This window comes from Lissotriton vulgaris, chromosome 11, assembly GCF_964263255.1.
Source record: "Lissotriton vulgaris chromosome 11, aLisVul1.2, whole genome shotgun sequence".
Lineage (NCBI taxonomy): Eukaryota > Metazoa > Chordata > Amphibia > Caudata > Salamandridae > Lissotriton > Lissotriton vulgaris.
The window spans coordinates 1,029,614,355-1,029,751,258 of NC_141699.1; the positions used below are offsets into that span (position 1 = coordinate 1,029,614,355).

Consider the following 136,904-nt stretch of genomic DNA (forward strand, 5'->3'; position numbering starts at 1 on the left):
CAGTCACTATGATACAAGGATTGCTTCTGTGTGTATACAGAACATGTGGAGAGTTATGTATTGGTGCCCCACCACTGACCTATTTCTTTGTAGATACCTTTACTACAACCCTCCAACAGTGCACGCCATCTCTTCGTAACCCCTCCCCCTCATGACCTCCTCCTCAGACTCCCTCACTACCACCCTCCACCAGTACCCGTCATCTCTCTGTATCTCCCACCCTCCCCCACGACCTACTCCTCGAATTCCCTCACTGCCACCCTCCAACAGTGCCCTTCATCTCTCCAAAGCCCCTCTCCCTCGATCTCATCCTCAGATTCCCTCACTACCACCTTCCAACAGCGCCCCTCATCTCTCCAAAGGCCCTCCTCCCCATGACCTCCTCCTTGGCTTCCCTCATTGACACCCTCCACCAGTGCCCCTCATCGCTCCATAGCCCAGCCCCCCATGACCTCCTCCTTGGATTCCCTCATTGCCACCCTCCACCAGTGCCCCTCATCTTTACAAAGACCCTCCTCCCCATGACCTCCTCCTTGGATTCCCTCACTGCCACCATTTAACAGTGCCTCTCATCGCTCCATAGCCTCTCCCCCTGATGACCTCCTCCTCGGATTCCCTCATTGCCACCCTCCACCAGTGAGCCTCATCGCTCCATAGCCCAGCCCCCCCATGACCTCCTCCTTGGATTCCCTCATTGCCACCCTCCACCAGTGCCCCTCATTGCTCCATAGCCCAGCCCTGCCCCCCCCCCCCTTGACCTCCTCCTTGGATTCCCTCATTGCCACCCTCCACCAGTGCCCCTCATTGCTCCATAGCCCAGCCCAGCCCCCCCCCCCCTGACCTCCTCCTTGGATTCCCTCATTTCCACCCTCCACCAGTGCCCCTTATTGCTCCATAGCCCAGCCCAGCCCCCCCTTGACCTCCTCCTTGGATTCCCTCATTTCCACCCTCCACCAGTGCCCCTCATTGCTCCATAGCCCAGCCCCCCCCCCCTTGACCTCCTCCTTGGATTCCCTCATTGCCACCCTCCACCAGTGAGCCTCATCGCTCCATAGCCCAGCCCCCCCATGACCTCCTCCTTGGATTCCCTCATTGCCATCCTCCACCAGTGCCCCTCATAGCTCCATAGCCCAGCCCCCATGACCTCCTCCTTGGATTCCCTCACTGCCACCCTCCACCAGTGAGCCTCATCGCTCCATAGCCCAGCCCCCCATGACCTCCTCCTTGGATTCCCTCATTGCCACACTCCACCAGTGCCCCTCATTGCTCCATAGCCCAGCCCAGCCCCCCCCCCCCTTGACCTCCTCCTTGGATTCCCTCATTGCCACCCTCCACCAGTGCCCCTCATTGCTCCATAGCCCAGCTCAGCCCCCCCCTTGACCTCCTCCTTGGATTCCCTCATTGCCACCCTCCACCAGTGCCCCTCATAGCTCCATTGCCCAGCCCTCCCCTTGACCTCCTCCTTGGATTCCCTCATTGCCACCCTCCACCAGTGAGCCTCATAGCTCCATAGCCCAGCCCAGCCCCCTCCCCTTGACCTCCTCCTTGGATTCCCTCATTGCCACCCTCCACCAGTGAGCCTCATAGCTCCATAGCCCAGCCCAGCCCAGCCTCCTCCCCTTGGAGTCCCTCATTGCCACCCTCCACCAGTGCCCCTCATCGCTCCATAGCCCAGCCCTCCCCTTGACCTCCTCCTTGGATTCCCTCATTTCCACCCTCCACCAGTGCCCCTCATTGCTCCATAGACCAGCCCCCCCCTTGACCTCCTCCTTGGATTCCCTCATTGCCCCCCTCCACCAGTGCCCCTCATCGCTCCATAGCCCAGCCCCCCCCCCTTGACCTCCTCCTTGGATTCCCTCATTGCCACCCTCCACCAGTGCCCCTCATTGCTCCATAGCCCAGCCCAGCCCCCCCCCCTTGACCTCCTCCTTGGATTCCTTCATTGCCACCTTCCACCAGTGAGCCTCATCGCTCCATAGCCCAGCCCCCCATGACCTCCTCCTTGGATTCCCTCATTGCCATCCTCCACCAGTGCCCCTCATAGCTCCATAGCCCAGCCCAGCCCCCCCCCTTGACCTCCTCCTTGGATTCCCTCATTGCCATCCTCCACCAGTGCCCCTCATAGCTCCATAGCCCAGCCCCCATGACCTCCTCCTTGGATTCCCTCACTGCCACCCTCCACCAGTGAGCCTCATCGCTCCATAGCCCAGCCCCCCATGACCTCCTCCTTGGATTCCCTCATTGCCACACTCCACCAGTGCCCCTCATTGCTCCATAGCCCAGCCCAGCCCCCCCCCCCCCCCCTTGACCTCCTCCTTGGATTCCCTCATTGCCACCCTCCACCAGTGCCCCGTATTGCTCCATAGCCCAGCCCAGCCCCCCCCCCCCTTGACCTCCTCCTTGGATTCCCTCATTGCCACCCTCCACCAGTGCCCCTCATTGCTCCATAGCCCAGCCCAGCCCCCTCCCCTTGACCTCCTCCTTGGATTCCCTTATTTCCACCCTCCACCAGTGCCCCTCATTGCTCCATAGCCCAGCACCCCCCCCCTTGACCTCCTCCTTGGATTCCCTCATTGCCCCCCTCCACCAGTGCCCCTCATTGCTCCATAGCCCAGCCCCCCCTCCCTTGACCTCCTCCTTGGATTCCCTCATTGCCCCCCTCCACCAGTGCCCCTCATCGCTCCATAGCCCAGCCCCCCCCCTTGACCTCCTCCTTGGATTCCCTCATTGCCACCCTCCACCAGTGCCCCTCATTGCTCCATAGCCCAGCCCAGCCCCCCCCCCCCCTTGACCTCCTCCTTGGATTCCCTCATTTCCACCCTCCACCAGTGCCCCTCATTGCTCCATAGCCCAGCCCCCCCCCCTTGACCTCCTCCTTGGATTCCCTCATTGCCACCCTCCACCAGTGAGCCTCATCGCTCCATAGCCCAGCCCCCCCATGACCTCCTCCTTGGATTCCCTCATTGCCATCCTCCACCAGTGCCCCTCATAGCTCCATAGCCCAGCCCCCATGACCTCCTCCTTGGATTCCCTCACTGCCACCCTCCACCAGTGAGCCTCATCGCTCCATAGCCCAGCCCCCCATGACCTCCTCCTTGGATTCCCTCATTGCCACACTCCACCAGTGCCCCTCATTGCTCCATAGCCCAGCCCAGCCCAGCCCCCCCCCTTGACCTCCTCCTTGGATTCCCTCATTGCCCCCCTCCACCAGTGCCCCTCATCGCTCCATAGCCCAGCCCTCCCCTTGACCTCCTTGGATTCCCTCATTGCCACCCTCCACCAGTGAGCCTCATAGCTCCATAGCCCAGCCCAGCCCCCTCCCCTTGACCTCCTCCTTGGATTCCCTCATTGCCACCCTCCACCAGTGAGCCTCATAGCTCCATAGCCCAGCCCAGCCCAGCCCCCTCCCCTTGGAGTCCCTCATTGCCACCCTCCACCAGTGCCCCTCATCGCTCCATAGCCCAGCCCCCTCCCCTTGACCTCCTCCTTGGATTCCCTCATTGCCACCCTCCACCAGTGCCCCTCATCGCTCCATAGCCCAGCGCCCCCATGAACTCCTCCTTGGATTCCCTCACTGCCCCCCTCCACCAGTGCCCCTCATCGCTCCATAGCCCAGCCCCCCCATGACCTCCTCCTTGGATTCCCTCATTGTCACCCTCCACCAGTGCCCCTCATCGCTCCATAGCCCAGCACCCCATGACCTCCTCCTTGGATTCCCTCATTGCCACCCTCCACCAGTGCCCCTCATCGCTCCATAGCCCAGCCCTCCCCTTGACCTCCTCCTTGGATTCCCTCATTTCCACCCTCCACCAGTGAGCCTCATCGCTCCATAGCCCAGCCCCCCCATGAACTCCTCCTTGGATTCCCTCACTGCCACCCTCTAACAGTGCCCCTCATCACTCCAGAGCCTCTCCCACTGATGACGACCTCCTCGGATTCCCTAATTGCCACCCTCCAACAGTGTCATTCATCTCTCTGTAGCCCCTCTCTCATATTCGATTTCATTTGTTGTATTGCGCTACTCATAGTGTAGGGTGTCATAGTACTTTACATCATGCACACATTGTGCAGAGACAATGAATTATACAAGTATATACATCAGCCTATAGGTAATGTCACATAAGCCAATGAGGATTACAAGGTGTAGGAATCACATGTCATCCATACTGGTGGGCAATATGTTTTAAGAGGGTTTGGTCTGGAGAAGCACAAACGCAGGATTGAAAGCATACCCCAGTGTTTGTGGGGTTGGCTTTACTGATTAAAATGTATCTGCCAAAACAAACTCTTTATAGCAACATTAGAGTAATGAAAGAGTACGGAAATTCTAACTACATTGAAACACACAAAAAAAGTTCTAAATATACCATTGAGGTTTGTATGCAGCTCTTAGATGTCAGTTTATAGATCACTGTCCTATTTTAGGATTGTAACTTCTGTACTGCAAGTAACCCATTGAGCTATCCACGTCCACATAAAATAGTTTATCTACATTTAAAAATTACGAACAGACAAAATATTGCTTTTTAGTAGTTGTCTTGCATCCGTCATGATAACGATACAATATAAATTAAATATACACAAAGTATGTGTCTTGCTGGGCCCTCACAGACTTTTAGAATATTAACTAATATACACACATCCTCGAAACATACAAAGTATATAGCTGGGCCTTCGCAGATTTAAAAAAAAAAAAAACTGAGCAATAGCCACACATTCTCTTACCTGCTCTGTTCAAATTCTGTGCCACAGCCGGATCTAATGAACAGCTGAAGGGGTCAGCCCGATGTCACTGCGAGGGCCAAGGTTCGTGTTTGGGTGGGCCTGGCCCACCCTCTAGAACCGGGCCTGGTGCCCACTACACAGTAGCCCACCCCAGACCCCTCCCTCCCCCACCTCCCTCACACTCTGTCGCAGCCAGTGCACGGAGGCCACAACCACACTTTACGCGTGAAGCCTGCTTGCACACTTTGTATTGCAGAGTCTGGCACTTTCTCCCCGGGCGCCTCCACCCTCTGTGCTGTTTTTAAATTTTTTAAAATTTATTTATGCGTTTTTATATAGCGCAGACTTTACCCGAAGGCGTCAGAGCGCTTCACAATAGGAACAGAAAATTATAAATGAACAGCAAACGAGAAGTTACATGAGGTAAAAGTGACAATTATGAGCAAACAAAATACATGAGGTAGCAAACCGTGCAATACAGGAGGAAAGAGTGAAAAGTGTGCAGGTTACAAGAGAAAACAAAGTACATTTAGAGGTAATATATGCTAGACACAGGGGCACAAGAACAAACATTACGTAGGCAAAGGTGGCACTTGTGCAAGTATCAAAAGCAAACAAAATGTAAGAGGTAGCAAACAATGTGTTACAAGAGAAAAATGGCATGTGCATGTTACAAAAGAGAACCAAACACAGATACAATGATAATACTGCAATAAATTGCATACACTCCAACCACACTGGGAAGGCACTTCCTTAGTCCTGGAGAAAATAGTTCAGTGATGGGAGGTCTTCCTTCAGGTAATAGAGAGGGCGTGAATTACTTTAGGAGGGGTCTTTAGAGGAGGAGAACTTTGAGGTCCGTTTTGAAGACCTGGGAGGAGGAGGAGGTGGTAGTGGTGGTGGTGGTGGTCCGGAGCTGAGGCAGAAGAGAGTTCCATATTCTCACCGCGTTGCCTGAAAAGGATTGGGCCATCAATCTTTCCTTTCCTTCTTGAAAGTGGGAGGTTAACGCAGTAGATTTTCCGCATTACGATAAGGTCTAGAGTCTCCAGAGAGTTTCAGCTTGTTCGCCAGGTAGCGAGGCGAGGAACAGTGCAAGGCTTTGTGGGTAATACAGGCAGTCTTGTAGATACCTCTAGCCTCGATGGGAAGCCAGCAGAGAGTGGATAACTGTGTGATGCGGTCGCTTCTTTTAGCCCCATAAATGAAACTAGCTACTGAATGGAGAACAGATCTAAGGGGTCTAAGGGGGAACAAGTGGGATTTGGGGAGGCCAGTAAGAAGAGAATTGCAGTAGTCCAGTCTGGAGAGGACCATCGATTGCACCAGGGTTTTAAGGTCCTGCTCCGGGAAAAAGCGATGAATTCCCCAAAGAAGGCGCAATTGGTATCGAGCAGACTTTGCAATGGAATAGATGTGGGCGATTATATTGAATTTTTTGTCGAGTATGACACCAAGGGATTTTGCGCTGTCGACAATGATGGGTTTATTGTTAAGTAGATTCATCTGATCCAGCCATGATTGAACCGTGGGGGAGGAGGAATTCAGTTTGAGGGATTCAGAATCAGTTGATGAGTTGACATCCAGTTTTGAATGGAGTCGAGAGTGGGGCTTAGGATGGAGAGATCATGAGTGGAGGCGACCTTGAGGTAGATTTCAGTGTCATCTGCATAGAGAAGATAGTGGATCACCTGACTAAACCAGATAGTTATAACTGCTCTAAGAGAATGCACCCACACTCAAAACCTTAATAGTCATAACACCTCCCAATAATGCTGAAAAGTTTAAAAGCCCTCGTTTCTCTCCTCAAAGCCGGGGGTGGGTGGAAATTGAAAACAAGCAAAGTTCCCTCTAGGTGCTGCATTTAACAAAACAAGAAGTGCGCGCGCTCTCCAAAAAACAATACCCAACATGGGGGCGGGACTTCGGTCTTGTGCGCGAAGCCCACAGAGTGCGTGACCCGAGGAGCAGTGGTGACGCGGGGCTCCCATGCCGGAGGGAGAGCCCCATGGAGGCTGCAGATGTCCAGAGTGGCGGTAAGTGGCCCTTACTTGTAGGGGGGGCTGCAGGGGGGGGTGTCGGCACGTGTGTATGTGTGCAACGGTGGGGGGGTGTCTATGTGTGCGTGTATGTGCGCTCATGTGCGTCGGCGGGGGGGCTCTGTATGTGTGCGTGTATGTGCGCTCGTGTGTGTCTGTGCGCATGCGTAAGCAGGGGGAGGTGTGGCTGTGTGTGTTTGCGCTTCCCAGGAGATGGCCACAGCGCGCGCGTGGCCCCCCCTGATCGCCTTCCTAAAGATGCGCGCTGCCAGCTCCTGTCTCCTGTAAAGCTGTGTCGCTGACTATAGGTCTCTGGCGAGACCGCGCGGTTAACGCCACGAGACCTAAAAAGTTTGTCATTTAAAATGCCAATAGCTCTAACTTTTTCGAAGGCAAGACCGTTGCATTGTAAATGCTTGTTTCTAGTGAACACCCGCTTCTCTTGAGTCCCCCTCTCCTGTACCCTCCGACTCACAATCTGTGCTTGCTCCACTGTGAAAGCAACAAATCAAGTCAACCGAGTGTGACATGAAAGCCATCCAATCTCCAGCAAGGAATGGCTCTTTGGAGTACGATATACAATGCTGTCTCCTGACATACAGCTAGAGCGGCCTGTAGTGAACGCAAGGGAAACAGAAGAGGATTAAAAGATATAGCATGACAAACTTGCTGCTGATGTAAAGAAGACCAGTGTGGTAGCCTGCTCTAGGCACTTTGCAGTGTGACTTGAATATAACCCTCTATCGTTTCGAGAGGTCACTAATCCTGTGATTTTTACAGGAGTGACTGCAACAGTAAAGGGAGGGTTAGCGGCAGGCTAGCAGTCAACAGAGCCCCCTCCCGTGCAATTAGCCTGCAGTTCATCTATGTTACAGTGTACCCCCTGCTCATTCTGCACCCCTCCCTCAACTTCACTCTTCATCGCCCCCCTCTCTTGTTAACCCCTAAACCCCACCAGGTCTACTTTATAGTTTGATCCTAGCGGCAGCGCACAATTTTGATTGGCTGGTGTCATTGTCCTTGGTAAATGCTGGCTTCCGACTGATAGAGGCTTGTTAGTCTCTCCTTGTTACTGCCCGTCGCCATTTGTTACCTCCCATGAGGACTGGATCTTTTACTTACGGCGTTACACGGTCCCCTTCTTAAGTCTGCAAGCACAATTTGCAGCGCGGTCCGCTTTCAATTTAGCGTGTTTAATTTTCCGCACGGGCTGAAAGGGAGTTTCTACTCACTAATCTGTGCAATAGGTCTTGCATTTACACGAGTTTGAGCGATCGACATTGCAAACAATGCCTTTTTTTGTTTCCGCTGAACACAAATTAAAGGCACTGTAATTTAAAATGCCAATAGCTTAAACTTGCGTAAATGCAAGACCTATTGCTATGCAAATGATTGTTTTTTTAAGCAGCACGTTTGCCCCGTAACACGGACCCCTGCTTCCAATCACTTTAACCCAGCATTATCTTGTGTCTTTTTCAACTCACCCAAACTATCCCGCCGATCCCTTAAGTAAAATGAAACTATAAAGGATTTGTTTATCATGTGAATTCCAGGTAGCACAATGTGTGCTAATGGGCTGAAGCAGACAACAGCACATCTGTTACATGTCCTCTGTACTAAAGCCACCTGAGTGGTTTTGAAAAGCCCGTTTGATCACCACAACCACCAGTACCTCCACCACCAGTACCACCTTTGGGATTCCATATAAAATGTCTGTCAAAGACAATAGGCTGTCTGTATGAAGTGAAAATAGAAATATTCGTACCACTTTATATTTATGTAGGGTGGCCAACTGGCATGGGCGCAAATTCAGGACGGTGAGAAATTCCTAAACAAATGGTCGAAATTCAGGACAAAAAGGTATGCTTCACAGATGCAGTGGATGTCATGCAATATTACATAAATAATGCAGTCCAAAAGGGACCAGTAAAAGGAAGGATTATGGACATCACTCCTAAATGACGGATGGTGCATGAAATTTATGGACGGTTGGTCATCCTATATTTATGCGCTGCCCTTTTAACATTAGGCAGTTGATTGACTGAAGGACAGCAAGTCATCTGCTCTGTTCCCAATGCGCACATTAACACATGGGTATATTGGTTACCAGTTCGGTGTTTATACCAGAACCATATTCACTCGTTTTTCAAATTCACTGCCATATCTCCTGGGTACACCTGGAGTCAAGTGGTTAGTAAAGCGGATGTTGGCCAAATAAAGTATAGACTACAGCTCCTTTTAGTGTTACTTGCTTCACATCAAAGACGAAGAGTGTCCTGGTACCTACTCCGTTCCCCTACAGGCTTGTTCTGTCACGTGGTCTCACCATTCAATTGCACCAAAATAAAATATTTTAAAGTTCTTGCATTCCAATCTCCATGATTAAGCGTGATATTCTTTTAAAATAGCCTTGCATTATTTTTTGCTTATAGGTCATTTTGCATTAAAAGCAGGTTATACTGTAAAGGCTACCTAGACGCGTTTCTCATTTCCAGTGTGTTGCAACTAGTCATTGGGATGTTAAAAACTAAGTGGAAGAAGGGGTAAAGGGGTATATTGCCACATGTAACTAAGCAGGAAACAGGTCAAGATAAGCAGGGGGTGGGGAACGTTCTAGCTCAGGTGCACTTACTGGCAGGGGAGACGTTCTAGCTCAGGTGCACTTACTGGCAGGGGAGACGTTCTAGCTCAGGTGCACTTACTGGTAGGGGAGACGTTCTAGCTCAGGTGCACTTACTGGTAGGGGAGACGTTCTAGCTCAGGTGCACTTACTGGCAGGGGAGACGTTCTAGCTCAGGTGCACTTACTGGCAGGGGAGACGTTCTAGCTCAGGTGCACTTACTGACCGGGGAGACCTTCTAGCTCAGGTGCACTTACTGGTGGACATACTGCAGCACCACTGGAAAAACCAATTGAAAAGCCATGGAAACATCAACACCCCCAGTATACATTGTGGACTAAGGACCTGGGATAAAAAAAAAGCAGATTTGTACTTCGTGAAATTAGACCCACATGACTAGACCAGTCCATTTATAGAATTCAAAATGGACAGGTTATTTAAGTGGTTAAGCACTGGCAAAACCAAACTTCAGCCAGTGTGAATGAGTGGGATAACGAGCAGGGACCAGAGTAAAAAAGAAAGAATTCCTTGAAAGGCGGCGATAACTTCGGACTTCCACAATACCTACTTTGGGAGAAACCATGTGAACACTACAAAATATGAAACTTGACAAATCTTCTTGGAAATGGTTTATTGAACATTTAAAATGAGCAAGTCACATTGCTAGACATGTACCGATTGGTACATTTTGAAATGGTCTGCTATTAGGTATGTCATTTATGTGAAAGCTTTAGGTGAACTACATAAAGATGAATGCCACACTTTTGAACGAAAGAAATGACCAAAGCCTAAACGAGTTAGTCAGATAACTAGTCTATGTAGCTGTTGGTTCTGCAAAATACAACTTTGAAAGTCTCTGCAAGGTCAGTCGGGACGGCCAACACTAGTGCAATCTGCCAACTGTGGTACTGGCTGCCATCTCTTGCCACGCACATCTAAAGCCTGAAATCTTCCCGACATAGCTACAACGCAGAAACCTGTGACATCTCCAGTGGGGGCAAGCATCGTATGCATCAGAAGTACGCTTCCAGGCGATGGGTTCCCAAGTCAAAAACTCTGCAAGAAAAGACCAGAGTTCAAGCTGCATTGCAGACACAAAAGACAGGGGTGTGGCCCATGTTGGTTTAATGCACTCATATTTACTGAGGGCAAACCCATATTGGGCATTTGGCTGTACTGTTCAAAAACTAGCCACATTTTCTGCCATTTTTAAATCATGCCCTATTACAGTAAAATAAACGCGTATGCAGTCAGTTTCAAAGTTGTGGGCTCAATACTGAGTAAGTATTCGCCATGTATGAGACCAAGCGTCCCTGTCTGCCGTGGAGACAGAACAGACAGGGATAGTATGAATCAATTTAATGTTTGCAGGGGGAACGACAATGTAGCACTTGGAGCTAAATTGTAACTTATCCTGCACCCCAAATAGGAGAAATCACAAGGTTACATTAGGGCAATGCAGTGGTGCCGGGACAGACACATGGACAAGAGAAAGCAAACAAAGGCACTGGGGTATTGTGCAAGTTAAGCAAGCTACGGCCATGCTTACCAAAGAAGTCTGAACGTCCAAAACGCTGCCAGTCCTAGAAGAAAACAAGACCATTAAGATCAGAACAGCCACCCTTTCATGATACACAGATTACACACAAGTGTTGCACCACCTTTTAGACTTGGACACTGGACATTAAGAAAGAGGTCCGCCCAGGTCACCTCAGCTGGTGCTTTTACTCTCCTTCCTGTATGTACCCTGCTAGCATCATTAATAAACCAGGAGTAAACCTGGCTGGTAATTTTAGGACGGTGCTTTAACAAGAAGTGAATCTTCAAACTCAATCACGTTCCTACATCCCTCTACAAAACACGAGTTAGTAAATTTGAGCCTGTGGAACAGCACACCAGGTGGAACTACCAGTCTCTACACAAAAACAGACTATGCCCTGGAGAAACACAAAGACAGGTGTGCTCCAAAAACACAATAGTTTTTACTTCAGAAGTGAGATGCTGCTCTCTTGACCCACCCCTCACACAAAGCTAAGCGTTAGAGTAGATGCAAATACACCTGTATCCCATTTTACAAACAGAGCTATTAAAATATTGGAGGGAACCAAGGAACATTGCAATCTTATCAGGCCATCATTGGTCAAACACTTAAAGCATGTCAGATTATTCAAATTAGCTACCTGAAAGCGTGTACACATTGGTTCAAAATTTCAGTACATCTTCCCTTCAGGTCCTTGGGAGAATGAAAAAAAGTTAGCTAAAGCCATAAGATCCACATAATCAAGAATTTCAGTGTTTGACCTTTACATCAAAGGGCCAAGCGCAAGTTTTGTATGCAAGCTGCATCTACTTACTACCTAGTAGTCATGGCCTAGCTTGACAATGTGATATTGAGTCAGTCAATGATCTTTAAAAAAAAAATAGAGAGTATATCACCAAGTGACTGCATAATTAACTTTTAATTTTTGGGAAGGTGGCCATGGTTTCCACCCATCTCCTAAACAGTCATTGGCCTGTCTGGATTACAAAATAGAATTAAAGGTGTTAAACAGGCGAGTCAGACATGCCAAGTAGTCCACCAACTTCCCAAGCAACTGTCAGACTTCCAGAAAATACATTTACCAATCTAAAGTGGTGACAAAACATTCCAGGTCTGCAGTGGCAGAACCTACCTCAACATTCTTGCAGAACACACAACCAAGACACCTATGGCCTTTCATGACAAACAACCTCTCCCCAGACCATGCATATATTTTGTGTACTTCGAAGCAAGTTAGGTTTTTGTTCAGCTAGAGTGCTCTGTTCAGACGTAGATACACACAACCCACTTTTTGCAGTCCAATGAACAGAAACTACACGTGTGCCAATATGCAACCAACATTTGTTGGATTGAAGTGTTTGAGACCAAGCGTCCCTGCCTGCCGTTGCATCAGAACAGGCAGGGATAGTAGGAATCAATTGCTTTGTGCAGGGGGAACGACAACACAGCACATCAAGCTGGGCTGTAACTTATCCTGCATGGGTCATTCAATTCCAAGTTTAAGGCAGCTACTTGGCAAGTTAAAATATTTTATAGAATTACATCCTTCTAGTAACCCACAACAGTTATCCCTTTGGCATTCAAGGACCAGGATAAGGAACCAGCAATGGATACATTTCCCATAGGCTTGCAAGGTGGAACATAAGCCTCCGCAAGCTGTTAATCGCCCGTTACCGTATTACAGTAGTCTATCCAGATAAAAATACTTACCAGTTGGCATACAGGACCACTGCAGACGTCACCATTACAAGACAAGTCTCACAAAGTGCACCCTCCAGAGGAAAAGAAAAAATTAATTTAGCAAAACTGTCAGGGGCTACAACATTGGCAAACATGTCATACAGGGCAAAATTGGGCATAAGGTGGGCGACCAATAAAAAACTACAAGGCCAAGACTTCCGGAAAATACATTTACTAATTCAAAGTGATAAAATAAACATTCCACGTCCGCAGTGGCAGAACATTCTGCAAGCATGAACCTCAACATGCTTGCAGAACGCACCAATGGTCTTTCATGACAAACCACCTCGGTCCCCTCTCCCCAAAGCCATGCATATACTGTACTTCGAAGCAAGTAGGTTTGTTTCAGCTAGAGTTTACTGTTCAGACTTAAAGATACAAACAACCCACTTTTTTGCAGTCCAATGAACAGAAACTACACGTGTGCCAATAAGCAACCCACATTTGCTGGATTGAAGTGTTTGAGACCAAGCGTCCCTGCCTGCGCATCAGAACAGGCAGGGATAGTAGGAATCATTTGCTTTGTGCAGGGGGGAACGACAACACAGCACATCAAGCTGGGCTGTAACTTATCCTGCATGGGTCATTCAATTTCAAGTTTAAAGCAGCTCGGTAGATACACAGAGAGCAGATACTTGGCAAGTTAAATATGGAATAGAAATACAACCTCCTAGTACCCACAACAGTTCTTCTTTGGCATCCAAGGAATATGATTAGGAACCAGCAATGGATATATTTCCCATAGGCTTGCAAGGTGGAACAAAAGCCTCCGCAAGCTGCTAATCGCCACTTACCATATTACAGTCTATCCAGATAAAAATACTAACCAGTTGGCATACAGGACCACTGCACAAGTCGCCATTACAAGACACGTCTCACAAAGTGCACCCTTCAGAGGAAAAGAAAATATTTAGCAAAACTGGCAGGGGCTACAACATTTGCAAACATGTCAGATACAGGGCATAATTGGGCACTAGGTGGGCGACCAAGTAAAAAACTAAAGGGAAAGTGCTGGCAAAGTCAATAGGTCTCACTTTGGCAAGAATTGGAGCTATTGACTTTGTAAAAGCGATGTCTAACCCAGCTGTGGCTTTGAGGTGAGTGGAATTGTGGGTTGAAGTTAGTTGTGGAAATGTGGCATGGAATTCTTTGGATAGTAGTTATGTGGTATGGAGAGGCCTGGAACTATGTGGAGTGAGATGGTGTGTCAATTAGTGAAATTGTGGAAGTGGAGTTTGTGGGATGTTATTCTGTGGTGGTGGATGTACGTTGCATTGTGACGTGTTGAATTATGGGATTGTTCTCGAAATGGTGTGCAACAGTGTGGCTTGGAGTGAAATGGATTGGAATTTTGGCATGCAGTGCATTTATTTGGGTTGCTGCTATGTGGCATTGAGTGGTTTTATATGGAAGAAAATTAAGCTAGCAAACAGCACCTATGCCGTGCTTCCCTGAGGTGTCCAAAATCTGCAAGGATGCAAGATTCATGCCTTGACGACAGGAGCATGCACAGCTTGGTTCCGGAAGGAGGCTCTGAGGCTAGACAGGCACTGATAGAGGTCCAGGTGCCGATGCCATGGAACTGCCATGTCTGCACATTAGGATGCAGCTTCCCCAGCACTTCAAGTGAATTTCTGAATACGCTACTTCATAACCTAACCAGTCTGCGAAGTTTTGGAAAAAAAGAATCACCAGAAGTGAGACTTCTGAAGAAATTGTCATTTTTCATATCCCATTGTTTTGAGGTTGCTGTGGATAACTGGGACTTAGTTTCCACACTGGAAGGTCAAGGTGATGTTTAAGGATATAGCCTGTGAATAGGATGCACCGGATATTAAGAAAGCTCAACCAAAAAGGATTCACGGGATGCGTCTGAGCCCATGTCATCTAAAGGTTTACCATAGGACATTAGTTATGGCCCAGCTGTGGCTCACTCTTGTAGATGTGTACAAGTCTGCATTAAGACAGGAACGAATTTAAATATGAAGGAAAGGTCACACTAGTGGAAATTTGGAAGTAGGTCTCTTGGTGCCAGAAAGCACTTCTGGGTGTTATGAACCTCTAGTGCACCTTATCGTAAGATCTAGCAGAGAGGAGCATGCAGCCATATGTTAAGTGCAAACATGCTTAGTGCTTCGTTTAACAAGCCGATGGAGCTTTTGAATGGTTGTGTATAAGGAGGAATATCAGTCGTAGTTCAGACCGTGCTAAATAACGTACATTAGTGTCCGAATGGTACAACAGGAGCTTTCAGTGCCTGCACCACGCCTTCTATTCTGCGTTACTCATCACTGGCGTGTCCATGCAAAAGTTGAACGTGATACTGGTTGTCGCGATGCACCAAGTGCCCAGCGTGTGGCTACGAGCCTTTAATTCAGCAATGTAAATACACCAGAGGAGACTGAATCTGGTTCCTGTGTCAACAAGCATTATTTTGAGGGAGCAGAGATTGTTTGGAGGCAGCCAGTTTACAGAGTAGGCCAAATACAAACCGAACGTAGCTGGAGGCCCGATGCCAGAGTGCCCATTGACTTAGTTTAGGCTGCATGGAATCTATTCTCCACAGACAACTGGGGAAGACCATGCTTACAAACAGTTCTTTTGCAAACGCCAGAACAAACCGTATTTTATTAGGTCTAGGACCCAAGAGACCCATTCAGGTGAGTAGAATAATTAAATTCTACAGAACAAGGTGCTGTAAGTTTCTTCCCACCTGCTGCAGGACAGGGCATGCTACGAGTGACGAAGACATGGGAGCAGTTTGTAGGGTATATACTAAGGTGGAAGGGCCAAAAACACTTGGCTGTGGAGTCCAACTTTTACTAAATTCTGTAGCTGGTACGGTGGGGGTGGGGAGTGCTGCAGTCAGTCTGCCAATTCTAGCTTTAAACTCCTTTATGGCAACCATGTTCTTCTCAAAAGGCAGGCTATTGCCCGAATATATGAATTGGCAAACGACCTGAATTTAAAATAGGACTTTTTAAAATAAAATGCTATAAAGTGTAGGCATGGTATGCTAAAAGTAGCAATAAAAGAACCAATAAAATCCAGTTACACACCATCACTGCATCTTCTATTGAACGAAGAGCGTTGTGGGCAGTCAAAGCTGCTTTCCACCTACAGAAAAGCAAATGGAGTAAGTTAGGACTCGAACGTTGGTATACACAACTGCAAGAGTATTTCCACCTGATGCCGAGCAGCCTAGCTGGGCTCTTAGCAAGAGCTTAAGGCTAAAACATTCACTGTAAACAGGTGCACAATGTTACAGATGGCAACAGTGTCAAGAGACAACGTATATAAAGCATTATGCATGGTTGAAGCAGCCATGCTGACAAAGCAGATTCCAGGCACCAATACCCCGAGCCGTAGGTTAATAAAGTGTCCTTTCTGCAACGACTACGCATATGCACGGGCTTATGTAGCCTCACCAATTATGCAACTGTGGCAGTGTACCCTGCATGGTTTGTCTCCTCAGTCATGGCCAGAGGACTCTGAGAAGTAGTAGGAATATACAGGATGCAGCTCAACAACCCGAAGACTGCGAGCAAAGCTTGTTCTCCAACAGCGTGGAACGGGACTGTACGTCATGGGCCCAAAAGCCTACGCTCCCATATGCCACTAGGACAGAGCCGAGGGAGAGCAACCTCCCCCAGATATCCACGTTGGGTCACAAATGGCATTACACCCCACCAATAAACAAAGAAATCCCATTGTCATAAAAGAAAAACACACTTTGAAACTAAAATTCGTATCCAAGCTCACTTAACCGAAACCAAAGACGCATTTATTCACTATGCAGCAACCCTTTGACAAGAACCACACAACAGCAACACACTTTAAATATCTAAATTATTAAACACCCATTCCATCTTCATTCAGAACCACGAAATAGTAAGTTGAGTAGATTTAATTACACTAGGCTTTTGGGACCCACCACTTACCCAGAAGATGGAGGATCATTACGCTAAAAAAGAAAAAGCACAACTATAAGTACAGGCAAAAGATTCAAACAAAATATTTGCCCCCACCACCCCAGCAGCAAAGGACTATATTACAACACATCAACCACATAATGCATTGTGTCCTGCATGGTTTGTCTCCTCAGTCATGGTCCGAGGACTCTGAGAAGTCGTAGGAATATACAGGATGCAGCTCAACAACCCGAAGACTGCGAGCAAAGCTTGTTCTCCAACAGCGTGGAACGGGACTGTACGTCATGGGCCAAGGGCCTAAGCTCCCATATGCCACTAGGACAGAGCTGAGGGAGAGCAACCTCCCCCAGGTAACCCTGTTGGATCAATAAAATTACATGTTACAATCCAAATGAACTAATCAAAACCAGCAAGCCACAGCCAACACAAACTTGTTCCAAGTTCAGCGCAAGCGTAGTTTTCCAAAGAAAACATTCTGCTACTGTACAGGTTAAGGATTTCCCCACAATTGTACCACATTATTTTTAAGGTTACTAAAGCACCTTTTTCCTGCAGTTGTGCCATAGCGCTCTCACATTTCAACTCTACCGTTTAGATCAAGCGAAGTGATTGACGCGACACAATGAGCCAGTTATTGAATGTACACATTCTGACCGAGTGTAGTGTACCAGACAGGTAAGAAGTTATGATTCCGTCCTAGTGCTATGGCAAGTCTTTGTTTGATCGCCACTAGGCCATCTGGCCCTGTGCAATGAATTTAGTACACTTTAGGGTCTTTAACTGAAACGGGAACCTGACAATCCAGGTACCTGGTGGAAACGAGACACCAGCTACCAAATTCTATGCCAAACTAATAAATAAACAGCATTTTGTAGAATCCACTGCAGAAAAGAATAAAAGTCTTACGATAAGGGAACACAACTAATGCAAACTAATTTCCTCACAAGATAACTAAAGCCAACAAGGTCATTCCAAGCTCAAAGAATAGCTTATATACGAAACGATAGGCAGCAAAACATGCGATGTGAGAAGTGCCACTTACCTGATTAGGCTCAGACATTACTCCTATGGGGAAAAAAAAGAAAATCGGATTAAAAAGAGACAAAATGACTGAGGCAATACTGAAGATACATGGAGTTAAATGTATCAATTCTATGCTCCCACAACCCACCAGGACAGAGCCACGAGAGCAAACTCATGGGGTATCCAGGTTGGGTCACAGGGCACGCAGAACAAAAGAACAAACATTTAAACAATAACATTCCATCTTAATCACCACGTTCACCTACACACGCTGCCTAAAGGTGATATTTATTTTTTCAGAAAGTTTGTGGCATCGAAGATTTGTACATACGGTGGAGCGGTTAGTTTTGCTTTAACCCGCGCGTGGGCCTATGATATATTCAAGGGGATATAGTACTGTGGAGACACCCCTCCAGGGGTGATTCCAGCACTCTACACATACTTCATTCAATTTTCACATCACCAGATTGGAGGCAGTGCTGATGTAACATGGGGTGAGGGAGAGCAGTGGTCGCAGATACAAGCCAGGAAAGAAACCAATATAAAACGATGGGTGTGAACAAAGCCCGCATGACACAGCACGTCTCACTGCCTAGGCTCGACGGAAAAAGGAAAAGAAAGGCTTCACAGCAATGATTTAAATAAGCACGATGGTCTTTAAAATGATCTCTGAATAGCATGATGGTCACAAAGTAGTGATGAACTACAACTGTGTAGTCATCGTGGAGCGCGGCCTTTAATATACCCCATCAAGAAGTCTGCAAAGTTTATGAAACGTTACAGAAATGTAGTCTTTTAGGGGAGGTCCGAGGTGGTCTGATCTTTACCTGCAATCGTGCTGTGAAGAGTCACTCTAGAACAAACTGCGCTTTCTTTGGACATCGAAATACGGTAACAAAAAAAAAAAAAACAGAAATAAAAAATTAGCGAAAGCCCTCAATCCACATGAATTTCGTGGGAGAAAAAGTCCAACGTTTGAGAACAAAAGTTCGGCCAAAGGGGAAGTGGCAACAGCAAACGGAAGTGCAGAGGGAAAAGTGTTTAAGTGAGACTGCACAGAGCTGTGCGACCTTATGAAACATTAACGCCCAATATTAGCAACTGGGAAATTACCCAGCGCACATATCTCCATGATTGGACACCTGCCTTCCAAACTGAACCCGAAACTTATCCTAAAGTAGAAGTTATTGAAAAACACTCCGGCTTTGAGAAGAACCGTTATTTGAGTCACTGCCACAGAATTACCATAAACACGAAGCTCGTTTAAAGGATATTCAGAGGTGCTTAAAATCCAATTAAAGTAGATACACGCCATATACACCGTATAAATTAATTGCCAATGTTGGAGCTTGCCTCAAAAGTCTTGTCTAGGTGAAGGAGCTACCTAGCAAGAGTTAAGCGCTAAACACAGCATCTTTATTGGTGTAAACAATCTACGGATGGGGTTCAATTTAATAAACCATGCTTATGGCTGCTGCAGATCCGGGATGTACAAAGGAAAAACGTGGTTCAAGAGGCTGCAGAGCTGCGATACCTTATGAATTAATAACGCCCAATACTAGCAACTGGGTAAATGCCTGAGGATTACAGAGGGCACATCTCATAACTCGTCAACCGGACACCTGCCAAGGATATTCTGAGGCGCTTCTGAGGCAATTATAAATTGTGTTGCTACACAGTATGAACATGCCAATTCTGGGGCTGGCCTCAAAAGTATAGTCGAGCTGAGGGAGCTACCTAGCGAGACGCTAAACACTGCCCCTTTATTTACTCTAGGAGTAAAACCTACGGATGGGAAAATGACAAAACTCCATGATGTAATGGGGATAAATGTCACTTTCCATGAAATAACTTGAGGCTTGCCTAGCCACAGGCCAATGCTATCCATGTGTAGTTCAATACAGGGCACAGTAACAGTTGTAGCCAGTCTGAATGCCCCCATAAGTATGAAATACCGACAGTACCAAATTTACGAACCACTGGGGCAGTTTTAAGGGGGGCGGGTGTTACGACAGTACAGCTCATTTATTCGCTGAAGTACTCAGTGTGCAGACTAACCGTGCTCAGAAAATACAGAATCGGAAAGCCACTGCAGTTCACACTAACATATTCCTCAGTATGCACTGCTCACGTGAAATGCCCTGGAAATACCTACTTCACCACCCATAATTACGACATGGGCAGTATGGGTTACCTGGACCCGGGGGTAGGGGGCAAAGTGATCAGCGTTAAGTTTTATCACCATTTGGTTGTCTGTCCCGAAAGATGTTTCAACCATCATTTCACTTTGCCCTGCTCCACACGGTACCACCCTTCACTGCCCCGGGGCACAGGCCAGGTTTTGGCATTAGTGGAACGCGTTATACTTTAGGGCGGGCAATCCTCACACCACCATAATAAAGAGCTAAGAATTACCTGAATTTCAGCCTTCACTGATCTGGTGTTCCACTTCCTCCGAAAGTCTACCCCTGTAGGAGACCAAGCAGCCATTAAATCCTGGTTTTAACAGACACAGGAGCAACACAAGTCAGTTTTAAGTGTTCAGTTTAAGGTTTTATCATTTGGTTGCAGTCTTGAAAGATGTTAAAGGCATCATGGTACTTATCCCTCCTGGCGGGACACACATTTCTCGATTCCGCGCATAATAAAAGGAGAACCATGTTTATAAGCCCCAATTAAAGGCTGCATTCAAAAGTAACATTTTGTTTATCATCATCAAGAGCTCTGATTAAATAAAACCGACCCTCTTAAAGTTTGGAGACGCTACGGCTAAGTCAAATAAACTTTAGTTCAGAATGCCCACCAGAGACTGCGCATGCCGATAGGCTGACCCATGCGCCATACAAGTTAATCTGCGACACTCCCTTCAGAAAACAAGAACAAGGAAAATATTAGACTATAAACAGTACAAGCGAATATAGCCTTAAGCATCAACACAGCAGTTAACCTACACGTTAAAGTTAGACTCAAGACATCTGAAGTTATCTGAAAGACCCACTTGACATTGAATTCAAGGTGTCGGCCACAATATAGTGATGGATTACAACCGTGTAATCCACTGTGGAGAGCGGTCCTTGATCTGCCCCTTACGAACTGGCTGCAAAGTACGAAGAACTTCACAGAAACAAAAGTCTGTAGGGGAAAAAAACTAAACTGGTGCAGCACACTTGCATACATTTTGAAGCAACGAGGTCTGAAATGGCCATCATGCTCACGCCCCAAAAAACATGGCGGCTAGGGCGTGCAACCACGTGCCATTGCGTGTGCAACGAGGCCCATTCAACAATACAACTTTTAATTTTTTTAAACACTTGAATTTGACACCTCAACAACCAATGTGAGGTTTGTTACCACAGATTCCGAGTTGTTCTCCATATAATATTACCTGCAACTGAACGGCGGCGCCTGGTTCCGGGATGCCTTCTTCAGCCCTCATGTCAGCGAACTGGAGAAGAAAAAGAAAGTGTTTCAGACCGAAATCACAATTCGCTTAGGCCAAGTCTGCAAGAGGAAAGCGTGTTTGAGACCATGCGGCCCCGTCAGCTGCGACCCCACAGCAGGCAGGAATCAAGTGCTCTCTACAGCAGAACGGTAGCCCGGCAGTGTAACCCCTGACCAAAGCACAAACAAAGATTGCACAACCTGGCAGCTCGCAGGAACGACGAGGCTTAGGCAAGGGTCCATACATTTCAGGATCCACCGTGAAACTAGAGGTGCAACAAACTGTAAACACTCTTAAACTAGGCCAACCTGTAAGCAGGCCCACTTGAAATACGAGACAGCGTTGTTTATACTAAGATGCACCACGTTTAGCGTCAACTCATTCACTATTTTCCCACGTTAGCACTCCCTGGGCACGGGGTGCCTTGTTAATACCTCTCGGTCATTTAAACAGAAATAAGAGGCGGGTGGGCAGTGAATCTTCATGGAGGGCCTTCCATCGCACGCTCTGCCTACTGGCTTGAGCAGTGCAGCCAGAGGCACATTTTGGTGGATTAGGACAGCACATCATGGGTTAAGAAGCAGATGCATAAGTACCGCAGCCACAAACCCGCATCATCCAAGGGGCCCCGTTCACAAGTGAAGCACATTGCACTCGCGACCGGTTAATTTAATGTATCCAATAAGTATCGGTTTAAATAACCAGTTTAACACATGTGAAAGGTTGAAACAACCTTTAAAACTGCAGGCCAGCCATTTATTTTTCAACGTCCAAGTAAACTCACCGATGCCACGCGTTTCACGCGCCACTGGTCATACAAATCATCTAACGCCCTGGGTAAGCTACAGACCAAAAGCGTCACTGGTTAGAGGTAAAAGTTCATTCAGAATCAGTAGAATGCGAGCCTCACCGTTGCACAAATTCAGACCACGACGAAGCCTTCCGCTGCAGTACCTCCTGGCGATGGCTAATAAGCTTAAGTGGTGCCGGAGTCTTCCGTCGATGCTTTTATGCGCAGGAGTGACGCAACAGGTGGCCGGGCAGTCTGGGAGTTGCAGTCTCCCTGCGGCGTTCGGGCTTCAAAAGTATTCAAAATCAGGACACATAGTATAATCTCGGCTGGCAGTCCAACCTAGGTGACCAACTGGCATGGGTGCAAATTCAGGACAGTGAGTGTTAAAATTAAGGACAAAGGGTCAAAATTCAGGACAAACATTCAGGCTAGGAGGTCAAAATTCAAGACATAAGGTACGTTTTACAGACACATGATCAGGGGAGGATGCGCAATAGTATATAAGTAAATAGGCAACCACTTACGTACAAGTGAAAATAAGTTTATATTAGGTTGAGACAATTGTGCACGTCATTGTTTTTCAGTATGTGCTAGGGTGACCAACTGGCATGGGTGCAAATTCAGGACAATGAGCGTAAAAATTCAGGACAAAGGGTCAAAATTCAGGACAAAAATTCAGGACAGAAGGTCAGAATTAAGGACAAAAATTTGAGACAAAAGGTACATTTTACCGACACATCAAAGGAGTTCGCACAATATTACATAAGTAAACAGACAACCAACACAAGCACAAGTCAAAATAAGTTTACATTAGGTTGAGAGAACCTTGCACTGCATCTGTAGTGTGCCGGAGTGAAACTTGAATACCTGTGTTTGCATATTGGAGGTACCTGGGTAACATGATCCAAAATGAAACCTCCACCCCTCCAGAGCTTGGCCCCTGGTGAGGTGACAGGAGCCCGTAAACAAAAACTGTTTGCCATGCATGCCCTGGGCTCCGCAGGAGCAGTAGCCGCTGATGACATTTGAAGGTGGTGGGCTTAAAAGTTTGTGATGAGTGCCTAGTGGCGAGCGCAGCGAGCAAGCCTGAACCTCATTAGGAGGGGGGTGTGTGTGTGTGTGTGTGGGGGGAGGGGGGGGGGGTTCTTCCCTGAGAAAAGTTTAAAAAAAGAGTGGGCAAATGGTGCCTTTCCAAGAATATTTGAGAAAGCAAGAAGGTTTATAAAGCAATTGTGAAATCAATCAATCAATCAATACATTTATGGAGCGCGCTACTCAGGGTCGGATTGGGATCACAATTCGGCCCGGGCACTGACGAAAAAAGTGGCCCACATTCAAGAGGCGTGGCCCAAATTTAAGGGGCGTGGCCCACATTCAAGGGGCGTGCCCTTTCATGAAACACCATTTGCACAGACAAGGAATGAAAGTGGGAGGATACTGTTCTTGCACACGACACAGGGCCAAGATGACAATGGCCTACATGCTGAGCAACTAAAAAAAATAGCAAGGCCCCTTTTTGTCACAAAATTATTCCAGCCCTCCAGCACAGGAGCACCTGAAAAGCAGCAAAGCCCCTGCTATTACTAACCTACTCAGCCCTCCCCAGACCTTCAGCTCAGGAGCACATGAACAGAGGTAAGGCCCCTGCAATTAGTAAATTAATCAACCCTCCAGGCCTTGGGAAAATGTCCTGGCAGGGGAGCACAAAACACAGCTTTCTGGGTCATCCAAGGTAGCCAGGTAGCCAGGGGGGAGGCTGAGCTGAAGCTGGTGCATGGGAAGTGCCTTCCCAGTGTGTTCTGGCAGTTTGAGTATTTAACATTTACTGTAGTATTACCCTTGTACCTGTGTATGGTACCCTTTTGTAACTTGCACAAGTCACTTTTCTCTTGTAACACACTGTTTGCTACCTCTCACTTTTGTTTGCTTTAGATACTTGCACAAGTGCCACCATTGCCTACGTAACGTTTGTTCTTGTGCTGGAGTGTCTGCCATTAATTGCAGCATTATACCTCTACTTGTATTTTGTACGCTTTTGTAACCTGCACACATATCTCTTTTTCCTCCTGTAATGCACCGTTTGCTCCTCTTGTATTTTGGTTGCTCACTATTGTCACTTTTGATTCATGTAACTTAACGTTTGCTTTTGTAATTTGTCCACTTATAATTTTTCTCCTCATGTATTATTGCTGTTCCTAGTCTGAAGCGCTCCGACACCTTCGGGTAAAGTCCGCGCTATATAAAATCTCATAAAGAAATAAATAAAACAAAAAAATTCCAAACATCACCAGGCCCCCACAGCAAGACCCATTCTTCCTCGCCCACTATGCCCTGAATGTGAAGGGCTGTGGGCGAGGTGTTAAGACTAACACCGTTTCTGGGCTGCATGGGCGCCAGGGGGCCGAGGTGCAAATGGCTCAAAGGCCTGAGAAACACCTGGCCCCCAGGGAGGCCGATTCTTACAAACAATCACCCCTCCCCAGCCCAGCCTCAGCTTGATTGCTTGGCAGGGCAGGGGTGAAGGAGAGGCCACAGCTGACAATCGCTGTCTGGCCGCACAGCGAGGCTGCTTTCATTTTAAGTCTCTGTCTCCGTGCACTCTGTGGGCCGTTTTTTTTTCTCCCCTTTCCTAGTCCACTCTCTGTGGACTGGGACAGGGGAGAAAAAAAACGGCCCACAGAGGGCACTGAGGCACCGGCCCTTCGGCCCGTTCCCGAATGCCCGCCTTGCCAATCCGACCCTGGCGCTACTCACCCGTGAGGGTCTCAAGGCGCTCAAGGGAGGGAGGGAGTCACCACTGCTCGAATAGTCAGGTCAGTCGTAGGTGTGTGTGGAGGGAGTTCCATGTTTTGGCTGCCAGGTAGGAGAAGGATCTTCCTCCAGTGGTGGTTCTGCAAATTCGTGGGACAGTGGCGAGGGCGAGGCTGGCGGAGCGGAGCTAGCGGGTGGGGATGTAGAACGAGAGGCGGTTGTTGAGTTATTCGGGGCCCTTGTCGTGTAGCGCTTTGTATGTGTGGGTGAGGAGTCTGAACCTGATCCTCTTGCAGACGGGGAGCCAGGGCAGGTCTCTCAGGTGGGCGGATATGTGGCTGTGGTGAGAGATGTTGAGGATGAGTCATGTGGAGGCGTTCTATATGCGTTGGAGTCGAGTCTGAAGTTTGGCTGTGATTCCTGCGTATAGGGCGTTTCCGTAGTCCAGTCGTCTGGTGATGAGGGCCTGGGTGACGGTTTTTCTTGTTTCGGTGGGGATCCATCGGAAGATTTTTCGGAGCATGCGCAGGGTGTTGAAGAAAGATGACGAGACGGCGTTGACTTGCTTCGTCATCGTGAGGGAGGAGTCCAGGATGAATCCCAGGTTTCGTGCGTGGTCCGTGGGTGTTGGCGTGGAGCCCAGTGCGGTGGGCCACCAGGAGTCGTCCCAGGCGGATGGGGATTGTCCGAGGATGAGGACCTCCGTTTTGTCTGAGTTCAGCTTTAGGCGACTGAGCTTCATCCATTCTGTGACGTCTTTCATTCCTTCCTGGAGGTTGGTTTTGGCGGTGTCTGGGTCTTTGGTGAGGGGGAATATCAGTTGGGTGTCGTTGGCGTGGGAGATGATGTTGATGTTGTGTTTGCGTGCAATGGTGGCGAGGGGGCTCATGTAGATATTGAAGAGGGTAGGGCTGAGCGAGGAGCCTTGGGGTACTCCGCAGATGATCTCGGTGGCTACTGAACGGAAGGTAGGGAGGCGGACTCTCTGGGTTCTGTCGAAGAGGAACAAGGTGATCCAGTCCAGGACCTTCCCTTGGATCCCAGGGTTGAGGAGGCGGGTTGTTAGGGTGCGGTGGCATAAGGTGTCAAAAGCTGCCGAGAGGTATAGAAGGATGAGGGCGGTTGTTTCTCTGTGATCCATCAGGGTCCTGATGTCATCGGTGGCTGCAATGAGGGCGGTCTCGGTGCTGTGGTTGGCTCGAAATCTGGACTGGGACGGGTCAAGCGAGTTGTTTGCCTCGAGGAAAGCAGTCAACTGTTTGTTGACGGTCTTCTCGATGACTTTAGCCAGGAAGGGAAGGAGAGAGATGGGGCGGAAGTTCTTGAAGTCTTTGGGGTCCGCTGTGGGTTTCTTCAGAAGGGCGCTGATTTCTGCGTGCTTCCAGCTCTCAGGGAAGGTGGCTGACGTGAGGGAGTTGTTTATGACGTTCCGGAGGTGGGGTGCGATGATGATGTCGGCTTTGTTGAAAATATGATGGGGGCAAGGGTCAGAGGGGGAGCCAGAGTGGATGGTGTTCATGATGTGGGTGGTGTCTTCCGTGCTGATGGGGGTCCAGGCGCTGAGGGTGGTGGTGGGGGTTGATGCTTGGGTGGCTGGAGGCGGGGTCTGGGGTCCGAAGCTGTCATGTATATCTGCGATCTTGCGGTGGAAGTACGTGGCGAGGGAGTTACAGAGGTCTTGCGATGGGGTGATGTTGTTGTTGATGGCGCTGGGGTTGGAGAGCTCTTTGACGATGCTGAAGAGTTCCTTGCTGTTGTGGGTGTTGTTGTCTAGCGGCTCTTTGAAAGATGCCCTTTTGGTGGTGCGGATCAGCTGGTAGTGTTCGCGGGTGGCATTCTTGAGGGCTGTCAGGTTTTCTGTTGTCCGTTCGTGGCACCAGGTTTTTTCGAAGGTTCGGCAGGATTTCTTTGAGGGCGTCTGTGAACCATGAGGTTTTACTGTTGCCGGTCTTGCCTGGGGGGTTCTTCAATGGGGCGAGGTTGTTGGCGCAGTTGGTGATCCACTGTGCGAGGTTGTGGGCTGCGTCGTTGGTGTCGGCTGGCGGGTTCTGGCTTAGTGATGCGAGGAGCTGGTCTGTGGCGATTTTGCTCCAGCATCTACGGGGGATTTGTTCCGTGTGGGGGTTTGATGTATTTGTTTTGAAGGTGAAGTGGATGCATCTGTGCTCTGCCGCGTGTATTTAACAAGGACCCCCTGAAGATTCGGATACAATAGTTCCTAGGCCAGGGAAATAAACTGTATGACAAAAAACAACCTAGGCAACTCACATCTAAACATTGTATTGTATTAATGGACAATTGGCTACAAAAACTTAGGAAAATATATGTCTTTTTATTTTAAATCATGTAAAAACACACAACATACGAATAGTTTAAAACAAGGAGAACATTAAGCATCAATAAAATCTTGTCTTATCTATTGGATTTAAGACAAACATACATTTGTAACAATCAATGACAACATATATGAAATCAAATAAAAAACTGGAAGTGGCAATTAGTGTCTCTACGCGCGTTTCGGCGAACCAGCGCCTTCTTCTGGAGTAGCCACACAAGCTAAATAATGTTCAAGATTATGGCACCAATGGTTGATGGAATGCTCAGTTGGTGTCCAGATCTGTTCTGGTTAGGTGATGTATCCTTATGTTATATAAAAATGGGTCGGTAAATCCCGCCTGCCGGATAGCTCATGTAGATAAGTGCTGTATAGGTCTTCAACTTTCGTCGTTATTCATAATTTTATCGATGTATTTAAAAGATCTCTCTGCCTTAAATTTAAGGCGAGATGTTCAGATAAAGATAGTTGTTTTTTGAGTACTCCAAAGATGATTGGTAGTATGGTTAAAAGATCTCCCTGCCCGAAAAGTACGGCAAGGCTCGTTGTAGATAATAGAGTAAGCGTTCTTGTCGGTGAAACGTTAAAAGATCTCCCTGCCCGAATAATACAGCAGGGCGCGTTGTAACTGGTGGCGTGAGATGGGCGTCCCTGTCTGGATGTAGACAAGGGACTCAGGATGTCCGGCGGCGGGATGGCGAAAAAGGATGGCGGCTCAGCACCAGCGAGTGGCGTCTCGTTTGTAGGATAGCTTTGTTGCTATCCTACATACGAGACGCCACTCGCTGTTGCTGAGCCGCCATCCTTTTTCGCCATCCCGCCGCCGGACATCCTGAGTCCCTTGTCTACATCCAGACAGGGACGCCCATCTCACTCCACCAGTTACAACGCGCCCTGCTGTATTATTCGGGCAGGGAGATCTTTTAACGTTTCACCGACAAGAACGCTTACTCTATTATCTACAACGAGCCTTGCCGTACTTTTCGGGCAGGGAGATCTTTTAACCATACTACCAATCATCTTTGGAGTACTCAAAAAACAACTATCTTTATCTGAACATCTCGCCTTAAATTTAAGGCAGAGAGATCTTTTAAATACATCGATAAAATTATGAATAACGACGAAAGTTGAAGACCTATACAGCACTTATCTACATGAGCTATCCGGCAGGCGGGATTTACCAACCCATTTTTATATAACATAAGGATACATCACCTAACCAGAACAGATCTGGACACCAACTGAGCATTCCATCAACCATTGGTGCCATAATCTTGAACATTATTTAGCTTGTGTGGCTACTCCAGAAGAAGGCGCTGGTTCGCCGAAACGCGCGTAGAGACACTAATTGCCACTTCCAGTTTTTTATTTGATTTCATATATGTTGTCATTGATTGTTACAAATGTATGTTTGTCTTAAATCCAATAGATAAGACAAGATTTTATTGATGCTTAATGTTCTCCTTGTTTTAAACTATTCGTATGTTGTGTGTTTTTACATGATTTAAAATAAAAAGACATATATTTTCCTAAGTTTTTGTAGCCAATTGTCCATTAATACAATACAATGTTTAGATGTGAGTTGCCTAGGTTGTTTTTTGTCATACTGCATCTGTGCTCTGTCCAGTGTATTCCGGTGGAGTGGCTGAAGGAGACGTGGTTGCTGGCGGAGAAGATGGGGTCGAGCGCGTGGCCAGCGAGGTGGGTGGGGGTGTTCACCAGTTGTTTGAGTCCGAGGTTGGCGAGGTTGTCGAGCAGGGTGGTGGTGTTGTTGTCGTTTTTTTTCTCCAGGTGGAAGTTCAGGTCCCCGAGGAGGATGTATTCTGGTGAGGCCAGGGCGTGTGGGCTGATGGAAGTTGGCGATGGTTTCGCTGAATTGTGTGCGTGGGCCCGGGGGTCTGTATATGAGCGTTCCTCTGAGGGTGGTCTTGGGGTCGGTGTGTATCTGGAAGTGTAGGTGTTCGGCGGTGGAGAGTGTGTCTTCGGCGTTGGTCGTGATGTTGATGATGTCCCTGTAGATGATAGCGATTCCTCCTCCGGTTTGGTTGATGCGGTCCTTGCGGGTGATCTTGTAGCCCTTCGGGATGGCTATGGCGATGTCGGGGGCAGAGAAAGCGTTCATCCATGTTTCTGTGAGGAAGGCGACGTCTGGTGCTGTTGTGCCGAGGAGTTCCCAGATTTCGACGGCGTGTTTGTGGACAGAGCGTGTGTTGAGGAGGATGCACTTGAGGTGGTTGTTGTTGATGTTAGGTCCAGTGGGTGGTCTGCAGATTCGGAGGGAGGTGAATTTGCAGGCTTGGCAGGTGAAGGGTCCCTAGGTTCGCTTCGGGGTCGCTCAGTAGCGGGCGGGTTGAGGTCCGGTGTTGAGTGCGTTGAGGGTGGAGGAGTCGTATCTCAGTCGAGTTCCCTGGCTCCGGTGGGGGCCAGGGGTTCTGGCGCTGGGCACGGTCCAGGCACGGACGGGCGCAGACGGGCTTGCCTTTGGCGCGCCTTCGGCGCGGCAGCACAGCGGACGCTGTGTGGCCTCCATATGAGGGGCTGTTGGAGGGAGGATCAGCTGGGAGGCGGGAGTGGGGCAACAAATGGGAACAGCAGGGGGTGGGGCCGCAGGGACGCAGCGGCGGGAAGAAGGCACAGAGGGGACGGGGAAGACGGGGGACAGGACACGGGAGGCAATGTGGGGGAGCAAGGGGTCACAGAAAGCAAAGGGGGTACAAGGCACAACAGGGGAATACAAATGATCACAAAATACAGTAAACAACAGTAGAAGCAAGACTAAAAATACAGCGAGCAACAGGGCACTCACGCGGCATCAGGCAGCGGCAGGGGCAGGGCATTATGTAGTTATTACCTCAATAAAGAGATTTCATATGATAATGACGTAGGAAACTGCTTATTCAGTATAACCACATAGCTATTAGTCTGTCTGACATGGCTGCCCATCTCTCTCTGCCCTGACTCCTCACGAGCCCCAGCCTCTATCTTGGGACCTGCCAGGCCCTACTGTTTTTGTGCCCTCCCTTATCTTCACCTAGTTCCCAGACAGTCAACGCCTTGTGCTGCCTGTGTTCTCTCGGTTCCAGCACATTGTTTGTGTGCTAGATGTTTCCTGTGCTATCGTTCAACACCTTTGCATTGCTCGTATGCTCCCTCTCCTCCTGATGCTCTCTGTCTCTGGACATTCAATCTCCTGTGATATCCTTCGACTCCAGTGCTTTAGTCCTGCAATCCCTCCTCCATGTGCTCTCTCCTTCACTGCACCCAAGCCTCCTGAAATCTCAAATCTCAGGTCCAGAACATTACAGTTAAGTGAATTCTCCAGTTCATTCTAAAATACTCTGTTCACAACAAATGCACACTAACTTTTGTACATGCAAAGAACTATGCAGAGAACTGTCAATCCAAAAATTCTACAGAACCATTCCTACAGTGAGATCATTGATCCACATTATCCTTAAAAGTCTCTCTTCACATCTCCTTTACTCCACACATGCATTCAATTTTGTGATTGGCAGGGTTTGCGATCGCAAAAATGCCTCCTACGTGAGGCCTTACACACCTTTTGCAAGTGGGATAGGCTAGATGCACCGTGGGATAGACTACCTTACATCATTCCTTATGTTAGTCTGTCTTCTTTATGTAGCTACACAAAAGGAGGCAACAAAATGATAGGCAACAACAACATCAACATCAAAATCTAAAGAAGAGTAAAATAAGTAAAAGCAACATAACTAAGGAAACCGGGCATTGAGTACTCAATCAATCAAAAGAATTTGTATAGCGCACTACTCACCCATAAGGGTCTCAAGGCGCTGAGAGAGGGGAGGGGGGGGGGTCGCTACTGCTCGGCCAGGAATTGAGTTGCTTCCTGAAGGAGAGATGGTCCAGGGTCAGCCGTAGGTGAGTGGGGAGGGAGTTCCATGTCTTGGCTGCCACGTAAGAGAAGGATCTTCCTCCGACGGTGGATTTGCGGATTCGTGGGATGGAGGAGAGGGCGAGGCTGGCGGATCGGAGCTGGCGGGTGGGTGTGTAGAATGTGAGGCGGCTGTTGAGGTACTTCGGGCCCGTGTCGTGGAGAGGTTTGTGTGCGTGGGTGAGGAGTCTGAACGTGATCCTCTTGTTGACGGGGAGCCAGTGCAGGTCTTTCAGGTGGGCAGAGATGTGGCTGTGGCGAGGGATGCCCAGGATGAGTCGTGCTGAGGCATTCTGAATGCGCTGGAGTCTTTCATTACGCATGCCAACTTAAGCATTCTACAGTGTTACTTCTATTCCGTAAGCTAGATGAGCACATGCTGCAGTGATTTACATAATAACCTGCAAGTAATACTTCAGACACTTTGCTGGTGCCTTTCAGCGTTTCACCCTTTCATGGATCATAAAATGACGATCAGTGGGGTAATATAAGCTATATTGCGCAAAGCTCATGACACAATGCCATATGTGGTGCAAATTATATAACACCAGGGCACATGTCGGGGGTACATGGCTTCCACCTACTATTTTCACAGGGTGGACTCCGTCCCCCCTGCCAAGAAGTTGGGCCCTACAGAAATATGCAGAACTTGTCCTGGGGTAATTTTCAGACACCTGGACATGTTCAGCAGCGCCCGTACGTTGTCTGTTTCATTATGAGCAGCAACGTGCAGGGAGTGAGGGCGCTTTTTTTCACCTCCAGCTGGGTTGAAGTTAAAGGGCCATCAGGCCTCCTTTTGTCTGAATATCCTGACTGGAGGCGGCCTGGAACCTCACACTTAAAAGTAAATGCCACGGAGGGGAAAGAAAGGCACACAACTTGTTATCTCTTCTCAGGTACTTAAGAGAGGCAGATTTTGCCTTTGTTCAGTCCCTGTATATAACAGATGCATGCCCTGTAAGAATGTCAGGTGTGTTGGCCTGTCTCAGTATTTACACAAACAATTTCAATAGCACTATTTTATTTATTTTATAGCGCTATGCAACACAATGCAGGGTGTCGGAGCTCTTTACTTAACATACACACTATACATTGACAATAAATCATGTCCCTGCTAGAAAATATGTTTTTGGACCTTGGAGATTGAGAGGGTAAGGTTGCAGTGGAAGGAGCCTCTTCCAGAATTGCATTAGATTGCTCTTTCCATATCTCCTTGCTCCTCAGATATTCTACTTTACCTCCGAGGCAGATGTCATCTCTGTTGTTAAGAGTTTCCTTTAATATTTTCAGGCAAAATTCTCAGTCATCATGGTGCTTGAGTGGCAGACAGGTGGCAATACAAATGTAATTTGCAGCTTTTCTACCATAGACATGCCACGGCACTTCACAAATATTGAAGGAATTATGAAGTTATTGTCATGGAATACGTAGCCAAAAGTGGGACAAAAATAATGCGTTGAAATGTTCTAACACAGGATACGTTTAGAATACAGACAAAAAGCGTGTCAAAATGGGGTGGCAAAAACCCTGCAGCATTCTGGGAAGCCTTCTCACGCAAGCCGCAACAAGGAACTGAGGTTGTGCAGCAATAACCAATACAGGAGATAATGGCATATGGAAGCTGCTGATCGTTTATTAAAAAGCTAGTCTATGGGGGCGTGGCTAGCAGCCAACGATGGCGGCCGCAGCTTAGAGAGGCTCCCGAGGCTAGGCGGCTTCCCGCAGCAATCCGAGCTACTTATCCGTATCTTCACAAGCTCTAAGGGGAGGACCAGACCCGGAGACCGTGCAGCTACCAACGCAGCAACTTTGGGGTCAGCGAAGGCCCGAATTCGCACCGAACTGCCGAGCGGAGACCGGAGCGGGGAGAGGCCTAGTGCCAGCCTGAAAGCAGCGGAGTCGCGGCGAGTTCACAACCGGCCGGAAGTGAGCTGGTGGCGGCAGTGCGGAGCAGGAAGCCCCGGCCCGTCGTGGATGTTACTCCAGAAACCCGGCAGAATACTTTCTGGGGATCCGAAGTCACGAGGGAAACTCCGTGGCGCCCGTCAATCCTCTACAACTCTGCAGGATTAATCAGGGGCGCGGGAGAAGAAGTGAAACTCGGACGCGCCGCCGCCATTTTATTGCCTACGCAGATACCACCTTGCGGACCTCCACACGGAACCGACGCCACTAACAGTGCAAGACCCGACCCGATCTGTCCACCACCCTGCTGCAGCCTCTGGTAACACCGCAACCACTCGCACAATGTCGAACAGAGGCCCCAAGAACAGCACCACCCAGGTTAAATTGGACAAATTTGCGTATGAAAGGCAGACACCGCCTCAAGAACAACGCAAGGCCTCGGGAAAAACAACCGAAACAGAGGGGGCGAAAAAGGCCACGCTTGAAGACGTCTTGGCGGCTTTAGCCCAGGTGCAGGCGACAGTTGGGGCGACGGCCACGGAAGTCACACTGATACGGGCGGACCTCCAGAAAATGAGTGAGAAGGTCAAACAGGTCGAGGTGGTCACTAAATCCTTGGTCGAGGATGTCTCCGAACTTCAAACAGCGATGGAACGTTTGCAGACAGACAACAAACAGCTCAGAGAAAAACTGGATGATCAGGGGGCCGTTCCCGGCGCAACAACGCCCGAATTTTGGGTGTGCCGGAATCCGAAGACACGGGGGCGATGGATCTCTATGTGGAGGACTTGATCAAAAACCAGCTCCAGCCCAAGGGACTCTCGAATTTCTTCTCCGTGGAGAGGGCCCACGAGTTCCGGGGGGAAAACCAAAGTCTGGGAGCTCACCCCGGCCTATCTTGGCTAGACTATTTAACTTCAGGGACCGTGACACCATATTACAGGCTGCGAGAGTGGCACCGGCCATCCAAATTCAGAACTCGAGGATTGTCTTTTCCCCGGACTACACAGCCGAAGTCTCCAAAAGGAGAAGGACGTTCTTGGAAGTTAAGAAAACGTTGAGAGAAAAGGAACTACCATATTCGATGCTCTTCCCGGCTCGGCTCAGAGTCGTGGCGGACAAAAAAGTGTGGTTTTTTGACTCACCGGACACTGCCCGGGACTGGCTGGAGGGATGGCACACGGTTGGTCGGCAGCGAAAATCTCATAGGCCGGACCACGGAAGCGCAGACCATAGCAAAAATGGTTCACAAGTGTCTGGTCGCGGGGGTGGCGCAGAGAGAGCCCCTCCCGCAGCTTTACAGGAGCAGGAGGAGAGGAATGATTCCTGACCCGGGTTTTATCTCAGTGACATTCAATGTTTATTGACTTTACATTCTCTTTGCTGCACATGGACTCTGGCATGGCTAACCCAAGAGCACGCAGGGATGCCGCCTGCTCGGAGAGACGCTCTCCCCCCTACACGCAAGTACTTTGGTTTGGGGATGGGTTAGGCACTCTGCTCAGTTGGGGGGGGCGGGCAGTTGAAAGTCCGTTAGGCAGGGATGCAGGGAGGGGGGGAAGGGGGAAGGGCGGTTTTTTCACTGTTAGGAAATTGTATGTTAGGTCACTGATGAAGACGAAATGTTCACCCGAGCTAATTCCAAGAGGGGGAAATGTATGGAGGACTCCGACCCACATGAGAGCGCTCATCATCCTCCCACACGTTCACCCACCCACCATGGCTGCTACACCTCTCCTCCGACACCTAGTGGCACCCCTGGGACCGAATGGTTGACATCCCGGCAGCTGAGGGAGGGAGTGTAGACCCTGAGACACAGTGCCCCTCCTTGCGTTTACTGTCTTGGAATGTGAGAGGACTGGGAGACAAGGTGAAAAGGGGGCTAGTACTCACTGCACTCAAGAGACACAAGCCCACAATAGCTCTATTGCAGGAAACCCACTTAACAGGGGAGACCACCAAGGCCCTGAATAGAAGAGGGTACAAGATGATGGTCCACTCAGATTTCACGTCCGGTTCTAGGGGTACCGGAATCTTGATGCAAAAAAACTCACGCTTCCTCCCCCTGCACACTAAAACGGACGATCAATGGGAGGGGAGACTTTTCAACCTAGTTTCAGTATACATCCCACCAGCACTCCACTCAGTACACCTCCCTAAACTGGGCGAATTTCTCCTATCTCTCCCGGATGGGGAAATTATTCTCGGAGGGGACTTTAACGCCATTCTGAATACACAACTTGATAGGTTCCCAACACCAGCCCCCGCGGGAGGGGTACCCCGCCTTCAGCAATTTTTAACAGCCATGGGACTGGTCGATATTTGGAGACACCTCCACCCCGTTGTACGGCAATACACCTTTCACTCGGCAGTACATGGTAGTCTGTCTAGAATCGATCACTTCCTGACCCTGGGGGACGGACTTCATTACATAGACACGATGGAGATCCACCCGCGAGGGATCTCGGATCACTCCCCACTCACCCTAACTCTCTCCTCACAAACGCAAACGCGTAAACGCATCTATCCCATACATGCTGCGTACCTCAAGATCCCCCAAGTTCGCAAAGCTCTTAAAAAGACTACACCACAATACTACACTGAGAATATACACTCTGTACGCTCAGCCGAGGTTCTTTTGGAGGCGTATAAAACGGTGCTGCGGCGCAAAGCTATAAACTCTGTCACAGGATTCAAACGACAGCGGGCTCAGGAGCTGGATGCTCTGGAGTTGACCGTACAAACTTTGACCACAACTCATGAACAACATCCCACTCCGTCCACCATGCATGCACTTACCCTACAACAACAATTGCATAACGATTATCTGCGCACACAAGTCAGGGGACGCCTGTCCGACACTCAGAACAGGGTCTATGAGGTGGGCGATAAGGCTGGGAAAATGCTGGCGTGGCTCGACAAAAGAGATGGGGACTCGAGAGGCATTCCAAAATTGAAAGATGAGCACGGGGAGGTGCACACTAACCCGAGACACATAGTAGAATTACTTGCAGACCACTTCGAACAGGTGTACACCCCTGAACACACGGTGACAACAGAGATGGCCAGAGACGTATTGGCCCCAGTTGGGGTTAATACATTAACCCCGGATATCTCGGAGGAGTTGGAAGCGGACATTACCGCTGACGAAATTCAACTGGCGATCCGTGCTTTAAACCCGGGCAAGGCAATGGGACCTAACGGTATACCGGTGGAGTGGTATCAGGCGATGCCGGAGACCCTAAGTACACATCTGCTTGAGATGTTCAAAGACTGCTTGGAAAAGGGCACGCTCCCGCAGGATCAGAGAGCGGCAACCATAGTTGCCATCGCTAAACCTGGCAAGCCGCCTGAAAACTGCTCCTCTTATCGCCCCATATCGCTGCTTAATGCAGAAGCCAAGATTTTGGCCAAACTCCTGGCATTGAGAATCTTGCCCCACCTGTCGTCCCTTATACACCCGGACCAGTCCGGATTCATGCCCCATCGTAACACGGCACTAAACTTGCGCAGACTGCATGTGGTGCTGGCATGGGCGGACACAGTGGAAACTCCAGCAGTGATAAATCTTTGAGACCTTATCACGCATGGGCTTCGGCCCCCGCTTCATCGCATGGGTGAGGTTACTGTACACTGACCCACGGGCACGAGTGGTGGCTAATGGCCATATCTCCCGAGAGTTTCCCTTGGGTAGGGGCACGAGACAGGGCTGCCCCCTATCACCATTGTTGTTCGCTCTATCATTAGAACCCCTAGCAACCCTGATTAGAACCTCACCCCACCTACAGGGTATCTCCTGGAAGGAGGGCTGGGAGGATCGACTGTCCCTCTATGCGGACGACATGCTGGTATATCTCACCAACCCGGAAACTGGTATCCCCGCTCTACTACACCTTTGTGACACCCATGGAAAGATATCCGGATAAACTCTGAATTGGGGCAAATCCGAACTGTATGTCCTAAAGGGTCAGGCCCCGGTCCTCGAATCGAACTGCCCTTTACGAATAGCCGGCACATCATTCAAATATTTGGGCATACATGTCACTAGAGACCCAGCAGAATTAGTGGCCAAAAACTTGAAACCCCACCTGGACAGACTTAAACGGGACGTGCATTTTTGGTCGGGACTCCCATTGACATTGTTGGGGCGAGCAGCATTATACAAGATGATGGCCCTGCCCCGTTTTCTCTACGTCCTCGAAAATACGCCCTACTTGGTGAACCCCGGCTTCTTCCAGAAGGTGGCAGCACTAGTATCCAACCTCCTGTGGGGGAACCTCCCCGCCCGTATAGCACAATCAAAACTGAATAGAGGGTGGTATGATGGTGGAATTGCTTTGCCCAATCTAAAATTGTATTACTGGGCGGCACACCTCAAACCCATCAACCAGTGGATCCACACCTCCCAAACCGAGCCAGCCTTCCAGGCTGATAGAACGCAACTAGGCACTGACAGTTTACTAGCCCCATTATATGATCGACGTAAAACACGCACATTAATAGGACCCACCAGGCTTACTGTGGAAATCTGGCACACAGCAACGGCGACCCTGGGTTGGAAAGGTAGAATTACCAAACTAACCCCGTTATGGGACTCTCGAATCCTCGGCAACATGAGAAACAGCAAGGGCTTCTCACACTGGGACGCAATAGGGATCTCCACGGTGGGCGATCTTTGGGAGAGGGGTGGAGTGATACCCTTCCAGAGACGACAAGAACTCTATGAACTCAGCGACAGGGAACTTTACAGATATGTTCAGATTCGTCACGCTCTGTTAACAGCCTTGCCCGCGGACACTGATCTGCCTGAGTCTTCCCCACTGGAAGACCGCCTCCTTACGGATTTTATGGTCGAGCGCGCTACATCCCTTACTTACCGCAAATTACTTAATAATTTACCTGACCAACATTGCCTCTGAAGGAGAAATGGGAGGGTGACACCTGTGGGATGGACGAGCAGGAATGGAATGAGGCACTAGCCTCTCCTAAGGAAGTGGGCATCTCAGCGCGGCTGCGATTAGTTCAATTAAAAATTTTACACAGAGTGTACTACACGAGAACAATGCTACACCGTATTCACCGGATACCACACCCATATTGCCTACGCGGGTGCAGGGAGGAAGGTACGTTTTTCCACACCATCTGGGACTGCCCCCGGATACAGGAATATTGGAGACAGGTCCTGCGAACGATATCACAAACACTAGACACATCTCTGTTGCCAGAACCGAAACGGTGCCTCTTAAATGTGTGGGAGCCTACCGATATTTCCAGACATGAACAAATCTGGGGCACAGTAGGGTTGCTTATAGCGAAAAGAGATATTGCACAAAAATGGGGGGTGGCGGAGCTACCAACTAAGTCAGTGTGGGGTCGGAATATGGACAAAGTAATGATAACGGAACGGGCGGTGTACTCCAATCGTGCCTGCCCGGGAAAGTGGAACAAAATTTGGACCAAGTGGAATGTATATAGGGGAGAGATTTGTGATCCTTTGCCAGAAGAAGATCAAGATGATTCAGATGAAGAAGAGGCAGAAGGCTAGTCCACCGCACAGATGTGGGGGGGGAGGGTATTGAAGGTGGGATGGAGATGTTCAGTTTTGCTGGGAAACAGGGGGACTATGGGTGCACTCTGGGGGTCTCTACTTGGTTGGAAAGTCCGCAATGACGATTACACTGTAACTGGATTTAAATAGTGGGCAGTGATGAACTCTGGTGAGGGCCGTCTTGATAAGAAAAACACATGAACACGAATTTGGCGTTTGCGTGACCGCTTTGACATTCCTAACGGTTATTTTGTTTTCCTGTTGTTTCGGGGGGGGGGGGGGGGGGGGGGGAGAAAATTACAAAAATTATACCGAAAACCAATGATGCTTGGAAAGACTTATGCTAATGCTGCACCTTTTCCTCAAGACATCAAGACAGCAGTACCATTGTCACTACTACAGTAAAGTGTCTATTAAATGCATATTGCTGCCATTTGATCAAAATTGCTATAGCGGCCAGCCCGATGGGTTGTAGGCGTTCCGCTGTGTAACTTGTTGGTGCAATAAAGGTTTTTGCGAAACAAAAAAAAAAAAAGCTAGTCTATGTTTTTCAGCTTGAAATGATCACTGCATGTCTGGCTGCAATTTATTTCATTTTCTTCATGTTTTTTTCCCCGTAATAAAGTTAAAAGTAAAATTTAAGGTTTGTGCTGCAAGGTTGGTTAAGCATTTCTCTTTTTAATTGGAAAAAACAACATTTTTAAAAAGAGAATCAGAAAATATAGCCAGCAGGTAGACTAGCCTGTGTAGATTTCCATTTACAAATGTCAAATTGTTACGATGGATCCGTGAGAAGAACAGTGAGTGCAACAGGAGGCCCAGCAAATGTTGTCACTGACCCATTATCATTCTGTACGTGATAATTAGGCCGACATAGAGAATGATAATGGACCTGATAGTAATCTGTGCCAGGTCGGGGAGGGGTTGCTGCAGGCCACTGACCACAGCAGGAGCGTGAGCTGACCCTGCAGTGAGAGTTACAGGACTCTCAGACTGCTTGCAGGGAGCAGCTGAAATTATGGACAAAAGGCGTCCGTGAAAGAATTCTTCACGGATAACGGACAAGAGGCCCAAATTACGGGCAGTCCGTGAAATTTACGGACGGTTGGTCACCCTAGTATGTGCACAGCTTTGAGCAAATTGTGCAGGTCTTTTTTTGTGGTAACAAAACTGCTCCCATCCCACCTTTCCAGCCTCCCAGGAAAACGCACGATGTCTGGTCCTGCCAGTCTGGCCCTGCTGCCAGCCTCTAACGGTGACCCTCCTCTTCACATAGACCCTCTCTCATGGCAATTTCTTTTATAGTGCTAGTCATCCCAAGTAAGTAGGACAGGGTGTCGGAGTACTTTACATCACACACATATTATATAGAGACAATGAATCATATAAATGTGAAAGTCAATGTATAGGAAATGTTACTTAAGATAATGGGGGTTACAAGGTGTAATCATTCTTCCATCCATCATTCAGCCTTTCACCATTCATTCTGTGTGCCCATCCAGATCAATATTCAACCATTTGCAAACCTATCCATCATCTATCCTTCCATCCATCCATCATTCCTCTCATCTATCCATCCATCCACCCTTTCACTCATCCATCCATCCCTCCATTCATCTTTTCACCCTATCCATCCGTATACTTATCTATCCACTCTTCCACTCATCCATCTATTCATTCACTCACCCATCCAGCCATACTTTTACTTACTCATTCATCCACCCAGTCACTCATCCTTCCACCCATTCACCCTTTCAGTTAATCAATCCATCCTCTCTTTCTCTTTCCATCCCCCTTTCTCTTAGCCATCCTTCCTTCCATCCACCCATCCATCTACTCATCTACTCATGAATCCATACATTGACCCTATCACACATCCATCCTTTCACTCATCATCCATCCTTTCTCTCATCCATCCATCAACACCTGGTGGACCCCGCCCTCGGAAGCCCACCAATCCCCACGGACCACAAACGCAACCTTGGAATCATCCTGGAGTCCGAGCTCAAAATGGTCCGCCAGATCAACTCCATCCCATCCTCCTGCATCCACACCCTCGTAAGGCCTTCAAATGGATCCCCTTGAGCCCAGAAATACCGTCACTCACGCCCTCATCACCTGCAGACCCGACTACGGCAACACACTCTATTCCGTAATAAACAAAAACCTCACCCATCAAGCTACAAAACATCCAGAACGCCACCGCTAGACAGGTCCTCAACCTGCCAAGACACTGCCATATCTCCCAGCACCTGTGCACACTCCACTGGCTCCCCATTGAGGCTAAAATCACCTTCAAGATCCTCACCCGCACACACAAAGCCCTCCACAACACCGGACCAGCATACCTGAACAGCCAACTCAAATTCCACGCACCCCAAAGGACCCTACGATCTGCCCAGCTCTCCTACACAGTGGTCGCCCGTGCCAGAAAGACCAGATCGGGAGCCGCTCCTTCTTCTGCCTCGTGGCCAGAGCTTGGAACGCCCTGCCATTCAACCTCAGACAGATAACATCACACCCCATCTTCACAAGAAACCTCAAAACGTGGCTCTTCGACAGACCCCCTCCTTGATGGACTGGAACCTGCACCTCCCCTCCTCCGTAGCGCCCTGAGACCCTTTTGGGTGAGTCGTTGTGCTTAAAAACACATGATTGATTGATTGATTGATCAATCCTTTCTTTCATCCATCCACCCTTTCACTCCTTCTCTCATCCATCCTTTCTCTCATCCATCCATCCTTTCACTCATCCATCCATCCTTTTATCCGTCCATCTACCCTTCCACCCATACATCCCTGTATTTACCTTTTCTCTCATCCATCCTTGCACTCACTCATCCGTCCATCCTTTCTCTCATTTCCATTCACACTTTCATTCATCCATTCATTTTTTCACTAATCCATCCAGCCACCCCTTCACTTACACACCTTTTCACATTAATTATGAGCTGAGCCTTTGTCTGCAGAGTTGCAGACAGATGAGGCCCATCAAGGACTGCACCCCTGCTATAGTTCCTAAAGCAAGGGGTGGCGGGGCGGGGCTCATTATGCCCCTGCACACAGGAAATCTGAAAAAGTAAAAGTCATCAGTCATGCATGATGCACAGTGCCACTGTGACATGGGGTTGTTTCCAGGGCTTTAAGTGGGATGAAAAACTGGGGCGTCTCTCCAAAGGGGGTGTTTGATGTAATTGAGGGCATGGCTTAAAACACCTAAGCTAGAAACCTGTGCTTAGCATAGTCTGCCGCCCGACTGGTAATTTGCAGCTGCTTTCATTACATCCAGATATATAACACAACAAGTAGTCTTACACCTACAAGCCAGAACTCATGGCTTTGTTTATGGTTGTCAGTTGCATAAAATGAAAAAGCAGCAACCATGGCTTTGTTGAATATAACATTGAAAGTTCGTCCGTTTTAAAAAGATGACAGTGAAAGACCCATAAACTTTTTTTTAAAACTTGTTTCACCGCCTTCTTTGAATGAACTAGGTTGTCACCAAGCAGCACCAGCAACTTTGTTCATGTCTTCCCCCGACTGAATGTCCTGCCCTAGACCGTGGCTGCAGGAGGCCCACCACATGCAGTAAGAGCACAGACTGGCCCATTGCCACTCTCTATGCGGCAATCAGCCGCATACAGAATGACAATGGGCTGATGGGGCTGATCTTGCACTTAGAGGAAGAGTGCGAGGCAGCCCCAACAGGGAGTTCAGGCTTCTGCCAGGGGAACAGTGATATTTCCCAATTCCCAAAATTACGGACAAAAGGCATTCGCAAAAGGGATTGTCACGGACAACGGACGTGAGATCCAAATTACAGACAGTCCATGAAATTTACGGATGGTTGGTCACCTAGTCCAACCACACTATTGCCACATGGAAGAATGAAGTCTTACAAAATGGAAAAAGCTGTATCTTTAAATTGAATACAGAACATCTAGTCTATCACAAGGCAGAGTACCTCCACATTCATGACTTCCCTTAATCTCCTTAAAAGTACTTGCAATACTGTGTGTTGGAAGGGACTGTTTGGATATTTATACATTTCGAGTTGTCACCACAGAGGTTAATCCTCTGAAGCGTACAGGAAAAGTCACCAGGCTGGGTGTACAATGAGAAGGAGTAAATTATTGATTTGTTAGTAGAAATTGAGTTGACATCGGTAATAGTCATTCAAATATTCCTTTAGAGGACACCATAAAAGCTTTTCCTTCATGAAATTGGCAAATTTAATGAAATTAGATTTAAACTGGTAGAGATCTTCTGGTATAGGGGAAACAAAATCAGTTTATTACACTGGTAGCCTAGCTACCTTGACTTTAGATATTTCTTTATTTGTAGGGTTTTGAACAATGTTACATCATCACCTTTGGTTCACTTCGGAGCACAGGATGTACATGCAGCACGGTTAGACAGGGGCAGGAAGAGTCTAATTGAAAGCAAAGACTGATTCCCTCAATACTGACTTTGTGGCATATTCTCAGTCATATGTCACCCACAACAACTCTGTTATAGAGGAATTTCATGAAACAGAGATATTTGTATTCTGCCCTCAAGACAGGGTGTACATTGTTCAGTCTAGATCTCTGGATCCAGAGAGCACTCATCTTGCTTGAGCTCCAGCCAGTTTTTTGTGAGGTGTCAGTTTTTATACTTAGCCTCAACTATTGTACTGGTAGATCTTCTGGATGGCACAACATCTCAGATTTAGTCAGTGGTCGAAGTGGGGGGGGAAAGTAGGGGTACTGTGGGCGGAGAATCAGAGGGCGGGAATAACCCAAGGATGGGATCAGTGGGCCGAGCCAGATGTGTGGTGAGAATGCACAAACATCTCAATTTTTAGCATTTGTTTGGCGTTTCACTGCCCAGTTTAGTCAACCAATGGATACACATGATTATTTAAGGTTATAATGAGGTATTGACATTAAAACACATTCACAAAGTGTGATATGCTTCTAATCACAGAATGTCCCAAATACCATAAAATGTGGCAGCACAAGCCATTTGTCTCCGAGCCGTGGAGTTTCTGTCATCAGCACTTCTCCCTTTTCCACAACAGCAGTATAAACATGAATGGCAAAATATCCTAGTTTGTAAATGTTTTCTATATAATTATGGCTCTGCTGCCATATTTGCCTCATAATGCAAGATCTGTGTATGATCTGACCATTTAAACTAATACATTGTTCATAGTTCAAATGTATCAAAAGTTAATAAAAAAAATTGACTTGTGTTGCTGCAGAGTGGATGGCTTATTGCAAAGGTTGACTGATCACCTTTCTCACTGCTGCATTTGTATGTTACACTGGTACTAATAAGGCAAAATCTTTCCAGAGACTGTTAGCATGTGTACACGTCAAAAAAATAAAATATCAGAAAAAATACTGCATTACGCTGCAGCCTTTTTTTTTAATGCATAATTTAGTCAACTCTGCAGCATAATTTTGTCCTCCTTTGCTGCATAATTATTTCCAGTGGCCCCATAGCAAGCAGCACATGTTAAAAGTGCTTGTGAATGAAGCAGAGAGAACGTGGTGTTTGTGAACTTAGTCAGGTGTGCTTGCAAATCCTGCATTGCCATTCCCTGGTGAGTTGCAGCTACTACTGCTGAAACAAGTCCAATGGCGGTACCTATGGGTGAAGCAGACTGGCCTCAAAGGCAGGGCTGGCCTTAGCACTGGTGGTGCCCTGTGCATTAATGTTTGTTAGTGCCCCCTAGTGACCACCTCTGCCATGGATTCCCTCACTACCAGCCTTTAACAGTGCCCCTCAAGTCTCCATACCCACACTCTCTATCAGATGAATTTAATTTGATTTACAGCACCACTCATACCATTGCAGGGTGTCAGAACACTTTACATCACACACATTACACAGAGACAATCAATATGTGTGTAAATCGCTGTATATAAAATGTTACATAAGACTAAGGACTTCAAGGTGTAGGAATCACATGACAACCATACTAGTAGGCTGTATAGTTTAAAAGTGATTGGTCTGGAAAAACACAAACTCAGAATTTAAAACGTAATATCATGGTTGGGGGTTCTCTTTAATAATCAGAATTGACTTCTGTCCAAAAGAACGCTTTTTGCAACATTAGGATAATCAATGACTGGAGAAAAAAACATAACGCTATAATTTATACCTTGCAGTTTGTATGCAGCTCTTAGATGACAGTTAATAGCTCACTGTTCTATGTTAGAATTTTAACTATAAACCACAAGTAACAAAAGGATCTCTCTGACAAAAGCAGTAGCCCACTGACCTATGTACATTATGTGCACTTTTTGATTTGCATGGTACATGTTCTTTGCAGCAGGCACATTAACCCTCTGAGCTACCTTTCCATGAGTCAAAACTTCCAATAGACAAAATTACGACCTCTCTCTAGGAAGAACATTAATCCTCAGAGTCATCAGGACATTTTTATTGTTGCCGAAAATTGCTGGAGGCCAGGAAGGAGGCAGCAAGCGCTTTTAAAACCATAATATACTTGCAAACATAATGCCTCCACCCAAAGTCAGCACCCAGTGCAGTCACACTAGAGCTGACCCTTCTCAAGAGACCTGTGACCTCAGTGACAGAGTCACCGTTCTAGGCCTGCCCACAAGACTGGAAGTGAACTTCAGTTTGGATTTTGGTTGACAAGCCTTGAAGGTTAACTTACTTGCCATGCTAGGGTCCACCTGCTGGTGCTAAGACAGATCTTATGAAGCCTTCTAAGGTCCGAAGAACCGGGTTTTTAGAACCCAGCGGTGCCAGGGACACGCCCGAAGTCTTCGAGTTCCCCTGTCCTGGCAAACAGAGACACGGAATACTTCTAGGTGGCGTCAGAGATCAAATTTATTAGCTGCAGCTAGTAACAGTAAACCCAGCAATACAACACGGTGTACAACTCAGGAAACTGCTCAATTTTCGTAGAGCAAGACATTAGTATTTATCCCAATTTCGCTCATTATCAATGTACACCCATTGCGGCAAATTCTAACGAATCAAATACATTTTCCCATGCTTCGTCATACCGTAAAACACTCACTTTACATAAGATATGTGCAAGCGAGCTAGAAGTTAGCGATATCCTGAACAGTGATTGCCAATTCCCGACAATGATCAGCCAGGGAAATTGGCCTCGCAAAGGGGCAGTTTCAGGTGACGGGGTCAGCGTCTTTGCAGTTCACTCGTAAGTCAGAAAAGGCCTGGTTAATATGTACATGAACAACGAAGCCCATGCAACTTTGTTCGTTCGGTTACCTCCACGGCCTACGTGAGGGCAACACAAAATGGCGTCTTTGGACAATGTAAACAAAATGGAGTCGGGTTCGGAAATCACTGAACCTCAGACCCTCCTTTTGCCATTACGTAGGCAATGACCTAAACTCACGTCAATCTGAATCCAAGTCTATATCTATTCTCATCAGACCATCAAGGTGTTGCTGTAACATCATCCTATTCTCCTTCACTTCTTTCGAGACGGGTCTCACACAGATCGTAGCACAAAGACTACAAATGGCGGGACCACACTGGATGCATAAGCAACACGAGAAAAGGATAGCTAACGACATACCAAGGAACATCAGAACCTTCCATCCCCATTTGGACAACAATTCCCAAATCCATCCTGTCAATGACCAGTCCCCTTCGTCTACATGTATAGACTCAGCGGACTTGCGCAACCTAAAGATGGCTTGGTACACTGTTGGGCATTATCTGGTATGAAAACGCAGCAACTAGATCCGATCAATTTACATACCCCGCCTCTATCTGTGATTACGATATCTAAAACCATACGATTTTGTAACATCATAAGACGATCCGCCTGAAGCTACGTTGTAATATTGCTTAGGGCACCAGCAGTCTCATTAATAGTGGCCTCGACCACTCTCGTAAGCTGACGAATATTCCTGCTATTAGCCATAGGACCCCAAAAGGGCACGAAACCCTTAAAGAAGTCTCCAGCTTCTTGTGCAAAAGTATCTTCCGCATCGATAACACCTCTACCATATCTTGTCTTGTGGTAATCAAAAACAGCAGTGCATGTAGGGGGAAGCAAAAAAGCCACGTATCATGTGCCGGAAAAGTCAGATGGCAACCATGTGTATGCTCTATCGTGACAAACAAAATACGTGCCCTTTGCTGGCACGAACGGTGGAGAATTCGGGGACGTATAGACATAGGTGTGAACACACACACTCCTACCAAGCTGAGCTCTCGGATTCTGACCATTACCTTGCAGACATAGTTGACCTCGGTTGGGTACGATCCAAATAGGAGGAGACCTTTTTCGTCTCTCCTTCTCTGTCAAACTAATGTCTTGTTCCAACCAACATATGCTCATACTTCATCCTTAGGGATAGCATTATATGCATCGATATCTCTGATCATATCTACTATTCCCTTTATCAAGGCATTATTACTCGCATTATCTTTGACGGAACGTACAGGAGATGCTTCATTCGCATAGATAAATATCGACTGGAGTGCCCAAACTGACCCATTAGGCGAAAAAGGCAAAACCAAATTAGGCATTCCTTTATCTGTCGTATGTGGCATAAGACCACATACCCAGCAGTTCGTGGTATTTACAACTAGCTGATGCTGATGCAACAACTGTATAAACAAGTTGTTAACAAATTCTGATCTTCGTGTCTGTTCATGTTCAGGCAAAGTATGAAACTCAAGTGGAGAATCAGTAAAAGAAGAAAGAGTAGGTTGGGACGTAGGCATATGTTGTATGGCATAGAAAATCCAACCCACACAACCCAGCATAATATTCAGAAGCATTAAGAAACACAATATCAAAAAACATTTGCTACGGACCAATATATACATTTTAGCATCATTTTTCTCAACACCTTTCTCAAACCCAAAAGACTTCATCCTCTAACTTGCTGCTCACGGCTATTACCTTCTTCACTTAAGTGTGCGCCACGATCGAACTAACGACCATGGACCGCAGACCTTTCGTCAATACGCGGTTCACCCCTTAAGAACTGTACCGCGACCCTGCAGCGGAGTCCGGATGGTGACTTGAAAAAGAAAAAAGTAAAAAAGTCTCTTGGTCTAAAAAGGAGTAACTCACATTAAAAAAAAATTGCTTTTGCTTTATTAGTCCTTTTTATCTTTTCTTGGTCTCAAATTGTAACGTTCTTTACCAGGCACAGTCTGGTCTTGAAAAAGGATTTCTGGATCCGTCGTGTCGAGTCTTAGTTCGGGAGGCACAGCAGCTTGCAAAACATCATCATCTGCACGTTCTGATTGAGTCCATTCTAACTGTGCATCGCTAAAAGGCACGAATCTGGGAGTTTTCTCAAATTCAGAATCACCAATACCTCCCCATACCCACTTATCATACGGTAAGGGTAACGGGACTACTTTGCAATGGGTGGCATGCACCCAATTCTTTTTACCAGCTACTCTAACAGCAGACTGAGTTACTAACAAAACTAAATGCGGTCCAGTCCACCTCGGCTCCAAATTCTTGGTTCGTTGAAAATTCTTCAGCAGAACGTAGTGGCCGGGTTGGATCTTGTGACCTGGATCCGCAGATGCTGCCAGCAAACTGTCATAGACCTGTTGGTGGAGAACACGTAATTTAGCAGTCAAGTCATATAAGTAATCCACCAACATAGGGTACTCAAGGTCGCTATATTTCTTGGGCCGGGGAACACCCCAAACATTGGCCAGACGACCAAACACAATTTCATATGGGCTAAGTCCCACACGAGAATGTACTGTCGTCCTTGTTGACAAAAGAGCCAATGGCAAGGCATCTGGCCATGTAAGACCAGTGCTCGCTTGTACCTTAGCCAGTTTCAGCTTCAAAGTGCCATTATAGCACTCAACAAGACCAGCTGACTGGGGGTGATTCGCAGCGTGGAATTTCTGATTTATGCCCAATCCCGCACACACTTTCTTCATGACCTGGCCCACAAATTCACTCCCGTTTTCACTCCACACAATTCTCGGCAAACCAAATCTAGGGAAATACTCCTTGAGCAAAACCTTGGCTGTAGACAAGGCAGTATTATCCTTCAGGGGGTAAGCCTCTATCCATCTGGAAAAGACGCAAACCACCACAAGGACATACTTCAAATTATTGCATCTCTCCATGTGAATGTAGTCTAACTGTATCACCTCAAACGGATACGTCGGAGGAGCAAAATGACCAGCTGGAGTAGAAGTTCCCTTTCCAGGATTGTACATCAGACAAATCATACAATGCTTCACCACATTCTCAGCACATTTAGGAATTCCAGCATTCTGCCATACAGGAGCCAACAACATGCATATTCCTTTCGAACTTATGTGAGCCATTGTAACCACTGGGAGCACATACGCATCAGGCAACAACCATCGCTGGTGTTCCGACAACTCAACCCAACAACCTGTTGAATCCAACATACCCATACTTTCTCTCCACGTACTCACTTCCTTCTCAGTAGCTTCAGCCTGAATCAATTTCACACTTTCTATTGTGTCTTCACACATTGCACTTTCCGCAATCCATCTTGCTGGACCTGCAACATACATTCGACTCGTCATGTCTCTCGCCGTTTCTTTCGCAACCTCATCTGCAAAGGCATTTCCTTGACCCACATCGTCCACAACCTTTTTATGCGCACTGCATTTCACAATTGCAACCTGCTTCGGCAACGTAAGTGACTCAAGAAGTTCATTCACCAGTTGCCCATGCTGTTTTTTCGTACCATGCGACGTCAGGAATCCTCTCTCTCTCCACAGGCGTCCAAAACTATGGGCAACGCCAAATGCATACTGGCTATAAGTGTAAACATTCACTCGCTTTCCTTCTGACAACACGCACGCTCTCGTCAATGCTATTAGCTCTGCTGCTTGAGCTGAATTCTGTGTGAAATACGTGCTGTTTCAACAACTGTATGTAAAGTTGTGACAGCATATACTGCAGTCGTTTCTCCATTCGGAAGCTTAAAGCATGAACCATCTACCCATAGAGTACCATCAACATCCGAAAGAGGAGTATCCTTCAAGTCAACTCTAGCCTTCGTTTCTTCCTCTGTTCGAAGAAAACAATCATGCTGTTCCTGAACATCTGTCTCTACAGAAATCGGCAACAACGTAGCTGGATTCAACACATTGCATCTTTTGATGTGTACGTGGCTAGCCAAAAGTGTCAACTCGTAACCTGACAATCAAGCACTAGTAAGGTGCTGTGTCTTGGTTCTATTCAATAAGGTATCCACTGCATGTGGGACCATCACAATCAATGTATTATCCAATACCAAGCCAGCAGACTGTCAGATAGAAACAGCAGCTGCCGTTGTAACTCTCAGACAACTCAGCAATGCTCTAGCTACCGGTTCTAACGTCGATGAAAAATACGCACTTGGACGCTGTTTATCGCCAAATTGCTGTGTCAGAACTGACAACGCACAACCTTCTCTCTCGTGGACATACAATGTAAAAGGTTTACAGTAATCCGGAGTACCCAACACCGGGGCAGAACAAAATGCATCACGTAATTCAGAAAAACTCTTCTGACATTCATCAGACCAAAGGAGAGGATGCGGAGTATCTTTAAGAGTCAATGCCAACAGTGGTTTCGCTAAGAGAGAAAAATTCGGGATCCACTGTCTACAATACAAGGTGATACCTAAAAAGGCACGCACTTCTCTCTGCGTGGATGGCACAGTCATTTGCGCAATCGCTTGAATTCGTTCTGGGGTCAATCGCCGTCCCTCCTTGGACAAGAGATGACCTTTCGCTAAGAGAGAAAAATTCGGGATCCACTGTCTACAATACAAGGTGATACCTAAAAAGGCACGCACTTCTCTCTGCGTGGATGGCACAGTCATTTGCGCAATCGCTTGAATTCGTTCTGGGGTCAATCGCCGTCCCTCCTTCGACAAGAGATGACCTAAGTAGGTCACTTCTTGGCGGCAATACTGTAGCTTAGAAGGCAACACTTTATGGTGGAGGTCAGACAAATGTCGTAAACAAGAAAGAGTAGCTTCTTTACAAATCTTTTCGTCATCAGCAGCGACGAACAGATCGTCAACATACTGGATAAGAGTAGCACCAGGAGGCAACATAAAATCATCAAGCTGAGTTTTCAACGCCTGACTATAGATTGAGGGACTTTCACAATAACCTTGAGGAGCTCCATCAGTGCTAAGGGGTTTTCCCGCTGCACGCTGAAATTTCAAAAATGAGCCTAACGTGACAAGGCCAGCTCGTCATAAGCACAAGGCTGCCGTAAATCATGACGAGCTGGCCTTGTCATTAGCATCGAACAGGTTAAACCGGAAGCTTCGGCCTCCTAAAGAGAAGCCAAAAATATCTCTGCTCTCCTCATCAATCGGAATACTGAAGAAAGCATTCTTCAGGTCAATAACCGAAAACCAGGCAGCTGACGCAGGAATCAAAGTCAACAAAGCAGTAATATCTGGGACAACAGGAAACCGTGGTACAACAATCTTGTTGACCTCTCGAAGGTCAATCACAAATCGGTACACAGGTGGCTGAGAAGCATCAGTTTGTTTAAGGACAGGCAAAACAGGACTGTTACACACATTACCTCTCGTTTCTTCAACTACGCCCTTCTCAACCAAATCATAGATGATCGCTAAAGGAGCTCTCTCGCCATCACTCGAGATCTTATATTGAGGAATACGAGGTAGCCTAGCATTCGATTTGAGAGTAACAACGTAAGGTGGAATCTGCAAGAGACCAACATCATTGGGACCTGTAGCCCAAAGTGTATCAGGAAGAGAACGCAATTCCAGTGGAAGACAATCTTTAGACAAATACATTGGAGAAACCACTTTCTTACCCACCGTAAGATGTACTCCTTCGGGAGAACAATGCAATGTCGCAAACAATCTTTTCAGCAAGTCCAAACCCAACAGATTCTCACCACAACCAGTCAAGATAAGAGGAGCTTCCAATTCACAAGGACCAATAGAAAGAGGCATAGGACTAGAAACTGGATTTCGAACTGGGGCGCCAGAAAATCCTACTGAAACATTGGTCAAGCCAGACAAAGGTGCACCAGGAAGTTTAGAGTGCATAATAGAACTCTTCATTGCACCAGTATCCAAAAAGAAAAGGTTCTGCCACACCTAATGTAACCACTTCAACATAAGGTCCACTCTGGTCTACTGGAACTGACACTACTCCCTCTCTTTGCCCATGGCTGTCCTAGCAATCATTATAACCAGCACTCTCACCTTCGACACAGTAGTCCTCAGCATAGTACTGGGCAGACTGAACAATCGGAGCATTCTGTCTATCAAAACAGTTTGCAGAATTCTGAGGGGGAAGGGAACGCTCATTCCGGGGAAACACACCACGTCCCCTACCCCTAGGAGCTTGCTGGAAACCACCACGACCTCTCTGATCCGGTACACCATTCGCACGCTGTAACAGAACCGGACAACTATGCTTAAAGTGACCTTCTTCCCTACAATAAGCACACTGATTAGGGCCTGGGAGAAATCGCGGAGCAAAATACTCGGGCTTCTGTAGCAATCTCTGAAACTGTGGGGGTTGCTGGTACTGAGGCTGATTCACACGAGGCGGATAAGCTTGCTGCAAAATGACTTTCGTCTTTAAGTCTTTAGTCTTCCTCTCTACTTTATCCTACTCATCTTTATCCCTGTTCTCGTAATATTGTGCAGTAGCCAATATCTGGGCTGATGAAGAAACAGCCCATGAACTCTCTGAATCTTTCAACTTATTAGAAAGTTCAGGAAGCAAATTAAAGACAAATTTGTCCACAAACAACCGCTGACCACCTTCAGTACTCATGTCTTGACCACTATGGTCGATAAACGTTTCTTCAAACCTAGTGAAGAAATCAGACACACTTTCATCTTTCTTTTGTTTGCATGCTGCCAACTTATCCCAATTCACTCGTAAAGCAGGCATCATAGTTTATCAAATTAATAATTCTGCAAGGTAATTCCGCAACTAAAGGCTCAGGTTTAGCACCTCCTACCTGTCGACCATCTGCGGCAACAATATTAGCCCACGTATCTCCTAATTCCTGCGTATGATTCTCATTGCGAATCTTCGCCCACAAAGGTTGAGGGACTACATTGCCCAACAACATATCTATGTCAGCTAAATTCATGATACACGCATCAACTGTCTGGGACAACTCCTTGTAATAACCAGCAGGATTTTTACAAGGGTCAGGTAAAGTCTGCTTAAGAGCCAAGACCTCTACTCTCTTCCAAGGAACATGTACCCATACGTGCTGAAAATGAGCCGGTGCAGCCACAATACCCTGATTAGCATTAGCAACAACTGCCTCTCTCCATACAGGAGGAACTTCTCTCATGGGATACTGCTTCGCTTTCCTCCTAATGAAGGAATCAGGTTCGTACAATGTCTGAGGCGGTAGCCTAGACCTGAAGACAAGTAACGTCTCCACGGCATCTGTAACATCGGACTCCACTATCGTCCCTTGTGCAAAATCTGACTGAACATCAAGCACTTCTTGCGGAATCGGACCCAACTCATTATTCTCCCATTCCTGACGAAGAGAGGTACACATCATATCAAACACATACCTTTGCTTCTGCGGTTCCCACTGAAAGAAAACATCCATAATCGATTGCAAATTATATCTAGAAGCACTCACAACCCATCATCTAGCCAAAAGATCCAATACTGCCCGCTCTTCGGAACTAGGAAACTGACTACGACTCTGTCTACGCTCCAAAACAGGGGTCATATTCAATGACCCAAAGAGTGGAGACAAGAAATTAGCAACAGTCTCAGTCATTCGTTTTTGAGCAGAAGTAGCCATAAGAACAGGAGAATGAGTATTCTGAGGCTAAAAAGTGTAGGGACAAGAGCAGTAGAAGTCGAAGATACAGGAGTAGAAGGCAAAGGGGTTTGAGGCAAAGCAGATGGCAAAGTCAGTGACCCTGGAGGGGGTTGCACCGGAGGCGGCAGAACCATCTGTGTAGCAGCGGGTGGTTGAACAACAGCAGGAGGTTGAGCAACAAAGGGTGGAACAACTGGGGGTAATGGAGGCACAGTAGCACATACGGAGGTGGTAATCTCAACAGATGAGAGATCAAAGGATCTTTTTCAGGGTCTTCGTTCACTTTCGAAAGGGAAAGCGGCAAGACCGGATAACATTTATCGATAGCCATGCAACGCTGCCTATCTAAGACTTCAGTAGTAACAACTAGAGAGAGAGGGAAGAGACATTCTCAGTCCCCCAGGTTATTCTTATAATCAACAAAAGAGTGTCGTCAGAGGAAATTATTGCATACGGTATACAACTGTTACCACACATTTTTTACCACGCAATACCATAACCATGCATCTTTTACAACGCAAATACTTTTACCACGCATACATTTACAACGAATACTCTTACAACGCATGTACTTTTACAACGCATTTTGTATGTATATTATTTGTTAATTTAGTGTATTTTAAGTAATTTTAAATAGATTTATTTTTTTAGAGTACTATTGTTATTTTTTATAATAGTAAAATTTTAATTATTTGAGTATTTTGAGTTTATTAGAATATTTAGTGTAAGTATTAAATTAGTAAAAGTTATTTTAAAGAATTAAAAAAAATTGTATTATTTAAAGGAATGCAAAGTAATATTTTTTTTTAAATATATGAGTATCTATATATTGTTATTTGGTATTTGAATTATTATTTTATTATTACTTCTTTTTAATTAAAATTATTATAGTATGAAAAGTATGTTTTAATACATGAATACATGAATTAAAAAATATCTATTTTGAAAAGAAATGCATAGTAATATTTTTTTAAATTATATTATTTATATAATGTTATTTACTATTTGAATTTATTTTTTTAAATGTTTTTTTTAATTAAAACGATTATTGTATGGAAATTATGTTGTAAAACAAATTTAAAAACTATTTTAATTTAAAATTCTTACATTTATTATTTGATTTTTAAAAATATTTATAAATATAATTTAAAAGTAAATAATTTTATATGATTATTTAAAGTATTATTAAAAAAAATAATAAAGAAATAACATTATTGAAAGATTTGGTTCCCACGGTTTAACATTGATTTCTATGGGTAAAATTGTCCTTCATTTATTTTCATGATATTGGATATGTGTCCTGCGATACAGTTAAAGAATGAAGTACAGAAGAAGAAAGAATTAGAAAAGAAGGGAGATGAATCAAGAAAACAGGTAAGGAGACAAGGTAGTTAATTTATAAAATATACATTTATATAAAAATATAACGAATAAATAAATGTACACAATATACAGATGATAAACTTTTATTCATAATTTTATTAATTATTAAAAAAACAGTTAAAAAAAGAAGGTATTTTTAACGATTTATTACATATTTTTCTCGTTTTTTACATTATTGTAAAATGTTATAATAAATAATGTAATACTTTAATTATTATTAAATAAAGTAGTCCCTTTTTCATCGTTGCAGCAATCTATGACGTCATGACGTAAACGTGAGCGTAAGCGGCCATTTTGAAGAGCATCGTAGGAGGAAGCAGCTGGAAGCTGATCTGCGTCCAGGTAGGAAACATTTTAAACTTTATTGTAAAGAAACATTGTAAAAAAGGTATACATTTATTGTAAGGAAAATATAAGAAGAGGTTGCTATAAAAGTAAAAGATTTAAAGTACCTAGAAATGCATGTCGCTACTCGTATATCTAGAATATGCCTATGTCGGGTATGTGGGGAAAAAAGATCGATAAGTTTATATCGTACAAAAAAAGTTGTATTATATTACAAATATGTGAGAAGTTCTTTATGAATATGAATAATGTAATTTCTTTTAAAGTTTTGGTTAAAAATGCAATTTTGAATGTATCGAAAGATTTGGGAAAAGAAAATATAGAGAAAAATGTGGTTAGATAATTGTTTAAAAAAGCTTCTTTGGAAATAAACGATTGATTTTTTATTGTTTTTGGCAAATGGATTGTGTTTTGGAGATTTAAAGTTTATTAGAAAACAGAATAAAGAGATTACGTAGTTTGATTGGAATTTGTCGGTTTTTCAGATTTTAGGTTACAAAAGAAAAATGTTTGCTGTTTATTTTGGATAAATTTTTGTCAGCGAATGTGAGTTTAGATTGGAAATGGTAATATTTGAGGAAATATTTGTATACTTTTTTGTTTTTTTAATACGTTGTATTGGTAAAACACATTTAAAGAATATACCAGAATATTTTTGTACTTTAATACATGGAGTGCTATGAAAAAAATTATTTTGAAAAAGTGTTGATTGAAAATGCTTTGTATTATTTGGATTTTTGTAAGTAAAGGTTATTATTTTAAACAAAAAAAAAAGTAGCAGGATTTAACATTATGCCAAATAGGTTCGGGTTAATAAAAAATATCCAATCTGAAAAAAGATGGATTTTAAAAAAGTTTTTGAAATCGATAAAATGTGAAAATTTCTACCATTTTCCAAGGGAGAAGGATGGCTGAAGAAGCTTTTTCAAAACAATTTTATGGGGAAAAGTGAAGAGTAGAAGAGTTTTACATTTTTTCAAAAATGCATTTTTAAATCTATCAATAATTAGAAAAAAAGTTTGGAAAAATGTAGGTTATTTTTTTTACTTTATTGAAGAAAAAAATAACCTTGAAAAATATGGCTTTTTATAATGATTTGCTACAAAGAGTCCAAAAAATAGTTGCATAAAGGAGTGATTAAAAAAATAAAGTAAATTAAAGGTAAGGAGACCCGACTATTTTTTAGGATAAATTTGAATTTGAAAAATGATAGCCAATTTAATTTTAGAGAGGATGTACATTTTGAGCAAAGCAGGAAAGTAATGTGAAGGAGAAATTTAAAAAGTTAGAATGTTGGCAAGATTTTCTAGGTAATCTAGAGCCACACACAACGTAAACTGTTGTAATAGTTCCAATAGTCGCTCTGACATTTCTTGTTTTTTGAGTAATTCATGAGTTTAGACTACCTGTTAGAGTTTGAGAAATTCTCATTTCCTGAAAACTTTGCTCCTTCTTCAAAGTTTCCAAAAAAGAGTAGAAGTTTGGGTGGGGTTTTCCAATTACATGGTTAAAGGAGTTATGTCGTCCCTCTATGGCATTATTTGTTTTAGCCTCTCCCTGTAAGCAACTCGAATAACAGTTCCACCACTCCACATGGAAACGTGGCTTCCTCCTGCGACCCGATCTGCTTAGGTGTCCAATCCATGTGTCTTCCATATAATTTAGAATGGGTGCCAATTTTTCCTCATTTGTAATGTAATAATCTGATTCTGTAATGGCAGTGTAGTACTCGTCTACACTTTCGGGAGGGACAAAACAAAGAGCAGTTAATTTTTTTAATTCAACTTGTAGTTTGCTGTTTGACGAATATTCTGTAACTAGGGGTGTTTTTTGTAGTTTACGCCAGAATGCCTGGGAAAAATGGAAAAAACACCCCTGAATTTGGGTATCCGTGTACGTTTTGGTGATCACATTGATCATGCTCAATTCAAAATCCATAATTATTTTCCTAGGGCTTTGGTTTAGTTTTTGATTTAATAATAGATAAAAATTTTGTGTATGTTGCAGAAGTTTTATCAGGCAGCAAAATATATACTAGGGGGATTACACTATTGCTAATTTAACCATGTATAGTATAAATTTGGGTGAATGGATGAGGTGTGCTTTTAAACGTCCCATCTATCATCCAAATTTCAATACTTTCAAGTTTTACAAGGTTGCGGGGTGTACTAAAAATTAAAATCCGTTTTTGAGGGTTTTCATTATGATGCAGAAGGAAAGGTTCATCAGAAAAAGAAATAGTACGTTCGTGAGGTATAACTATGTCAGAAAAGGTATGCGGTGTATTAGTTTGTGTATTACTTGCCTGCTTTTGACGTTGAATAATTCTTCGCAAATTATGGATGGTAGGCATATTACTAGCTATATGAGTAGGGACATGCTGAGCAACCTCTCTTAAAATGGATCCTGTAGAATCATTGGAGGTGCTTGCAATTACTTTCATTTCGTTAACTGCTTCTCTTACATCAACCTCCATTGCAGAGGCAGAGTGGTTATGGTCAGTTGTTCTTACAATAATATCATCCACCGTAACCGCTCTGCCGCTGCAACGGGTTGAAAAGTAATTCACACACCTCCAATGATTCCTTGTTAAACTTATCCTTTCCTTACAATAAATGTAACCTTTATGATTCAATAGTCGGTTTCCTTTTCTGGACTTAATATATTTCGCAGTTAGATGAGTAAACATGTTCTAAAAAGAAATAAAATAGGAAATTTAGTTACTTTATTGTGTTTTAAAAAATTATCTTTTAAAAAAGAAACAGTTTCCCTAATGCAGCACTTTATTGGTGTTTGAATAGTAAGTAATACCCCAACACTATGCATTACTTTCCCTACTGCAGCACTTTCCTGGAGTTGGAATAGTAAGTAATATCTCTACACTATCCAGCACTTTCCCTACTGCAGCACTTTCCTTGATTTGGAATAGAAATTAATACCCTTACAGTATCCAGCACTTTTTCTCCTGCAGCACTTTCCTGGAGTAGGAATAGTAAGTAAAACACCTACACTATCCTGCACTTTTCCTACTGCAGCACTTTCCTGGAATAGGAATAGTAAGTAAAACCCTTACACTATCCAGCACTTTCCCTACTGCAGCATTTTCTTGGAGTTGGAATAGTAAGTAATACCCTTACACTATCCAGCACTTTTCCTACTGCAGCACTTTCCTGGAGTTGGAATAGTAATATATACCTCTACACTATCCAGCACTTTCCCTAATGCAGCACTTTCCAGGAGTTGGAATACTAAGTAATAACCATATACCGTTCAGCACTTTCCCTATTGCAGCACTTTCTTGGAGTTGGAATAGTAAGTAATATTTCTAAACTATCCAGCACTTTATCTACTCCAGCACTTTCCTGGAGATGGAATAGTAAGTTATACCCTTATACTATCCTGCACTTTCCCTACTGTAGCACTTTCCTGGAGTTAGAATAGTAAGTTATATCCCTAAAATATCCAGTACTTTCTCTACTGCAGCACTTGCGTAAAATGTGTTTTACGTGCAATTTTATTTTTTTACCTTTAAGAATGAAGCTTTGATTTCAGATTTGCATTTTCTTGGCTGGTCTTTGTGTCTTCGATTTCAAAGCTCTATTTGAGTTTCTAATGGATGGAAATAAATAATGTAATTAATGTAATTTTTTACTATGTTGCTTTTAAGTATTTTCTGTTGTCGATTTTCTGGAGATTACTCTGTTTATGTAAAAGTAAATGGGAATGGAAATGTTTTTCAAAATTTAACTGTTAATATTTCCTACATTTATTAGGATATATGACTGCTGCCACATTTGAAAAATTAGACTAGTATATTATTATTTTGTAATTAGCGTACTGCAATGTCTCAAAAATATATATTCTATTACCTTTTTTGTTTGGATGACGTTTAAATTCTCGAAGTCGGTAAAATTTCTGTATTTATTCTTAAGTGATATCTCCTGATATAATTGAAAAAAAATATGTGTATTAATTTATTTATTTACGTCGGGTATGTTTAGAATTATTTATAAAAAGTCTGAAATATACCTTCAAATTATTTTAGCACAGTAGTGTTGGCAGATTTTTAAAGTCCAATTTATTGGATAAACGTCCTTTGCGTCAAAACATGCAGTTGTTCGACTATTAAAAACAAATATTTAGACATGTTATAATAAACAAAATATTTAACTGTAATAAATTATTTTCATGACATTTAATTAATCCTATTTTTAAATACGTATTTCTCGGTTTAAAAAATGTCGGGTAATCTTAATATGTATAAATGTTTGTTTCATTTTAATATGTGTGTTGGAAAAAATATATATTTTCTAATAATATTACACATTTTTGATAAATTAATGAATTACTTTAATATGTCGTAAAATATTTAAGTAACTTACTTGTAAACCGAAAAATAATTCTCCAGAGTTTTGATTTTGCTTTTGAAAAGGTGAAAAGGTCAGAGAGTCAGGTTTGGCGTCTGGTCACTCTGGTAGTTGAGGATCAACTGTTTTAAAAATGGTGTCAGTCTCGTATTTATAAGTTTTGGGATACTGCTTCAGTTTTTTAAAAAAAAGACAGCTTTGGTACGGACATTTTATATATGTTTTATTTCTGTGTAAACTTATATTTTAAAACTTAGATTAAAGATATGAAAATAGCGTTTATCGTGCCGTTTTGGCATCCATTTTGAAAGTAGTGTTGTGGTATTTTTTCATAGAAATAGTAGTAGGACTATCGTATGACTTATTGAAAATGGCGATTGTTTGACATTACGTTTCTTATTGAATTTGATGGCTTACAATTATTAATTACAGTTATTTCAATATATGTGTAGTATTTTTTAGTGGATTCGTTGTGTAAGTAATAAGTTTGATATTTTAATACTCTAGTATTAATTTTAATACTCTAGTATTAATTTTACAAAAAGGTCGGATATTTGGTTATTACGTTGTAGTTTTATTTACATTTTTTTAATACACTTCCCCACCCAAAACCCCTATTTTCCCTGCATCCCGTTCCAGGTTTTATTGTACAAAAAAATATATATATATTTAATTTGCGTTGTAATGGTGTGCGTGGTACATTTTCGTTGTAATTGTATTTTTCTATTTATTGTGCTATATTGCGTTGTAATAGTACTCGTTGTAACAACATGCGTTGTAATAGTTATTGCGTTATAAAAGTACGCGTGGTAACGTCATATATCCATTGCATACAGCACAGGATTGAGAAGAAGGAGATCAAATCAACCTAAGAGGAAGTCACTTAGGGATTTCTTAGGAAGCCCTCACTCACCACCCTGGGTGATGACATGCTTCATCATCGGGCCCACCAGGAGAAGCCGAATGCCTCCCTGGTGTGCTACAACGCCAGATTACTGCGGAGCTGGTTTTGTTGTGACAGTGGTGTGAAAAGTAGTGGGTTTTAAAAAATACCAACAGGCTATACCAAACAAAAACCTTTATTCTGTGGTTTGCCGGGCATTGGTTAAAATATATGTGTCAGGAACATTTACCAACTATTGTGTTGGGTGTTTTCCCCTTTACAGTAGTACACAATAGTTACATATGATACTGTATGCAGTGCAAGATAATAGGAGCGAGCGTTTGTGCCACACAACATTTTAACTATAGTCAAAAATAAGTCTAAAAGTGTATAACAATTCCAAATCGGAAACAACCTGGTCAAACTCGCTTCCTACATATGTACAGGCCGGTCCATATTTAGCTTACATGGAGTACAGCCAACAGACACCAACCACGTGTGGCAGAGAATGAAGGCGAGAATGTGCTAGCATAACATACTCTTGGCATTGCTGTGGGGAGGGGGAGGGGAAATGCGAGACGGCCACCAAGACAGGATGTGGCATAATGGCTAGAGGCGCGAAATGAAAGTAAAAAACGCGGCCGCGAACAAACGGAAAGTGCCATTATTGGGTGATACTGTGGGTCAGCCAAACATAAGATAAAGTAAACATGCGTGGCTTACCAAGGTCCATTAGATTAGGTAAATGCAACTAGAAAAATAGAGAAAGGTAGGCGATTAAGCGGCACACTGACAGAGAAACGGGGACTGGAGTCAGGTAGCGACCTTAGAAGCCACATACAACAGCAGTAACTGGCCGAAGTCTAGGGGTATGAGCGTATATGAGCGTTGCCGTAAGCTTGTAAGCCAAAGGGCTAGGGCTAGAGCTGGTGAGCTAATTATCGCAAAGGCACAAGGAGAGTGGCGGGCGGATTGGTGTCAGTACAACGCGTTGTATTACAACGCGTTCCGTTACAACGCAGATTTTACAACGCGGGATCCATTACAACGGATGTCATTACAATGCATGGCATTACATCGCAAATGCTATTACAACGCATGGCATTACATCGTAAGTATAGGTAAGTATACCTTCTTAAAAAAATGTTATTTAGTTTATTGTAATTAATTTATTTAAAATAATTTAATTAAAAGACATTTTAAAATTGTCATTAAATTAATTTAATTAAATAATATCTATTTAATAAATAATAACTATTTAATAAATGTAATTTTATTAAAAATAGTAATTAATTTAATTTAATAAAAAAAAGTAATTAGTTTAAAGTACATATTTTTTATAATGAAATTAAATTAAATTAATAATAATTATTTATTTAATTTAATAAATTTAATTTAAAAATGTAATTAGTGTAAAATAATTAATTTAATTTATTAAATATATTTTAATCAATTTTAAAATGGTAAATATAATTTAATTATCCCTAAACACAAACCCTGCCCTAAAACCTAAAAACACCCCTGTACCCCAAAACCCAAACCCTGCCCTAAAACCTAAAAACACCCCTGTACCCCAAAACCCAAACAAACCCTACCCTAAAACCTAAAAACACCCCTGTACCCCAAAACCCAAACCCTGCCCTAAAACCTAAAAACACCCCTGTACCCCAAAACCCAAACCCTGCCCTAAAACCTAAAAACACCCCTGTACCCCAAAACCCAAATCCTGCCCTAAAACCTAAAAACACCCCTGTACCCCAAAACCCAAACCCTACCCTAAAACCTAAAAACACCCCTGTACCCCAAAACCCAAACCCTGCCCTAAAACCTAAAAACACCCCTGTACCCCAAAACCCAAACCCTGCCCTAAAACCTAAAAACACCCCTGTACCCCAAAACCCAAACCCTGCCCTAAAACCTAAAAACACCCCTGTACCCCAAAACCCAAACCCTACCCTAAAACCTAAAAACACCCCTGTACCCCAAAACCCAAACCCTGCCCTAAAACCTAAAAACACCCCTGTACCCCAAAACCCAAACCCTGCCTTAAAACCTAAAAACACCCCTGTACCCCAAAACCCAAACCCTGCCCTAAAACCTAAAAACACCCCTGTACCCCAAAACCCAAACCCTGCCCTAAAACCTAAAAACACCCCTGTACCCCAAAACCCACACTGTGCCCTAAAACCTAAAAACACCCCTGTACCCCAAAACCCAAACCCTGCCCTAAAACCTAAAAATACCCAAACACCCCAAAACATATACATCAGTACCCCAAAACATATACTCCTATACTCATACTTATTTAAAAAATTACTTAAATTAATATATTTAATTTATAATATTTAAAAACGAAATAAATATTTTTTTATAATTAATAATAATTAAATCAATTATAAAATATTAAATAAAATGAATAAAAAAATAAATACTTACCAAAACTTACGATGTAATAGTATGCGTTGTAATAGCATCTGCTATGTAATGCCATGCGTTGTAATGGCATGCATTGTAATGGTATTTGCGATGTAATAGCTGCGTTGTAACAGCATTACGTTGTAATAGATGCGTTGTAAGAGTAACACACCGTGGCGGGCGGATGCAGAAAAAAAAAAATGTAAACGCTCGTTAGGAAAGGAGTTATACACTTATCAGGTGTGAAAAAGTAAGGTCAAGGTATGACTTATGCTAGACAAGTCGGGCTGCACAAGAGGGGCAGAAAATTAAAGCCTTTGATGCAGCAAAAGGCAGAGCGGATACCTTTGAAGAGCTGCTGGAGGCACCAAGCTGGGGAACAGATGGCTGGCTTTGATGTGCACGCGCTTTTTAGGTCAATGCACTTTCGCATTGAGCTTGCTTTTCACGGGCACGGCATCAAATCGCCCGTTTGGTTAAGCTCTCGATAAGCCCCTATATCTCTTGCCAGCTCAATGCGCAAGCGCATTGGCAGGCAAGACCTAAAAAGCTCCTAATGGGGGATCAAACACAGAAAGTGATGAAAGCACAGTGGGCACAGTGGCAGTTTCTCCACAAGGTGGTGGGGGGGGGGAGCGTCGCCCCACTGCTTTTTATCAGTGAAGTTAATGAAAAATAAGTTAATAACTCAAGTTATCACTTTATTTTGTCTTGATGTCCAGCAGCTTTGCAGGCAGGGCTGTTCTCACAACAGGCGGGGCGAGTGGTGAGCACACTAATGCGCATGAACGTTTGGCCAGCCGTCTATGGTCAGCCAAACAGCAATGCATACTCTGCAGGTTCTCCATGAAGGTTGCATTACAGCCTGCGGGGAGAACATGCCCAGGCTCCCAGTCAGTCTGCGTGCCAAACCACAGCACTCAGAACAGTCAATGCAGCAAGGCAACTGAGTGTGACATGAAATCCATCCAATCTCCAGCAAGGACTGGCTCGAGTATTATATACAATGCTGTCTCCCGACACCGTGAGAGCTGCCTGTAGTGAGACCGCAAGGGAAACAGAAGAGGAACAAAAGATGCATGACAAACTTGCTGCTGATGTAAAGATGACAAGTGTGGTAGTCTGCTCTAGGCACTTTGCAGTGTGACTTGAATATAACCCTCCATCGCTCCGAGAGGTCAATAATCCTGTGATTTTTATAAGAGTGCCTGCACCAGTAAAGTGAGGGTTAGAGGCAGGCAACTGAGCCCCCTCCCATGCAATTAGCCTCCAGTTCACCTCCTACGTTTCAGTGCACCCCCTCGATTTGCCCCCTCCCTCCACTTCATCGCCCCATCTCTTGTTAACCCCTAAACCCCACCGGATCTACTTTTTAGGCAGAGCCTAGCAGCACACATTCACTGGGAGGCATGCAGTAGTCAAAGATGCTGTGGAAGCCTCTCCACCCATATTTGATTGGCTGGTGTCATTGGCCTTGGTAAATGCTGGCTTCTAGTTAACCAGTTGGCTGCGCCACTCGTTTTGCAGAAGTGCAGCACTTCAGCAAAACGGGTGGGACCAGCGAGGTAGTACTGCCAATGGCAGCATGGATGGGGTTAATAATGAGGCTTGTCACTCCTTGTTACTACCCTGTCGCCATTTGTTACCTCCCATGACTGGATCTTTTACTTATGGCATTAGACGGCCCCTTCATAAGTCGGTAAGCACTATTATTTTATTTGAAGAGCGCGGCCCGCTTTCACTTTAGCGGGTTTTATTAATTTGCCGCACTGGAGCTTTTCTATTCTCTAATCTAACAAGCATTTGCAATAGGGCTCACATTTACACGAGTTTGAGCTATTGACTGTGTTAAACAGAAATAAAAATAAAGGCATTGTTGGCAATCAGGCATTGTTGGCAATCATTTAAAATGCCAATAGCTTAAACTCGCGTAAATGCAAGACCTATTGCCAATGCAAAGGCTTGTTTTTTTAAGCAGCCCTGTAACACGGGCCCGCTTTCAATCACTTTGACCCGGCATTATCTAGTGCTGCGGTTCCCAAAGTGTGCGCCGCGGCACCCCGGTGCGCCGTGATGAGCAGCCAGGGGCGCCGCAGCGCGCCAGGCAGGATGTGGATGATATACATTGCAGCCCAACATGCGGGGGGGGGGGGGGGTTTAAAACGCCACCCTCAGAATGGTCTGCATCCATGCGTACCGTACGCACGCATCCTACTTAAGCTGCGTAGGCTCACCATTACTGCCTTAGCAAGCTTGGAGCATAGGAGGAACGTTGCTGTTGATCCCCGTGTTGTGCTCTGCTATGCCCTGCCTCGCCTGACCCTGTGGAACAAAAATCGGTAAGTAAGCTTAGTTGTAAACTAATGCTGTATTTACACTTCTGCAAGTATTCGAAACAGTAGCAAGCGTAGTGGCGTGCCTCCAATGTTCAATTTCACTGGGCTCCACATGAAAGGCCCTCGCAGGACACTGTGGAAATATGGATTTATTTTATTCTTATGAGACATTTCGTTTAGTGCTTTGTTTCGAGCACGAGTTTTACCTGGATCAGTACCGTGTGCACGGTGGAGCGGAGACTGCATTATGGACACCAGGATGGGATGACAATCGAAAGTAGGTTTACATTACACAGTATATAGGTTATGTTACAAACGTTTGCAATTTAAGGCCTTGTGAAATACTTTCATTTGCCTAAAATCAAACGTTATTTAATGATTTGCTGAAGTGCAGGAGCCAGAATTACAACCGGAGTCCAATAGAGCAAGCCAGTTTTTTTGCAGAATTATATGCTTATTCTGCATAATTGTATGCACGACTCTGGATGCTACAGTAAGGAGCAGAGGACCAAATCATAATATGGGGGTCACAGTTTTGGCATCAGAAATGGAAAACTCAGTGGGAACATTTTCTGAATAAGAATAGGTTTTTGGCAGTGGAGCTCTCTGGAATGGCACAGAGGTGGGTGGGATTCACCTGGTAGAAATAGTCATGCAGGCTCAAATGAATGGGTCTCCACTTCTGCAGCATATTTATTTTATGCGTTTTTATATAGTGCAGATTTTACCCGAAGGTGTCAGCACTTCACAATAGGAACAGTAATGATACATGAGGAGAAAATTACAAGTGACCAAATTACAAAAGCAAATGTTAAGTTACATGAGGCAGTAACGTGAGCAAACAAAATACTAGAAGTAGCAAAAGGTACGTCACAGGGGGAAAGTTACGTGTGAAAGTTACAAAAACATAGAAACTACAAGTAGAGGTATAATACTGCAATAAATGGCAGACACTCGAGCACAAGAACAAACGTTATGTAGGCAATTGTGGCACTTGTGCAAGTATCTAAAGCAAACAAAATGTAAGAGGCAGCAAACAGTGTTGCAAGACAAAAGTGTGCATGTTACAAACGAGTACCAAACACCGGTAGAAGGATAATACTGCAATAAATGGCAGACACTCAAGCCACAAGAACACACTGGAAGGCACTCCCATAATCGTGGAGAAAAGAATTTTCTGTACTAGGTCTTCCTTCAGATAAATATAGAGGGCGTGAGTTAAATTTGGAAGTGTTTTTGAAGGAGAACTTTAAGGTCAGTTCTGAAGGCCTGGGAGGAGGTGGTGGCTCCCGAACACATGCAGACAAAATGGGTTTTCTCTGAGAAAAAGGCCCAAAGCAGGGCGAGTTTGTCACTCCCTGGTGAAACTAGACTCTGGAAAATGGAGTGGGGCTGATCCAGGGGCCACCATGTCCCAAGGCGCCTCCGTGCAGCAATACTTTGATGAACATGCTCTCTGTTCATGACTCCAGTCTATCTGTGGCTCAATGCTGTTCTGCTGCGCTCCATTGCTTTATGGCAGGTGCCACGCGCAGTGCATGAAGGCTCTTTATTAAGGATGTTATTTAGTTTTTGCACTAATGCAAGCGTTCTGCACTTGGTCCTTGATGCCCTGTTTTGGTACTGACTGCTGTGTGGTAAGCATGTGGTTTTACCAAATGCTGTTCCTTTGCAGTCCATCTATCCCACACATCTCTTCACTCAATTTCAGTGGGAGAGGCATGGGCCCTCTCGACCAGTAGTAAGGCCCACCAGGATGTTGCAGATGGCTCAAGCCCCCTCCGGGAGGGTGGTTTAGCCCATCATCAGTAGAGAGCAAAAAGTATTAAGGGACAGAAAAGTCATCAGGGGTTGCTGAAATTGTGCCCAAGTCTTCACAGGTCACATGTGTTGATCCAGTTTGCTACTTCATACCTTTGTGAAGCTGGTTTCTCAGCAGTTGCAGTAATAAAGTCCAAATATAGGGCAAAAATTACCCTTGAAAAGGAAATGAGTGTTGCGATCTCAAAAATAACTCCAGGATTTCAGGAGCTATGTAAGGAAAAACAAGCACATCCATCTCACTAGGATTTGTAAGGTAAATTCAGACACCGCTGTTTTTCCTGTTCATTGACAAAGATTTATTATACAGAAGTTGTGTGGCCCAACAAAGTCTTGTATTGTTTCTCACTTAAAAGTTTTTATTAAACAACTGTTATCTTATTTTGTTACAAATATGATTATAATACCTTCATTGCGTCCCAATTACTTTAAGGAAGACAACAGGAAGTACTCCCGAGGTCGGGTTTACATCCCCGCCCACCGGTAAAAAAAAATGGTGGGGAGCCACGGGCAAAAAAGTTTTGGAAACCACTGATCTAGTGTCTTTCAACCCACCCGCCCCTTCCTGAAGTAAAATGAAACTAGAAAGTTTTAGCAAATTAAGTCATGTGAATTCCAGGAAGCATATAATGTGTGCTAATAGGCTGAACCGGACAACAGCACATCTGTGTTACATGTCATCTGTACTAAAGCCACCTGATGGGTTGTTTTGAAAATCCTGTTTTATTAACACCACAACCACCAAAATCACCAACAGTACCACCTTTGGGATTCCATATAAATGTCTTGCAGACAATAGGCTGTCTGAAGTGAAAATAGAAATATTTGTACTTTATATTTATGTAGTGAGGCCAACTGGCAGGGGTGCAAATTCTGGACAAAAATGTATGCTTCACAGATGTAGTGGATGTCATGCAATAGTATATAACTAATAATGCAGTCCAAAAGGGATCCGTAAAAGGAATGATTATGGACATAACGCCAAAATGACAGACCGTGCATGAAATTTATGGACGGTTGTCACCCTATATCAGTGGTCTTCAAACTTTAATTCCATGCCCCTCCAGTGTAGAAAAACAGTTCGCCGCCCCTCCCTCAAAATATTTCAATTATTTTATTTAACTGGCAATGTTTAAATAGGTCTAGACTTATTCAAATATTGCAGCTAAGTTCTGTCACTGTTTTAGAAAAGCAAACAAATAAACGATTTCCAAATATACTATTCAGGTGAGGCAAGTCCTGCTAATGTGCAAAGGATCCAGTGTGGTTATTCGAAATGGTAGTGTGGATCTTGGAGAAAATTTGATGTCCCTTTCCTTTTGACACCTTCGCCAGGATTTAAATGACAAAAGGATGTTAATGATGGCCCATTACAGGCAGGCTTACTGCTAATTTTTTAGGCTGAAAACTAAGCCGAATGTTTCTGGCCAGAGCCTGGCGCCGCCCCTGGGATCACTTGAGGCCCCCCAGTTTGAAGACCTCAGCCCTATATTTATGTGCTGCCCTTTTACCATTAGGCTGTTGATTTAGACAATCATAGCAAGTCATCTGCTCGGTTCCCAATGCTGACTAATGTGCACATTAACACATGGGTATATTGGTTACGAGTTAGGCATTTATACCAGTATCCCTATTTTTAGGTCTCGCCTGTCGATGCGCATGCGCATCGAGCAAGCGAGAGTATTGGGACTTATCCACTCTTTACCTAACTTGCAAAGAATCGTGGCGATTCCTTGCAGTGCCCGTGACTTTTAAGCTCAATGCGCATGCGCATTGAGCTTAAAAGCGCGTGCACGTCCGTCTTGGTTTACCCGCTCCGCCCCCTCCCCTTCCCGCCGTGTCGCATTTCTCCTCCCCCCTCCCCTCTCTTCCCTCCGTCTTGTTTGGTTGTCCCTCCCCTTCCCGCCGTGTCGCATTTCTCCTCCCCCCTCCCCTCTCTTCCCTCCTTTGCCGCAGATTGAATAGAAACTATTGGTTTAAAGTGGCATATATTCTGGAAGTACTACAATTTAAGAAAGAAAAAAAAGAACACTCACTTGGCAAAAGTCCTACTGTCCATGAATTTGTATTTTTAAAGTGCCTTCTGATATTTCTGCTGATACTTGGCTTTAATAGTTGATATACTGAAAAGAACCCTAGAAATGGGCCTTTTTTTCCCCTTCATTTGCAATCCGTGGAAAAAAAATACAAAGAGGAGAATCGCAGCACTCTATTAAAATTCTAAATAAATAGATGGTTGCGTAAGAGCTTTCCTAGTAAACTGCTTGTGTGTTTTCTGTTTTTGTCTGGACAGTACTGTTTCTAAGCCATGTTATAACGTGCATCGGGCTAGGAATTAACTAGTCTGACACGAGGGAGACATACTGTTCTCTGTGGCAAACCCAAGGAGCTATCTCGCCAGCTTTTTAAAAGGGGCACCTTAAAGAAACAAGTGCACAACAGTACTGAGTATTATTTAGGATTGAGAGAAACACAAACAACGATCAAAATCTGCAAGACGCCTTCATTCACAGCAGCACCGTGTATACCAGCAACACTTTTAAATGCATTAAATCCTATATGTCTTCGCGTTAAGCCAATAAACGTTCATTGTGCTACATTCTGCAGCTGGAAAAAATACAAACAGCACCCTTCTCCTCCCCAACGACTCACTTTACCCTCCAACTTTGGAAACAGGATGTAAACTCATGGGTGCCTGTTAAATCCATCTCCCAGACCCAATTTTCGGTCACACTTACCGGCTGAATGGAGCTGGCCACGAGTGTTGTGCTGCTCCGATCTCGTGGGTGTGTTGTGCCTATCTCCCACCTTCCTGCGCCTGTACCCCACCCCCCTTTTCCCCCACAACAACCCTAGCAGGTCTAGCCTCACACCTCCCTAACAAACCCCCTTCATGTCGAGCAGTTGTTGAAGCCCCTCCCACTGACAAATGGGGCACGAGGCCTTCTGTCTCCCTAAAACAAACACACATCAAAGACCGCCCCTTCAAACAAGCGGTTTCCTGGACGGGTGAAGAAATAGGATGAGGAGAGGAGAGACATGGGGGAGGGGGAGCGGGAGGGCTCGTGCAGGCACTTGATTATACCAACACGAAGACTGCGCTGCACCTCGTGCCACATTGCACCTCATTAGCACTCTCTGGAGCGCCACCTGGCTCACCACACCGCCGCTGCGCTGAAGGCTGGAAGTAACACGGCACAAACGCACTCAGTGGGGCCGGCCTGCTGTTTGCACAGCACCTCGTGTACACAGACAGCCTCAGGGCGCTAGATATGACAGACCGCGTCCACGACAAAAAGGGAAAGCGTCATATGTCCATAATTAATTTACTAATTCCAGAATGGGTTTATCGTTCCCAACATGTGTGTCCATGTGGGCACAGATACGAAAGCAATGTCAACTCCCTTTGAAGGAAAGACCTGACACGAGGAAGCAGACAACCTGAGGAAACTCAGACAAAAGACAACTGGAATGAGAGGGAGCTGGCAGACTTGTTACATTATGTTTTGGGGATTTGTCGAGTGCACAGCTCAACCAAGACTGAAAGGTTTTTTGGTCATATTAAATGTTTTGGATTTTATCGTCATTAATATGTAAACACACACATGTATTGACTGTGTATTATTCATGTTTAGATTCATTTTAGCTAATACAGCCTGCATTTTAAAATAGCTAACGTCCGGTTGCCATTTTGTTACAAAGGCGTGCGCATTTTTTTATGAGAGAAGCTAAAGTACGTATTATCAAACACAATGTATTTTGTTTTCATTCCAGTGTGAATTGTTTTCTTTTACGCGATAACTATAGAATGACCTATTTAGTTGCACCGGTACACCTGCAGAGTACAAGCTAGTATAACGAATCTTGTTTTGTATCAGATAACTAAGTGTGAAGGACGTTTAGAGAAGCTGTATTTGGGGGGCTACGGAGCTCTACGTGTTATCTCTATGCTTTAACCTGATTTGAGCGTTTTATGGTAACCGTGAGTAGGTGTATCAATTGTTAGATTTGTTGATTTAAGCGAGAGCAATGTACAAGATAGCTCAGAAACTTTTTGCAGACATGCTTTGTCCACTTTTGACATAACTTAGAGTAGAGTAGGGATTAGTTAACTGTTCCCTTTGAGGTGACTGTATGATAATTCATCCTCTGGCTTATATTGTATCACACTCACCCTCACCCTCACACAGTGCTCACAGCCACCAGTCAGCCTCCGTCCTCGGTGCCTCCACACCATTGTTGCTGCGTAGCAGGATCGGTACAGCGCTGCCACCTCACCTCAATGCTGTAGGTCAGGGCGCAAGGTGCGTGTCCCAGCGGCCACTCCAGCATTCAGCACCTCCTCGCCTCACTGCCTCGGTCTGCCTCTCACCTTCGCCGGCATCAGGCCTCCGCCCGCATCCCATAACTGCCATCTTGGGAGCGTAGTGCACCACAGGAAGGTTAAGGCGATCTCGCCCTCCAGACTTCTCCCCCAGGACTGCCGCATCCGCAGTTTTCCGCTGTGAGTCTGCACGCCGAATCGCCTCCCAGCCGCTCACAAACAGAGTGCACATCTCCCGTTGCCGCAGCCGGTGGAAGTCTCCCCCTCAGTGCGCTGCCGTCATTTTAGATGCGCAGCGCCCAGCGCTCAATCGGGTGATTTTGCTGCACTTACACCCTTGTAACAGCACCAATGCGCCCCAGCAGCAGTCCAGCTCATGCACCAGGATTTCCGCAACCAGTTTTGCAGTAAGGGGCCACCTTAGAATCGCCAACCCCCTCACCCTCAACCCCTCACCCTCACTCACTCACCCTCAACCCCTCACCCACCCACCCTCAACCCCTCACCCTCACTCACTCACCCTCAACCCCTCACTCACCCTCACTCACCCTCAACCCCTCCCCCTCGACCCCTCACCCTCACTCACCCTCAACCCCTCACTCACCCTCAACCCCTCCCCCTCGACCCCTCACCCTCACTCACCCTCAACCCCTCACTCACACTCATCCTCACTCACCCTCAACCCCTCACTCTCACTCAGCCTCAACTACTCCCCCTCACCCTCACTCACCCAAAACCCCTCACTCACCCTCAACACCTCACTCACCCTCAACACCTCACCCTCACCCTCAACACCTCACCCTCACCCTCAACACCTCACACTCACCCTCACTCACACTCACTCACCCTCACCCTCACTCACCCTCACACAGTGCAATAGTTCTCAGACCATTTCAGTTAGAGCTTTTAGAAATGTTTATGGCTTCTTTTATTTGTAATACTTTAGCATTGGCTACAGGAAACAAAAATGCTAAACATTTACAAAAAAAACCCATAAACAATTCTAAAAGCACTAACTCTAATGGTGCGAGACCTATTGCATTTCCAATGCTTGTTTCAAATTCACAGCCATATCTCCTGGGTACACCTGGAGAAAGGGTTAGTAAAGCTAATGTTGGCAAAGTATAGACCACAGCTCCTTTTAGTGTTACTTGCTTCACATCAAAGATGAAGAGTATCCTGGCACCTACTCTGTTCCCTACAGGCTTGCTTTGTCACGTGGTCTCACCATTTAATTGCACCAATATAAAATACGTTCAAGTTCTTGCATTCCAATCTCCATGATTAAGCGTGAAATTTTTAAAATACACTAGCCTTGCATTATTTTTTTGCCTGCTTATAGGTAATTTTGCATTAAAAGCAGGTTATACTGTAAAGGCTACCTAGACACGTTTCTTATTTCCAGTATGCTGCAACTAGTCATTGGGATGTTAAAACTAAGTGGAAGAAGGCGTAAAGGGGTATATTGCCACATGCAAGTAAGCAGGAAACAGGTTAAGATAAGCAGGGGGGTGGGGAACGTTCTAGCTCCGGAGCACTTACTGGTAGTGGGGACGTTCTAGCTCAGGTGCACATATTGCAGCCCAACTGGAAAAACCAAATGAAGCGCCATGGAAACATCAACACCCTCAGTATACATTGTGGACTAAGGACCTGGGATTCCAAAATGGCCGACATCCCCCGTGGTGAGCTCGACTCTATGTAGGACCCGAGTGCACATCTACAAGTCCTTCAGGCCGGACAGGACACCTTCATTGTGGACAGGGACTCTCCTATAAGACGCATCGGAGAGTCGGAAGACCATGGTTACAGAAAACACTTGAGGCACTACATTCGTGGACCACAGACTCTTATGGACTTTTCCTTCTGTCCGGCCCGCCATTTTGCTGCTGCTCTCGGCCGTTTCTCTCTTGTCCCCGGCTTGTCTTCTTGCCCATTCCTTCGTCTTTTACCCTTTTCCCTCGTTTCCCCCTTGATGTTCCTCAAATGATTCCTCCCTTTTTAGGTCTCGCCTGTCGATGCGCATGCGCATCGAGCAAGCGAGAGTATTGCGACTTATCCACTCTTTATCTACACTGCAAGGAATCGTGGCGATTCCTTGCAGTGCCCGTGACTTTTAAGGTCAATGCGCATGCGCATTGACCTTAAAAGCGCGTGCGCGTCCGTCTTTGTTTACCCGCTCCGCCCCCTCCCGCCGTGTCGCATTTCTCCTCCCCCTCCCCTCTCTTCCTTCCGTCTAACTTCCTTCCGCGTAACACCGCCGCAACGGTCACATCACTCGTCTTTTCTGCTCGGATTGTCTCCCTCCTCCAAGCCCACCCCCCCCTCCCCCGGTAAGACTCCACGCGGTTTGCGTCCCTCGCGCAGCTCACCCGCTCCGCCCCCTCCCCTTCCCGCCGTGTCGCAGCCTACAGCAAGACTACGTCTCAGTCCGCCGCGAGCCATGCTCATCTACCGGGCTGCAGGCACACTGATCCTGCCAGTCATTCCCACAGGCCGGTCGCAGCTCCCTCGGTGCCGCCCGTCCTCCAGCTGCAGAGCACAGCGTCACAGGCGCTGACCGGCTCCACAGAGTGCCCGCCTGCACAGGAGCAGCTCACAGCCAGCGGCCTCCCACATCCTCTGCAGGGCGGTCCTTGCCGCTTCCATCTAGGCCGCGGGACAACGCCTGCTTCACATGTACGGTGGCAAGCCTATTTTGTGTGCTCAATCCCCTACGAAGCACAGGTCAGCTTCTCTAAATTCTAATTATTTTGTTTACTGTGATACTCGTAGAATACTTGATAAATATTTCTCTGGTAGACTCTGGTAAACTCTAGAAGATATTCTGTTCAACTGCGCATGAGCTCAGGAGAAGCTGAGCCTCCAGAGAGCACGCGCAGTTAATATTTATGAACTTTTACTCTGACAAGGTATCGGAACAGTCTTACTTGTATCTTCTGTAGGAAGACTAATTCTTGCTCGGAAAATCTTGCGACACGTTTTTCTTATTTCCCTATCGAAACGCGACGTGAAGGAACACCTCCTATTCCTCAAAATGTTCAGGTGAAGTGCGCAGCTCTCAGCGCGCCTCACCGGTATCACATGAATCTTCCAATTGGGCTAGAACGCTGACCTGTTTTCTGTTATGGGACACTTTGCCGCCATGTTGGAATCCACCCTGCACCCAATGCTGTTTACAAAGTTTTGACAACGCAGCTACCACCATTCCTCTCTTTTCCTTCTGGACATTTTTCTTAGTATAAGACCTTTTAGCGGGGGACCTCAATCCCCTACGAAGCACAGGTCAGCTTCTCTAAATTCTAATTATTTTGTTTACCGCAGCATATTGCTGTTCATTAGGTGGCAGCCAAAGGAGCTTGCCTAGAGCGCAGCCATCTTCACGCAAAGCTAGCTCCATCCCTCTGTGTCCGCATATTTACAATAAAATACAAAATAGCCCTTCCCTGCCCTCCGTTTTGTTTCAGCCCTTCCCTGCCCTCAGTGTTGCTTCAGCGCTTCCCTGCCCTCCCTGTTGCTTCCGCCCTTCCCTGCCCTCCCTGTTTCCGCTCCTCCCTGCCCTCCCTGTTTCCGCTCCTCCCTGCTGCTTCCGCCCTTCCCTGCCCTCCGTGCTGCTTCCGCACTCCCCCTCAACCCCTCACTCACCCTCAACCCCTCACTCTCAACCCCTCACCCTCACTCACCCTCAACCCCTCACTCACCCTCCCTCACTCACCCTCACCCACCCTCCCTCACCCTCACTCACACTCACCCCCTCACCCTCAACCCCTCACTCACCCTCAACCCCTCACCCACACTCACCCTCACCCACCCTCAACCCCTCACCCTCAACCCCTCACCCACCCTCAACCCCTCACTCACCCTCAACCCCTCACTCACCCCCTCACCCTCACCCTCATGCTAAAGATTTACAAAAAAAACCCATAAACAATTCTAAAAGCACTAACTCTAATGCTGCGCGACCTATTGCATTTCTAATGCTTGTTTGCTTTGCCTTCTCTCCCTACCCTTGATTCCCTCCCTTGGTGTTATGACTTCTTCCCCCCTACAACCCCACTTAAGGGAACTCTGCCTGAGGATTTCTACTATGTGTGCTTATTTTTGTTTATAGGGATAACTCTTATCACTAGTATTTGCAGTAGATCTTTGTACCTAAGATCAAAGCTAAGCTTTGTAACTTTAGATCTAAGCTTGGGTAGTCGCTGAAGTCCTTACACTATATACCACCCCTATGCGTCTTAGAGTTTAACCAGTCATATCCCTTCCGATGTGTATGCAGTTGACTCTGATCACTAGTGTTTGCAGTGGACCCTTGTACTCTCTATCACCCCTATGTGACCCTTAAAGAGTGTTTCCAGTCATATCCCTCCAGTGTAGATAGGATACTAGTCAGAGTTATCTTCTATGTGATTTTTAGATTGTATCCATGTGTATCTCCTCCCTGTGTTTAGAGGTATAGCTTTAACGACTAGTCGCCTGTGTGACTGGAGTATAGCCAGGTGTATCCCTTCCCTCGTGTGAAGAGAACCCTATTCACGAGAACAAAAAGAAATGTGTTCCTGAAATGTGTAACGTAACTGTAAATAAAACAAAGCACATTTGTACTTGGTGAAATTAGACCCACATGACTACACCAGTCCATATCTAGAACTCAAAATTGACAGGTTACTTTAAGTGGCTAAGCACGGGAGAAACCAAACGTAGCCTGTGTGATAAAGAGCAGGGACCAGAGTAAAATCCTATTCCTTGAAGGGCAGTGATAACTTCGGACTTCCACAATACCTACTTTGTGAGAAACCATGTGAACACTACAAAATGTTAAACAGACCCCCAGGATATTGCGGCATGGATTAGCAAATTTAGCGGCACAAATATGGAAATTTAGCAGCATTTCTGCAGCACTTTATTTTACTCGTAATCCTTCATTTTCAGTCTGAAATCAATGGAAACTGTTTCAGCAGAATATTCCACTTTGCAATAGGCATGTCTGCAGCTCTACAGAAGCGCAGCTCTACAGAAGCACAGCTCCAGTCCTAACCTCGCGGGAGGGGGCTGGATTTCGCCCTAGGATGTTCTAGTGCCCATGTGTGTACCCTTGCTGGGGCACTGCTGCCTCCCGGATCTGAGAGGCAGGACACCTCTTCCTCAGGCACCCTAGGGCACAGGATCGTAGTGGCTGATCAAAATAAGTAAGACAGACTGCATAGGGAGGTCACCTCTTGCTTTCTGGTTATTTCTCTAATTTGTGTAAATGTACATTATCAGGTGCAATCTTCACCTTTAAAAAAGGGTAGAGCATATTAATAACTTCTTCAAATGCTCCATCAGGTGCTCAATGTCCATTGAAAGCACCACCCCACCCATGGACTCATCTGCACTTTAATCTACAAATCTCCTAAAACTTAATTGTAAATGGAAGCCTTGTCTACCGACCACGATCTACCTTCACCAGCCTCATCACGGACTTCATTGCTCCCGCTTACAATCAACTCCAGAGCCTTCATACTTCTCAGCGACCTCAACTTTCACCTGGAAGATAGAACCGACCCCTGCTCCACAACACTCCTTGAAAGCCTCAACAACATTGGACTAACCCAACGAGTAACTGAACCAACACACATTGCAGGACACATACTGGACCACATCTTCACCACAAATTATAGCATCAAGTATAACTCCACATCGCCATTCATATGGACTGATCACTGCATCACCCACTTCCAAAACAACACACCAAAGGTCAACATGACCACCAATGCCAGCCTTGGGATCCTTAGCCCAGATCAACCAAAACCCCATGGATTACCTCAAAGATATCACCAACTTCATTAACTGGGTCAAACACTGTGGAGACTCCCATCAAACACAATAGGCAAAGAAGCCTTCATCAACAGCATTGCACCCTCCCAAGAACTCTGCAACAACCTATCAAACTTCTTCAACCACAAAATCACAAGCATATAGCTAATTCACACACCTACTAAGCCCTAGCGATCTCATCACCAGCCTGCCCATCACCAACCAAGACAACCGCATGGGGAAACTCGCACCAGAGAAGGCATGGACGATCATGAAATCCATCCATTCAGGAGCAACACTCAATCAGGATTCAGGAAAAACCACAGCACCAAAACAGCCCTCATCACAGCCACAGACATCCAGAGCATCCTGGGGCAAGGGGAGACAGCAGCTCTCATCTTACTCAACCTCTGTGACATTTGATACAGTCTTCCGAACCATACTCATCAGAAGCCTTCATGAGATCTGCACCTAAGGACCCGCACTCAAATGGATTTGCTCCTTCCTCACAGAAAGAACCCAAGAGTCAGACCAATGTGCTACTATAGGCCAAGGAACTCTTTTAATTTGAAATATTTGGTAAACGCACATATCCACCCTTGCTTGCATACACTTGTGTAGCAAGGAGGCCATGGGCCCTGGTGCAAGCAAAGGCAATAGGTCATTTGACTGCTTTTGGAGTAGTAAAATGCAGCATTGTCAAGACTCAGTGGGCCGTCAGAGCTTTGGGTCCCAGTGCCACGGCACCATTGCTAGCGAAGCTCATGTTGGCATACATAAAAAACACTTGGATCAGAAAACCAGGCTCTGAGCCCACAATACATGAACTTATTTTCACAAACATTAACCGAAAAATGCAGAGAATTATTGAAATATGCAAATTTCTGTGCACTTCAGTATGCTTTTCCAATGTGCTGGGTACATTAACAGAGTGGCTGTCAGAATATATGTTTTACTCGATCCTACCCTTTTTAGTGTTGTATTTTTCTCTGTTAATTTGAAGTGCAAAGATTTATTAAAGCCTTTCCAATAAACACATGGTTAGACATAAAAGGCTATTTCTTTATATCTCTGCCTGTTTAAATTATTCCTGTGCAATTATTAGGCGAGGTGCTGCCAACCTGCTAGCACCAGTTTCACGTTTAGCAAGCCCTGTGTTTTTTGTAATTACTTCCACCCTCTGCGCGCTGGGACACGTAAACCCATCCTTAAAAAGGGAGAAGAGTTCCAGTTTTGGGGAGGACTCTCAGTCTTTGGTATTTTCAGTCTTGACAACAGGTAAGTGGGCAGAGCCAAAAAGGCACAGTGATATAAACTGGTTGGGGTAGGGGGCCGAGCCACAGTTCCTCATCCATCTCAAACAGTGCTGACCATGCCGCACCACTTCCTAATTTCCCTCACAACTATCTAAAGGAGTCGTCCAGTACCACTTGTATTGTGCTGAGACCAACACTTTCAGAATATTGGCACTGAGAGGAGGGGTGGACGCACTGTGGCACCCTCAGAGGTGATCAGCTGAGAGCACTCCATTGACATCAGTTCCATTGGATGGGATGCGGGAAGTCATACATAACAAGTCACTGTCCAAATGAGGTTAAGCAATGAGCATCTTGTCACTGCAAGGCCAGAATCAATGCCCCATATGGAAAAACTATTGTTCCCACAGCGGTGTATTACCCAGTTATTGCCTCGGGGTAAAGTAGGAGAAAATAGCCTTCAGATATTCGTAATAGAGTAGCCAGCATCTTCGTGGCCAAGCAGTGCCTCAAAAAAGGTGTTTTCTGATGGCAGAACCTGCAGCCTGCTTTGCAGTTATGGATGGTGGCAAATTCACTATCAAGTGGCTTTCTAAGAATATTGGAAAGCCTTTTCTATTTAAGTAGAACCTTCTGAAACAGGTGTGCCACGCCCATTGGATTCAAAGGGCTTCAGCCCCCCCTCCCCACCCCCTTGTGTGTGTCAGCCGGGATGAGACAGTTTCCCAGGCGCAGACACAGCCGCACCTGAGCACTCTACATGTCTTTTAAAGACCTTTTATTTGTTAATGAGGCTTTGATGGTTGTTACCCCTTCTTAGGGCCCCTGCAGCTCCACTCGGCCTTTTGCTTGCAGAATCAGACCCCCACCGAAATTTGACTCTAGGTGCCCCTCTGTTCTGACATTTACTGCGAAGCTTGGCAGCCACAGGGTGCAAACGAAGTCATCAATAGGTTCCACTTGCCAGGAAGAAACTGATTTTTTGTTCTCTTGACACCCCACTTGCAAGTTTTGTTTTGCTTAACTAAAAATAGGCTGCGTGTGACACAGTAACAAGTCAGTCTGCCGGGCATTAGATTTTTGACATAGTGCTCCCATCGAGTCAGCAGAAGCACTGCCAGGGGGTGGGGGGTGGAGTGAAGGTGGAACCGTCACCCCCCTAGTTGAAGACCAAAAAGATTTGCAAAAGTTAAGAATTGAATTCATCCCATTAGGCAGCAGCTATTTTACGGCTGCACGGTGACACCTAGTGACGTGTGCGCTCCATGGCACCCAATAGGAAGCCTTAATTATTTCCTTAGTTCAGGGAAGACACTTTTTAGCGGCCAAATCAGCAAAAATCACTGTCATCGTAATCTGCCGATTTCGTGATTTTTTCGTGAATCGCGAAATGCTGGAGGGTCTGGTTAAACTTGAGACAAGTCTTCTTGGAAATGGTTTATTGAACATTTAAAATGAGTAAGCCACAATGCTAGACATGCACATGTTTAAATGGTCTGCTATTAGGTAGGTCCTCAGCGTATGGTGCATGTTCTGAGTGACAAAGATATTAGAGGAAGGCAACTTAAGGTGAATGCTTCAGATGGTACAGGTGGAAAGACATACAGATGAATGCCACACCTTTGATAGAAAGAAATGACCGAAGCCTAAACAAGTTAGTCAGATCAACTAGTCTCTGTAGCAGTTGGTTCTACAAAGTAGTCTCTGCAAGGTCAGTCGAGACTTCCAACACGAGAACAATCTGCCAACTGTGGTACTGGCTGTCATCTCTTGCCACGCAGATCTAAAGTCTGAAATCTTCAACATAACAGCAATGCAGAAACCTGTGACATCCAGTGGGGGCAAGCATCATATGCATCAGAAGTACGCTTCCAGTTGGACTCCCAAGCCAAAAACTCTGCAAGAAAAGAACAGACAGTTCAAGCTGCATTGCAGACTCAAAAGACGGGCTGCTGAAAGCACGGCAAGAAAGTTTCTAAAGTGTCAGTGTGGGGGTTGTGGCCCATGCTGGTTTAATGCACTCACATTTACTCAGGGCAAACCCATAATATTGGAGCATTTGGCTATACTGTACAAAAATGACACATTTTCTGTCATTTTTAAATGCACTATTAAAGTAAAATAAGCATGTGTACAGTCAGTTTCAAAGTGGTGGGCTGAATACTGAGAAAGTAGTCGCCATGTACGAGACCAAGCGTCCCTGTCTGCCGTGGAGACAGAACAGACAGGGATAGTATGAATCAATTTAATGTTTGCAGGGGGAACGACAATGTAGCACTTGGAGCTAAATTGTAACTTATCCTGCACCCCAAATGGGAGAAATCACAATGTTAAATTAGGGCCATGCAGTGGTGCCGGTGTTCTGAGAACCATTGTATCCCCGTGAGTGGCTGCACCCCCTACGTCACGGGCGGAGAAGGGTAGACAACGGCCGCGGGGTCCTTGTGCCAACATTGATCACATCCGAGCCGCCAGCAGCCCGAGGCGGTGTACGTGGCTGGAACACTTCAAAATTCATTTTAATTAATGCCAATTTAACCACCATCTATCTGATGGAGATTTGATTACAGCAGGAATGGGAGAGGGGTCTGAGAAGAAGTCCGAGTGAGGCCGATCAGATGGACATAGCAAGGAAAGGCTAAAGAATTGAGGACACTTACTGGGGATACGCTGAGAGCTGTCAGAAATGGAATGTGTTAACACGTACATTTCAAATAAATATGTAGCATCTTTAATGCGGGGCAATACCGGCCTGCAGGGGGGGGGGAACGGAGACGGGCTGTGTATAGAGGTCGGCACAAGGAACCCTCTGGCGCGTTCTGCCCGAGACGCGAGCCATGTTCGAATAAGCATGCACAATGATGTCACGGAATGATGGTGGGCGTGGTACTACGCCATCGGCCGTAATATGCGAATGCGCAAAACACAGGGGGGGGGCACTGCCTCACGGGGCAGCGGATTATGGAACACCGGGACAGACATGGACATGGGAAAACAAAGGCACTGGGGTATTGTGCAAGTGAAGCAAGCTACGGCCGTGCTTACCAAAAGTAGTCTGAACGTCCAAAACGCTGCACATCCTAGAAGAAAACAAGACCATTAATATCAGAACAGCCACACTTTCATAGTACACAGATTTTTACACAAGTGTTGCACCACCTTTGAGACTTGGGCACTGGACATTAAGAAAGAGGTCCGCCCAGGTCACCTCAGCTGGTGCTTTTACTCTCCTTCCTGTATGTACCCTGCTAGCATTATTAATAAACTAGGAATAAACCTAGTTGGTAATTTTAGCACGGTGCTTTAACAAGAAGTCAATATTTAAAAACTCAATCACTTGTCTACATCCCTCTACAAAACACGAGTTAGTAAATCTTTGCTTGCGGACCAGCACAACTAACCACCACAACATCTGGCGTTAGTACTACCAGGCTTTACACAAAAATAGTGACTATGCCCTTGAGAAACACAAGGACAGGTGTGCTCCTGGGCTTCAAATACACAATAGTTTCAACTTCAGAAGTAAGACTATTCCATCTAAACCCACCCCTCACACAAAGCTACGCATTAGAGTAGATGCAAATACACCCTTCTCCAATTTTACAAACGGAGCTATAAAAATATTGGAGGGAACCAAGGAACATTGCAATCTCATCAGGCCAACATTGGTCACAAGCACTTGGGGCATGTCAGATTATTCAAATTAGCTACCTGAAAGAGTGTACACATTGGTTCAAAACATCTTCCCTTCAGGTCCTTGGGAGAAGAAAGAAAAAAGGTTACCGAAAGCCATAAGATATCCAAATAATCGTGAATTTCAGTGTTTGACGTTAAAATCAAAGAGGGAAGGGCCAAGCGACGAGTTAATTTTACACAAGCTGCATCTACTTAAGCTGCATCTACTTACTACCTATAGTCATGGCCTAGCTTGACAATGTGATATTGAGGCAGTCAATGATATTTAAATAAATATTGAGTATATCACCAAGTGACTGCATAATTAACTTTTAATTTTTAGGAAGGTGGCCATGGTTTCCACCAATCTCCTAAACAGTCATTGGTCTGTCTTGAATACAAAATAGAATTAAGGAGTTAAACAGGCGAGATACAGGCCATTAGTCCACCAACTTCCCAAGCAACTGTCAGGCTTCCGGAAAATACATTTACCAATCTAAAGTGGTGACAAAATAAACATTCCAGGTATGCAGTGGCAGAACATTCTGCAAGCAAGGACTAACTCAACATTCTTGCAGAACGCAAACAAGACACCAATGGTCTTTCATGACAAACAACCCCGTCCCCTTTCCCCCCAAACCATGCATATATTGTGTACTTCGAAGTAAGTTAGGTTTTTGTTTATTTATTCAAAGTTTTATATAGCGCAAACAAGATCTTAACAGATATCAGAGCGCTTCACAGGGGGGGAGTGGGCATAATAATTGGGTACAGTATAGTGAACGGTAGCATAATAGGATAAGTCATGTGCTAATAAGATACAGGTAAACACTCAGATAGACAGTAAAATAAGGCGGTGCAGAGTCTTTGATCTAACTAAAATAGAGATCATGAAATAGCAGAGAACACTCAGACAAAAATATAAGACGGTGCTGAGTGAGCTAGCTACAATACAGTTCTAGAGATAACAAACATTCAGGTAGACATGATAGGGCGGTGCAAAGACTTTGTTCCAGCTGCCATAGAGATCAGTGTTCAGCTTGAGTGCGGTTCAGACTTAGATACAAGCAACCCACTTTTTGCAGGCCAATGAACAGAAACTACGTGTGCCAATAAGCAACCCACATTTGTTGGATTGAAGTGTTTGAGACCAAGCGTCCCTGCCTGCCGTTGCATCAGAACAGGCAGGGATAGTAGGAATCATTTGCTTTGTGCAGGGGGAACGACAACACAGCACATCAAGCTGGGCTGTAACTTATCCTGCATGGGTCATTTAATTCCAAGTTTAAAGCACCTCGGTAGATACCCAGAGAGCAGATACTTGGCAAGTTAAAATATTTAATAGAAATACAACCTCCTAGTAACCCACAACAGTTATCCCTTTGGCATTCAAGAAACAGGAATAGGAACCAGCAATAGATACATTTCCCACAGGCTTGCAAGGTGAAACCAGTCTGCAAGTTGATAATAGCCACTTTTACCGTATTACAGTAGTCTATCCAGATAAAATACTTACCAGTTGGCATACTGTACACGTCGCCATCACAAGACAAGTCTCATAAAGTGCACCCTTCAGAGGAAAAGAAAACCTTAATTTAGCAAAACTGGCAGGGGCTACAACATTGGCAAACATGTCATACAGGGCAAAATTGAGCATAAGGTGGGCACCAATAAAAAAACTACAAGGCCAAGACTTCCGGAAAATACATTTAAGAATTGAAAGTGGTGATAAAATAAACATTCCACGTCTGCAGTGGCAAACCATTCTGCAAGCATGAACCTCAACATGCTTGCAGAACGCAACCAACACACAAATTGTCTTTCATGACAAACCACCCCAGTTCCCCTCAACCCATGCATATACTGTACTTCTAAGCAAGTAGGTTTGTTTCAGCTAGAGTTTACTGTTCAACCCACGTTTTGCAGTCCACTGCCAATATGCAACCCACATTTGTTGGATTGAAGTGTTTGAGACCAAGCGTCCCTGCCTGCCGTTGCATCAGAACAGGCAGGGATAGTAGGAATCAATTGCTTTGTGCAGGGGGAACGACAACACAGCACGTCAAGCTGGGCTGTAACTTATCCTGCCTGGGTCATTCAATGCCAAGTTTAAAGCAGCTCGGTAGATACCAAGAGAGCAGATACTTGGCAAGTTAAATACGGCATAGAAATACAACCACCTAGTAACCCACAACAGTTATCTACAAGGAACAGGATTAGGAACCAGCAATGGATATATTTCCTATAGGCTTGCAAGGTGGAACATAAGCCTCCGCAAGTTGCTAACCGCCACTTTTACCGTATTACAGAGTCTATCCAGATAAAAATACTTACCAGTTGGCATACAGGACCACGGCACACGTCGACATTACAAGACAAGTCTCACAAAGTGCACCCTTCAGATGAAAAGAAAAAACAATTTAGCAAAATTAGCAGGGGCTACAACATTTGCAAACATGTCAGATACAGGGAAAAATTGGGAACACGGTGGGCGCCCAATTAAAAAACTACAAGGACAAGTGTTGGCAAAGTCAATAGGTCTCTCACTTTGGCAAGAATGAGCTATTTACTTGTAAAAGCGATGACTAACTCAGCTTTGGCATCGATGTGAGGGGAATTGTGGGTTGAAGTTAGTTGTGAAAATGTGGCCTGAAATTGTTTGGGCCTGGAATTATGTGGAGTGAGATGGTGTCATTTAGTGAATTTGTGGAAGTGGAGTTTGTGGGATGTTCGGTGTTGTGGTGGATGTATGCGTGGCGTTGTGTTGAATTATGTGATTTGTTCTCGAAATGGCGTGGAACAGTGCGGCTTTGAGTGGAATGGATTGGAATTGTGGCATGGGGTGCGCATTTATGTGGGTTGTTGCCATGTGGCGGAGTGGTTAAATATGGAAGCAAACGGGTGCACAATGTTACCCAAATGACAAGTGTCGAGACAAAGTATATAAAGCATTATGCATGGTTGAAGCAGCCATGCTAACATAGCAGATGTTTCCAAGCACCAACACCCCGAGCCATAGGTTACTCAAGTGTCCCTTCTGCAACCACTACAGATATACACAAGCTTATGTAGTGCCAAGTATGCAATTGGAAGTGTATCCTGCATGGTTTGTCTCCTCAGTCATGGTCCGAGGACTCTGAGAAGTCGTAGGAATATACAGGATGCAGCTCAGCAACCCAAGGGCTGCAAACAAAGCTCGCTCTTCAACGACGTGGAAAGGGACTGTACGTCATGGGCCCAAAAGCCTACGCTCCCATAAGCCACTAGGACAGAGCTGAGGGAGAGCAACCTCCCCCAGGTATCCCCGTTGGGTCACAAATGGCATTACACCCCGCCAATAAACAAAAAGAAATTCTATTGCATTAAATGGAAAACAGTTAAACTAAACTTAAATTTGTATCCAAGCTCAATTGACCGAAACCTAAAAAAGCATTTATTCACTATGCGGCAACCCTTGACAATAACCACAGAACAGCAACACTTTAGATATCTAAATTACACAACACCCATGCCATCTTCACTCAAGCACGAAATAGTAAATTGACTAGATGTAATTACACTAGGCCTTTGGGACCTACCACTTACCCAGAAGCGTGAGGATCGTTAAGCTAAAGAAAAAAAAAGTACAACTATTAGTACAAAATATTTGCCCTCACCCCAGCAGCAAAGGGCTACATTTTACCACATACTGCATTGTGTACCCTGCATGGTTTGTCTCCTCAGTCATGGCCCGAGGACTCTGAGAAGTCGTAGGAATATACAGGATGCAGCTCAGCAACCGAAGGGCTGCGAACAAAGCTTGTTCTCCAACAGCGTGGAACGGGACTGTACGTCATGGGCCAAGGGCCTACGCTCCCATATGCCACTAGGACAGAGCTGAGGGAGAGCAACCTCCCCCAGGTATCCCTGCTGGGTCACCATTAAAATTATATTACCAGCCAAATTAACTAATCAAAACGAACAAGCCACAGCCAACCCAAACTTGTTCAACGTTCAGTGCAAGCGTAGTTTTCCAAAGGAAACCTCCTGCTACTGTACACGTTAAGGATTTCCCCAAAATTGTACCACATTATCGTCAAGGTTACTAAAGCGCCTTTTTCCTGCAGTCGTGCCATAGCACTATCACATTTCAACTCTACCGTTCAGATCAAGTTAAGAGATTGCGCGACACAATGTGCCCGTTACTAAATGATGTACACATTCTGACCTAGCGACTGTAGTGTACCAGACAGGTAAGCAGTTGCGATTCAGACGTAGTACTATGGCAAGTCTTAGTTTGATCGCCACTAGGACATCTGGCTCTTTGCTATGAATTTAGTACACCTTCGGGTCTTTAACTAAAACGGGAAACTATTTAGTACACGTTAGGGTCTAACTAAAACGGGAAACAGACAATCAAGGTACCCGATGGAAACGAAACACTTGCTACAAAGGCAGCAATACATGCTCAACGCAAGACACTAATGTGATGTGGAAGTGCCATGTTGTAAATAGAATTAGGTAAGTAGCAGGACAAGTCTTCTTGTAGTTAGGTTGTATTTATTAAGTTACTAAGAAAAAGTTAAGACACAGAGCAGTAGTTCCCCACAGCTGACCAGACCAACTGCCAGTAGTAGAATCCCCAACACTACGGATAGAATACAGAGAAAGGACTAAGGAAGCTAAGAAGCAATGTAAGAATGTACAACATGCCACTTACCAGAATAGGCTCAGACATTACTCCTATTGGAAAAAAGAAAATCCGATTTAAGAGAAGACACTGAAGAAAGATACTCATCTATTCTATGTTCCCACAACCCACCAGGTTAGATCCACGAGAGCAAACTCATGGGGTATCCAGGTTGGGTCACAGGGCACGCAGAACAAAAGAAACATTCAAACTATAACATTCCATCTTAATCACCACACACGCTTGACATATTGCCCTAAGGTGATAGCTATTGCAGAAAGTTTGCGGCACCGAAGATTTGAACATGCGGTGGGGCTGTTAGTTTTGCTTTTACCTGCACATGGGCCTCGTGGATATATTTATGTGGGATATAGTATAGCGGAGATATCCCTCCAGGGGTGATTCCAGCGCTCTACAAATTCTCCATTCATGGTCACAATTACCAGATTTGAGGCAGTACTGATGTAATATGAGGTGAGGGAGAGCAACGGAGCGGGAGGCGCGTTCGGAGATACAAGCCAGAAAAGAAACCAATATAAAACGATGGGTGTGAACAAAGCCCACATGATAGATGGTCACTGCCACCATGTGGCACTGAACAAAAGTCTTCACAACAATGATTTAAAGCACGATGGTCTTAATTAGCATCTCTGAACAGCATGTTGGCCACAAAGTAGTGATGAACTACAACTGTGTAGTCATCGTGGAGCGTGGCCTTTAATATACCCCATCAAGAAGTCTGTAAAGTTCAAGAAACGTTACAGAAATGTAGTCTTTTAGGGGAGGTCCGAGGTGGGCTGATATTTACCTGCAATTGTGCTGTGAAGTCACTCTAGAACGAACTGCGCTTTCTTCGGACATCGTAATGCTGTTAAAAAAAAATACAGGAATAAAAAAATTAGTGGAAAGCCTTCAATACACATGAACAAGGAGAAAATGTCCAATGTTCGAGAACAAGCGTTCGTCCAATGAAGTGGCAAAGTGGCAACAGCAAACGGAAGGGAAGTGGTAAAGTGAGGCTGCACAGAGCTGTGCTACCTTATGAAATATAAACGCCCAATATTAGCAAGTAGGAAATAACCCACGAGTATTACAGAGCGCACAAATCTCCACATTGGACACCTGCCTTCTAAACTGAATCCGAAACTTATCCTAAAGTAGAAGTTATTTTAAATAAAAAGTATGAAAACCAAGGACCGTTATTTGAGTCACTACCACAGAATTACCATAAACATGAAGCTAGTTTAAAGGATATTCAGGTGCTCAAGAGTTTATACACACCGTATACATTTGCCAATTTGAGCTTGCCTTAATAAAGGAGCTACCTAGCATGAGTTAAGCGCTAAGCAACGCATGTTTAGTGGTGTAAAAAAAAAAATCTACGGGCGAGTTCAATTTTGCCGCAGAGCCGGAAAAAACGTGGTTTAAGTGAGGCTGCACGGAGCTGCGATACCTTATGAATTATTAACGCCAAATATTAGCAACTGGGAAAATGCCCATGAGTAATACTATACTATACTGAGTGCACATATCTCGTAAACCGGACACCCGACAAGGATATTCCGAAGCGCTAAAGAGCAAATTCTAAATTGTGTTGCTACACAGTATGAACATGCCAATTCTTGGTCCGGCCTCAAAAGTATAGTCGAGCTGAAGGAGCTACCTAGCGATACGCTAAACACTAACTCTTTATTTACTCTTGTTCACAATAAAATATTCACTCAGTATGCATTGCTCAGGCGAAAATCCCTTTTCACCATCACCCATAATTACGCCATGCACAGTATGGTGTGTTACCTGGACGGGGGTAGGGGGCAAAGTGATCAGCGTAAAGTTTTATCACCATTTGGTTGTCTGTCCCGAAAGATGTTTAAACCATCATTTCACTTTGCCCAGCCTCATGCGTTGTACCACCCTTCACTGTCCAGGGTATGTTTTTGCATCAGTGGACTAGTTAAACGCCCACAATAAAGAGCGAATTACCTGCATTTCAGCCTTCACTGATCTTGTGTTCCATTTCGTCCGAAAGTCTACCCCTGTAGGAGACAAAGCGGCCATTAAATCCGTGTTTTTAACAGAGACTAGCAACACACGTCAGTTTGTTTTAAGTGATCAGCGTAAGGTTTTATCACCATTTGGTTGTCTGTCCCGAAAGATGTTAAAGCCATCATGTCACTTAACCCTCCTGGCGGAACACAGCATTTCTCGTCTGATTAAATAAAACCGACCGTTTCAAAGTTGCAAGACGATACGGCCAAGTCGAATAAACTTTAGTTCAGAATGTCCCAAAAAAAAGTGCTTACCAGAGACTGCGCATGCCGATAGGCTGATCCAAGCTCCATACAAGTTACTCTACGACACTCCCTTCAGAAAACAAAAACAAGGAAAAAAGTTAGACTATATAAACAGTACAGGCGAACATAGATTCAAGCATCAACACGAGTCCGAGACGTGACATCTGGAGTAGCTCTGCAAGACCCACTTTACATCGAATTCTAGGTGTCGGCCACAATATAGTGATGGATTACAACCGTGTAATCCACTGTGGAGAGCGGTCCTTGATCTGCCCCTTAAGAACTGACTGCAAAGTACGAAGAACTTTGCAGCAATACAAGTCTCTAGGGATAAAGAGAACCAAACTGGTGCAGCACACGGTTGCTTACATTTTGAAGCAACGAAGTGATGGAGGTCTAAACTGGCCATCATGCTCAAGCACAAAAAATGGCGTCTAGGGCGCGCAACCACGTGACATAGAGTGTGCAACGAGGCACACATTTAACAATACAACTTTTCCTTAAACGTGTATATCTGAAACATTGAAAAACAATGTGAGGTTTGTTACCACAGATTGAGTTTTTCACCATTTAATATTACCTGCAACTGTTAAGAACGGCGGCGCCTGGTTCCGGTTTGCTTTCTTCAGCCACCATGTCAGCGAACTGGAGAATAAAAATAAAGCGTTTTAGTCGGAGATCACAATTCGCTTAGGCCAAGTTTGCGAAAGGAAAGCGTGTTTGAGACCATGCGTCCCTGTCAGCTATGACACCACAGCAGGCAGGACTAGAGTGCTCTCTGCAGCAGAGCCGACAGCCTGGCAGTGTTACCCCAGACCAAAGCACAAGCAAAGATTGCACAACCTGGCAGCTCGCAGGAACGACTAGGTTTGACGGTTCAAAGAACGCAAGGGTCAATAGCAGCATTAATTACAGGATCCACAGAGTTGCAACAAACCGTAGAACTCTTATATAACCATTTATGCCACCTATGATCACGGACAATTGAAATACAAGGAAAAGTATACACCAAGTAATGCACCACTTTTAGTGTTAGCGTTAACTCATTCACAGATTTCACACGTTTACACTACTTGGTAAAGTTTTATTAGGATCTGACATTCAAATAAAAAAATAATAAAGGGGGCCAGTTAATCTTCTTCCGTTGAGCGCCATGTTTATTGGCCCGGGTGTAACCAGAGGAACTTTTTTTGTGTTGGGGAGAAATTCGGAGTACACCATAGGTCAAGAAGTTAATCTAACATTACGTGTAACATTCCGCAACCTCGCATAAGTATGTAAACGTTTAAATACCCGGTTTAACACATGATATGGTATAACCCCCTTATATTGTAGGCCAACAATTTATTTTTCAAATTAAAACCACCGATGCAATATCAGCTTACGCCCAGGCTAAACTAAAGGCCATCAGAATCACTGGTGGGAAAATAAAGCCAACTACAAACAAGCCGTTTACCCATGAAATAAAGCAGGAAGTACATGCAGCAGGGATGTGCACCGAGTACGTGTCTCTGAAGAAAAAGAAGAAGAGAAAGGACGGTTGGGTAAAGACCGCAAAGGAAAACATTTTACCTCCTAGCAACGAGGCCAGCTGCTGCCAAGGACACCACGTGAAAACGAAAGACGGTTAAGGAGCGCGTGTGCTGGATTTATACTATCGGAACTACTTTCAAAGCTGGGCGGGATCTTAGTATGGGACTCTTTTATGGGCCGCAGCCGTGAGATGTAGTCGGAGGGGTATGCATGCGTGGTTCATGCTTTATCTCTTTTCTTTTTACGAAACGAAACAATATAACGTACAGTAATATTAATAATAAGGAATCCAACTGGAACGATTTTTTCACCTACGTGACCCCTGGCGGAAGGGTACGATTGGGACGTTTCACCAACAACTCGTCACTGGAAAAGTACAATTCCAAATGTTCGCTAACACGGCGTGCGCTGTGTCGCTACGTAATGACGCAAATGCTACGCTACGTGTTCCCACTGAGCCGGAAGAGCATACGTGCTGAAACATCATGCGCGTGGGCAAGATATACTAAGGTGTACCAAATATAGTACAGTGGGTAGACGATAGTGTGAGGTTGTGGCCAGAGGTGTAGAGTTTAGACGTAGGCTCGACATCCTTTGATTCTAGACAAATCCAGTGACATTTCAAGGATATTGGCAGCAATGGACCAATAGTATTTGGGGACACCTTTTTCGGAACAGCTTCATACATGCCAGTATTTTTGGAGAGAGATGTGGGATATTTTATATAAAAAAATCAGGAGAATGAAAATTCCCATTGACTTCTTGTTATATTGAAGAGCCACACATCAAATAGGTGGAAAGTGGATTTAATGTATATAGCAGAGCAGGTACACAGCCAGACAGGATAGCAGTCAGGAGTAACTGACTACATTAGAATACAGCACATAGGAACGCTCTGAGCAGAATGTGGAATGAACATAGTTAAAGCAACATGACATAATTCCACAACATAACACATCCCCCTTTGAACAATAAAGAAAATAAAGTATAACTTGTGCCCAACACCACCCCCCATCAAAACAGAAAGAAAAAAAAAACATTACAAGGGAAAATTCTCAGAAATGTAATCTGCTAACCACACGGGAGGCTTTTTCTCACGCCTAGGGTTTCTGAAAGCATGAACCTCACCATCACATGCAGAACTTGAAGAAGTAGAAGCACCCAAATCAGACGAAACCTGGCCAGAAATGTCTGAGACAGGACAGCTGGAAGTGTTGGACGTCTGGAATGCATCAGAAGCTTTAGGACAAAACAAATCCTCTAAGTCAAACAAGTCAGAAGACTCTTGAGAGGAAGCTGGACAAGGAGGGACAACCTGAGGAGGTGGACATTTAGCAATCCTTTTGAGGTTCCAAACACGTCCATCAGAAAGACGAACAGAATTGTTTAAAACTTCGACAATTTGCAAAGGTTCATAAAAACTACTTTCCTCCTTGGAAGGCTTACCAGGTTTCTTGACCCTTACCCATTGACCAACAACCAAGCTAACATCTTTCACCTTGTGCTTTGAGTCATACAACATTTTGCTTTTAAGATGTGAAGCTTGGCTCCTTTCCTTAACAACATCTTCAGACCAATTGACCACATTGGACTTAAACAACCATCCTGGAGTAAACTTAGTACGCGGATTCCTGCCACGCATAAGTACAAAAGGAGGAAAACCAGTAGCCTCACAAATAGAGGTTCTGTAAGACCAAACCATTTTTAAAACTTGAGTTTCCCACTCCTTACTCTTACCAGACATTTGAATTGTACTTTTGATGACACGGTTAAACCGCTCAACCATACCATTACTGTTTGGATTATAGAGAGCAGTAGTCTTGTGCTTGATACCAAGTGTATCAAAGTACTCTTTAGCCTTATTAGAGGTAAATTGGACACCATTATCACTAAGTAAAACAGAAGGGATACCTTCCAACGTGAAAGAAGTATCTAAGAACTTTAAGACAGTAGTAGTATCAGCTTTGCTCACAACCTTTACACAAGGCCACCTGGAAAATAAGTCCATTAAGACCAAAATGTATTTTTGTTCACTGCCAACAGGACCCATGATATCAATGGCTAAATGTTCCCAAGGAGAACTAGGTGCAGTCATGTTGCCCATAGGAGGCTTACAGACAACTAGAGATTTGTCAGCTGTTTGACATAACCTGCAGTTCCTTACAAACTGATCGATTTCAGCATCCATACCTGGCCACCAAAAAGAGGCTTTAACTGTACGTTTAGAACGGACTATGCCAAAATGCCCCTCATGGCATAAAGCCATGATGGAGGACCGCAAATTCTTCGGAGGTATGACTCTTTCTCCAAACCAGATGCTGCCATCTTGAACACTTAATTCTAATCTAACATCCCAAAAAGACTTCAAAGGATGCTTACAATCAACTTTCCTCGGCCAGGACCCAGCTAGATGGGATTTTACTAAAGATAGCTCTTCATCTTTCACATATTCATCAACCCACCTTTGCTTCGAAATGCCTGCACCATCCATGTCTTGTACATAGGCTACCTGAAAGGAGTTCCACAATTCATCCTCACATTCATCGAGTTGCTTAGGCATTCTAGAAAGAAAATCGGCTATACAATTCTCTTTGCCAGGTACGAATTCCACATTGTAACAAAAATCTTGCAGTTTAATAGCAAGTCTGGCAACTCTCGCTGAAGTGTTAACAGTACCTTCAGTGGTCAGGACTCTGAGTAATGGCTTGTGATCACAGCGCAAAGTAAACTTAGTACCCCATACAAAAGCTCTAAAGTGATTAACAGCCCATACACATGCCAAAGTTTCTTTTTCAATGGTTGAGTATTTTTCTTCTGTGGGCGAGAGTGACCTGGAAGCATAAGCAACAATTTGCTCCTTACCACTCACACCAACTTGGGACAAAACCGAACCCAAACCTTTAATGCTGGCATCTGTGGTGATAATAGAATGAGCATCAGGATTAAAACTCTTTAAAGAAGCTATATTGGCAATGCAACTTTTGATGTCATCAAAATCTTGTTCACATTCTACTGACCAAGCAAACTTTGTCTTGTTCTTTAACAGCTGTCTTATATTATATGTTCTGGTCGCAAAGTTGGGAATGTATTTTGAACAAAATTCGGCTAAGCCAATAAAGGATCTGACATCATCTTTTCCCTTGGGGGAAGGAGCACACCTGATAGCATCAACTAAGTTGGGTTTAGGTTTAATACCATTACAGTCTATAACGTGCCCTAAGTAAGTTACATGATCACTGGCAAAGGTGCATTTGGTGTATTCAACAGTTAACCCTTTGTCGTTAAGGATGCTCAAAACTTCATTTAAGGTATTGTCATGATCTGCCCTTTCCTTTCCAAAGATGAGGATGTCATCCTGAAAAAACTTTGTGTTTTTAACAGTGGAAAACAACCTGTGCATTAAACGCTGGAAAACAGCTGCGGCCGAAGCCAAACCAAAAGGCATCCTTTTAAATTGGTAACAACCCTGTGGGGTTATGAAAGCAGTGTATTTCCTGCTGTCTCTAAACAAAGGGATCTGATGGTACGCAGATGATAAGTCGATTGTAGTGAACCATTTAGCCCCGTCAAGCAAAGCTAACATCTCATTGATCTTTGGCAGGGGGAATTGATCTACCACTATATTATCGTTTAAGTGGCGAAGATCCACACATAATCTTAATTTACCATTGGATCGTTTCACGACCACCAAAGGGGAAACCCATGCAGACGCTTCAATCGGTTCAATTATGTTGGATGAGACCAATCTCTCAAGTTCCGTAGCCACGTCTTTTCTTAGAGCAATTGGCACACTTCTAACCTTATGGATCTTAGGTGTGGCAGAGTCCTTCAAAATTATTTTGTGTTCGAAGTCTTTCAACTTGCCAATTGTCTTTGAAAAGACTGCAGGGAATCTTTTTAACAGTTCCCCACCGGTTTTGGTGCCCTCATCCATAACTAAAACTTTTTCCACAGAGTTGGGGTCAAGAATAATGTGTAAATCCCCTTGGTCCTTCCACCCTAAAACAGAGGGACCTTTTTTTGATACATATAACTTGCCATATGATCTACGGTTCTTGAACTCAAATTTTAGCCAACGAAAACCAACTATATCAATCTTGCCACCATCATAACCTTCAGGGTCAATATCCGAAGGAGACAGTTTTGGACCAACTCTGTCAATGAATGTGTTGCGCCATATATCTTCGTTTATGATCGTATAAGGCGAACCAGAGTCAGCATAGACCTTGATGCGCACACCCCCTATATGTATCCAACATTCAGGTTTTTTATCTACAAGCAAACAGCCATCCCTAATGTTGAGGAGTAATTTTTTTTTTAAAACTACAGCGCAGTCAGATGCTTGGTCTTCATCACTAGAAGTGTTCTCATCAGAAACTAAGTCTTCTTGAATACATTTGACAGTCTTTGGTGTAGTGACCATACAGTCCACAAGCACCGCATTTACTCTTTTTTGCAGGACAAGACTTGGCAAATGCCAAATGTTCTAAACTCCCACACCTATAACATTTGGGAGATTCATTACTGTACTTAGGCTTTGCCCATGTTTCGCTTTTTTGTTTAAAATTACCGCTTCTTTTTGAACTTGCATCTACTTTAGCCACAACATCTTTGCTGACACTTTCAGATTTTAGAGCACTCGCACATCTACTGGATGACTCAGCTTTACGAACTAAAGCTAGGATATCTTCTAAACAAGCATCCCCATTCATCCAAAGACGTTCCTGAATTGCAGGATTATTAGCGTGCATTACCACCTGGTCACGAATTAAATCTTCCAGTAAACCACCAAAGGCGCAATCATCACCCATTTTTCTCAACTCACCAACATAGTCATCCACAGACTCACTTTTAGATTGTTTTCTTTGGTAGAATTTGTAACGCGTAATGCCCATACAAACCTTCGGAGAAAAATATTTGTCTAAATTGGATAGAGCCACTGTGAAAACATTACTATCACCTCCCCCTACAATAGGCTTGTTCATTTGATTATAGCATTTGAGTCCTTTTGGACCCAAAGAGTGTAAAAGAATACGTTTCTTCTGATCAGCAGACATTTTTCCATCAGAATCCACAGTGTCAATATAATTGAGAAAATAGTCTTTCCATTCTAGCCATTTTAACGTTGGTTCAGAACCTTTACACCAGAATTCCTGAGGGTTACTTAAAGAAAATGTTTGTTGACTCATGTTGGTGTGAATTAAAGCAAAAAAAATTGAGTTAAAAAATATAAGAGAAGATTGCAGAAGAAAGTTATCCGTAAGGTGTACAGTTTGGTGGAATTGTTCAGTGAATGAAAATACAGGATCCTTCTACACACTGTCCAGTCTTCACCACCAGAAAGTGAAGAAATTGAAGAAATTCTTGAAAATGTCACAAATTAAGCAAGTGGTTTAGTTCAAGGAGTTAAACAGCGATTACCTGTGACCGCAATGAAAATCCGACTTGTGGGTGTCGAAATAGGTAAATAAACAAAAGAAACGTCTTCCGTTTTTTTTCTTCGTGTGACGAGTAGGCCTGCCCAATCCAAAATGGCCGCCACGCACCGTGTGATGCGTCACGTTCTCAGCGAACGTATGACGTTACAAAGATGCAACGCGAGTCGGAGAGAGAACCTCCAAGCTTGAGGACACGCGCATTAGAAGCGCGTTTCGAAGAGCAACGGTAAGCGCTCGAGCGCAGGTGTGAAAGCGCATCCAAAGTATCCAAAATAAGGATAGAGATTACTGTTTTAGTAAAATAAGGCGTCGCTCACCAGGCTTTGTTGTGCGTAAAGGCAATTATTGTCCTCCGTGCGTTGTCGAAATATTGTAACGTCGTCTCTGCTCCACTTGTCGTCTCGACCATAAGGAAGGTCAGAATTACCATTGAAAGCGGTTCACAGGCTTTAGAAAAATCATCCCGATCGTCGCCAGTTGTTATATTGAAGAGCCACACATCAAATAGGTGGAAAGTGGATTTAATGTATATAGCAGAGCAGGTACACAGCCAGACAGGATAGCAGTCAGGAGTAACTGACTACATTAGAATACAGCACATAGGAACGCTCTGAGCAGAATGTGGAATGAACATAGTTAAAGCAACATGACATAATTACACAACATAACACTTCTATTGTAGAAAATGCAATTTCAGGCGGGAGGCAGCAAAAATAAAGCTAGATATTGGCTTGAAAAATCATTAGTCTCCCGCCTGAATCAGGTTTTTTTTTTATTTCACAAATTTTTATCAAGGAAGGTATATATATATATATACATACAGTACAGATACGGCTTTCCAACATATCAAGGGTGGGTCAGCATGGTTTACAGGTTTACAGTGGGTACTTCGCTTCTTTTTGGTATATACGGTTAGGCACTTGCATTTGCGTTCCCTTCTTCGCTGAACTTGTGTAGAGATCAGAAAGGGAGAAAGAGAGAAAAAGAAAGAAAAGGAAAAAGCAAGAAGAAAAACCCCAAGGGGGGGAATCTCTGTCGGCTGATCTCAGCTTTGCGATCGGCGGCGTTTACGGGGGTTTGAGGGTGATCATGTGTTCGTCCAGTGCTTTACACATTTCCCCCCTGAGTGGTGGTTCGGTGAATGGTGTGAGGCTATGTTGTCTGCTCCTCTCAGGAAGGTGATCCAGTTTAGCCAGCCTTTGAAGGTGGCCTTCCTAGTGTCCTTCCAGTTCGTGAGGATTATTTTCACCGCTGATGTTAAGAGGAGGTCTATCCGGTCTCTATCGACTTTGGCTTTCGGGGTCGGGGCTAGTGCTGTCGCTGTGATTTCAGTGATGCTGCTTTGTAACGTTTGGCCAGTCATTCCAGAGATGAATTGCCGTATCTGGCTCCAGAACTTTCTGACCTTGGAGAAGTGTAGGATTAGGTGTTCCAGGTCCCCTTTCTTTTTGTGGCAGTTCCAGCATTTATCGTTTTCCCTAATACCGGCAGCTGCCAGGCGGGCCGAAGTCCAGAACGCTCTGTGCAGCAGCCAGTATTTCGTCTGGGCCAGCTGTGGGGTTATCTTACGTTTGGTTGCGGTTTGCCATACAGTTAATTTCTCTTTTTCTGTGAGATGTCTCCCCATGTCTCTTTCTATGTGCTCCAGGGGTTTGTCGTTAAGTCTTGATGTGTGGGGGTTGAGTAGTTTGTAGATGTGGGCCGTTTGGTGTCCTAGCCTGTTTATGTTTGACATGTATTCTATGATGGAGGGGGTGTTTTTGTTGAGGTTCGCTTTGGTGATTGTGGTTTTTATTTTCAGGAATGTGTAGAATTCAAGGTTAGGGAGGTTGTGCCCGTTCTTGATTGAGTCAAAAGTGAGGGGTTGCCCTTGTCTCATTAGTTGTTTTGGTGTGGAGATGCCTTGCGTGTACCACTCCTTCCTGTCTAGTGTTTTCTCTTTGTACTTGAGCTTCGTGTTGTGCCATATGGAGATCCATTCAGTGTCTCTGATGCTGTGCTCTAGCTTCTTATCTACTTTGAGCAGCTCTGACTTTGTGTTCTTCAGGATAGTGTTGTTGGCCTGGGGGTGTTTGTTTGCGGTTAGCATAGCTATTGGGTCTAGGCCACCTATTATTACTCTTTCTAGAGACAGCCATGCAGGTTTGTACTCTTGGCTTGGGGCTACCCAGTGGACGCCTTGCCTGGCTAGGCAGGCAATGTGGAATGTCTTAAAATTGGTGAGGTTTAAGCCCCCCAGGTTCCTGTTTAGTCTCAGTTTCTGGAGGCTTATTCTTGGTTTTTTGTCTCTCCATATGAAGTTGTTGAGTAATTTGTCTAGCTGTCTGTGGAAGTCGTCTGTCGGTATGAGTGGCAGCATGCTTAGCGTGTAGTTGACTATGGGCGTTAGCATAATTTTCACTGATTCTATTCTCCCCCACCAGCTTATGAATCTGGGAGACCATGTGTCTATGCTCGCTTTCACTTTCTTCAGAAGTCTGCTCTCGTTGTAGTCGAGGGTTGACTTTAGATCTCTTCCGAAGTATAAGCCTAGGCACTTTAGGTGTTTTGTCTGCCATGTTAGGCCTGAGTTGTTTAGTGACGCTTTTGTGGTGTGGATGTTCAGTGGTTTGCATTCTGACTTATCTTTATTGAGCTTGTACCCTGAGACTTGTGCGTACTCCTCGATGGTGGACATTAGTGCTGCAATGGATGTGTCCGGTTCCTCTGTTATGATTAGTACATCGTCTGCATATGCAGCCAGCTTGACCACGCAGTCTTGTGTCGCGATGCCTCTTATGTGTGTGTTTGCCCTAATCATGGCTAGCAGTGGTTCTATGGCTAAGAGGAACAGGGCCGGTGATAGTGGGCACCCTTATCTTGTGCATCGCCAGTTGGCGATTCGTAAAGGGTGGACCTCCTTCCCCTCGCCAATGACGCCGATTGTCGACAACCCTGATTTTCCCCCCGGACGTGCATCGCCGGTCTTCCATCGCTGACGGGAGAAGGGATGTAAGAGGGTGTGCATGCTCTTTGATCTGGAGGGTCTGATCCCCTTCCCTGTGCTGCGAGCGGAATACTTCCCATTAGAGGTGGAAGAGGTATTTTTCCATGCACAAGTGGTGCACTGGATAACCCGCCCAGCCAATGCGGCCCTCATGTCGCGACCTCTCACAGCTTTTGAGCGCTGGCTTGTTTGTAAAAAAGACGACCGGAGCCTTATCTCGGAATTGTATGCTATGATCTTGAGTTGTCCTCGGAAATAACGCACGAAAGCACAAGTGCGGTGGGAAGTGGAGCTGTGGCGCCCCCTCTCGAATAAGGAATGGGAACAAGTGTTCTACCGTGCACACCATACGACCGCTAATACGGCTGGAACTGAATCGGCTTACAAAACGGCGACATACTGGTACTACACCCCTGCCCGCGTCGCAAAGTGGGATAAGGCAAAATCAGGTCTCTGCTGGAGGGGTTGTGGGATGTCCGGGAACCTCCTCCACTTGCTGTGGCGCTGCCCGAAATTAGAGCGTTATTGGACGACGGTGCTTGATGAGTTAGACAGCGCGTTTCAGATCACAATGCCCAGGCTTCCCTAACACACCTTGCTTGGTTTACCTCATCCTACCTGTTTCCTACTGCGCACATTGACTGGGTGACAACTTGCGCTGGCGTTATTAGCTGCGAGGCAGGTGTTGCTAGCGCAATGGGGCTCCCCAGAAGTACCTGACGTACGTGATTGGCTGATGCGCTTGTAGCATGCCCTGGTTATGGAGCGTCTTTCTTTGAGTGTGGACGGTAGGGGGTCCGAATATGCTACTCTGTGGGCTCCGTTTTTGCAGCTTCTGTCCAAAGACCTTAGGGAAGTCACATGCCCGAAGTATCTGCAAATACTACAACTTATACCATTGGAGCCGGTGGGCGCCGTACCAAGCCCGTGAGATTCTGGGTCTTGCGGGGCCGGGAAAAGGACATGCCTCTGTCAAGTTGGTTATGTCTGATGCAGAGTGGGGTGGGTGGGGACGGGCAGTGTTGGGCGGGCTGGGGGGAGTGGGGCTGGGTGAGTGGGTGACCGAGCTACTTGCACTGTTTTTTTTGGTTTTGTTGGGCTTTACCTCTATAAAACTGCCGACGAAGTGCATCCGGTGGGGGTTGCTACTGCTTCAGTTACCCGGGACCGCCCTCTGGGTTGTAGGGCCAGACGCTGTGTACGACATTTACCTGAGTACGCCCTGCTGACAAGTTGATGTAGGCAGCTTTGCTGTGTACAATGATTACTGGCCGCATAATAAAATGTTTGATTCTAAACAATATCATCTGGAGTCGTACATTCTCTATTCTAGCAAATATATTGTTGTGGAATTGTTATGGTCATCTAAGCTACTAGCACTCATTTAATCGATGTCAGCACGATGAAAGGCGGAGTCGTCCCTAGTGGGAGGCAGCGATGAAATGAGCACAAATTGTACTTGTGCATGTTTAGCACTCGCGCCGTTAAGAGCTGAGTGCCAATGGTTTTCGCTAATGGAAACTGCCCGTAATAAAGGGAAAACAGAACAGTAGGGTATGCGTGTGACTCTCTCACTGCCTCCAGTCATTCACTGATAACAGACTTGTAGACGTATTTACTGCTTCCAATAGTGTCCTATAATGCTGAGGCTCTTTCAAGACACCGTGGCGTGCAATGCTTTCAAGACACTGTGGTGTGCACTGCGGATGAGTGCATATTAATAGAGGGTGATGGATGCAGTGCAAGTAGAGCTCCCATAACAGAGTTACAGAGTATAGTTGATAGTACACATACAACCACTGTTTGAGAGCCAAATGCACTGCAATATTTGGATTTAGATGGCTTTACTTGCAGATGGCATTTGAGATCATCTATGCTTACACCTGCCTGGCTTGTTCAGCATATTTTATCCCAGAGGAATAGTCGCTCCGGTTTCTAACTCTAGGCCCCTGGTTTACCAACAAAGCAATTACACGGACCCCTCATTTTGTCATCAGAATTTCGGTTTTGGGCCCTCATTCCAAATGCAGGAAGGCAGCTTCAGACCATTCTTTCAACACCAGGCTAACTATTCCTTGCCCACCTTTAACCGATTCTCAGCATTAGCGGGCATGGAGGGAGTCGACTGACTTTGAATAGGGGGTGTAGTAGATAATGAAGTTGCTGGTTTACAAAAGGTACCCTCCGTACTTGCAGAGTCAATCCAAATTAGTAATGCATATGTCCCTCCCTCAAAGCATACTCTGTCTCAAAATATACTGACTGAGAATGTGGATGATAATGAGGGGCAATTAATCCCTCCACAAGTCCCAGGTTGTGGAGGTAAAAGGGGGGAGGAAGTTGATGAGGTAATCAGAATAGTGTCTTGGAATATGGCCGGTTTGGCTGCCAAATTTAATAATAAAGAATGGTGCCAGTACATTAGTAAATTCAACATAATCTGCTAACAAGAAACTTGGGCAGTTGACAATAGCTTCCTACATATGCAAGGGTACAAATGTTTCTTTGTTCCGGCAAGGAAATCTAGACCAGGTAGGGCTGTGGGTGGGTTATCTGTATATGTAAACCTGAACCTCCAGGGCACATGGTCAAGTTTAAATTGTAATTCACATGATATCCAAGAGGTGCGGTTTAATGGCAAAGGTCTCAAATTGAACTAGTTAAGAAATAATTTTATTTATATGTAACTAATAAGTTCGAATTTCCCTCCAGGCCGTATCAGCTGTTTGCCGGTCGGCGCAGTGCGTTTACTCCAGCACATATAATCTTTTACGAAAAACGGAACCCCATCTACGGAGCTGTTCTCTGCCATACCAGGTGCATATTACCCCCTGGATATAGTGAGACCGTCGCCCTATGCTGCAGAATCCCTTACACCAACAGTCCAGATTATTTATCCCTATTTCTCCTTCCTTAGGGAACCATCAATTTCATCGTATTGGCATCTACAGCAGATCCAGTCCTTCTACCTAGTCTGGGCAATATATTTGAATCTTCCTACAGGTGTGATGTTACTCGTAATAATAAAGAGCCCTCCCCCCTCCCCTTATGTGTTCTACATAAAACTATCCTTAGGAACTAGTATTTATCGTGTTCAAATATTCTCATTACCCTATCCCCTCAGATGTCACAAGACCCTGACGCCCCGATATACCCGGGTTAAACAGATATTATTTACCTTGAACGAGAAGACTGCTCTACTTGAAGCAAGTCTAGCGCAGCAGTCTCAGGTAACTTACAGGACTTTGAAGCTGCAGCTATTCCTAAACTGCACGGTGTTTTGCTTTGTTTTGCACCCCCATGACTGTCCTTTATCATTCTTGTGTACTTGAAACATATATATTTCGGTATGTTGTCTTTTCAGTTTATTGTTGTTTGTTGGCCTAGTTTCTACTGTTGGCCAATCAGGATGTCATCACCATTGTAGTCACTAATTACTTGATATTAATGTGCCCCGAACCCTTGCAAGGATGCTTTCTAAAATCATGTTTTTAATATATTGTCTTATACAGATCATTCACCTCCTTTGTGGTTCCACTTGCTCCACCTCACTTTGCCCTGATGAAGGTGTAGCCCCGGACGGGGCCACACACCGAAACGCGCCCTGGCGTCTGTTCCTATTCTGGAACTTACAGAACCAACCAGGATACCCAACCATCGGTCTCCACTCCATCAAGGACCATCTCTGCATAGTGCTGTGCGATGTGTGAATGTCTAAGTATGTGTGTAGTTGGTATGTTTGTGTGGAGTAAGAACCACTGTTAACCTTGTTTTGCTGCTCTTTTTTATATTTATGTATATATTTATTCATTGGATTGTTTCAACTCATCTATAAGAAAAATGAACTTTAAAATAAAAAATAATTTTGATAAATCAGAGCCAATGTATTTCTGAAGTGTCCTTCATGGGTTCTGGGTACGCCTCAGAATATAGTGGACCTCGTTGAGGCCATCTATTAGACCGTACAGGGCAGGTTCTCCTCTCTTGTTTGATCTTAACTATTCCTTGCCCACCTTTAACCGATTCTCAGCATTAGCGGGCATGGAGGGAGTCGACTGACTTTGAATAGGGGGTGTAGTAGATAATGAAGTTGCTGGTTTACAAAAGGTACCCTCCGTACTTGCAGAGTCAATCCAAATTAGTAATGCATATGTCCCTCCCTCAAAGCATACTCTGTCTCAAAATATACTGACTGAGAATGTGGATGATAATGAGGGGCAATTAATCCCTCCACAAGTCCCAGGTTGTGGAGGTAAAAGGGGGGAGGCAGTTGATGAGGTAATCAGAATAGTGTCTTGGAATATGGCCGGTTTGGCTGCCAAATTTAATAATAAAGAATGGCGCCAGTACATTAGTAAATTCAACATAATCTGCTTACAAGAAACTTGGGCAGTTGACAATAGCTCCCTACATATGCAAGGGTACACATGTTTCTTTGTTCCGGCAAGGAAATCTAGACCAGGTAGGGCTGTGGGTGGGTTATCTGTATATGTAAACCTGAACCTCCAGGGCACATGGTCAAGTTTAAATTGTAATTCACATGATATCCAAGAGGTGCGGTTTAATGGCAAAGGTCTCAAATTGACAATGTTCAATGGTTACAATAATGTGGCGGGTGGAGTATGTGACGCATTGATAAGAGAACTGGAGCACAGTTTGTGCCAGGAATCTACCTGTGAATCAAGGGTCCATGCCCAAAATATCCTAGTCATGGGGGATTTTAACTGTCATCTCTGCCCAGCCCTTTTCCCAATAGATGAAACATGGTCGCGATGCCCAGAGGAGAATGGAGCCCATTTTGAGCATTCAACAGAAGGTTATGCTCTAACAAAATTTTTGCATAACCAAGACCTGGTTTACACTATGGATATGGCGCATTTACCGCAAGATGAGATCTTGCCACTGACTTTCAAGGGTAGAGGATGTTCGTCATACATCGACTACATTTTTGCTTCAAGGGTTTTTAAAAATAGGATCTCCAGGGTGGGGATTGACTGGAACCCGTTTAGCGACCACAATCCCCTGGTGTTAGGTGTCCCCTATCGTGCATGCCCCAGTGGGAGCATGCACGTTGCGAAAATTTAGAGGGTCACTGACCAGGGCAGACGCCTCAGATGGTCCAAGATCAATGGAGAAAGGTTCTACAAATCACTGATGGAGAAGGGGAAATCAGCTTTTGAGGCATGTCTAGATGTGGCAATAACAGGACAGCAGCTACTTACAGCATTTAAAGATATTGCTGATTTAGTGGATGGCCTTTTAAAGACTAGCACCCCGTTAAAAGTGACAGGCAGTCAACAGCGGTGGTTTGACCGAGACTGTTCCAAAGCCCTGAGGGAACTTAAAGATAGCATTAAGATAAGGCCAAGGGATGCCACACGAGTTGCCTCCTGTAGGAAAAAATATAAGAGTGAGCTGAGTAGGAGGAAAAAGGCACTACAAGCAGAAGGTTGGGCGGATCTAGGGGAGGCAGGGGAAAAGAGGGATTTGACCAAATTCTGGAGAATTATTAACAGACCCACCTTCCAGGATGATACAGTCCCCAAATTAGGAACAAATATAACTCCTGACACGTGGATTACTCATTATAGGGGTCTATATAACCACGAGTCGTGTACACCATATGAACAAGGGAACGCTGACCAAGGCCAGCCCATAGTTTTCTCATTAAAGGAAATCAAGGTTGGGATTGAGGGGTTGTCCAAAAACAAGGCCCTAGGCCCAGATGGAACCCCGCCTGATTTGTTCCTAAGTTCCGTGGAATTATGGGCCCCCATAATGACAAGAGTCATTAATACTGCAATCCGATATGGCTTACCGCACTCCTGGTCTACGGCCATTTTCGTCCCTATTTTTAAAAAGGGTAACAGGGATGACCCCCAATGTTATCGCCCCATCTCCCTGATCGATGTATCTGCTAAAATCTTGGGAAGGGAGATACTAAACCGGCTGTCGGAGTGGACAGAGGCAAATTACATCATTTCCGATACACAGTACGGTTTCAGGATGGGTCGGTCCACGAGTGATCAATGCTTGAACCTTTATATGTTAGCAGCTAAATACACCAAGGCCAGTAATGAATCCATTTATTTGGGGTTCATGGATCTGGCAGCTGCTTTCGACCATGTAAATAGGGACAAGCTTTGGGATATGATGACCAGTATGGGGATAGAGGTTGGCCTCATTAACATCTTAAGAGAATTGCACAGTAACACCTCAGCGCGAGTCAGGTATAATATGGAGGGCGGCTGTACCGACTCTTTTTATTGTAGAAGTGGGGAACGCAAAGGCTGCATCTTGGCACCTTTTTTATTCTCCCTCTATATTAACAATCTTGAGCAGCATCTCCTACAGTTAGGATCTGATTGCCCACGAGTAGGGTCGCATCATGTACCTGTGTTACTTTACGCAGATGACGCGGTCCTCCTCGGACGAACACCAAAGAGCCTACAGATTTTAATTGATGGTTTTGTATCTTTTATGGGCTCCTTAGATCTTTCTGTTAACCTGGGTAAATCCTATGTTTTATCTGTTGGTAATAAACCATGCAACAAATGTACATTTACGATAGGGAGCCATAAGATAGAAAAGGTTAAATAATTTCGTATCTGGGCTTACTATTTGACGGGTCTTTAAAATTGAACTACTTGGTGGAGGAACGTTGCCGCAAGATGAATGTCACCAATGGAGCAATTGCAGGTTATGGCCGAAGGTTGGGGAGGTGGTGCCCCGAACAGGTGCTGAACTTGTATAACTCCATGTGTTGCACCAAAGTTATTTATGGGGCAGAGGTGTGGGGCTTTGTGAATACTTGTCAACTACAGCGGGAGGAAAACAAATATCTACGCTCCATCCTGAAGGCCCCACATAGTCTAGCTGCAGCCATTGCACACAGGGAGTTAGGGATACCCTACCTTGAAGATCTGGTGAAAGTTAGGCCAATCCTAGCTTGGCTAAAAATCTGGTTAAACCCCGAGGCGACCTTAAGTAGGGAAATAATGAAGGACTGCTTGGGCAGAGAAAAATGGTTGCGAATCCCGTAGCTCAGTTATGTTAAGTCCGTATTGGACACTCTGGGCCTTGGGAATCTCTTCGCCGACCCGGCAGCGATTATCCCTCATCATAAGATGATTGTTAAAAAAGCGTTCTTGGCACACACAGCCGTAGAAAGGGCTAAAACTACGGTGTGTGCCTACAACCACAGAAGGAATGGAACCGTATCTATATCTGATACATAATGCACAGGATAGGTTTTTAATGAATCGTTTTAGGCTCAATCTTTTACCATATTTATTGGGATCACCACTAGGGTATTCCCCCACAATTGAGCAGAGGGGAACCTGCGGCTGCGACAATAGGTCTCCGCAGGATTCCCTTCATTTTGTATTGTTATGTTCATTTTATTCTGAACCAAGGTGTAGATTTTTGGTAGACATCTTAAAAAAATCGAATATAAAATGTGCTCAAGAGGCTTTGATTTTTCTACAACAGGCGACTGATCCTCTTACATTGTGCTGTATTATTAATTTTATTAGAGTAGCGGTTCGATTGAGGGCAACTAGAGGGGGGGGGAATTGTGAGATTTCTGAGATTGGTTTTAAAGGTTATAATGTCTTTTTTAAACATACCGTGATTTGGTTGTATTTATATCGGGATTCATGTCAATTTAATTGTTTTAAAAAAATGAAATATGTGTATATTGTATGTTTGCACTTTTATGGTGATTTTTAATCATCGAATAAAGAATCCTGACTGACTGACTGACTGAGTCTATGCTCCTTTGACTCGCAGTCCTCCATATTTATTTGTTTTGTGTGTGACACAAATAAGATCCACAAAATATCGGGTAAATGTTTTCAACGTTGCAGGCTTTATTAACCTTGCATTTACAAACGCTTCCTGGTGTTTTGTGTTTGTCCTTTTCACCTCAAGGGTGAATTCTGGGGCTGCCAACTCTCTTGCACCGTGCCGTTTGCTCCGTGGAATCAGGGAGCAGGTTGCAGTGTCTTTTCAAGGGGTTTTCAGATCCACACAATGTACTTTCTCAGCTTGCTCCGCTCTGGCCTGCGCGGAATTCGGCACTTCCACATCTGTCACCTCAGCAGAGGCAGATGAAGCGTCTGCAGCTCCGCAATCCTGAGCACAGAGGAGGCCGCCCGGCTGCCATCAAGATGCCATATGGCTCAAGCCAACTCCTCCCCGGCCCTGCTCCGAAACATTGCTAAGTCAGCCCTCCCGCCTCCGGAGCGAGCAGTGCGCCTAGCAATTACCAGAAATGCCATGCTGTTTCAGATATAAATGGCAGGGCACAAAGGTCACCCTCGGCTTAAGAAAGAAGCACTCCGTGTTACCTCACGCTGGGCACCCTGCAGAGTGTCATGTGTGCAGTGTGCCACGCGCACCCCCTCCAAGTGACTGGACTCTCTGCGTCCCTGGCTAGAGAAGTGTGTGTGACCCCCTCCCCTTAGGAGAGTGTCTACGGGCTGCTTGTGAGGGCTCAGGGTGGGCCTGCAGTGCTCCACGCAGTGGCAGCGGAGATGTTCTGAGCCCCTTCCACAGTTCTTACCCCACCCCACCACAACCAGGCATATCTGGGTCTGAAACGCTTCTGAAAACAGGGACGTTTGTACGAGCAAGGAGAACAATGTTAAACACGTGGACTTATTCTTAAGTGCCCCCTCCTTAATTTTCAGCATTAAATTTGCTACTTAATGTTTATTGCCTTGTTATTAGAGCGAACCTTGCTACCAGACGAATTTCGCGCTACTAGTAGCTTAAAAACAAACCCATATATTCGTATAAATACATTTATGGTTGTTGGTCGCATAGTATCCCCCTTGCGCTGCCTCGTGCATGGCTGCGTTGCTGTGTCTTGCCCTCACGCAGCCTCCGTATACATCTTTGTGTGGATTCCCACTGGTCGAGCAGTTTAAACTCACACCCCAGAGAGTCTCACAGTGATAAAATGCGGGCAATTGTCAAACGCAATCCATCGTTTCTTTGAATCCCCCACAAAGGTGCTTAGAAGTAGTGCTGTTGGGCACGCAGCAGACCTTATAACACGTGACGAGTTTAAAGTCCAGAAAATTCACTTTAGTTCTCGCAGATAATTGCAAGATATACCAAAAAAATGCCAAAAAACGCCGTTGTGTTAGGTTGGGGCACAGAGCCTTGATGCTGAGCTCGGAAACGGGAATATTTTTGGCCTACTTTTTCAAGTGTTAGGGAACCACCATCTGGGCTAAGGAACATACGCGCACAAGCAGGGAACCACCATCTTTCTCCGAGGCGAGGCAGAAATGCCTCGGAGAAAGCATCGTATTTTTTCAGATTCGGGGGCATGGTTTTAGCAGTTGAGTGACGGATGACGTCACAGAGTTAAAAACTGCAAAAAACACGCCCCCGAATCCGAAAAAGACAGGGCCTGAACTGAGTGACGCCCCTCTCCTCCAATGGCTGGCCAGCATTTACGAGGCCAGCCAATGGAGAAGAGGGGCGGGTTCAAGCCCCACTGTAGCCAAAACATTAAATCTCGGGCTCTGCCCACACTGCTTACTCAGTGTGATGCTAGGCCCGAGACCTAAAAAATGAATGGGAGATCTTGTATGATACACCCAGTGCTTGTATTGTGTACAGTTGCCATGAGCCGATTTCCAGGCCCTATATTGTTGCATGTTCCCGGTGCCCCACAAGTAATGAATGCACACACTGGACATCGGTGTAGTACCGATAACTACTCTTTTATTGCAAGAGCCCCTGCAGGTGACACCGAAAACCATGACTGTGTGCCCAGATCAAACAGGAATACTTTAGAAGTCATCCCAGAGTCATCAGATGTATCATCCAACAACTGTAGAAGTCATTTTCAAGTCATCAGATATCATCAACCTCTTGAAGTCATCAGCAAACTATAGAAAATAGGCCTGTTGATTTGAGGATGATTTGCAAATGACTACCTGATTATTTCACAAGGTGGGATTGTCCCTGAAGACCTGAGGGTGATTTGAAAATGGCTTTCTGAAAACTTCCCAAAACAATATAGTTCCTGATGTTTTGAGGTTGAGTACCTGATTACATACGTTTTCTAATGACTGCAAATAGGAATATGTAGTGATACTTCTTTCGGCCAAGACTCTTCCCACGGTTGCTCTCGAGGGCTGACAGTTGTAGCAAGTGGACCCCAGTTGGAGTTTCTGGCAAGGAGGGCCACGCTGAGGAGGATTCTGAAGTTGAAGTGGCGAGGCTGCATGGCCGCATTCGCAGAAGAGGCCACACTGAAGTTGGTTTCCATGGTGCGACAGTCAACGCTGGCAAGGCACCTCCAAAGAGGTACTCGAAATCCTCAGCATGATGGTAGAGTGCACGACTCCTTTAAGCACTCGCTGTTGCAGAGGCACCGCCGGTGCCCCCCGCCGTTCTTCTCCCCGGACACTCCTCATGGGGGAAATATGGGCAGATTTGTGGTCTAATAGCAAGCACTCCACAAAAGCTGTGTGAGGAAATCCCATGTGCTCCTCCAGCGCTGACTGGCAGTCACCTGTGAAATGTGAAATAAAGTGCTCACCATAGACTTATTTCAAAAGGAAGTGCTACACTCAAGCTTCTCCTTTAAGAAGTATCAAGTCCCCAAATGAAGCGCTCTCTACAGGCTAATTTTGTTAATATATAGTTTTTAGTCAATTAAAACCATAAACACAACTCAATCATACAGTACAGAGCAATTAAAAAAGAATACAAAAGAATCAGGAAAAACTGTCATACATCTACTTCAGCCATTGGACATCTTGTTAATGGACCATCACCTTTTTTAACTTCCCTTCCTAACTATATAGATACACCGGCCAAATACAGATGATAAATGGCTAGGGGGACTGATCGAGCACTGGCATTTTCCCTAATTGGTTATAGTGCAAGTTTGCAATGCAGCCAAATATAACTCTCATAAATAAACCGCTATAAGTGGTTAAAGTGCTTGTGTGCAGGTCCATTGACGGGTATACTAAATGGACAGTGGTTTTTCAACCAAAAAAGTGCAAATATACCACACTACACAGCATCATTAGAGTGCCAATGAGCAAGACAAAATTGCTGGGTTAAGAACATTTTTGCCTTAGCATGACGGGATAGGGAACAGCTACTATAGCAGTCCCTAGAAGCCCGTCCTTGCGGTTTACATGCTCATGTGAGTTTACCTGAAAAACAACAGTGTTGTCCCAGCCTAATATCAGGTTTGAGGTGCCACCCTCGCCTACCAGGGTTAACTCATACTTCTATCTATGTGCTCATTAATTTTGTTTAAATGGCCATAAACTGGGCTAGTCTAACATTCAACATTGTATTACTTGCGTCCATTGACTCCACAAGTGCAGTCCTATAAGACCTGATTCCCCGGTCAAGAAACTCTCGTCTTAATAGACTTCTTCATTGGTCGATCAGCACTGGGCAGATACATACAATGTGAAGCAAAGTCTCGATCCCCTGATGGCATAAACAGCATGTCTGGTCTTCTCTTAGGCAGCCCATTCTCCATTTTGGCATGAGGTCTCTATGGGCTAATTGCAGGTAACTGGCGAGGCCAGACTCAGAGTTCCACGGCCACTTCTGGGCAGAGAACAACTGAGGGCATGAGAGCAGAGAGTGAGCAGGAGAGCACATCAGGTCCTTGTAGCAAAGTGGCAGTCCTTCTTGCAGCCCAGTATGCCACAGGTCAGAACAACAAGCAAATAAGTCCAATGGAGGTTCGTCCTGGCAGCATAACAGTTCTTTCTGAAAATGTGCAGTCTCTAGAGCGAGCAGCATCTTGTTACAAGTCCACACAGTGTCTAAAGATGTGGGTCAGAGCCCCTGTACATATACTCAAATTGTCTTTGGTATGGGGGCACTTCAAAAGAAACCTCACAAGGGTACACCACTCCCTTTTAATCCCAGCCTTGGCTCCAGATGTACATTAGGTGGTAAACAAGTCCTTTGTGTGAGGGCAGGACACAGCCTATAAAAATGTAAGTCTGTCCGCCGCACTCTCTCTCAGCCCAGGAAGATAATCAGTAAGCAGATGTTCCCTTGTCACACCCAACCCTGCCTGTGTGATGGCTCTTTGGAAAGTATGCACAAAGTGTAGTTGTCAACCAGGCCCAGACATGGATTGGAGTCAGGTTGCAAAGCACAAAGAGCCATAAGCACAGAGAGATGCCCACTTTCTAAAAGTCAAAATACAACACAAACACCTGGCTCCGTACTAGCCTATACTCCTACTATTTATGGAGTAACAGGCAGACTATTCTTTTATCTGTCCAGATAGAATTTGTATTAAGTAGTCTTCAAACTGATCAAAAACAATTTTTTCAAAAGCCTGAAAAAGAAACACATATTTCTCAAATTGACACAGAAGTCATCACATATAAATAACACAATTCACAGTCAAAAACAAATTGAACATACGTCAAAATAAGATTTTTTTGCAACAAATTGCAACAAATGACAAGATCACTGAATGAATACAAACGTGAAACAAATACAAATAACATTTAAAGTTTGCATCATCTATGAAAAACACAAAAGTATTTGTGAAAAGTGTTCAATTTTATGGACTAAACCTCTTATTTCAGCAAGAATATCACAAAAGTGTTAGAAATAATGAATTAATCTTTAATACATCCAACATTAAACACATTTAGATTTAACTTTCTAAAAGTGGCATTTCTGAAATAGTAATGTAAACCCCAACTACACAAGTAAGCAGGATTTATCACTACTATTCCAAGCATACCAAACATGGCAACACCATAGTTTTTTCGGATCAGGTATTACCACTTAAACACATTTAAAAGAAGTCCCACTGCTAGCCTATGAGAGGAGAAGGCCTCACAGTAGTGAGAAACAAAATAGGCTGTCTGTCACTACTAGGATATGCCAGACTCTAAATACATATGTTTTATATTTTACCTACACAGCACTCTGCCCATAGGGCTACCTATGGCCTACCTTCATGGTTACCTATATGTAGTAAAAGGGGAGTTTAAGGCTTGACAACTACTTCGGTGGGTGGTGCAAGCAGAGCTGCAGACCCACTAGTAGCACTTAGTTTACAGGCCCTGGGTATATGGCATACCACTTTACAAATGACATACAAATAAATCAAATATGCTAAACAGGTGTAAACCAATCATACCATGTTTAAAGGAGAGAGCAAATGCACTTTAACACTGATTAGCAGTGGTAAAGGGTCCAGAGTCGTAAAGCCAACAAAAAGGGGGTCAGGAAAATAGAAGGAAGCCAACAGTTTGGGATAACCCTGCAAAATAGGCCAGGACCACAACCTGTCATTGGTGAACATTTCAGCGGTTCCTGTACTTGGTGGAATATTTTGGGATAAGGTACCAAATGTTATTTTTAGAATGACAGACACTTTACAGATGCCGTATGTATTTACGATATCACTGAATTATATTATTACTCCTCGCACCATAACTGATGAACGGGACATTCGTACAGTCAATTCTTTGCTCGATGAGCTAGAACAGTATACTGTATTTGAACGTGAAAATATGTATAGCGGAATGTATAATTATAGTGAAATGTTTTATTTTTTGTCACACTGGGAATGGATCACTGAAACAATATTGATGTAAAGAATATCGACGTACAAAAATATTGAGGTAAAAATATAGAATACCAAAATATCGACCTCCTATCTCCAAACAGGTAAGTACAAAAATATCGACTCAAAAATATCGATGTAAAAAATATAGTTAGTCAAAATATCGAATTTTTTAAAATGCTTTAAATTAATTAAAAATTAATGAAATAATAAATATAATTAAGTTAAACATACTTAAACTACTTAAATAACCTGAAAATTAATAAATAATTAATGTAAGTAAAACAATTTTTTTTTACACATTAATTTGTTAATACATATATATATATAAACGTAATATTAATTAAATATATACAATATTAGGATAGCAAAAGTGTAAAATGTACTATTATCACTTCATTAAGTGCAACAGTAGAGAAAGCGTAGGGGTAAAAACCTACTATTCCAACTCCAGGGAGTGCTACAGTAGGGAAAACGTTGGATAGCGTAGGGGTCAAAATTACTATTCCCACTCCAGAGAGTGCAACAGTAGGGAAAGCGTTGGATAGCGTAGGGGTAAAAATTACTATTCCCACTCCACAGAGGGCAACAGTAGGGAAAACATTGGATAGCATAGGGGTAAACATTACCATTCCCACTCCAAAGAGTGCAACAGTAGGGAAAGCGTTGGATAGCGTAGGGGTAAAAATTATTATTCCAACCCCAGAAAGTGCAACAGTAGGGAAAGCGTTGGATAGCGGGAGGGTTAAAATTACTATTCCCACTCAATAGAGTGCAACAGTAGGGAAAGCGTTGGAAAGTGTAGGGGTAAAAATTACTATTCCCACTCCAAAGAGTGCAACTGTAGGGAAAGCATTGGATAGCGTAGTGGTAAAAACTTAATATTCCCACTCCAGAAAGTGCAAAAGTAGGGAAAGCATTGGATAGCGGGAGGGTAAAAATTACTATTCCCACTCCAGAGAGTGCAACAGTAGAGAAAGCGTTGGAGAGCGTAGGCGTAATAATTACTATTCCCACTCCAGTGAGTGCAACAGTAGGGAAAGAGTTGGATAGCGTAGGGGTAAAAATTACTATTCCCACTCCAAAGAGTGCAACACTAGGGAAAGCATTGGCTAGCGTAGGGGTAAAAAAAATTACTATTCCCACTCCGGAGAGTGCAACAGTAGGGAAAGCGTTGGATAGCGTAGGGGTAAAAATTACTATTCCCACTCCAGTGAGTGCAGAAGTAGGGAAAGCGTTGGATAGCGTAGGGGTAAAAATTACTATTCCCACTCCAAAGACTGCAACAGTAGGGAAAGCATTGGATAGCGTAGGGGTAAAAATTACTATTCCCACTCCAGAGAGTGCAACAGTAGGGAAAGTGTTGGATAGCGTAGGGGTAAAAATTACTATTCCTACTCCAGTGAGTGCAACAGTAGGGAAAGCGTTGGATAGCGGGAGGGTAAAAATTACTATTCCCCATCCAGAGAGTGCAACAGTAGAGAAAGCGTTGGGTAGCGTTGGGGTAAAAATTACAATTCCCACTCCAGTGAGTGCAACAGTAGGGAAAGCGTTGGATAGCGTAGGGGTAAAAATTACTATTCCCACTCCAAAGACTGCAACAGTAGGGAAAGCATTGGATGGCGTAGGGGTAAAAATTACTATTCCCACTCCACAGAGTGCAACAATATAGAAAGCGTTGGATAGCGTAGGGGTAAACATTACTATTCCCACTCCAGAGAGTGCAACAATAGGGAAAGCGTTGGATAGCGTAGGGGTAAAAAGAACTATTCCCACTCCAGTGAGTGCAACAATAGAGAAAGCGTTGGATAGCGTTGGGGTAAATATTAATATTCCCACTCCAATGAGTGCAACAGTAGGGAAAGCGTTGGATAGCGTAGGGGTAAAAATTACTATTCGCACTCCAAAGAGTGCAACAGTAGGGAAAGCATTGGATAGCGTAGGGGTAAAAATTACTATTCCCACTCCAGAAAGTGCAACAGTAGGGAAAACGTTGGATAGCGGGAGGGTTAAAATTACTATTCCCACTCCAGAGAGTGCAACAGTAGAGAAAGTAAATACTTCATATATGAATAAAAATAAAATAAATATTAATAGCAAATACAAATTAATTAAAAGTAATTAACAATTTTATATAATATAATAATTAATCAAATACAAATACTAAAAAAATATGTTTTACAAATAATTACCTATTAATAAAAATTATTTACCAATTAACAATTAATTAATTAACAATTAAATATGTATTAAAACTTACAACAAAACAAAACCAATAAATAAATAACAATATGTATTTATTCACAATTAAATTAATTCCCACCCTATTCCCCTATAAACCCACAACCCGCTATAGCAAATAAAATAATAAAATAAACATAATTAACTATTAAACTATTAATTAAAATGAATTACCAATATATTTTAATTAATTACCAATTAAAAGCTTAAATATCAATGAATTCAAAATAAATACCAATAAATACATGTAAACATTTATATTTAAATTACTTCCCACCCTATCCCCCTATAAACCCACAACCCGCTACAGAAAATACATTAATAAAATTAACATAATTATCAATTAATCAATTAATTAAAATAATTAACAATTACATTTTAATTATTTACCAATTAATTATCAATTAACAATTAATTCGAAATAAATACCAATAAATAAATTAACATATTTAATTATTTATAATCAAATTACTTCCCACCCTATTCCCCTATTAACCCACAACCCCCTACAGAAAATACATTAATAAAATTAACATAATTATCAATTAATTCATTACTTAAAATAATTAACAATTACATTTTAATTAATTAGCAATGAATTATCAATTAACAATTAATTCTAAATAAATACCAATAAATAAATTAACATATTTAATTATTTATAATTAAATTACTTCCCACCCTATTCCCCTATAAACCCACAACCTGCTACAGAATTATATTACACATAAATAAAATACCATAAAATGTATTAATTTAAATAAATTATGAAATAAATACACACTTTTCACACATATACTAACATAAAAAATTACTTAAAAAATTAATATTAACTTACTTACCTCAAATTCGATATTTTTGCTGTCTATATTTTGTCATTCTATATTTTTGTTTTCTATATTCTGTCATTCTATATTTTTGTTGTCTATATTCTGTCCATTCGATATTTTGTCCATTCTATATTTTTTGATTCGACATTTATGCTATTCTATTTGATATTTTTGAGGTCTATATTCTGTCCATTCGATACTGTGTCCATTCTATATTTTTAACTCAATATTAATGTAACTCGATATTAAAAACTCAATATTATGACTGTATATCACTGGGAACATTGCCCTACACCGTATATGGGTAGCTTCAAAAGATTCGCAATAACCCTGTAAACCCAGCGTCTTATTATTATAAACTTCTCCCTTCCCCGTAAAGAACAATATGCTACTGATACAAAATTAATTTATTTTACTCCCTTTATTTCCCAGTTGTCAATGCAAGGGTATGTTTGGGGAACTAAAGACTGGCAAGTTCCAGGCAATGAGGCTTTGTTTAGAGTGCCTTATACCAAGCAAATAATTTTCCTGAAGAAAACTGTGCAACAACATCCTGCGCCCACCTGGCTAAGGTAAAGGATATGAACACATCAAACATTCCCACATTTGCACCTTTTGAGAATTGGCAGCAATTCACAAATTACACAGAGGAAAAACTGAACAACATGCTCAGGAATGGTACATAGAGTTCTTCACATTTCATTCCAGAGGGATGGCTAATGTGGCCATTAGATACTAATATTTGTCAGGCACGAAGGACTTTAGAAAAAACAGACCAGACAGCAGTTCGGAGTAGTAACAACATATAGCGAGGGAAAATTGTGCCATGAATGGCTAAAACATTCCACATTAGAAGAGTTGAAAGAACACTTGTTTCTCCTTTCTGATGACATGGATTTACAGGATTATTTTAGTTCCTGGAAAGCCACATCAAAAAACACTCTTTGTTTGCAATATACAACAAATTATAGAAGGTTTCCCAGCAGGAAGCTACTGAGCTTAGACGTGAAATTGATTGAGTTAATTTAAAAAAGGCTCTAGCAGTTGTCAATAATGTTATGACCATGGTATCCACTAGAAATTCTTCTCTGAGTTACATTGTGTCATCGGAAATTAACATAATACAGAGTGACATGTCCCTCTTAATAACAAGCATTTACAATGCAATGGTCTCAGCATTGTTAAAGTTAGAGCTATTGGCATTGCTCATGACATTATTTTTATTTATGTTTTTGTTTTTAAAACATAAATAAATGGCATTGTCATTTACAATGCCAATAGCTTAATCGCTTGCAAATGCGAGACCTATTGCATTTGCACCCACACAGAGCCACCTACACAAAGCCACCCACACACACATACTGAGCCACCCACACAGAGTCATTCACATAGAGCCACCCACACACAGAGCCAACCACACAGAGCCACCCACACACACAGACAGAGCCACCCACATACACACACACACACACACAGCCACCCACACACACACAGAGCCACCCACACACACACACAGAGCCACACACACAGAGCCACACATACACACACACAGAGCCACACACACACACACAGAGCCACACACACACACACAGAGCCACACACACACATAGCCACACACACACACACACAGAGCTACACACACAGAGCCACACACATAGAGCCACACACACACAGAGCCACACACACACACCCACACACACACACACAGCCACACAGAGCCACACACACACACAGAGCCACACACAGGGAACAGACGCCAGAAAAAACGCTCACAATGAGGGGGCAGGAAAGGAAGCACAGCCAGGGGCAGGAGAGCAAGCACAGCCAGGGGGCAGGAGAGCAAGCACAGCCAGGGGGCAGGAGAGCAAGCACAGCCAGGGGGCAGGAGAGCAAGCACAGCCAGGGGGCAGGAGAGCAAGCACAGCCAGGGGGCAGGAGAGCAAGAGCAGCCAGGGGGCAGGGGTACAAGCACAGGCAGGGGGCATGGGAGTAAGCACAGCAAGGGGGCAGGAGAGCAAGCACAGCCAGGGGGCAGCAGAGCAAGCACAGCCAGGGGCAGGAGAGCAAGCACAGCCAGGGGGCAGGAGAGCAAGCAGAGAGCAAGCACAGCCAGGGGGCAGGAGAGCAAGCAGAGCGAGGGGGCAGGAGAGCAAGCACAGTGAGGGGACAGGGGAGCAAGCACAGCGAGGGGGCAGGGGAGCAAGCACAGCGAGGGGGCAGGAAAGCAAGCACAGCAAGGGGGCAGGAGAGCAAGCACAGCGAGAGGGCAGGAGAGCAAGCACAACCAGGGGGCAGGAGAGCAAGCACAACCAGGGGGCAGGGGAGCAAGCACAGCAAGGGGGCAGGAGAGCAAGCACAGCGAGGGGGCAGGAGAGCAAGCACAGCGAGGGGGCAGGGGAGCAAGCACAGCGAGGGGGCAGGGGAGCAAGCACAGCCAGGGGCAGGGGAGCAAGCACAGCCAGGGGGCAGGAGAGCAAGCACAGCGAGGGGGCAGGAGAGCAAGCACAGCGAGGGGGCAGGGGAGCAAGCACAGCGAGGGGGCAGGGGAGCAAGCACAGCCAGGGGCAGGGGAGCAAGCACAGCGAGGGGGCAGGAGAGCAAGCACAGCGAGGGGGCAGGGGAGCAAGCACAGCGAGGGGGCAGGGGAGCAAGCACAGCGAGGGGGCAGGGGAGCAAGCACAGCCAGGGGCAGGAGAGTAAGCACAGCGAGGGGGCAGGAGAGCAAGCACAGCTAGGGGGCAGGGGAGCAAGCACAGCGAGGGGGCAGGGGAGCAAGCACAGCCAGGGGCAGGGGAGCAAGCACAGCCAGGGGGCAGGAGATGGCGGGAGGAGCAGCTCAGTGGGTTGAGGACGCTTCAACCATCAAAGGCTCCCAGATCCCCACTGGCAAAGAGCTGTGCCGGCCCCTGCAGACTCAGCCTGGCAGTGACATGATCTGCCACCGGCGGGCACTCCTCACAGGCTGAGCCCTTGAGCTGGACACCCCCAGCTGGATCTAAGCTGGCACTGCCAAAGACTGTACAGGCCTGAGTGGGGTCAAACTCAGCCCGGCGGCGACCAGGTTTGACCCTATGAGGTGGACCCGATGCCCGGTGAGCCCACGCAGTATTTGGTGAGCCCCCCGCCAGCGCCGCCCCACCAGGCCCCCCCGCACCGCACCAGGGCCACAGGAGACTCGCCGCAGCGGCGCTGGCTCGTGGCCGGAGGATTGGGAGGGGGGGCATATTACCCCAAGGGAGTACCGGAGACAGGCTTAATCCCGGAGGCCCAGCTCACCGTGGCAAAGGATCCCCCGCGCCCAGCGCAGGAAAAAGCCCGGTATGAAAAGCCGGCAAAGCCCATCTAGCGGTGGAGGCAGGAGCCGCGGACGTCAGGTCGAGATAAATGGGCACCGACTTTAGGAGTATCTGGTTGCGCTCGTGCCGATATCCGCTATATATAATGTAAATAAATATCCGTTGTTTTGATGTCCTGTTTTGCATAGAGTACGAGTCGACCCCCTCCTAAAAATCCAGAAGTGGCCCTTCCGTATTAGTGGCTAGTAAAATATAGCGTGCACTAATGTATCAGGCGGCCATCTTGTAATGGAATGTTTTTCAAGTTGACCATGGAAATGTTTGCGCATGGAAACAAAAGTATCAAGTATGCTTCAGTGTCTAGAATAAAAAATGTGTAGAAGATTATGTATTGATGATGTATCCGATAGCACGCAAAATGCGTTTCTAATACAAAAATGTAATTTTGTGATAACTTCATGATGATAATAATATTTACACATATTGTCCAGTATATTACTCAGACTGATTTTTAAATTAGCAGAAATCCATGACACCAACATTTGCATTGGTTTCTTGATCTGTGCTCGTCCTTCTCCGCCGCAGCCTTTTGCAGGGGCGCTGTCTGCAGATGTCACCCGCGGCAACGGCTATCACAAGCGACGTTCCTCAGAAGTTCCTCCTTTTTTCGATGACGTCTGACTGCGCTGTGTTGCTGTTGAATGTCCGGGCTGTTCCGAGAAGGGTAGCCATGGGGGACCAGAGAGGAATTCGGGGGAACTTGGGAAGGAGAGCAAGAGGGGGAGGCACGAGGGAACAGACGCACAACGAGGGGAGCAGGAAAGCAAGCACAACGAGGGGGGGGAGGCGGAAAATTTACCAGCACAGGGGGGGGGGGGAGTCTCTGTCTGTTCCGCAAGCCTCTCGGTCAGACAATGCCATGCACACCACAATCTTTCTCCGAGGCAAGGCAGGAATGCCTCGGAGAAAGCACAGTCATTTTCACATTCGGGGGGGGGGGGTGGTTTTCGTTCTCTCCTCTTCCCATTGGCTGGAATGTAAAATTCCAGCCAATGGGGAGAGGAGAGAACGAAAAGACAAAGAACACCAAAAACACACCCCGAATCCCATCTTGAACTGAGTGATGCCCCTCTCCTCCAATGGCTGGCCTCCTTTTAGGAAGCCAGCCAATGGAGAAGAGGGGCGGGTTCAAGCCCCCCTACTGTAAACATAAAATCTCGGCTGCGCGACACTGCTGCGCAGTGTACGCTAGGCCGAGACCTAAAAAGGACAGAGTCAATTTAGATCCATCATGTTATTGAGCTGGACTTTACGTTGTTTAAATTGTTTAATTTTGCCACCAATATCACTTCTAATATCGCCTTTCATGTCAAAAGCTATGTACATCACTTTCTGTGAGGTAATCCTCCATGCTAATCAGTTCTCTTCAGAATTGTCAAAACTTGAGAGCTCAGAGACTTTGTTTCTATGCCTGACTTTCCCACTTAATTTAGTTTCTGGGATTTAGTGCCTCATCTCTTAAATGTGGGAAAACAGAAAAATTGCTTGCTGCCATTATAGCAGTACACTAAAAAAGCTGACTATTTGCACAATCAACTTTATTTTTGATTAGAAAAACTCATAGCTGCTCAAAGGGCTTCCCAGCGCTAGCAGAAAACAGACCAAGTCAAACCCAAAGGAATTAAAATAACCAGGTCTTCAGGTGCTAGCAAAAACTCTCAGTAGATGTACAAAACCTTAACAAGGTGGACAGAAAATAAATGCTAATACTGATCTGTGGAAATCATGTCTATTCACCCATCTTGGACAGAACGAGAATAGTTTAATTTGGAGGGCACAAGGGATAAGATGCTTGGGTGATGTTATGTTGGGAGAGAATATATATAGCTTTATCGAAATACAGCGGAAGTTTGGGATCCCTGGGAATCACTGGCTGCTATACTGGCAAGTCATTCAAACTATCTCAGCAATAAGACCAAAACTAGTGATGACACCAAACTGCCAACTGATTGAGTATATAAAAAGAGGGGGAAGGAAGATTGGTACGGTCTATCATTTTCTGGTGTCCGGGCTCCCAGATGATCTGGATAAAACTGAGGTGGCTTGGTCGCGTAAGTTAGGGGACCCAGACGTAGATATAGATCTGGCCTTACTTTTAAGCAGTAAAGTATTTCGAGCCTCAAACTTAAGGGCCCAACATTACAAGACGGTGTTTAACCTTTATTACACCCCTGCAAAGCTGTTTGGGTGGGGGTTAAGGGAAGACGATAAGTGCCCAAGATGTAACACAGGCCCAGCAGATTTGATACATATGTTTTACGGCTGCTCTAGTCTGGCCCCAATTTGTGGTGAGATAACAACCTTTTTGAGGGGGCTGCTAGGTAACAATATCAACCTATCCCCCACACTGGTTCTTTTAGGAGTGGACTCTAAACTTAAGGTTGTGAAACACGCACAAGCATTGTTATTTATTGCCGCAGCAGTACTCCGTATGCTAATCTCTGCTGGGTGGAAAGATTCCAACGCCCCCACATTTCAGATGTGGATGTCTAGGCTGCTGGGTATCCACAATCTGGAAGCCTGCCTTTATGAATTAAAGGGTAGAAAGAAGCAGGAGTTTGGTAGGAATATTTGGGCACCGGTTAAGATCTGGAGAAACCCTGATTCATGAGATTGGTTGGGATCTGGCTCCTTTGTTCTATTTTTAAGAATTTTGACTGAATGTTATTAACTTTTGTAAAGCTCTGATTAATGTACTGCATATTATGAAATTTCTTTTTTTACATTTTATAATATATATTGTATCTATTTATCTGGATATGTACTGATTCTGTAATTTTAACTGCCTTATCTCTAATAAAAAAAAATAAAAAATGTGAAAAAAATAAAAAATAAAAAAAAAATAAAAAAAAATAACAAGGTGGACAGAGAGATCTACAGTTTAGGGCAAAGATATTTAAAATACAACCTCCTTGTCCAGCCAGATTGACTCATGGGTTCACCGCTAGATTCTGGTTTCCCAAACATAACTGTCAATTCGGGCGGTAAGGATGAACTAAATTCTTTAGATCCTAGGTCGTGTCTGCGTCATGGCTTGTGCACGTAGTATAGGCCATTAAACTTAATGTTCTTATCAATAGTCAGCCAGTAAATGTTGCGAGGCTGGGCAGAAACAGAAGCATACTTAAGAGCATGACAGAGGAGGCAAACATCTGAACTTTGCGTTGTCTGTAACCTCTTCAAGGATGATTGGAGTTTGAGTATAGTTTGGTTAGGAGACTGTTAATGTTCTACATTATTATATTTTTGTTTTTATGGCACACATCTGTATATCGAGGGGCTCCTTGCGGCTGAATTTAGCAAACTAGACATGCAAAACAGAACTATTATATCACATTCCCCCCTGCAAAGTGTGCAGTGTTAGTTAGTTAGTGGCTGATTCACAGAACTAATCTGAGACAAAATCCTAAACTTACTACTTTTGGTATTCACAGAAGACATTTAGTAGTAGTAAAGGTAGGATTTTGTCTTAAGTTAGGATTTTGCCTTAAGTTAGGATTTTGTCTTAAGTTATACTTAAGTTTGTCTTAAATTTTGGTTTTAAGACAAAATCCTAATTTAAGACAAAATCCTAACTTAAGACAGAAGACTAATTTAAGACAAAATCCTAACTTAGGACAAAGTCCTAACTTTACTACTACTGTGGATACCAAAAGTAGTAAGTTGAGGATTTAGTCGGCCCCTCAGCAAGAGGCAAATTAATGCCACATAAAGCATTATGCTCTCACCCAAGAGTTATCATTCAGATTTCCTGTTTTAGAGTTGGAATAACTCTTATTTACTCAGTGGATCTATGCCATCCTTTCAGAAGTGTGCATTGTAATATGTTGTCAAACACTGACCATAGCAACTCCTAGGTGTCCCACAAGTGGAACTCAACATCTCTCAGCCAGTGCGTCAAAGTTTTGTACAGGCAGTATTATTCTGTCCAGTTTAGGATAAAACGTGTGAAGAGCAATGTCTTTAACACTGAAAATGCTTTAGTCGGGTAGATGACTTGGGATGTGTTTTTTTTTTTTTTTTAAATTTATTTGTCAAACAATAGCACATTACATTGCATACAGGGCCCTTCACCTACATCCCTTCTCGGGCCGGCGGTAGGCCAGGTCTTCTTACCAATGAGACAGTAGTGTTTACAACAAGGGTACCAAGAAGAAGCTCCCAGCTTGGAATTGTCCAGTGTACAGGCCGGTCGGTGAAGGTCCCAGGATGGAATGCCAGTAGTATTGCATCGTGCGCTGTGCATAGTCAGACATATCTGTAAAATTTTATATTTTCTCCCAACTAACAACCCAACCCCCAACCCCGCCCTCTCGTAACCGGTCCCTAGTCTGCACGTTCCCTGTGGTGTAAGGTGCAATCTGTTGGAGAGGTGTGTGGTGTGGTGGTGTGCATTTCCTGCTGAGTGCCCAAGTGTATGTATGATCCCGTAAGGCTGGGAATGGCTGAACGTCTACCTAACTTGGTAGCGCTGTCTAGCAAGTGGTACTGCCGCTGGAATCAGGGGGATCTATGTTCGCTGCGCCCTCCTGGCCCTCATCCCCTCCCGAGGCCAAGTCGTCGTCGTCCATCCTGGAGTAGAGATAGGTGCGATAGAGCTCCCAGAAGTTTTTGGGGCGGCTACGGGGAGGGAGCAATTCGCTATATGTCTCCGCCTGTGTGTTACAGTACAGCATGTCGTTAGCCCACCGCTTGAGAGTCGGGAGCGGACCCTTCATCCAACAGGAGGCCACGACCCGTTTGGCAAGTAGTATGCCCATGCTGACCAGTTTCCGCACCGGCGCCGGCACATTCCTCGTATAGCCCAGCAGAGCGAGTGCCGGGTCAGCGTCCAGTTCCTGTCCCGTTATTTTGCTTATTTCCGTAAAAATAGTCGTCCAGAACTTACTGATTCCCGGACATAGCCAGGCCACGTGCATGAAGTCCGCTACTGGGGCGCGGCATCTCTCGCAACGGGGAGAGTCGCGAAGCCCATAGCGATGCAATCTTTCAGGTGTATAATATACTCGTTGCAGGAATTTAAAGTGAAGAAGGCGGTGTCTCCCATTCAGCGAGATCCGCCTGGTGGCCGCGCAGCAGTACGTCCACATTCCATCGTCAATGTGCATGTCTAAATCGGTCTGCCAGGCCAGTCGCGCCCTTGTGTACTGCAGTGCCGTGTGGGCGTGTCCCATATTGTAAAGCTTAGAAGTAAGCTTCTTCGGGGACTCTGTGTGAATGACATACTCTAGCTCTGGTATCGCGGGGGGTTCCTCCATATCGGGGCCTAGAAAGTCCAGCAGGGCGCTGCGCACCCTGTGATACTGGAAGCGATGGAGCAGGGAGGGGCGGTCAAGCCCCCTCGCCAGCTGGTCCCACGTCTTAACTTTGCCATGTTGGAAAAGGTCCCCCAGCGTGTGCGCCCCTAGATCAGCTAGGGCTTTGTGTACACCAGGTTCCGCCAAAGTAGGAAGCCAAAGGGCCCAATGTATCAGCATATTAGGAGCATACAGTAGTATCTTATCTTGCCTCTGTATTATGGAGTTCCAAGCGTGGTTAGTGGAACGGATGGAATCCAGTGTGCCCACTCTGCGGTCGCCAGGGCTACAGATAGTCGCCGGGAGTGGAGTAGGGGCCGCGAAGAGGCGCTCCAGAATCACATGCGGGATATCCGGGTCGCCGTGTATCCAGGTATGGAGGTGGGAGGCCTGCGCTATCCTATAGTAACGTTCCAGATCTGGGGCAGCCAGCCCCCCTTGCTCGTATGGGAGCTGAAGCACCTTCCATTGGATTCTAGGTTGTTTCCCGGCCCAGGCGAGCCTGATAAGGAGCTTGTTTAAGGTCGTGAAGAATGCCCTGGAGAGGACAATCGGGAGGTTATTAAAGAGGAACAAAAATCTCGGGAGGACCACCATCTTCATCAAGGCAATGCGGCCCATTAAAGATAGCGGAAGCTTAATCCAGAGCTCCACATCGTCAACTAGTTTACTATAGGCAACACCGTAATTTTCGCGTAACACTATGTCTGGGTCCGTGTGTATCTTAATACCCAGGTATCTGACCGGGTCCGTGGACCATTGTAGCGGGTAGTCCATCTCGAAGGGTTCGGTAACAGGGGTCAGAGGGAAAGCCACTGACTTTGGCCAGTTCACCTTCAGTCCCGAAAGGGCCCCGAACCGCACCACCTCCCGCAGGACCGATGAGAGGTTGTTCACCGGGTCCCTGACGTACAACAACGTGTCGTCCGCATATGTGGAGATACCGATCTTGTAGGTAGGGTAGCTGATGGCTTCGTAGGAGTGGTATTCCCGCATCGCGCAAGCCAGCGGTTCCGCGACCAGCGCGTACAGTAGCGGCGAGAGGGGGCAGCCCTGTCTCGTGCCTCGGCTCACAGTGAACGCCTCCGAAACAGCGTCACCCAGCCGAACTCTCGCAGTGGGTTGGTGATAAAGTGCGCCGAGGAGTTGGAGGAAAAGGTCCCCCAGTCCCAGTTTCCTGAGGACTTTGCGCATGAACGTCCACTCCACGGAGTCAAACGCCTTCTCCATATCTAAGAAGACAGCGACTGCCTTGGTGTCATGTTTGGTGTGTTGGATGGCTCCCATAACCGTTCTGATGTTGTACGTGAGGTTTCTGGCCGGGATGAAACCCGCCTGTTCTGGGGCAACTAATTCTGGGGCGACGAGCGCTAGTCTGTTTGCCAGTACCTTAGCGTACAGCTTCGCATCGACGTTGATAAGGGACAGGGGGCGGTAGGACCCCGGGAGGTCAGGCGGCTTGCCAGGTTTCAAAATCGTCACTATGAGTGCTTCTCTCATAGAAGGGGGCATCGCACCATACTCGCAGATCTCATCAAAGAGGGTGGAGAGATAGGGGAGCAGCTTGTCCTTGTACGCCTTATAAAAGGCGACGGTCAATCCATCGATTCCGGGCGCACTGCCTGACCTCATGCTGTCTAGGGCGTCCGCAATCTCCTCTCGGAGTATAGGGGATATCAGGAATTCTCTCTGCCAGTTCTCTAAGAACGGCATTTTGATGTAGTCTAAGTAATTGTCTATGTGGCTCTCCACACCCGAGATCTTGCTGGTGTACAGGTCTTGGTAGAATCCTTTAAATTCCACCAGAATATCTCCCTGCGATGTCAGTGTCTCCCCGTCCGCAGAGCGCAATTCAGTGACACCCTGGCGTCGCCTGGCTTTTCATAATCCTGGCTAGCAGAGAACCCAGCCGGTCGCCCTCACCGTATGCGCGGGCCGTTGCGTATTTCCCTAGGTGCCTGACCTCTCTGTCCGCTTCCTCGTGGAACTCTGTAAGGAGCCCCCGCAGCGTCCCATCCCCCTCCGGGGACGGGTCCGTCAGTCGTTGGCGTTCGCAATCCGCAATTCGCCCCTCGAGCAGTGACAGTCTACTCCTGATAGCCCTGAGGACACTGGAATGCTTGGCCATGACGACACCCCTAACATATACTTTAAAGGTTTCCCAAACCGTTCCGAAGCTATCCATTGTGCCTACGTTATTGGAAAAGAACGTGTCTATGTCCTCTCCTAGTTCTGCCCGGAATGCCTCATCTAACAGAGAGTACGGTGGGAAGCGCCACGTGAACGGGGGGATTCTAGGTTGTGGTGTGTTCAGAACCAGTGGTATGGGGGAGTGGTCAGACAGCGTCCGCGGGAGGACTCTGCAGTCCCTCACCATCGTCAGTAGAGTAACAGGGGAGAGCCAGTAGTCAATCCTAGTGTGGAGGTTGTGGTACGCTGAGTAGTGTGTATAACCCCCCCTCGCGCTATGCCGCTCCCTCCAGACATCCGCCAGCCCCAGTCTCACCATTTCGGCTTGCATTTGTTGCGCAGCTGCTGCCGGACGCCTGGGGGGCCCCCCCGATCTATCAAGTTCAGGGCTAAAGGTGAAATTAAAGTCCCCCCCCCAAAGCAGTATCTGTGGGCCATTCAGCACAGTGCCCTGCCAGCGCCGCATAAAATTCTGGGGAGTCATAATTCGGGCCATACACATTCATGATCAGGAGATTATGTCCCTTACCCGTGCATTTGCTTAACACAAATGGGCCCTCCGGGTCCGCTCTGAGTAGCGTGAGTGAAAGTTTAGATTTAGGATTTACCCACGTGAGAACTCCCCTAGCGTGTGAGGTGAAGCCCGCATAAGTGGAGTTACCCTGAAGACCTCTATGTGTGAGCATTCTACTGGTGTTGGGTAGGTGCGTCTCCTGTAACAGAGCCAGGTCCACATGGTGTCTTTGGAGGTAGTGCAGCACCTTGCGGAGTTTCCGGTAGTCGTTCAAACCCCTTACATTCCATGTCAACGCAGTCAGGGTGTCAGTGTTAAGCAGTGGGTCCCCTAGTATCGATTCAGCCATTAGAAAAGCGGCAACATATAATGAGCACCAGCAGTAAACAACCCTCCCTCCCACGTGCGCCCCCCCCACCGGTCCCCTCCAGGGCATGGAACATTGCAGAACACAGTTGTGACCCCCCCCCGAACATTCCGAACTCCAGAACAAGAACCCCCACCCACCTCCCACAGTCAACCGACCCCAACCGGGTGTGACCGAATCCCCTGTGTCCCCCCCCCCCCCCCCCACCCTCTAGCAATCCCATTCAATAACACCTTAAACAGGCTCAATCTGAGCCGTCACTGCTGGCAGCGCTGGGGCAGAGGTAGCCTACTCGTTCTGTCCGTCGTCCACTGTCCCACCTGGACCTCCGTACAATGTTCATACATAGCCCTCACGCCAGCGCCTTAGAGGCAAAGCTCAGCAAGCAAGGAGTGCATAACAAGGTCCGGCTCTCTGTCCGAGCCCCCCCCTCCCGTCCCTCCAGCCGCCTCTGACCTGTATCGTGTCCGGTTCCAGAGCAGTTGAGCCCATCCAGGGTTGCAGTGTGCCGCAAGTGCGAGGGCTCAGGGGCACCCAGCCGAATCGCTCAGGTCTCCCCCGCTCTAGGGCGCTCAGGGAGTCTAGATATTCCACAGTTCAGACTGAGCGGGGAGAGCGTATCGTGTCAAAGTGGAGTGGCGCCATGTGTGCCCCTGGAGCAGCGGCCTGCCGGTGTGTCCATAAGAGCGCTCTCGCTCCTCAGTCCTGTTCCTCCAGGTCCTCCGCTCCTGATTGTTCCGCTGCGCGCGTGTCTGAGCTCCCTCTGTTCTCCCTCATCCACACCTTCAAGGATTTTTGTAGTTCTTTGGGATCCGTGAAGAAGTGAGAGTGCCCCTGACGGTTAATGCGCAGCCGCGCCGGGTATAACATGGCGTAGTCCAGGCCAAGGTCCCTCAATTGTTGCTTGTACGGGACAAATCGCCGTCGTTCTTCCTGCACTTTGGTGGTGAAATCGGGGTATAAAGATATGTTCATCCCCTCGTGTTGCAGTGACCCCTTCTCGCGGGCCGCACGGAGCGCCGCGTCCCTGTCTCTGTAGTTCAATAATTTCGCAATTATCGGCCTGGGGTTTGCGCCCGGGGGTGGCCTAGGTCCAAGGGTGCGATGGGCGCGCTCGACAATGAACATTGGGGAAAAGGTGTCGTCTCCCAAGAGTGTCTTAAGTAGTTTTTCGACAAAAAGTTCCATCTTACCCGTTTGGGTCGTCTCGGCCACACCCGTTATTCGTATGTTGGATCGCCTTGAGCGCGCCTCCAAGTCCTCCGACTTTTCCTGTATCACCTGAAGCAGGCGGCCAAACTGCTTTCGGTCAGCGTCCCACTCCGTTTGCGCCTCTTCAGCCTCAGTCAGTCTGCGTTCGGCCATGTCGAGTCGTTCCGCATGTTTATCCACCCTCTCCGTCATGCGGTCCATGCGATACGCCAGGGCGTCGATCTTGTTGCCAATGGCCGACATACCTTCCTGCAGGCCCTTCTCCATGGTCGTGAGCATGCCTTTTATTTCCGCGCAGAGCGAGGAGCCCGGGTCGTTGGTCGCTCCTGGCGACTGGGAGGCCGGAGGGCCTGGTTCCTTCTGGCGGCGCTGGTCGAACGACAGTTTCGACTGGGTCCTGTCCCCCTTCACCATTGTCGCGTTTCCCAGACAGCCTAAAGTCCGCACCACGGTGGGGGGTGCAGCGGGTGAGCAGTACGTAGCCCTCTTTGAGTGCAGTTAGTTGCGGCAATGGGCGTGGGTATGCCGCTGGGTCAGGGAAGCGTGGCGGGCACCGCCCGGGGTGCCGGCTGAGTTGGTACCTAGCTGCTCTCCTGTTCAGGGCTTGTGGGGTTCGTTCGTCGACTGGGCCTGGGTGATGGCGCCTCGTCAGGCCCCGACCTGCGCCACGTGGCTCGCCGCCTACTCTGCAGTGAGCCCAGGGTTTTTTCGGGGTCTCACGGCTCCGGGAACCCCCGCCAGCTGGTGACTCTGTGTGTCGATGAGGTGGCGTGGAGTCTGGGGGTCCGCCTCCGCCGGGACCCGGAGGGGTCTAGGTCAGCTTGTCCGCGCGGCCGCACGTCGGGTCACGTAACTCGGTCTCGGCTCTCAAGCGAGGTCGGGGATCGCGGCCTGGTCTCTCGCCACCTCGCAGCCGCTGAAAAATGGTGTGTCCGAGCGCGAATCGGCCCCAAACTTCGGGTGGAGTTGCGGAAGGAGTAGGGTCGACAATTCCTGCCGTTTTCGCTGGGATTTCTTTGCTGAGCAAGGATCTTTGTCGGATAATAGTTGGCGCCGACGCGGAGCTCTGCTCTTACGCGTCCGCCATAGACGCCGGCTAGCTCCGCCCCCCGACTTGGGATGTGTTTCATGGTCAGGTGACTGGCATAGAAAAGCTAGGGTTCCTAGCAGCGGCGGCCGGTGCAGGTAATTGTGGGGGGGGGGGGGTAAGGGGGTGGGGATGGGGTGGGAGGGGAGTGGACAGATAACGGAATAGGTAAAAATTAATGAATAAATAAATCCAATTCCGTCGTCGCCGACTTCTACCCCGCACCACTGGGCTTACCTGCACTGGCAGCGACTGGTTCCTAGTCCCCAACCTTGAATAAGCAGCATGAGCTTATTGAGCCAGCACTGTTGGTTGGTTCATGTGGCACAATGCTTCAGTATTTTCTGAACTAAGGGGCTTAATGAGTGACCTTGTGATGGCATCACGCTGCTGTCATCAATGGTAATTTTTTCCATTGATTATTATACGCTAAGTCTAACGGGGTGTCTGGAATTTGCCTTCAGAGTCAAATCTCTTCACTCACACTTTATGCCCTCCACAGCTGTCTGATAGCCAGACCCATCTTCACATGGCATCTTTTCATTGTTTCGCATTCAGTATTGGTCTTTAGCTTCAGGAACTAGACCAGAATTCTTTCCAGATGACTCGTGTGTATGCTTCTTTGGGTGATGCAACCCATGGGGGCTGTAAAAGTATTATTGATAGACACATGTCAGGTAGTTTAGTATTCCTGCAAGAATATGATCTGGGTGATTTCTATTTCAATTCCCTGTACTGGGACCATGCCTAGCACCTTAGCATTTTCATAAAACATTTGGTGTCCATATTTGCCTGCAGAGAGATCAATGTAATCTAGCATTGTTTGTAGCCCAGATTAGTGAGGTATGCCAGTAAGCATTTCCCCTGAAATGGTGAACTATTGTCCATTTTCATTACCTTTAAAATACTGAGTTTTTTCATGAGCACATTGACTCTGCAGATCACGGTACCAGTTGAGGTTCTGGTGACTGGGTCAGCTTTAGGATGTCATGAGTTGTCAGTATTTACCAAGTGGTGACAACCATTTATGTTGTTGCAGAAGCCTTCACTGAGACCTGTGATTGACAACATGATATTTTTGGTATCTCAGGGACTTTGAAAAAGGTCCTGATGCTTGAGCAAATATGCAATCTGTGTAATTTAGATCTAGAAATGCATCCCATATTTTAGCTTTATGCCCTGGTCTTGCCAGTTCTAGATGGGGATATTTGAAAAAACTATTTGTTTAAAATCACCAAATTTAGATGGTGTCGTTTAACTAAGTATTAGATGAAAACACAGTGAAATAGGTGCATGGGTTGTAAAGTTCTTAACTTGTCCATAGAAGCCTTACATAAGAAAGGGTACTCTAGATTCTGTTATGAGGTTCTATGTCATAGCAAACCCAAAAATTAAGAATTGCTTAATTGGACTTGATACAAGATTGTTCTTTTCAAAATATAATTCCATTTGCAGATTTATTATCCTTGCTTGTGCCAATATTGCAGTGGACATATTTTTATTCTTATTATTAGAATTAGTTCTATTTTATGGTAGCAATATATAAGGAGGCTTCATCTACTTGCATACATCTTTTACTAAAGTCTTCTAGAAATAGAAAAAGGACCTTACTCCTTCCCCAAATCCCCAATGCACCCCAACAACCGTCTTGCTACACCTGATGTTGCTTAAGGCCGACGCCTCAACATCTTCAGGGATTTTAAGCCAATGAAATGGAGATCCTGAGTTATATAGACCTTGTCTGGACTTCTTCAGGTTTATCAGAAAATCCCAGAGAGGTCAGATGTTTGGAAATAGCCTTGTCATCCTTCAAGGTTTAGCTTTTGACTAGGAGAGTATTTAACTGTCTGCCACAAAAGTCTGGTATGTCAGAACCTGTGTGGCCTTGATATACCCACTGGATTCGTTGTGTGTTGCTGTGCCTTGTGGCGCTGTTAATAGGACACATTTAGTTCAGAGGTTCATTGGGCAATGTTCATCCAAGGGAGCCCAGAATGACTTGATTGTCTAGGTGGTACTGTGCCCATGGACGTTAATTCACCGAAATGCCAGGGGTAGCGGAAGTGACATCACACACCCTTTGACCTCCACTTTCACTCACACACACATACTTACACATACACACACATTCACCCATATACACTCTATCACACATAAACACACTCTCACCCGCAAACATACACACAACACACATTTGAAAGCATTTTTTATTTACTTCAGCTGCCATTGAAGAGCATATTCCAGCTTATTGTACTCCATTTGCATTACACTATTAGTGAATAATATATTTTATTTATTCACAAATTGTGTAATAAAAAATTGACAGAAAATAAAGAGAGTGGAGCCCCAGCTGCCCCAGTGTTCCTGGCACTGAATTTCCCACCTCTGATGGCCAGGGGTATCAAAGCAGTGCTAGGGGCAGAAAAGGGCAAGCCAGGGGTTGCAGCTGAGACCCCTAAATTATGTCCATGACTGTGCCTTGTGTGCTTGGAGTGCATGGGTTGTGAAGGGCTAAGAAAAGGGCTGCCTCTGTCATCTTCTCTGCTTCCTGCAGCCAACCGGTGTAGAGATCTCAACCCTGAACCCAATCCCTAGACCACGTCTACCTGTCGGAGATGACGCCATTGCCCGTGCGGAAGTCTTGGGGCTCCTACAAATTATTTGAAGGGTAGTTTCAGAGGGTAGCACTCCACCCTACCAGGCTCCTGGTCACCTGTTATCACCTCTGCAGCTGTTTACTTATGTTCTGACCAAAGCTCCATTGGACGTCGCAGCACTTCACAGCCTCCTAGGCACAAGTTGAGCAGACATGAGTTACTGAAGGTAGTGTTTACAAAACACACATAGTTAGAGTTGCAGGACCCTGACAGGCATTAGTAGTCAGGAGTGAATTACTACACAATGCACCTCAATTGTGATTCTTGGCTGGCTGACTATCCACTAGAGACTGGGATTTGGAGGACTCAGTGCCAACTGTAAGGCTTTAGAGCTAATTATGCAGTGAGAGGGGGAGAGTTCTTATGCATGGCTTCTTGTACCTTTCAGTGACAATGGGGTAGTTGTAGATTGTTTAAAGCAGTTTACATGGAGAGTTGGTTTGAAAGTTCTGTCTGCAAATGTAATTCGCTCAAAGGTGACAACGTCGTGTGGTCAAATTTAAGTTGAGCCCCTGGGCCTCAAGGTTTTAAGCAAATCAGTGGTCATTCGCAGAGGGCTTTACAATACTAGAAGGTATTCTATGGAAGCTGTGTCGATTGCAAGAAAGAGTTCAATTACATTTTAAGTTCACAAGGGAGTTGCATGTTCTTTAGAGATAGCTATAATCCTCCCTGTCCCACTAACGACCCTCACTTTGAGCTCCTCATCCCGGAGACACAAAATGAGAGTGTTTTGTGTAGTAACGTCAATCTAGCACTTCATAGAACTGACGAGTCCACAAAGCGCTCAGGTTTGCCTCAGGCTTCCGGGCATCCTTGTGGACTAAACAGTGCAGCAAATGTAACTAGCGTAAGCATGTGATGTTTTTGAGAATATAAAAATAGGTGCATTTGCACATACCTACCATTTTTAGGACCAGTCAGTTTCCTGTTGCATAGGCCAGCATGGAGTGCTTGGCATGTGGATCAGTGAGGTCTACCAGAGTCTATGAGCCACATGCGTCATTGTAAATTGTGGTCGCGAATCTGCCCCTTTGCGACCGCAATTTTTGCATTTGGGATGCATCATCCCAAATGCAAAAATCGCTATTTGAGTAATCGCTAAAATAGCAATTACTTAAATTGTGATTGCATTTAGGGAATCGCAAATTGCGATTATATAGTGCAAAGCAACAACCAAACATTGTTTGCGATTTCGCAATTAAGAAACGCAAATTACCATCAAGTCAAAGTTGATGGTAATTTGCGAGAACTGAAAAATGCGCAAAAGTGCATTTTTGAAAGTTCTATGTTGCACACATACACGTCCTTGTCCTGTAGGAATGAATGGGAAGCAATTCCTTCTTTGCGAATCACAATTTGCCAGTCGTAAACAAGGAATGTGTAGGAATAGCAATTTATTTTGCAATTCCTACATTCATGAGTGTTTGCGATCCCTAAATTGCGATTTCTTAAAAATCGCAGTTTAGGAATCGCATTGCACAGTTTGATGCATGTGGCCCTATATGCTATGTGGAGCTTACTCTAAAGTGGCAGAGGTCAAGCCCTATGTTTTCTTTCTTAAGCAACAAGGGAATGTATTTTGTGGAGTCCACTCTGAAGCAGTCTGCATAGGGATAGAAAAGTGGGATTATACTTGTGAGCTCACATTTTCTGAGTTCTGATTTTCCGTTTATTTGCAATTTTCATTAATTCTCAGTGCTATGACAATTTGAGATCTTTTTCACTTGCTAATATTCCTGTTGACAACCAGTATTTTCTCTTTGCAGAATTATCACTTGAAAAGTCATGGTAAAAGAAGTGGGCTAAAGCCTTCCACTTACTAGGCCCAGATAGAATAAGTTCTAGTGTAGCATATGCAATACTATCTCCTGACAAGTTTGCATCATTGTGTATCTGTACTTGAGGACTGCGCGAGGTACTGTGCGTGCTGAACACCAGGCAGGCAATATGATTGGAAGACTGGAAGGAGGCATAGAATTGATCTACTCCGATAATGGAGGCTTTTGTGAGATGGCCATGCCTGAGGGAAGTGCTGGGATCTGGTTGACTAACTACACCTTCGTGAGGAAGTTGGATTGGAACTTTCGAAGATCTGAAACTAGGTTTGGAGCTAGTTGCTTAAAAGAGGAGGATGTGGCCTGTTGGAGAGCTATATTTTAGCCTCTGCCCTGATAAGCCAGGCATGGGAGGAAGGGAACTGCCATCAACTCTGAAAGATGATAATCTTGTGCAGGGCTCCCCACTTGACAGGAAGGATTGGACCATTTGGGGATCCAAAGCAGGACGGCCATGAAAGAGACCTTGCTGGGCCTCAAGTTGACCCGTTACATTCCTATTATTTATGTTATGGATCCTGGTGTAGAGGCACAGAAGTTGAAAGAAGTTGTTGGCAGGGGCGGCTCTAGGCTCATGGTGGCCCTGGGCAGGGAGCGTAGGTAGCGGGCCCTGGAAGAGGGGGTCCGGGCGGGGCGGAGCAGGAGGCCAGTGAAGAGGGGGGGGTCAGGGAAGTGGAACAGAGCCGGAGGCTGCCAAATCCCTGCCAGGGACCGCCACGCAAATATGTATCCATCCTCAGAGGATTATTATATTAAGCATATATATTGGCGTGGTGGCTCCTGGGGTTTGGTGGCCCTGTGCAGGTGCACAGTTTGCACATGCCTAAGGCCGCCCCTGTTGTTGGACTAGAGGCACAGTGCCTTGGTGGTTAGTAGGTTTGAAAAGGGTCGCAAGTCATCACAAAGGGCTGCTAACCCATGGGTCAGTTGCTCAGCACCAGGGTAGCATACAATTCCAGGATGGGTGGTTCCTTCCCACAATCCTTGCCCCATTGTCCTGGCCTGGCCTGGCTTCTCCAGCTGGTGTTCTTTGATATTAGGCTTATAGTTGGTCCTGAGAGCAGCATGAGGTGAGCAGACATTATTCTCACCCATACTCAAGGGACAAGTAGTTACCATTCAGCATCCTTGCCTGTGTCAAATATCACTGCCAGTCAGGGAGGGTTGCGATCTTCATGAAAAGGAAAGGAGGAGGGTAAGAACTTCACTTGTTTGAACATGATTGAGCCGCTAGGAAACATGAGGGAGGATAAGAAAGCATGATTGAGTATGTGTTTGTGTGTGTATGCACACATGTGTGTGTGCAAGTGTTGCACACAGCCAACATATGAGTGGATTTTATTGGTGGCACGAAAGTGTTTTTATTGTTGAAAGGCAATTCAGAATGAAGGCTTTTAGAGATGTACAACCATATGCAGGGCCGCTGGAATTACATGGCAGGGGAAAGCCAAATTATGCAGCAGGGGTGGCTAAATTATGTGGCAAGAAAAGGCAAATTATGCAGAGCAATGCAGCACATTTTGTGATATTACTTCATTATTTTCTCATTTTTAGGTTTCGTCTGCACATCACTGAAACTGTGCTTGTGAAATATCTTGTATTTTATATATCTTAAAAAGGGGCTCTTATCAGTTCCCATTGCAGAATTACTGTGTTCAACCACTTTTGACAGAACTTTTTTGTGTTAGCTTCCCTTGGCTACATACCTTTATGATACATATCTCCTACAAAAGCTGTTTGCACTGTTTAAGCCCCATTCACTGTCAAGATAAGATCTCTTCTCAAGGAAAACGCCGACAGCTTCTAATAGTACGCAGGAATGCCTGCTTATTATTGCTTAGTTGTGTAAAGCAGATACTTTAACCTTAGAATGTTTGTGGCATTTCCTATTCATGCCTCAGTACCTTCCTTTGCACTTTGTAGGCATTATCAGATTGAGTTTTTCAACTTAATCTATTTGTTCATTATGATCAAATTCTAAACGTTGTAATACACATTGCATGTTAGAAATAACGTTAATATACAAGAGCTATGCTATATTCTACTACTAAACAGGCAGCCACAAATGCAGTTCCCTTGCAGACAACAGGGCCATGATATGAATAGTGCTGAGGTGCAGTAGCACCAGGCCCAAAAGTTGTTAGAACTCCTTTAAACACCAAATATTGCTATATGTAACTACTAAATAAGCAGTCACAAGTATAGTTACCTTGCAGGCTCTAGGGTCATGATTTCAGTGATGCAGCAGGTGCAGTTACACCGGGCCCCAAAGCTCTAGGAACCCCTCTAAACACCAAATATTGCAATATTTTACTACTAAACAGGCACTCAAAAGTTCAGTTACCTTACAGGCAATAGGGTCATGATTTGAATGGAGCAGCAGGTGAAGTGGCACTGGGGCCATAACTTGTCATAACTTGTCATAACTCCTCTAAACACCAGATATTCTACTACTAAACATGCAGTCACAAATTCAGTTATCTTGCAGGCAATAGGGGCATGATTTGAATGGTGCAGCAGATGCAGTGGGACCAGGCCCAAAAGTTGTCAGAACTCCTCGAAACACATAACTTTGCTATTACATTCATTCATTTGATTATTTCCTTCCTTTATTTAATTTTTTAATATTTTGCTAAAACTTACTAGTACAATTTATTGCCTTTTTGTACATAAACAAGTCATAACACTTTAACAGACCTTCTGTAACTTATATTGTACAACTAACCAGCAAGCTACAACGTATAACAAAAAACAGCTTATTATTATTCACATAGGGGAAACCTAATGCATTTATCAATGCTTGTTGCACTGTTAACACTGTCTGGGCTTAGGTTGCACCTCATTAATACCAGTTTGACACCCAAATATATCAATAAGCAACAGAAAGGTGACCTGTCAATCTTTGCAAAGGGCCTTCCAAGTGCCACTGCGTTTTTAGTAACTTTTGAACAAATTGAGTTAGAAGCATCATTTTGTTTTGTTAAAATCTGCAGATGATGCAACAAACGATGGATTATGTGGCAAATTAATAATTACGAGAAAAACGCAGCTAGTGCACAATCGCATAATTC

At 45.3% G+C, this 136,904-nt stretch overlaps 1 long non-coding RNA gene, 15 other non-coding genes and 1 pseudogene across 18 annotated transcripts; all 17 read right to left on the reverse strand.

Moving 5' to 3' along the window:
* Positions 1 to 10,006: 10,006 nt before the first annotated feature.
* On the reverse strand, positions 10,007 to 89,067 carry LOC147683992 (uncharacterized). Of its 3 annotated transcripts, XR_015300978.1 has the most exons (11): positions 88,700 to 88,792; positions 88,380 to 88,432; positions 87,205 to 87,264; positions 86,427 to 86,449; positions 85,313 to 85,335; positions 15,724 to 15,781; positions 13,492 to 13,553; positions 12,635 to 12,696; positions 11,565 to 11,617; positions 10,934 to 10,967; positions 10,007 to 10,440 (listed from the first exon to the last, which is right to left on the reverse strand). It is a non-coding gene; the product is annotated as an uncharacterized LOC147683992 (long non-coding RNA). The 3 variants fall into 3 exon arrangements; XR_015300977.1 differs by lacking the exons at positions 12,635 to 12,696; positions 13,492 to 13,553; positions 15,724 to 15,781 and adding exons at positions 83,244 to 83,297; positions 84,062 to 84,123 and having other exon boundaries at positions 10,011 to 10,440; XR_015300976.1 differs by lacking the exons at positions 10,007 to 10,440; positions 10,934 to 10,967; positions 11,565 to 11,617; ... (1 more) ...; positions 13,492 to 13,553; positions 15,724 to 15,781 and adding exons at positions 79,475 to 79,949; positions 81,098 to 81,132; positions 81,764 to 81,808; positions 83,244 to 83,297; positions 84,062 to 84,123 and having other exon boundaries at positions 88,700 to 89,067.
* Positions 10,678 to 10,804, reverse strand: LOC147683993 (small nucleolar RNA SNORA63). The gene has a single exon (XR_015301889.1). It is a non-coding gene; the product is annotated as a small nucleolar RNA SNORA63 (small nucleolar RNA).
* On the reverse strand, positions 11,032 to 11,202 carry LOC147683994 (small nucleolar RNA SNORA81). The gene has a single exon (XR_015301911.1). It is a non-coding gene; the product is annotated as a small nucleolar RNA SNORA81 (small nucleolar RNA).
* Positions 12,279 to 12,404, reverse strand: LOC147683995 (small nucleolar RNA SNORA63). The gene has a single exon (XR_015301892.1). It is a non-coding gene; the product is annotated as a small nucleolar RNA SNORA63 (small nucleolar RNA).
* LOC147683996 (small nucleolar RNA SNORA63) lies at positions 13,122 to 13,244 on the reverse strand. Its single transcript, XR_015301898.1, has one exon. It is a non-coding gene; the product is annotated as a small nucleolar RNA SNORA63 (small nucleolar RNA).
* On the reverse strand, positions 16,110 to 16,330 carry LOC147683997 (small nucleolar RNA SNORA73 family). The gene has a single exon (XR_015301907.1). It is a non-coding gene; the product is annotated as a small nucleolar RNA SNORA73 family (small nucleolar RNA).
* LOC147683998 (small nucleolar RNA SNORA73 family) lies at positions 16,740 to 16,959 on the reverse strand. Its single transcript, XR_015301900.1, has one exon. It is a non-coding gene; the product is annotated as a small nucleolar RNA SNORA73 family (small nucleolar RNA).
* On the reverse strand, positions 19,836 to 19,907 carry LOC147683999 (small nucleolar RNA SNORD2). The gene has a single exon (XR_015302026.1). It is a non-coding gene; the product is annotated as a small nucleolar RNA SNORD2 (small nucleolar RNA).
* On the reverse strand, positions 51,488 to 52,631 carry LOC147684000 (uncharacterized; annotated as a pseudogene).
* On the reverse strand, positions 80,233 to 80,359 carry LOC147684001 (small nucleolar RNA SNORA63). The gene has a single exon (XR_015301890.1). It is a non-coding gene; the product is annotated as a small nucleolar RNA SNORA63 (small nucleolar RNA).
* LOC147684002 (small nucleolar RNA SNORA81) lies at positions 81,198 to 81,368 on the reverse strand. The gene has a single exon (XR_015301910.1). It is a non-coding gene; the product is annotated as a small nucleolar RNA SNORA81 (small nucleolar RNA).
* Positions 82,868 to 82,993, reverse strand: LOC147684003 (small nucleolar RNA SNORA63). The gene has a single exon (XR_015301893.1). It is a non-coding gene; the product is annotated as a small nucleolar RNA SNORA63 (small nucleolar RNA).
* LOC147684004 (small nucleolar RNA SNORA63) lies at positions 83,692 to 83,817 on the reverse strand. Its single transcript, XR_015301895.1, has one exon. It is a non-coding gene; the product is annotated as a small nucleolar RNA SNORA63 (small nucleolar RNA).
* Positions 84,818 to 85,038, reverse strand: LOC147684005 (small nucleolar RNA SNORA73 family). Its single transcript, XR_015301902.1, has one exon. It is a non-coding gene; the product is annotated as a small nucleolar RNA SNORA73 family (small nucleolar RNA).
* On the reverse strand, positions 85,421 to 85,640 carry LOC147684006 (small nucleolar RNA SNORA73 family). Its single transcript, XR_015301903.1, has one exon. It is a non-coding gene; the product is annotated as a small nucleolar RNA SNORA73 family (small nucleolar RNA).
* LOC147684007 (small nucleolar RNA SNORD2) lies at positions 88,214 to 88,285 on the reverse strand. Its single transcript, XR_015302027.1, has one exon. It is a non-coding gene; the product is annotated as a small nucleolar RNA SNORD2 (small nucleolar RNA).
* LOC147684008 (small nucleolar RNA SNORD2) lies at positions 88,503 to 88,574 on the reverse strand. The gene has a single exon (XR_015302029.1). It is a non-coding gene; the product is annotated as a small nucleolar RNA SNORD2 (small nucleolar RNA).
* Positions 89,068 to 136,904: the final 47,837 nt, after the last annotated feature.